General features: G+C 44.0%; 5 protein-coding genes and 1 long non-coding RNA gene across 7 annotated transcripts; 5 read left to right on the forward strand and 1 right to left on the reverse strand.

Moving 5' to 3' along the window:
- The first annotated feature begins 11,425 nt into the window (after nucleotides 1–11,425).
- LOC144697814 (uncharacterized) lies at nucleotides 11,426–45,909 on the forward strand. The gene is made up of 6 exons (XM_078569798.1): nucleotides 11,426–11,471; nucleotides 11,876–11,999; nucleotides 15,687–16,203; nucleotides 27,169–27,356; nucleotides 35,659–36,387; nucleotides 43,983–45,909. The coding sequence occupies exons 3-6, from the start codon at nucleotides 15,796–15,798 to the stop codon at nucleotides 44,608–44,610; spliced, it is 1,953 nt and encodes a 650-aa protein (XP_078425924.1). The 5' UTR covers nucleotides 11,426–11,471; nucleotides 11,876–11,999; nucleotides 15,687–15,795; the 3' UTR covers nucleotides 44,611–45,909.
- LOC144696901 (uncharacterized) lies at nucleotides 25,010–30,992 on the forward strand. 2 transcript variants are annotated; one of them, XR_013580275.1, is made up of 3 exons: nucleotides 25,010–25,074; nucleotides 25,874–27,510; nucleotides 30,649–30,992. It is a non-coding gene; the product is annotated as an uncharacterized LOC144696901 (long non-coding RNA). The 2 variants fall into 2 exon arrangements; XR_013580274.1 differs by lacking the exon at nucleotides 30,649–30,992 and having other exon boundaries at nucleotides 25,874–27,621.
- Nucleotides 45,910–54,016: 8,107 nt separating the features above from the next.
- LOC144696902 (uncharacterized) lies at nucleotides 54,017–104,512 on the reverse strand. Its single transcript, XM_078568615.1, has 3 exons — nucleotides 103,562–104,512; nucleotides 56,747–56,839; nucleotides 54,017–56,578 (listed from the first exon to the last, which is right to left on the reverse strand). The coding sequence occupies exons 1-3, from the start codon at nucleotides 104,155–104,157 to the stop codon at nucleotides 55,921–55,923; spliced, it is 1,347 nt and encodes a 448-aa protein (XP_078424741.1). The 5' UTR covers nucleotides 104,158–104,512; the 3' UTR covers nucleotides 54,017–55,920.
- LOC144698389 (uncharacterized) lies at nucleotides 62,838–75,379 on the forward strand. Its single transcript, XM_078570339.1, has 3 exons — nucleotides 62,838–62,858; nucleotides 64,981–65,637; nucleotides 74,441–75,379. Exons 1-3 carry the CDS (start codon nucleotides 62,838–62,840, stop codon nucleotides 75,377–75,379), a joined length of 1,617 nt encoding a protein of 538 aa, XP_078426465.1.
- Nucleotides 91,682–119,700, forward strand: LOC144696890 (uncharacterized). The gene is made up of 3 exons (XM_078568593.1): nucleotides 91,682–92,535; nucleotides 107,678–108,340; nucleotides 119,138–119,700. Exons 1-3 carry the CDS (start codon nucleotides 91,772–91,774, stop codon nucleotides 119,643–119,645), a joined length of 1,935 nt encoding a protein of 644 aa, XP_078424719.1. The 5' UTR covers nucleotides 91,682–91,771; the 3' UTR covers nucleotides 119,646–119,700.
- A 13,502-nt stretch (nucleotides 119,701–133,202) lies between these two features.
- Nucleotides 133,203–134,173, forward strand: LOC144697815 (uncharacterized; the record flags this gene model as incomplete). The annotated part of the gene is made up of 1 exon (XM_078569799.1): nucleotides 133,203–134,173. A coding segment is annotated over one exon (603 nt), but the record flags the coding sequence as incomplete, so codon positions are not given.
- Between the last annotated feature and the right edge of the window lie 1,769 nt (nucleotides 134,174–135,942).

A 135,942-nucleotide genomic window follows, 5' to 3' on the forward strand; every position in this document is an offset into this window, starting at 1 on the left:
CGAATTCCAGAAATGTCCATCTCCTCTTGCAACTTTTAAACCTACTGTTATTCCCTGTACCGTTTACCATGAAGATACATAACGAAAGTGAGTGAAGTTTGCGATGGCAAAAAATGCGTTCACTACCTCAAGGAACTGAACCACATTGACACATGGAAAGGAACATACAGACATAGAAACCAATAGTGACAGAGGCGTCGGGCGAGACAAACACCCAGAAAGCAAGGACGTCACCAAATTGGCTCCGCTTTTGTTCCATTTCCAACTGCAAATTTGATGAATGCGGATGAACGGAAATGAAAAGTACATGGGAGCATTTGAAAGATATTTTTAGTCCATTTAATTGATGATTAATTCTGTAACTCATTCTTAAAACAGGAACAGTGAGAAATGTAATCTGGCGGGATTTGAACCTGAATCTGAAAACTCTAAAGGATTTCAAACCCATTACCGTAACCACTCAGCTCTGTACACAGGCGCCATTTAAAGTATAATGCTCTGCACATAAAATCATAGAATGGTTGCAGCAGAGAACGAAGACATGCAGCCCCACCTATCCCTGGCTGCCCTGCAATTTCCTCGATCTTTCCGACAGGATGGAGCACTGCACACGTCCCGATCACACACTAAGGGATTTGACTGAAAAGATGAGCCGTCTGAAAATCTAGCAGCAGTGAGATTTAAGACCACACCTCCATGGGGGCTAGAATCTAAATCCAGCGCCTTAGACCGCTCGGCCACGCTACCACAGTGAAAACGAAAATTCCCATTGCCTTGACTGAAAATTTCAATCATCCTCCACTTTGTTGCATATGGGGGGCACTCAGTTACGGACCAATCTGCACTGAAATAAAAAAACACAGAAAGAAACAATCTCCGCATGCATCTTTCCAAACTACTTTTTCTCTCTGGACCTTTTTAACATGAAGCCACACAACTAATGTGAATGGAGTTTGGGATGGTAAAAATGCGTTCATCAGCTCGTGGGGCTGAACCACGTTGATATATTCCAGATCCGAACCACTCGCTGTGCAACATAGAAGCCCCTTTAAAATTGTAACCATTATTTCCTGTTTTCTCTTCTCTCCAACCAAAATGAATCACTTCACATTTCCTTCCATCAAATGTCAGCTGCCACTTGTCTGTCCAAATGGATTTGTTGAAGAGCCTGAAAGGACAACCGACTCAAACTGGGAATGAAAGAGTGAGAATGAAAGAAGAAGAGAAGTGACGGGTTTTGTAGATCCCGGGGGAAAGGGACTCCAGGGTCAATTCAAACAACATTCCCTGATGAGGGCCAACTCCGGGCGGCAGGAGAGGGAGCGCCGAATATACCATAAGAAACCATAAGACATAGGAGCAGAAATTAGGCCATTTGGCCCATCGAGTCTGCTCCGCCATTCAATCATGGCTGATAAGTTTCTCAACCCCATTCTCCCGCCTTCTCCCCGTAACCTTTGATCCCCTTACCAGTCAAGAACCTATCTATCTCGGTCTTAAATACACTCAATGACCTATGGCCTCCACAGCCTTCTGTGGCAATGAATTCCATAGATTCACCACTCCCTGGCTAAAGCAGTTTCTCCTCATCTCTGTTCTAAAAGGTCTTCCCTTTACTCTGAGGCTCTGCCCTCGGGTCCTAGTCTCTCCTACTAATGGAAACATCTTCCCCACGTCCACTCTATCCAGACCTTTCAGTATTCTGTAAGTTTCAGTCAGATCCCCCCTCATCCTTCTAAACTCCATCGAGTATAGACCTGGAAGCCTCAAACGTTCCTCATATGTTAAGCCTTTCATTCCTGGGATCATTTTCGTGAACCTCCTCTGGACCCTCTCCAGGGCCAGCACATCGTTCCTGAGATACGGGGCCCAAAATTGCTCACAATATTCGAAATGTGGTCTGACCAGAGCCTTATAAAGCCTCAGCAGCACATCCCTGCTTTTATATTCTAGTCCTCTCGAAATAAGTGCCAACATTGCATTTGCCTTCCTAACCACCGACTCAACCTGCAAGTTAACCTTAAGAGAATCCTGGACTAGGACTCCCAAGTCCCTTTTCACTCCAGACTTCTGAATTCTCTCCCCATTTAGAAAATAGTCTATGCCTCTATTCTTCCTACCAAAGTGCATGACCTCACACTTCCCCACGTTGTATTCCATCTGCCACTTCTTTGCCCATTCTCCTAGCCTATCCAAACCCTTCTTCAGCCTCCCCGCCTCCTCAATACTACCTGTCCCTCCACCTATCTTTGTATCATCTGCAAACTTAACCAGGATGCCCTCAGTTCCTTCATCTAGATCACTAATGTATAAAGTGAAAAGTTGTGGTCCCAACACTGACCCCTGCGGAACTCCACTAGTCACCAGCCGCCATCCTGAGAAGGACCCCCTTATTCCCACTCTCTGCCTCCTGCCAGACAGCCAATCTTCTATCAATGCTAGTACCTTGCCTCTAACACCATGGGCTCTTAACTTACTGAGCCGCCTCCTGTGCGGCACCTTGTCAAAGGCCTTCTGGAAGTCCAAGTAGATAACATCCATTGGCTCTCCTTTGTCTAACCTACTCGTTACCTCCTCAAAGAATTCTAACAGATTTGTCAGGCATGACCTCCCCTTGATGGAACCATGCTGACTTTGCCCTATTTTACCATGCACTTCCAAGTATTCTGAAATCTCATCCTTAATAATGGACTCTAAAATCTTACCAACGACCGAGGTCAGGCTAATAATTCAGGCTGTAATTTTCTGTCTTTTGCCTCACTCCCTTCTAAAACAGGGGGGTTACCTTAGCGATTTTCCAGTCCTCTGGGACCCTCCCTGACTCCAGTGATTCCTGAAAGATCGCCACTAACGCCTCCACTATCTCTTCAGCTATCTCCTTCAGAACTCTGGGGTGTAATCCATCTGGTCCAGGTGATTTATCCACCTTCAGACCTTGCAGTTTTCCTAGCACCTTCTCCTTGGTAATGGCCACCATACTCACCTCTGCCCCCCGACTCTCTTGAACTTTGGGGATGTCACTCGTGTCTTCCACTGTGAAGACTGACGCAAAGTACCTATTCAGTTCCTCCGCCATTTATTTGTTCCCCACTACTACTTTTCCATCGTCATTTTCCAGCGGCCCAATGTCCACTTTTGCCTCTCTCTTACCCTTTATATATCTAAAAAAAACACTTGCACTCTTCTTTTATATTACTGGCTAGTTTACCCTCATATTTAATCTTTTCCCTCCTTATTTCTTTTTTAGTATCAGCGTGTTTAGTTAAAACACAGAAGACTTGTTCAGCCAATAACAGCATCCGGTGTGTTCGACATGAACATGAAGTGAACAGTGAGGGGAAATTGTGCCACAAGCTGCGGATGGACAACTTTCAATTTCCAAACCCACCAACAGGATCAATGCGGCTCCTCTGAAACTTTCAACGCAAATATTGATCCTTTATAAGGTGCCGTTCCCAGAACTATCCACAGCCCTCCAGGTGTGATCTAACCAGGGCTTTGTATAGCTGCAGCAAACCTTTCCATCTTTTCTATGACAGCCTCTGTAACAGGTTGTACAGCAAGGGGAATTAGATTATATGGAGCGACTGAGAAAAATGAGGACATGCCTGATCTGAATAAATTTCTTTTGGAAGTTCAGTATGAAATCAGCTGCATAAATACATTTTTTAGTTCAAAAACTATATCGGAATCTAAAGTCCAACTCTTGATGTCATTGGGTCAGGGAAACTTTGTTAATGATCACACAGTGCGCATGGGCACTGCAGAAACTCCTGCACCTCTTTCAATATTGTTTCTCTTCACTCAGAGTTTTCAAAAGGGAGTTGGACAATGACTTGAAAGCGAGAAAAATCAGAGTTATGTAAAGCTCTTTGTAAAATGCCATCATAGACATGATGGGCCGAATTGGCTCCTAATGTATTGTGTAATTTTATGATGACATTGTTAGATCAGTCTGTCCCCAGCATTCCTATTTATAACAGCTGAATCCATTTCTTCAAAACAAAGACCCAAAGTGCTGCTGCATGGCCGCACAGGTTAACATTGTGGACAGGTCCATTGTGATCTCAGCAGTGTGTCGTTTCTGTAGTGTAGTGATTATCATGTGCACCTAACACACAGAAAGTCCCTCATTCGAAACTAGGCAAAAAAGAAGCTTTGCCAAAAGCCCTTTGTTAAGTGTGAGTTCGCTAATTTACTTGTGTTATGAAAGTCAGCATCATACAGCCACGTGACATCTCTTGTCGAGGTGAATAACATCCAACAAAATAAAAACAGCCGCCATTCCACCACACATGAACCACTGGAAGTTATTAAACATTTCCAACCGTCACTCGGCAGGCCGATTAGTAGTTTGTGCAGTCAACAAAAAAGGATTATTGATGCAGGTTAAAATACTTACTCCCCATCTCAAAGAGTGGCTAACAGCAATGTGTGCTCCTGAAGGCAGATGAAAGCGATACTGTAACTGAAACTGAGGAAATGGCAGACATGCTGCAGAATCACTTTGCATCGGTCTTCAGAATAGAGGGAGAGGAAAAACTACCAGGGAGCCGAGGAAATCGAGACTCAGTGTAGGTCTGGTGAAACCCCTCCTTTCCTATTCAGTCGGGAAAGAAGAGACCTGAACAGGATTTAGGCACCAGAATATAAAAGGTGCCATGAGCCTATTTGAAAAAAGATCAGGAGAGTTCTCCCCGCTTCCTGGTCAATGTTTATCCCTCAATCAACTGTTTCCATGTATCCACAATGAACGTCCCTCCCTTTTGTTTGGAAGAAGAAAACTTTTTAGAACAATTGTTAATGCGGTAGCGACGATCTGAAGTTTTAAGTGGGTATCTTGCCAGGTTGCTTTGCATCAGCTTGTGTGGTGTACTTGTTCAGTATTTGGCTATTTGGTTGGTGGTTCGAGTCCATCCACCGGTGGAGTTTTCACTTCATCGGCGTTTATTCTCTCACAGCTCTGGATTGTCAGGGTCCACATTACCTGCAAGAAAATATTTCACAATCGAGGCAAGTGTTTCTGTTATTTAGTGAATTCCCACGCAAGCAATTTTTTTCTCATGTAAATTCACGTCAAGTTTAATGAGAAAACGGTTAGACCAACCATGTACCTATATCTAACCCATTGGAAATCTATGAAGTCATTGGATTCAAACAAACCCATTCACTCCTCCTCCTCCAGCACCACAGTGAGTGGGACAGGGAAAAGCAGAAAAGCAGCAATATTCCGGCCCCACACTCTCCAATCACCCGCTGCCAGCAGAAAGCGGCGACTGCAGCTTCGATCAGCGGGTTACTGCCCATCCCTGGGACGCAAGATACTCCAATCCGGGCTCCCAATACACCGAGCACAGGTTCAGGGAAACACAGGTAGATTATATCTCGGTCACTGAAACTCCGAGCAACATTTACAGAATACCCGAGTGAGTGAGTCACAAATAAAAACAACGACAACTTTCGAAATCTTTTCACTACAAAATTCTTTCCTTTGATTTAAAAGCTGACTGTGGTGGATCTGAAAATGAGAACAATGGGATTTGTGTTATCGACTGACTTGTTTTCCATTGTTTGTCCATCAGATTTGCAACTCAACTTGTGTTGGAGATTGAAGCGAATCTGATTTCAAAATGAGGTCACAAAGCAGGTAAATATTAAATCCAGGAACAAATCCTGAGGAAAATGTATCATAATGTTTGGAAGGAGGTGCAGCTGGGAAGCAGAAGCTGTGAATAATGTTATTGATGATTGATGGGAAAGCATTGGAATCTTGGGCTTCTGGTGGTCAATTCCTTTCTCTACCATTGCATTCAGACAGTATTCTCGCTGTGATAAGGGATATGGACATGTCTTCATCACATGTCCCGCTAGCTCAGTCGATGGAGTTTGAGACCTTGAAACGTCCTCGGTTTGAGCTATTCCTCCAAGGTATCACGGGGCTCAAAGTAAGTCAAAGTAAGCACTCCATTATTCATATCACAATTCCTGGTTTATGAGTTAAAACTGTCCCCAGCTTCACTGGAAGCACGGCAGACATATGGCCGAGTGTACAATGAATGATGATATTTGAAGGGGCAATTTCCAGTCAAACCGCTGCACCAGCAAAACTGCTCAGAGTCAAAGGGTTAGAATAGACACTTACTGGGGAACTGAGAGAAGTGGGTGCAGTTCAAATACAATACAGCTGAGAAAGATCAGATTTATATGGTTAGGGGAAAGCATTGGGAAACTCCTGCTGAACCTTATTCACATCAAAATGAGCGAGGAGGAAAGATTGGATAGGATGGGTCTGTTTTCTTTGAACAGAGGAAGCGAAGGAGATTTAACTGAGGAATATAAAATTATAAAATCGAGATGGAGAAGAAAGAAAGGACCTATTTCCGTGAGCAAAGCAATCAATAACCAGGGGCATGGATTGAGAAAGAAACAAATCCTCATATTTGTAAAGTGCCTTTCACCACCACCGGAATCCCAAAGGGTTTTATAGACAATTATGTACTTTTGAAGTGTATTCACTGTAATGTATGAAATGAAGCAAACTCCCACAAACAGCAGCGCATTGATGACCAGATAATCTGTTCTTGTGGTGTTGATTAAGGGATAAATATTGGACAAGACAAGGGACACTGTTAGAGAGTCATAGAGTCATAGAGGTCAACAGCAGAGAAAAAGGCCCTTCGGCCCATCGAGTCTGCACCGGTCAAACAAGTACCTAACTATTCTGATCCCATTTTCCAGCACGGGATCCAGATCCTTGTATGCCATGGCATCGCAAGTGCACATCCAAATACTTCTTAAATGTTATGAGGGTTTCTGCCTCTTCCACTCTTTCAGGCAGTGAGTTCCAGGTTCCCACCACCCTCTGAGTGAAAAAATTCTTCCTCACATCCACTGTAGACTTCCTGCCCCTTACCTTAAATCTATGCCCCCTGGTTATTGATCCCTCCACCAAGGGGAATACTTCCTTCCTGCCTACCCTATCTACGCCCCTCATAATCTTTTACACCTCAATCATGTCCCCCCTCAATCTTCTCTGCTCCAGGGAAAATAATCCCAGTCTATCCAATCTCTCCTCATAACTAAAACTCTCCAGCCCAGGCAACATCCTGGTAAATCTGCTCTGCACTCTCTCTAGTGCAATCAAATCCTTGCAATAATGCGGATTCCAGAACTGCATGCAGTAATATAGCTGTGGCCTAACCAGCGTTTTATACAGTTCCAGCATAACCTCCCTGCTCTTATATTCTATGCCTCGGCTATTAAATGCAAGAATTTCATATGCCTTCTTAACCACCTGTTCTTGGTCAAAATTGTGATTTGGGATCTTGTACATCCAAGGGCAGACGAAGCCTCAGTTTAACATCTCGTCAAAAAGGCATATTACACTCGAAAGTGCGGGATTCCTTCCGTATTGCACTGGAATGTCAGCCTATGCGGTTGTGCTCATGTCTGGCAATGGTGTTTGAGCTCACAATTTTCTAAGTTAGAAGCAAGAGTGGTACCAGCTGACCCATGGAAGACTAAACAATTCAACTTAACGTATCTGGTGGAAGAATTAGAGAAAAGCTGTAGAGTAATTAATTTCACACAGGAGGTGGTGGGGGTCTGGAACTCACTGCCTGAGCTGATCATAGAGACGGAAACCACCATTGAAGTAAAGGAACTAACACATGGAAAAGCATTTGTGGTGCTGTAACCTACAAGGCTATGGAGCAAGAGCTAAAACATGGGATTATACCGGATTGCTCCTTTTGTACTGGCATGGACATGATGGATCGAATGGTCTCCTTCTGGATCATAAATATTTCTGTTTCATTGTTTCAATGCTTCAATTGATGATTTTCTTTCCCCTGTGCCAGTTGTGTATTTGCTCAATTAAATTTTTCCATAAGTCAATGGAAGAGAAGGAATCAGTTTCCAACGTGGAGCAGAAGAGAAATGGATCAACAGTGAAACAACACATTTCCAATCAGAGCGGAAATAGGTAACAGAACCAGAATGATTCTCCACACCTTTAGTTTCTTCACTCGTCCAATTACCATTCCAATCCATTCACATTACTTTTGTCTGGCATCCTCATCCCTGGTATTACTTATTCTCTTCTGTCTTCCACCCAATCACAAAACTTCTCTCCTGCTATTAACGTCTTTAATAATAGCTTCTAATGTTTCCCTTAACGTCTGTCAAGGTCACCATGGTTTTCTGAAAGATAAGTCATGTTTAACCAAATTATTGGAGTTCTTTGTAAAAGTCACATGTGCTGTGGATAAAGGGGAACCGGTGGATGTACTGTACTGAGATTTCCAGAAGGCATTTGATGAGGTGCCACATCAAAGGTTATTGCTGAAAATAAAAGCTCATGGTGGAGGGGGATAACATATTGACATGGATAGATGGTTGGCATGAATGGGTCATTTTCCGGTTGGCAAGATGTAACGAGTGGTGTGCCTCAGGATCAGAGCTGGGGCCTCAATTTTTTACAATTTATACAAATGACTTGAATGAAGGGACGAAAGGTATGGTTGTTGAATTTGCTGATGACACAAAGAAAAGTAGGAAAGTGAGGTGTGAAGAGGACATAAGGAGGCTAAAAAGGGATATAGGCAGGTAACGTGAGTGAGCAAACATCTGGCAAATGGAGCATAATGTGGGCAAATGTGAACTTGCCAAATGTTGGCAGGAGGAATAAAAAAGCAGCTTATTACCTAGATGGTGAGAGATTGCAGAGCACTGAGATGCAGAGGGGTCATGGTGTCCGAATGCATGAATCACAAAAGGTATAGCAAGTAATTAGGAAAGCTAATAGAATGTTATCGTTCATTGTAAGGGGAACTGAATACAAAAGTTGGGAGGCTATGCTTCAGTTACACAGGGCAGTGGTGAGACCATTTCTAGAGTACTGTGTCCAGCGCTGTTCCCCTTGTTTAAGAAAGGGTGTAAATGCGTTGGAATCAGTTCAGAAAATGTTTACTAGACTAATACTTTGGATGGGCAGATTGTCTTCTGAGGGAAGGGTGGACAGGCTAAGCTTGTATCTGGAGTTTAGAAGAGTAAGAAGCAACTTACTTGAAACACATAAGGGGTCTTGAGAAGGTGGATGTGAAAAGGATGTTTCCTCTTGTGGAAGTATCTTGAATTAGGACTCACTGTTTAAAAATAAGTGTTGTTCATTTAAGACAGAGACGAGAAGTCTTTTCTTTCTCTCAGAGAGCCTTGAGTCTTTGGAACTTCTTTTCCCGAAAAAGCGATGAAAGCAGAGTCTTTGAATATGTTTTTTCCTTTGAAACGGAGGTAGATATATTCTTGATAAGCAAGGGGATGAAAAGTTATCGGGGCTAGACAGGAATGTGGAATGTGGAGTTGTGGTTACAATCAGATTAGCCATGATCTTATTGAATGGCAGAACAGGCTTGAGGGACCGAATAGCCTTCTCCTGCTCCTAATTTGTATGTTTCTATGTTCGTATGTTTATATGTTCGTTCCCTCTCCTCCTTTCCCTGTCTGTGTACTTTCTTGAAATTTATAATACCTTTCTTTTTCTACTTCATTTGATAGTTCATGGACCTGCAGAGTGAATGTTTCAGCTCACTGGCTTTTTATCCAAACTGGAAGAATTCAGAGATTCAATAGTTTAGCAGTAAGGACAGAGTCAGGAGAAAGAGAGAGCGAGAGGAGGGAAGAACAAACGGTCTTGTGATAGGAAGGCTGGAGAGATTAAATGACAAAGGGGGTGATGATTCAAGGTAAGATTTGGTGATAATGAGACAAATAAATAAACTAATAGGACAAATGAAGAAACAGAAAACACGTCCAGAGGGGGTTCAAACGATAACAGCAGAACCATTACCAACACCTACTGTCTGAAAAAATTGGAGTGTGGTTATGATCTGAAATTGTTTAAATGACTGTAGAGTCCATAAGGTTGTAAAGTGTCTGATCAAAGATGAGCTGCTGTTCCTCGTGCTTCCATGGAGCTTCATTGGAACAGTGCAGGAGGCCAAGGACAGAGAGGCCAGAGAATGGTCAAGAGCTAGGATCACGCTTGAACACTCAATGGTGATGCTCCACAAGTCGCCCAAGCCGGATTTAGTATCCTCAGTGCAAAGGAGACTGCATCATGAGCAGTGAAAACATGATAATGAATAACAAAGAGTAGCAATCACTGCGTCACCAAGAAAGTGTGTTTGGGGCCCTGGAATGTGGGAAAGGAGGAGGTGAAAGGGCGGGTTCTGCATCGGCTGTGCTTGCATGGAAATGATTCACTGTGATGTTCATAAGAACATGAGAAATAGGAGCAGAGGGAGACCATACGACCATCTGAACCTGCTCCACCATTAAATGATCTTGCACATCCATTGAATCGTTTAGTATGCAAAGAGAAATGGATTTCTATTTGAATATACTCAGCAAGAGTGATAGATTCAATTTATTTTCATCTGGAAAACGCACAAAGCGCACATGAATTGCAAGTGCTCCCTATCACTGCTCGGCAATAAAATTAACAACTTAATCTGGCCTCGTGACACCACACTGAAATCGTGTCATTCTCAGACACGCTGTTCTTCATGTAATAATTGATGGATAAACAGCTCACTGTTTCACTGTAAAGCAACTTTGTAGATGATCCGTAGTGTTACAGACTAGCTCATTGGGTCTGCTCATTCCATCCCATCTTATATTCAGCTAATGGAGAAAATGAATAAAATACTGAAACATACTGCGATTTGTGGACAGTAGTGAGTTCGGTGCTCAGATTAGCTCAGGTCTCCATATTATAACATGTATTTAGAAGCAATTCAAGAAATGAGCGATGGGGACGATGCAAGAAAGGTTTATTGGACTAATGCTACAACTGACAGGTTATACCTATCAAGAAATATTGAACAGGCTGGAGACGTTTTATGTGGAAAAGTGAGTGAGGGGTGACTTGATCGAGGAATTTAAGATCACATAACTGTTTCTACAGGCCAGACAACTGAAAGGTGTTTCCACTTCTGCAAGGACGAAAATAAATATAACTTAGTAATGAATCTAATGTGAAGTTCAAGAGAAGCTTCCTTAACCAGAGATAAAAACGGAGATAAAAATGCTGGAAATACTCAGCATATCTGGCCGTATCTGGGGATTGAGAAACAGACTCAACGTCCGTCTAATGATGCAGTGCAGTTCTAATGAAAAGTCATAGACCTGAAATGTAAGTGATGTTTCCCTTTCCACAAACACAACAGATCTGCCGAGTGTTTCGATTCAACATCGACTCTCAATGGCTAGGTGGTTACCCAGCATTCTCCGCGGGGAAGAATGTGTCCTATCCAGACGACAGGGGGCTTGCTGCGCAAGCGTACTACCGAGCTGGAAATTGAGCATGCGCAGTGCGTTCCCTGATTGGGGCATGCGCAGTGCGGGTTGTGCCTGGAGTGAGACGGAGAAGGGAGAAACAATCGAGTGAGGTTGAGTAATGGGGTCGCTGGGTGGGTGGAAAGGATTAGAGCCAGGGGAGTGGGCGGGGAGGCCTCATAAACACCCGGAGAATACTTCAAACCCCCACTTCGAAGCTCCTGATCCTGCGTTTGCACGGCATGGGGCGACAGTTGTTGGCCTGCTCTGGGTCACAGGCCTAAGTTAACGGCCGCCATCTTTCCCAGGGGCGAGATGCAGCAGGGCGCATGCGCGGTCATCCCTGTCCCTGTCAGCAGGAGGAGAGCATGTTGTCCATTTCTATCCTGGACTGACGGATGCATTTTGGAAACTCCTTTAACAGGGGGTGAGAAGGGGTGAATTTCCACACAGCAAACTCAAACGAAGAGTAATGTTTGTCTCTTCTAAATTTCTATCCTGGACTGACAATAAAGGTCTTTGTAAATGTTTTTTCCAGGGTTATTAGAAGTGGAGGATTGACAGACGGGAAACTCAAACCAAAGGTCACATCAAGATCTGACAGAGTCACTCAATTCATCAGAACCTGAATATCATCAGCATCTGAATGTGGAATGAAAAAGGTTTGTCTGTTCTGTCTGTGGAACAGCACCAAGACGCACAAACCCTGGTTAGACCACACCTGGATAATACGTTCAGTTTTGTGCAACAAACTAAGGAAGCATGGAATGGTCTTGGAGAGAGTGTAGCACAGATTTACCTGAGTGATACCTGAACTCCAAGGGTTTAATTACAAAATGAGATTACAGGAAATACCCATAGAGCCACTATGGCACAGAGGAGGCCATTTGTACCATTTTCTATCCTGGCCTGACAAGGATGGAATTTGGAAACTCCTTTTACAGAGGGTGAGGAGGGGAGGATTTACAGGCGGGAAAGTCAAACCAAACATCACGTTCAGAGCAGACCTGATTCATTAGGACCTGGATATTATCGGCCTTTGAGCTTAAGCATTGAGTTCCAGGTCATTACCACTCACTGTATAAAAAAAAGTTATTCCTCACATTCCCTCTTAATCTCTTCCCAAAATCAAAAATCCGTGTCCATAATTTTTTACAATCAAATAATGGGAAAAGCTTTTCTTTATCTACCTTATCTAAACCTATTATTAACTTGTACACCTCTATCAAATCTCCCCTCAATCTCCTTTGCTCCAAGGAGATCAAGCCCAGTTTCTCCAACCTAACATTGCAACTAAAATCCCTCATCCCTGGAACTATTCTGATAAACCTCCTCTGCATCCTCTCAAGGACCCTCACATCCTTCATAATGTGTGGTGATCACTGGTTTGCACAGACCCAGATGTTCTGTGTTCGTGTCTGTGATGTCATCACACGCTGACAGTAGCTCAGTGACATCACCCCGCTCCCCGGGTATTTCCTCAACTGGGAGATTTTTCTCTGACTCCAGTGCTTCTGATATCTTTCCAGCTGCAGGTTCCAGCAGGAGATTTTCAAATTGAAAACTGAAATTGTTTCAGATGTGAGTATTTTTGACCATTGCTTTTCGTGAGAGATTCCATGGCTCTGGGGCTGGTCTGATTCTTCTGCTGTGGATCTGAATCCATGTCCATCCATTGCTCTGTTTCAACTCTGTCTTCCCTGATCACCTCTCTGCCATTGTCTAACTTCCTCTGTCTCTAATAATGAACGTATTTTAGTTATGTTCAGTATTTTACTGTTCCTTCTGCTGACCATGTCTAAATGAGGTTTCCACTGCTGCCCATCCCCTGAACGTGTGCTGCTGGCTTACCAGCTCTTTCACTTTTGAGCTGATATTGATCATCAAATTCTGCGCCATTTTTATTACCTGTAATTCATTCTACAGACCCTGAATAATTAACTCTGTTTCTCTCTCCACCAATACCAGCATATATTGCCAGTCACCAGTTGCTTGTGGAGAAGATGATGTTTGACCTTCTTGAACCGCTGCAGTCCATGTGGTGAAGGTGCTCCCACAATGCTGTTAGGTAAGGAGTTACAGGATTCTCACCCAATGATGATGTAGGAAAGGTGATGTGTGTCCAAATCAACGGAAAGAATTTGTGTTTATCTGGCAGCTTTAACATAAAGCATTCAAGGGCATTTCACAAAATTTTACAAAGCTACATTTAACAACGAGCCACACGATGAGATATTAGGACATAAATTTGGTGAAAAAGGTTGGTTTAAGATAAAAGAGGAAAGCAAGTTAGAGAGGTTTGGGAGCAATTTCCAAAGCTTGGGCCACCAATGATGGAGCAATTAAAATCGGGAATGCTTAAGAGGGTGGATAAGTGCAGATATATTGGAGGGTTGTGTGGCTGGAGGAGATTACAGAGATAGGGATGATAGCATCCATGGAGGAAAACCAAGGATGCTGATTTTTAAATGTTGCTGCCTCTGACTTGGGAGCCTTTGCAGATCAGCGATCACAGGGGTGATGGATGAACAAGACTTGGTCCAAGTAAGCACAAGAGCAGCAGAGTTTTGGATGGTGGAGATTAAATCTGGAAGGATGACCAGGAGTGCGTTAGGGTTGTTAAGTCCAGAGGTGACAAAGGATTGGATGATGGTTTCAGCAGCTGATGAGCTGAGACTGGGATGCAGTCAGGCGATGTTACTGAGGTGGAAATAGGCGGCCTTGGTGATAATGCAGATATGTAGTTAGAAACTCATCGTGGGGTGAAATATTTCACCATGGGTGTGAACAATCAGATTCAGTGTCAGGCAGTTCCCAGGGAGAGGGACGGAGTCAGTGACTAGGCAGTGGAGTTTGTAGCAGGGACTGAAGACAATGTCTTTAGTCTTCCCAATATTTACTGAGGAAAGCTTATGTATTGAGCGATGCTTATTGAGGAAAGCGGTGATGTGGCAGATTTAAAGGAGAAAGGAACAGCACCTAGAGAGAACTGTTAACAGTATTTGTTAACATGGGGACCAAGAGATGAAGTTGAATATTTAGCAGTTCAAGTGACAAAAGTATTGAGGAAGCAAGAGGTGGGTGTCATGGACAAGTTAAGTTCGGGGAGGGTATTTAGGAGACAGGAGAGAAACGAGAGAAAGTTGTTCAGGGCCAGGGCAGGGGACAACTTCAGAGGAACTTTGGCCAGGTGGGCGAGTGGAAGGGAAGGAAGCAGTGGAGGCAGCTGAATGGATGATCTTGGTCTTAGTGACAAAAGTCTGTGAGCTCCTCTCTCTTACTATTGGAAGTGAGGGTGGAGGAGACAGTGGAAAAAGGTTTAAGAAAGATGATTTGCATGAGAGAAAAGAAGCCTGGGGTTATATTTGCATTCGAGGATGATCCTAGAATAGTGAACAGTAATAGGTGAGAAAAGAAACCTATAGTGCGTTATGTGCTTCAGCAAGATCTGGGGGTGGATGGTTAAACCAGTTGTCCGCCGTTCAAGTCTGCATCCCTTGGAGCTAAACAAACGGACATGAGGGTTGTACTGGGGGGAGTGTCCAGGGTGAGAGAGAGTCAAGGCTTCACTGGGAACTAGAGCATCAAAGGTGGACATGAGGGTGTGGGTCACTGTTTAAAAATAAGGGGCCACTCATTTAAGACAGAGAAGAGTATTTTTTTCTTTCAGAAGGTTGTGGAATTCCCTTCCTCAAAGGGCAGTGGAAGCAGAGTCTTTGAATATCTTTGAGGCAGAGTTAGATAGATTCTTGATAAACAAGGGGGTGAAAGGTTATCGGGGGTAGGCGGGAGGTTACAATCAGACCAGCCATGATCTTATTGAATGGCGGAAGAGGCTCGAGATTCCAAGTGGCCGACTCCTGCTCCTAAATTGTATGTTTGTATGTTAAATGGAGGAAATTTCTCCTCATGCAGTGCTAGATGTCAGATGTCAGAACGGTGTGTGAGTTGGAGAGGAACTTGCAGGTGATGGCGTTTGTATCCACCTGCTAATCTGGTCCTTCTAGGTGGTGGAGGCTGAGAGTTTGGGAGATTCTGTCAAAGTTCTGGTCGAGTTGTAGATATATAAAATCTCTCTCTCTGCCCTTTGCCCCTCACCTCTCTCTCTCTCTCCACCCATAGAGGCCAGAGTCTTGTGCAGGCCCAGACCGGGTGACAGGTTCCCTTCTGTGAAGGACATTGGTGATCCAATTGCATTTTCACAGCAATCCAGCAGTTTTCATGGTCACTTTTTCCTGGTGTCGGCCCCACAAATGACCAGATTCATTCAGCTCAATTTCATAACCTGTCTTTGTGTTTTTGTGGGTTCTCTTTCACTCCCTTTTTTCTGTTGTCAATCAATTTCACAGGATATTAGAAGGGGAGAATTTGCAGTCAGGAAACTGAAATCAAACATCACATCAGGATCTGGCAAAGTTGTCCAATTAATTGTAACCTGAATATTACCGGATTTTGAACATGGAAGGAAAAAGCACCGTTCACGTTGGAGAGAAACCATACACTTGTTCTGTCCTGTCGAGACACAAGCAGAGTCACACTGGGGAGAAGCTGTGGAAATGTGGTGATTGTGGGAAGGGATTCAATTATCCAGTTAGGCTGGAAATTCATCGGCGCATTCACACTGGGGAGAGGCCGTTTACCTGCCCCAAGTGTGGGAGGGGATTCACTACCTCATCCCATCTGCTGACACACCAGCGCACTCACACTGGGGAGAGACCATTCAGCTGCTCCAAGTGTGGGAAGGGATTTACTCAGTCATCCAACCTGCTGACACACCAGCGGATGCACACTGGAGAGAGGCCCTTCACCTGCTCCGAGTGTGGGAAGGGATTCACCATTTCAGCCCACCTACTGAGACACCAGCGAGTTCACTCTGACGAGAGACCTTTCAAATGCCCAGACTGTGGGAAATGCTGTAAAAGTTCTGGGGAACTGATGTCCCATCAACGTGTTCACACTGTCGAGAGACCATTCAGATGCTCTCACTGTGGGATTGGGTTCAAGCAATCATCTGACCTCACTGTACACCAGCGCACTCACACTGGGGAGAAGCCGTTCTCATGCTCCGTGTGTGAGAAGAGATTCAATCAGACAAGCACCCTTCTGCGACACCAGCAAGTTCACACTAGGGAGAGACCATTCACCTGCTCCATGTGTGGGAAGAGATTTGGTCAGTCATCCACACTGCTGAGACACCAGCAAGTTCACAAGTGACTATAGTGATTGGATTTTTCTGTTAATCACATCCAGGACTGAATAGAAGAGCAGCAAGTTCAGGAGAGACAGAATCTGACTGGAGAAGCTGTTTCTCACAGATTCTGTCTCTCTCACATTCAGAGGCAACTTTTTTTCAATGGTCACCCCAGTGACTGAATATTCATGGGGTTTTGGGGGCTTTTGCGGGGAGAGTCTTCCTGCCGCCTCTGTGTATTTTGCAGTTCCTCTGATTAACATCGACAATTAGAAAGTGCTGATTAATCCTTACTGACAATTCTTACTGACTTCCACATTCTTCACAGTGACACCTCCATCATGAAATTAAATTATCAAGGAAGGTTAAACAAAACAGTGAAATATTTTACAGGCACATCAATAAAAGCTTCATCAATCAACATCGATATTGATGAAGTTTGGAAGTTGCTGATTCAATCATTTCTGTCACAGCAGCAGCAACATTTGGTAAAGGTGGAACCCACAACAAAGGCTGGTTTGAGACCCACTCAGCAGAGATGAATCTGTCATTGAAGCAAAAAGCAAAGCCCACCTGATGCACAACATAAACCCGACAGCTAGAACACTGCATAACTTGAAAGTTCCAAGATGGTTGTGCAAAAGACAGGGAGGAGCTGTGTAAATAAACACTGGATTAGCCTACACCAAGAAATCCAAACTGCCTGTCACAACGGGAACTATGTGCCATGTATGATGGGATCAAGAGGGCGCTTGGTCCGACCATCACCAAAGTTGCCCCTCCCATGAAATGGGCAGATGGTGAAGTGCTGACTGACAGAAGTGAGCAGGTTGTCACTGGGTTTAACACTGGGAGCTGTAATCCCTGTGAGACAGACATCTTCCAGTCTCTGTTTGACTCTCCCCAGCAGCTTCCTGTCAGGGCTGAGTTGGACGAGGAAACCTCATCACTTGAGCTGGAAAAGGCCATTGATTGTTCAGCAAGCAGAAAGGCAACCGGCAAGGATGGAATTCCAGCTGAACTGCTCAAGCACAGAAAGTCCCATCTACTGCCACGCATTCATCATCTCCTCCTCTGTTGGAAGGTAGGATCCGTTCCACAAGACATGTGTGAAGCAAAAATCTTCACAATAAACAAAAACAACGGTGACAGAGGAGATTGCAACAACTACAGGGGCATCTCACTCTCTAATGTCACTGGGAAGACCTTCACTAGGGTCATGCTTAAAGACTTCATCTGCTTGCAGACCGAGACTATCCAGAAGCAGAGTGCGGTTTCTGTGCTAGCAGATCTACAGAGGACATGATCTCCATACACCAGCTCCAAGAGAAGTGTACAATTGGTATTTAATCTAAAATGCTGCCAGTTCCTGTGCTGAGAAATGTGAAAAGTTATCATTACTGAGTGAAAGTAAACCTTTAAGTATGAATCACAATTGACTTGTACAATTGGAAAAGGCACAAAAAATGTGATTCCCTGAAGATAAGCTTCACCCTTGAGGTTATGCTTCAGAGCTCACAAGTTGTGGGAAGCCCCATCCTCTTTAACACTTTTTGGTCTAAGATGGTTGAAGCTCTGTTTACCTGTGAAAGCTCACTTCTTTAGTTTTATTTTTCTTCAGCTTTATTATAGTCATTTGGAAAGACAGCTGAAGAAACAACAAAAAAAACACTAATAGAGAGTCATAGAGTTATACAGCACAGAAACAGGCCCTTCGGCCCATCATGTCCATGCTGGCCGCACCTATCTATTCCAGTCCCGTTTTCCAGCACTTGGCCTGTGTGGGGCCACTGTATGCTCTGACATTTCAAGTGCTCATCTAAATACTTCTTAAATGTTGCCCGGGCTCCTGCCTCTACCACCCCCTCAGGTAGCGTGTTCCAGATTCCAACCACCCTCTGGATGAAATTTTTTTTCCCTCAAATCCTCTCTAAAGCACCTGCTCCTTACCTTAAATCTATGCCCACTGGTTATTGACACCTCCGCTAAGGGGGAAAGTTTCTTCCTATCTACCTTATCTCTGCCCCTCATAATTTTGTACACCTCTGTCAGGTCCCCCCTCAGCCTTCTCTGCTATAAGGAAAACAACCCTAGCCTATCCAGTCTCTCTTCATAGCTGAAATCCTCCAGCCCAGGCAACATCCTGGTGAATCACCTCTGCACCCTCTCCAGTGCAATCACATCTTTCCTCTAGTGTGGCAACCAGAACTGCACACAGTACTCCAGCTGTGGGACCCTTGCTGTTTGTAGTGTACATTAATGATTTAGACGTGAATATAGGAGGTATGATCAGTAAGTTCACAGGTGACACGAAAATTGGTGGTGTCATAAATAGTGAGGAGGAAAGCCTTAGATTACAGGATGATATAGATGGGCTGGTAAGATGGGCAGAGCAGTGGCAAATGGAATTTAATCCTGAGAAGTCCACTTGCATTTTATACAGCTCTAACATAACCTCCTGCTCTTATATTCCATGCCTCAGCTAATAAAGGCAAGTATCCCATATGCCGTCTTCACCTTATCTACCTGTGCTGCTGCCTTCAGGGATCTATGGACATGTACACCAATGTCCCTGTGATCCTCTGTACTTCCTAGGGTCCTACCATTTATTGTGTATTCCCTTGCCGTGTTAGTCCTCCCAAAACGCAAGCTTCTCAGGATTAAATTCCATTTGCCACTGCTCTGCCCATCTTACCAGCCCATCTGGTGGTGGTGGGTGTGGGATAATTCAGGAAAGAGTAAATTCAAAAGCAGCAAGGGAAATGTCAAGCTCCAGAGCAACGTTTGGGTAAAAGTAAGCAGAGTGGGTCAGGAAAAGATAATGAGAATAACACAGGGAACAGGGCATAACCGTCAGGTGGATAAGGGGAAAGCAGTTTACATTTTCAAAAAGCTTTTGATAAGGTGCCACAGAAGAGGTCATTACACAAAATTAGGTTTCATGTGATGGAGACAATATCTTAGCATGTATTGAGGGTCAGTTAACAGACATAAAACAGAGGTTCGGAATAAATGGGACATTTTCAGGTTGGCAGACTATAACTGGCAGGCACCACAAGGATCAGTAATTGGGAATCAGCTATTTGCAATCTATATTATTTACCTAGATGGTGGGACTGAGTGTAACGTATCCAGATTTGCTGACAATGCAAAGTTAGGTGGGAAAGTAAACAGTGTGGAGGACAGAGTCCGCAGAGGGATATAGACAGGTTGGGTGAGTGGGTAACAACATGGCAGATGGAATACAATGTGGTGAAGTGTGAAGTTATCCACTTTCGGAGAAAAAACAAAACATAAGCAAAATAATTTTCAAATAGTGAAAGACTGGGAAATGGTTGTATTCAGAGGGACCTGGCTGCCCTTGTACATGAATAATGGAAGCTTAACATTCAGGTAGAGCAAGTAATTAGGAAGGCAAAAATGGTATGTTAGCCTATATTACAAAGGGATTGGAATACAAGTGTAAATAAGTCTTATACAATTATATGTTAAGTTCCAATAGTTGTTTAGAAATGAAGACCAAAGCCAAGACTAACTCCTTCAGACAGAATTTTATTGCTTGTTATAAAACTCTCCACAGAGCCAACTAGTCTCAACTGTTATCCCTTTTATACAACCGAATGGGCACTTAGTTAAACAACCTAATAATTAGCAATTGAACTTCTTTAACTGTTTCCTTCCCTAACAGTTCCCCTCTTCTTAAAAATAAAATAACCTTTAAGTTTATATAATCACACAAAAAAAATAGTAACAACAAACATCAGTAAATAGTTCTGATGAAGAGTCACATGGACTCGAAACGTTAACTGTATTCCTCCCGCAGATGCTGTCAGACCTGCTGAGTTTTTCCAGCTATTTTTGTTTTTGTTTCAGATTTCCAGCATCCGCAGTATTTTGCTTTTATTTTTGCTTTTATCAATATATATTGTTTCATTCAATAAATTCACCTTATTCCCCTCCTTAAAAAAAGACCACACATGTACAGATATGTCCACAGAAAAGGAGTATTTTTTTCCTAAAGAGAAAGACATCCCTCTTTGAAGATCTCTAATCACTTCTTGGAGCTCGCTTCTCTTTTGGTGAAGCAGTCAGATAATTGGTAGCTGCTCTCAATCCATTCGATCTTGGCAACCTCCTTATTCTCGGGCATCTTTTTTAAGCTTGCAATGTCAATTCACAATCTCTTCCCATTAACGCACTTCATAGAGTGAACATTTTCCAAAAGTGACTTATTATCTATGAGACATTCGATAGGTACCGTTCCTGAATACCCTTTTCCATTTAAAACGTCTTCCAGTATCTTTGATAGATAGAATGCCATATCTATCACCTCAACAAGGGCAAGAGTCTCCGCTGCTAACGTACTTTTTACAACTCCTTGCATCTTTTCAGATTCCAATGTCAAAGGGCAGCATTTGCCTTTTTCACCACAAGAAATATTATAAATCCTCCCACACTTGAAAACCCATCTTATAGATGTGCATAAGACACATCACTAAACACAATCCATTTAATTTTTCTAACATCACCCAGAGATGGAATTTCAAACACACTGTTCCATTTTTAATGTTGTCAATGATCTGTTTTCCAGAATAATCCCTTCAACCTTGGGATCGTTCATTTTAGTGCTTAATTCCAAAATGTCAGAACTGACATCAGGCCTTGTTTGTTTGCCTAGCCAACTGAGTTGCCCAATTAGACTTCTGCATTCCTTTTTTTCAATTTCAGAAGCCGCGGTATCTTTCTGGGAGGCCCTACCAAGACTAATTGCAACGGGATTGATGTTCTCTAAGTAGGATTGCTGATGTAAAAGGATATGTGATCCTTCCTGCCTGATTTCCAATCCAATGTGCTTAAATGCAATAAAAGGCTGACTTCCAATTTTTAAACTCCGTTCTGAGCCCATTAATGGCAACTGTTTCAAATTCACTACTACTGCCCCACACAAATCATCTCGATGCATCACAAAGATGCCTGCAAGTTCCCTCCATGGTACCAATAAAACATTGCCGGGCCTTCCAACTGAAGGCAGCCCAGCACTAACAAAACTGACCTCACTGAGAAATACCAAACTCTGGAGGCGTCATTTAAACTGTATACACATTTATTTAGCTTTCAGAGAATCCTTTCTGCGTTTGGCACCTCTTTTGGTGGACGGGGAAAAATTTCCCTTTGAAGTTGGCCTCCCTGCAAAAAAGCAGCTTTAATATCAATGGACTTGCATTCCCAAGCATTTGTAGCTAATAGAGCCAAAAGGATCTCCAACATAACTTTCCCTGCCGTAGGTGAATGTACTCGTGCACCCTGGTCACCCAGTTTTTCTTAAAACCCTCATACCACTGGTCTGGCTTTAGTTTTAGAAGTCCCATCAGGAAGCACCTTTTCCATGCATATCCGCCTATGAGACAGAGCTGGTTCTCCCCTATCTGGCACCTCTGTGTATACCCCAAATTCTTTCCAGCTATGTAGTTCTTGCTGTTTGGCATCCTTTATCAATTTATAGTCTAATTTGTTTGAAACTAATAAGACTTCTCAATCACATGGGGTTCTGCTCCTTGTCACCAGTCTGTGCCATATTCCTTGACCTTGTTAAGCTACGCCCTCTATCCTGCCTTCTATAATGCTCCGGATGTTATGTTTGATCTCCCTCTCTCATTTATAGATGTTCATTCAACAGTTCGCGATCTCTTCCGAGTGGCATGTTCAGTCCCAGGCCCACTGTCTGAACTGATATTGCGTTTCCCTGCCTTCCACTTTAGTACTTCATGTTTCCAATCCATAGGCCTTTATCTCGTACATTTAACCAGTTTTAATACTTCCAGTGGCCTTCCCTGCTCTACCTACAATCATCGCATCCCACCATTGACTGGCTCCTTCTGGCAAGTATGTAACTTTAGTGCCAGCTTTCGATATTCATCCTCTGGGACAAATCGCTTCATCTTCTTTGTCCAAAGTACTGTCTCCATCTTCAGATATCCTGTCAACTTTAGCTACCTGGTCCTCACAATCATGCAACATACGGGTATGAGAAGCACACCTCGTCCCTTCCTACACTTTCAGAACCCGCAAATTTGTAGCATGTGCCAACTAACCTTGATGAGTGCACCTGAATAGTGTAGTTCCCATGTTGAAAATGACTGTTTTACCATCTTTACTGATAATCTTTCCTGGACATTTCCTCTCAAAAAGTCCTTCTCTCTTACAGTATACCATGTCTCCCTGATTGAAATTAGTTTCCGATGGTCATACATTGTGCCTTAAAGTTCGCCGGATTATTTCCGAAACTTCGGCTTTAAAGAACATTCTTCTACCCGTGTGCAGTGCATTTAGATGCTCAGATAAGGTAGAGCTAATCGTAGTTCCCTCCCAAGCTGGGGACTGACCATTCAGGGCTGAAGGAATTTTTGGGTTTCTACCAAAAACCAACTGATATGGACTATAGCCCCCAACCATCTGCAATGAATTCTTGGCATGGACAGCCCATGCTAGAGCTGATGATAATTTCCAGCTTGGTCTATCCACCAATATTTTACGAAGCATCTAACTTATTACTGCATGATTCCTTTCACACACTCCGTTACTAAAGGGGCTTTCAGCTGCGGCATTCATAACTATTATATTCATGTTTTTGTACATATCCACAAGCTCGTCACTAGCAAAATTCCCCCATTATCAGTGAGGAATTTTGCTGGTGGTCCCAATCCAGTCCCTATCCACTTCTCCATTATCTGATCCACAATTATTTTCTCTTCTTTACTGTATATGATTGTCGGCTGGCTAAACCTTGTTGCCAAATCTACGAAATGTAAAATAAAAATGTTCTTTTCTTTATTCCATACCTTTAAATCCATTGTCAGAACTCCATTGAAATGCCCCGCTATCTGAGCATCTAAATGCACTACACACGGGTAGGAGAATGTTCTTTAAAGCCGAAGTTTCGGAAATAATCCGGCGAGCTTTAAGACACAATGTATGACCATCGGAAACTATTTTCAATCGGGGAGACATGGTATATTGTAAGAGAGAAGGACTATACTGTAAGAGAGAAGACCCATGACAGTGTCCTTCTGTATTTCTTACGTATGTCACATCTATTGCTTATCTGCTCTGTAATTTTAGTGTACTCTTCATCCCTTATTCCTCCATCCCTTAGCAAAATTTTTAACCTTTGCAAAGAAGGATGGACAAACTGCTGATGCAATTTTAACACAATTTGCTTTTCGTCTTCTAAATTGCTATCCCCTGACACTAATAACACTCCTTTAATCTGCTTAATAGAAAAGTTAGGTTTCATTAAAGGAATACAGTAGTGTCCAGATTGCATAAATCGTAAATCCACAGGTTTTCCAAATACAACGGGGGCAGGGAGGAGGGCGAGAGCAGAGGGTAATAGAATCCCATCCCACAGGCTCCACATTTACATGGTTTTTCCCTGTTGCGGGTGTCCTTGTGTCTCACTGTGTTCAACAATCAGTTGAAGCCTCATATAAATGGTCTCTCCCCATTGTAAATGGTGCAATGCTTTGTCAGGCTGTGTAACTAGCTGCTGCTCTTTCCAAAGTCATTGCACTAGAACACTCTCACTTGGGTGCGTTTGTCTCGATGCTTTGCCAGTCACACTGATGTTAGAAATATTTTCAACAGACAAATATTTCTCCTTCCACATTCAATGGCCGACGATCATCTGGTCCTGAGGAATCAATTAACTCTATCAAATGTTCATCGGATGTTTGATTTGATTTTCCCATCTGCAAGTCCTCCTTCTCCAATATGCTTGACAAGACGTTTACTAAAGCCATTACAGTAAGTACACAATAGAAATTAGAAACTGATATTCCAGTTGACATAAAAAATCCTTTTCCCTCTCAAACTCGAATTCTCCTTCCCTGAAGGTGCTGATTCTCGGGTTCAGTTTCACAGACAGGATTTGCCTCCCCAATATGTCACCCAGGTATCTAAATCTTTACGCCTAAAGTTAACTAACAGTTTTGTTCAAGCGATGTCAAAATCAAATCCAGTGACTTCTACATGTACTTTGTGACAGGGTGGGTCATTGCACCCCTCACTCCCACTTTTCATGCCAGTCCCATGTGTTTGGAGACCGGGCTGTGGCTCAGTAATGGCAGCCGTAACTCCCACAAGTCCCCGCTTCAGGGAAACCGGTCTATCCACCGCGCAGGCCGGACGGCCCGGGAGTGCGCATGGGCAATGAAGAGAGGGGGTACGCATGTGTGGAGAAAAGCGTTTCACGGTGGCCAACATTGGAACACGTCATGGGGTCAAAGTGTCTTCATGCGGGGATTGACCAATGGGAAGTATTGGAGGACCGGAAGGACTCTTGTCTTCCAGGCAATCAGAGCGCGGGCTTTGTGTCAATGAAGATTGAGTTTAACACAGACTAAAATTTCCTCATGTCCAAATCTGTGAGTAAAACACTTTCTTTTCTCCCCCTTTCCATTATTTTTCTCATTCTGGGTTTAAATTGTTGACTTGCAGGAACTGAAGGGAAAGGAAGCGAATCCAGTGAGGGTGCAGACTCTGGAAAGGTTGGCCTACTCTCTCTCTCTCTTAAAGACATTGACATCGTTTGCTCACTCATCTTGGCACATTTGTTTGTCTGGCTAATGTTCACATTTAAAGGGGTCGTTTTCCCAGGGAATGGCTGATATTTAAGGGGACAGTAAATTAATATAGGACAGGTTTAAGTGAAGTGATGTTATGTGGTTCATATTAGACATATTATTTATGGTTTTCCAATTAAGTACATTTATTATTATTTCTAGTCTTGTAATATAGTACTGTAGCTATGTTATATATTTTCAGACAGTCGATATGACACAGAAGGAGTCCATTTGGCAACTAGAGTCCATACCAACTCTGCAGAGGAATCCAGTCAGATCCATTCCTCCTTTATATCCTCCTCACCCTGCAAATTTATTTCCTTCAAGTGCCCATCCAATTTTGAAATAATTGATCATCTCTGCTGCCACCATCCCCATAGGCTATAGGCTGCCTAAATAAAGTTCTTCCTCACATCCTGCGTGTATCTCTAATCAAGTAATACATTACTGTATATTACATGCATCTTTAGTCCAAAAAATATATTATATGTATTAGAATCAGTGAGCATGGACCCGTTGATCAGCATGAATTGTCACCTTCAGAAGAATTGGGGCGGTGTATATTAGGTACAGCAGAGTGAGAATGGAGGGAGAGTGTGTGGGATGGAGATTTACAGCTTTTGGGGAATGAGAGAGGAAAGAATGTTTCATAGAAACTAGAATTGTTTGTTTTGAATTTCTAACCAGTACTGACAGTGATGATTTTTGTAAACTCCTTTCACAGGATATCTGGAGGTGAGGATTTGCAGACTGAAATCTCAAAACAAACATCACACCATGATCTGACAGAGTCACTCGATTCATTGGGATGTGGATGTCATTGGCATTTGAATCTAGAAGGAGAAATGTTTATCTGTTCTGTTTGTGGAGAAGATTTCAAACATCAGTGTGACCGGGAAAGCACCAAAACAAACACACACACACCTGAGTGGGAGTGTTACAGTGAACTGACTGTGGAAAGAGCTTTAACCAGTTACACAGCCTGAAAAAACATCACAGCATTCAAACTGGGGAGAAACCGTAAATGTGTTCTGTTTGTAGATGAGTCTTCAACTGATTGTTGAACCTGGAAAGACAGAAGGACACCCACACCATGGAGAAAAGATGGAAGTGTCGGGGCTGTGGGAAGGGATTCCGTTGCCCGTCTGATCTGGAAACTCATCGACGCAGTCACACTGGGGAGAGGCCATTCACCTGCTTTGTGTGTGGGGAAGGATTCAGCAAGTCATCCACTCTGCAGTCACACCAGCGAGTTCACACTGGGGAGAGGCCATTCACCTGCTCTGAGTGTGGGAAGGGATTCACTCAGTCAACCAACCTGCTGACACAAGCGAGTTCACACCAGGGAGAGGCCGTTCACCTGCTCTGAGTGTGGGAAAGGATTCACTCAGTCATCCAACCTGCTAACTCACCAGCGAGTTCACACTGGGGAGAGGTCATTCATTTGCTCCAAGTGTGGGAAGGGATTCACCCAGTCATCCAACCCACTGACACATCAGCGAGTTCATACAGGGGAGAGGCCGTTCACCTGCTGTGTGTGTGGGAAGGGATTTAATCGGTTATCCAGCCTGCAGGAACACCAGCGCGTTCACACTGGGGAGAGGCCATTCATCTGCCCTGTATGTGGGAAGGCATTCACTTGGTCCTCCCTTCTATTGAGACACCAGCGACTGCACCAGTGATTACAAGGGTTGATTCTGTTGTTATTGCTGCTGCGAATCACATCCAGGACTGAACCATGTTCATCCTCACAGCTGGACTGGCCGGTCTCATGACCTTGCTTCCAGTGGACTGATGCACTTTGAGACTTGTTGCGAATATCCAGTTTCATCTTTCATTTGGATCACAGAATGAAAGGGTGTTTGGAAGGAAAAAGAAATTCAGTTTGCCTTCCATTTTCTCCCAAAGCATAACTCATTGCCATGGAGATGGGCTGTGGGGGTTAGAATATTTTTTAAACATTTATCTGGATGTTTCTCACGGGGGACAATTACAGACTTGGTCTTGTGTAATTTACAGTTTACTTGGAATTCATGTGAGGGGAAAAAGAAGCTGGAAGATTTGCCTAGTTTGAAGCTAGAGGAAGAAATCTCCAGTGGTCCTCACCGTGAAAGGCAGTTGGCCTTGTGTCAGAGAGCAATCAGCTTGGAAAGAGATATGAAGAGGCTGTGGGAGCCGACTGGGAAAAAGCAGTTGGTCTATCCAAAGTGAGCTGAAGAAGGCAGTGGCATCCTCACAGAGAGGAAGAGCTCTGGATATCTAAATCCCAGACTGGGGAGAAATCAAAGTAAATTCCAGAGGGCTGTGGCATACCTTGGGTTGGCCCCAAAGAAAGTGAATGAAGCCTCAAGATTTCGTAAGGTAAGGGAACCATTGGGGAGGGAGTGGTGCTTTCTTCATTTATTCATTGAGATATATATACAACAAAGTTTGTTTTTGTGTAAAAGCATGAAATTTTGTGGTGTAGTTCTTTCAGTTAATCACTGGCTGTTTAGACTTATCTTTAAACATTAACAGTCCCTACCGGGATTGTAACATTCTAGTTTGTTGCCTGGCGAGAATAGTGACCAGAAACGGTCAGTGAGAATCTCCACAGAGAGCGAGGTAGCAGAAGCCAATCAGTGTCAGAAAGAGATGCCAGCATTTATTGTCCATCCTTAATTGCCCATGAGACGGTTGTGATGATCTTCCTTCTCCAACCGCTGCAGCCCACCTTGTCCAACTTATCTGTTGTGGTATGGTGCAGCTGAGTTTCTTTCTCAGCCATTTCCGAGGAAGGTTAAGAGTCAACCACATTGCTGTGGGTCCCGAGTCACATGTAGGCTAGACCAGGGAAGGACAGCAGATTTCCTGCCCTCCAGGGTATTGGTGAACCAGGTGTAAGAGAATTCCAAAGATTCACAAACCTTCTGAGTGAAAACATTTCTCCTCATCTCAGTCTGAAATGATCGGCCCCTTATCCTGAGTCTGTGCTCCTGTGTTGTAGATTCCTCAGCTAGGAGGCAACAACCTCTCAATGTCTACTGTTCATACCCTGACACTGGCTGCACATTGGCTCCGCCAATTGTCAATTGACCCTCTGGCATCAAAGTGAGGGAGCCACATTCATGATGAATAAGTCAAGGCTGGTTGACCTTGGCGGGCTTCCTGCTGCCCCCAGTTGATGCCGCTAAACCCTCCCCTTGTCACCAGGCTTCCTCCCAGCCGTGGGATCACCATGTGGAGCAGGAACACCGGCTTTGCTCCTTGTGGCACTGAAGCCCAGTTTGGTGCCCACCTGTCCCCCCTCCCACCCAGGCAGATACCAGGGACCTGACATTGACCTCCATGGGGCCTAAAGTCAGAAGCATTTTCAAAGTAAATGCCGATGCTCCTTTAAATTGATGCATTTGTCACTGAAAGAAAAATCCAGTAAAAATCTAATTGTAATTTAGTACAGTGGCTACGTTATATATTTCCAGTTGGAGAGTCGTTACGTCACAAGCAATCCACTCAGTAACTCGGGTCCATGCCGACTCTGTAGAACAATCCAGTCAGTTCCATTCCCTCTCTCTATCCCCGTTCCCCTACAAGTTTATTTCCTTCAAATGCCCATCCAATTTCACTTTGAAATCATTTACTGTCTCTGCTTCCACCACCCTCGTAGGCAGCGAGTTCCAGGTCATGACCACACGCTGAAAATCCCCCCATATCTCTATCTTATTGAGTAGTGTATACGACACACATTTTTAGTTCAGTATATGCATGTGTGTGTATATATATATATATGATATATATCACATTCCTCATACATGGTGAAGAATTCCTTCACCTTTGCCAAGACCATACAGGACTTGCACATCGATCGCAATGCCATGTCCATGTGCTTGTTCAACATTGCGAGCCTATTCACTAATACACCGTTCAGGGAAGCCATAGAGATTTGCGCCAAGTCACTATGTCATGGCAATCTAACCCTCCACCATTGTCTGAATCTGCATTCATTGAACTTATGAACTCAATAACTCGCACAGTTGACATCTGATTTAATGACCACCATGCCTGCCCAAATGGATAGTGTTGACATGAAATCCCCCCCCAGGCCCAGCTATCACGAACATCTTTCTCAGTTTCCATGAGAAACACGTCTTTGATGGACTAACCCCTAACCTCCTACCCCTTGTGTATTCCCAAGCTGTAGATGATATACTAGTTATATTTGATTCTGCAGCTGCATCTAAGGTTTCCTTATATATCTTAATGGGTTCCAGCCGGTGCTCAAATTCCCCTTTGAAATGGAGCAGTCAAAGGAGCTCCCATTCCTCAATGTGGTGGTTGAGATACCTGCTAATGGGTTCTCTACTACCGTCTACTGCATGCCTGCCTTCACTGGTTAATATATGTGTTGCGATTCCTACATTTCCACGCACTATAAGATTGGCCTAATCAGCAATCTCGTAAACAAGGCCCTGAGCCATTTGCTCACCATGCAAGCTTGATGCCAAATAGGCTGCATCAAAGCTATCCTGCGGGTTAATGGCTACCATGACCAGACCAGGGGGTCGCTGTATAATCGCGCAAACTCATGAATGGGCCTAAGGCCTTGGGTCCTGAAAATGCCTAATCTACCTCAGATTATCCTGGAAGCATAAGGTGTCTCAAAAATTTAAGCAACACTGTTACTATGCAGTGGCAACATTAGTAATATTCTTCACTAACAGAATGCTGATGTGAAACCAAAAGGACATTCTGTCTACCACACAAATGAGTAACGTGGTATATGAATTTCAGTGCTGGGGTGTTGCCAGGTATGTAGCCCGTATGTCTCAATGACTGGCGGATCATATCAAGCAGCACATCTTTTTGGCTGTTCGCAACAGGCAAAGTACTGACTGTAGTTAACCAGACAGAGCTTGCAAAACTCAGAACATAGTGACTAACTGATGTGATTCTGCAATTGGACAACACTTACTAAAGGATCCTGATTGTGCTAAGAATGAAACTAACAACCAATTTAAGATTATCAGTCAGACTCACAGTGTGGCTCACCAAGATTCAAACACCGGGCCCCATTTTTTTCAAACAGAAAGAACATGTCCATTCATTGCACCTTTTTCAACTAAACAGAAGCTTCGGGGACAGCCATTCCCTTGTTCATTCCCCAAGGCAATGAATTGACCAGTCAGAGTCAACTTGTCTGGTTTGAATTTTTAAGAAAAGCTTGGCAGTTACTGTTCCCTGGTGCATTCTCCATGGCGACAGCTCTACCAATCACAGTCCACTTGCCAACCAATCAGCACCCCTTTTTCATACCCGTTGTTCCCTTTGAGATTTGGTATTCTTGTGGATCTATCCTGATGAGGGCAAGATGAAAAGCTTCGACATCATGTCTCTTTTCTCGGCAATACTAAAGTTCTGTACTAGCAAGTGACTACCTGTTAATATCATTAATGTAGTTAATATGTTCCGAAGGAGAGTCAAATTGGACTCGAAATGTTAACTCTGTTCCCCTTTCCACAGATGCTGCCAACCTGCAGAGTTTTTCCAGCACTTTGTTTTTATTTCAGATCTCCAACATCTGCAGTATTTTGCTTTTATATTAATCTGACCCTTAAGTGATTTATTTATGGCAGTTAATAACATTTATTCAAGTACAGTGCTTACTTTGTTAATTTGTTAATAAAGTGGTGTTAATTCATTGATATTTGTCTGGACTCAATTTCGTTACCATTTTTTATTACTGACTGGGGTCTCCCTCTCTCTCTCTGCGCCTCGTGTTTCCCTCAGCACACTAACTGGGCTATCCATCAAATCTTGGGACATGCATGCTTCATACAAACAGTGAGATGGTGAGCAGGTTATTGCTGAGTAAGCGCTGCCTGACAGCACTGTTGATGAACCTTCCACTATTTTATGGCACAGTTCTAAAGAGTGAGCAGGGACAGAGGCTCCTGCGGGTCCATGTGCATTGATGGTGGAAATGGAAACAACAAGTGATTTCAAAAGGAAACTGGATGGGCACTTGTGGGAAATAAACTCACAGGGCTACGGTGACAGAATGGGCAATGGGACTGACTAGTTTGCCGTAGAGTCAGCACCATGGATTCGGTGGGCCAAAAAGACCTCCTTCTCGGTCCTACTGAATCTGTGATCTAAAGAGCACAATTTCAGCTGCTCCAGTCTCTCCAACTGACTGGAGTCCTTCATCCCCAGTACCATTCAGATAAATCCTCTCTCCAGCTTCTCAAAGAGCTGCACATCTTTCCTAAAGAGTGGGGCCCGTATACGGGGTTCCGGTCTACAGTAATACAATTGAAAAGCAGGGAGGTTATGTTGAGCTTGTCTAGAACCATGGTTAGACTACACTGAGAGTAATGTCAACATTAGTGATCTCCATTTAGAACCATAGAACACTACAGCACAGAAAACAGGCCATTCGGCCCTTCTAGTCTGTGCCGAAATATTATTCCGTTAGTCCCATTGACCTGCATCTAGTCCATAACCCTCCAGACCTCTCCCATCCATGTATCTATCTAATTTATTCTTAAAACTTAAGAGTGAGCCCGCATTTACCACGTCAGATGGTAGCTCGTTCCACACTCTCACCACTCTCTGAGTGAAGAAGTTCCCTCTAATGTTCCCCCTAAACCTTTCCCCTTTCACCCTAAAGCCATGTCCTCTCATGTTTATTTCTCCTAATCTAAGTGGAAAGAGCCTACTCGCATTTACTCTGTCTATACCCCTCACATTTTATGAAAAGGAAATAGAAGCACTGGATAAGGGGCGACAAAGATTCACAAGAATAATTCCAAAGCTGAGAGCATTTAACCCTCAGGAAAGGAGAGGGCTGTTTTTCTCCAGAAAAGAGAAGACTGAAGGGTGACCTGATGGAAGTCTTTAAGATTATGAAGGGGTTCAATAATTCAACAGGGATTTCATGAGAAACCTCTTTACCCAGTGAGTGGTGAAAATGTGGAACTCACCACCACAGTGAGTGGTTGAGGTGAACAGCATGAATACATTTAAGGGGAAGCTAGATACATATATGAGGGAGAAAGGAATAGAAGGATATGCTGATGGGGGGAGATGAAGAGGGGTGGGTGGAGGCTCATGTGGAGCATAAATACTGACATAGAGCAATTGAACCGACGGGCCTGGCCCTGTGCTATAGACTCAATGGAACAGAAACAAATGTATTTATTTTAGATCTACCTATAGTGGTAGGAAGAACACTATTTACTATCCAGGATAAAATAAATGTCCTTCATCAGCTTTTGTGGATTATTTCAGTGGAAATGTGCCCACTCAGGCTCAAAGAGCATCTGCCCACTGGAAGCAAAGTCGTGAGACCGGCTAGTCCAGCAGAAAGAAACCCTCCGACCCTCCCACTTCACCAACTGTCAGAATGAACATGGTTCAGTCCTGGGTGTGATTAACAGCAGCAATAACAGCAGAATCCAACTCCTGTCATCACTTGTGAACTCGCTGGTGTCTCAGCAAGGTTGGATGACTGAGTGAATACCTTTCCACACTTGGAGCAGGTGAACAGTCTCTCCATGGTGTGAACTCGGTGGTATGCCAGTACAGAGGATGAAACACCAAATCTCCTCCCACACGCAAGGCAGGTGAATGGCCTTTCCCCGGTGTGAACTTGCTGGTGTCTCAGCAGGTGAGATGACTGAGTGAAGCCCATCCCACACACAGGTGAACAACATCTCCCCAGTGTGAACCTGTTGGTGTGTCAGCAGATGCTATGCCTGAATGAATCCCTTCCTACACAGGGAGCAGGTGAACAGCCTCACCCCAGTGTGAACTCGTTGGTGTGTCAGCAGGGTGGATGAATTACTGAATCCGTTCCCGCACTCAGGGCAGGTGAACGGTCTCCCTCCTGTGTGAACTCGCAGGCGTGTCAGCAGTTGGGACGAATTACTGAACCCTTTCCCACACATAGAGCAGGTGAATGGCCTCTCCCCAGTGTCAATATAATTCCAGTGCAGGCAGGGAAGGCAATCCCTTCCAACAGTCTTTTCCATGGTTTGTCCAAGGTGCGGTTGTCCTTGTGTCTCTCGAGGGTTGATGATCGGTTGAAGCCTCATCCACATACAGAACACGTGTACAGTTTCTCCCTGCTGTGAATGGTGTGATGTGTTTTCAGGCTGTGTAACTGGTTAAAGGTCTTTCCACAGTCAGTGCACGGGAACACTCTCACTCGGGTATGTAGCCACACTGATGTTTGAAACCTTCTGAAGCAGACAGACCAGAAAACAGTTTTCCTCCTAGATTCAAAACTGATGAAATACATAAGCCAATGATATTCAGGTCCTGATGAATCGAGTGATTCTGTCAGATGTTGACGTGACCTTTCATTTGAGATTTCTGTCTGCAATCTGTCCTGCAAAATGAGTTCACAAAAGTCATCATTGTCAGCATAGGATAGAAATTCAGAATAGACAATTTTAGATTCCGTGGAAAACTTTTTCCTCTCTTATTCCCCAAAAGCTCTAAATCTCCACCCCACACACTCTCCATTCTCACTCTGCTGTGCCTGTTATACACCCTCCCAATTCTCCTGAAGGTGGTGATTCATGCCGATAGATCCATGTCGACTGCTTCTTGTATTGGACCTTAAAATTTTCATACAATGAAAAAAAGGTTCCACAAAATCACCAGCATTTCCCCCCTCAGCATATTTGGCACTAATTCCAGTTACAGAGTCCCACAACTCTCTGTACTTCCCAGGGAGGGTGAAGAAAGTGATTTACTCACAGATGTTGGTCAGAGGAGGAAGTTTTAGTGTTTGCGAAGCTAAAAAGAAATGTTGTTCTGTTTAAAATCAAACTGCATGACTCGGAAGAAAATAAAGCGAAGACACTTCACAAAGTCCCGTCCCCTCCCCCCACCTTGCATCTGGCAACCCAGCGCGCAGGCGCAGAAAGCACTGCTGACCCGAGCTGCCCGGAGCAGGCGCAGTGCGGATGCCGCCAGCGGTCACGCTCGATCTCTTTTTGGATCAGGCAGCCGCCGTAGACAAGGGGGGGAGTGGGAAGGGCAGTTCGCCGAGCGGCTTCTCGGCCTGTCCGGAGCCGTCAGCCGGTTACCTGGAAACCTTGTCTCGAGGACGAGGAGGGGGAGGGGGGACAAAGGGCTCCCGTGTCCGCGCGCCTGGCCTGCAAGATTGGAACCCGAGGACGTCACCGCGAAGCAGTGATTCCCATTGGCTGGTTCAGGTCGGGTTCGATTGTGGACGTAACAATGCGGAAGTTTAACAATGAGCTTCAGGCTAAAACTTCTGTGCAACATCTGTGAGGAAATCAATGTATTTATTGTATGTCTATTTATTTTCTAATTCTGGTCTTAAATTGTTGACTTGCAGGAACTAAAAGGAAAAGAGTTAGTCCAGGGAGGGTGCAGTCTAGAAAGGTTGGCGCAATCTCTACTCTCAAAGACATTGACATCCTTTGCTCTCTCAGCTTGACACATTTATTTGTCTGGCTAAAAGAATGGTCTCTTTCCTGATGTACAGAATTAAAGGGATGGTTTTCCCAGAAGGCTAACATTTAAGAGGACATAGTAAGGTAGGACATGTCTTGTGTATAGATAGCGTACATCTAGTGTCATATGTTACATTCTAGATATTGTTGGTTCTCTGATAAAGTACATTATTTATTTCCAATTTTGTAATGTAGCACCGTATATGTCCAGCTATCGAGTCATTATAGCTTAGAAGGAGTCCATTTAAGGGACAGTAACTTAATATCAGACAGAGATATGTCTAGTGCTGTTATATGGTACATATTATTTATGATTCTCTAATTAGGTACATTCAGTTAATTTCTAGTCTTGTATTACAGAAATGTAGTTACGTTATATATTTCCAGTCACAGAGACATTACGGTACAAAAGGGTGTCCATTCAGCAACTCAAGTCCATGCCGACTCTCTGCAAAGCAATCCAATCAGTCCCATTTCCCCTCTATATCCCCGTTCCTCTGCAATTTTATTTCCTTCAAATCAATTTCATACATCCATCCAATTTCATTTTGAAATTATTGATCATCTTTTCTCCCAATACCCTCTGCGGCAGTGAGTTGCTGTGTGTGTGTGTGTTCGGGAGAATGGATCTGCTGATCAGCATGAATTGGCACCTTCAGAAGAATTGGGAGGATGTTTATTAGGTCCAGCAGAGTGACAATGGAGGCAGGGTGTGTGGGACAGAGATTTACAACTCCTAGGGGAATGAGAAGAAAGAATGTTCCATTGGTTCTGAATTTCTATCCTGTACTGACTGATGACTTTTGTAAACTTCTTTTACAGGATATTTGAAGGGGTGGAATTACGGATGGGAAACTCAACTGAAGCATCACGTTAAGATCTGATACAGCAACTTGATTCACCAAAATCTGAATATCATCAGTCTTTGATTCCATAAGAGAAAGGTTTGTCTGTTCTGTCTGCATCCATAATTTAAAAAAATTAGTATGACTGGAAAAGCACTGAGAGACACACACACACCCAAGTGAGAGTGTTCCAGTAAACTGACTGTGGAAAGAGCCTTAACCAGTTCCACAGCCTGTTTGCACCATTTACACTGGGGAGAGACCATACACATGTTTTGTGTGTGGATGAGGCTTCAGCTGACAGTCAAGCTAGAGAGAAACAAGGACACTTGCATCATGGAGAAACCGTGGAAATGTGAGGACTGTGTGAAGGCATTCAGATCTCCATCTTTGCTGGAGATTCATCGACGCACACACACTGGGGAGAGGCCGTTCACCTGCTCTGAGTGTGGGAAGGGATTCAGCGATTCATCCAACCTGCTGGCACACCAGCGGGTTCACACTGGGGAGAGGCCGTTCACCTGCTGTGTGTGTGGGAATGGATTCAGTCAACTATCCAACCTGTTGCGACATCAGCGAGTTCACACTGGGGAGAGGCCATTCACCTGCTCCCAGTGTAGGAAGGGATTCACTCGGTTATCCAGCCTGCAGACACACCAGCGAGTTCACACTGGGGAGAGGCCATTCACCTGCTCCATCTGTGGGCAGGGATTCAGTGATTCATCCACTCTGCGGCAGCACCAACAACTGCACAGTGGGGAGAGGCCGTTCACCTGCTCTGATTGTGGGATGGGATTCACTCAGTTATCCAGGCTGCTCAGACACCAGCCAATTCACACTGGGGAGAGACCGTTCACCTGCTCCGTGTGTGGGAAGGGGTTCACTCGGTTATCCAGCATGCTCAGACACCAGCGAGTTCACAAGTGATCACAGTCGTTGGATTCTGTTGTTATTCACATCCGGTGGAAAGGTAGACTGTTTCAGAATGAAGATAGCTCTAACTATTGTGGAAAGGATAGTAGAAATTAAAAATAAAGATACTCCCCAGAGTGGTAAAGAGATAGTGTAGAGGATGGAACTGAGTCAAAAAGACTGATATGTTTTCACAGTCATAGAGTTGGACATTTGAAATCAGATTATTGGAGATTAAAAAGTAAACCAGTGGCATTGGTAAAAGTGGCTGATGTTTCTCCAGAGAAAGTTGCACCAAAGGGGGAAGCTTGTGAGAAATCAATACCTTCTAATGTATTTACCATGGGTGAAAATAGAGACTTGAGGGATTATGAAGGATTTATATTTGAAGAGGAAGTCACTCCATTTTTGTCCAAGAAAGAGCCTGGAAAGATTGTTATCCTTAGAGACACTGGCTCATCTCAGAGCTTATTGTTAACAAAAGATTTAGACTTTTCTTCAAGATGTTCGCTGAACAAAAATGTATTGGTTCGGGGTGTTGATGGGGAGTGTGTGCCTATCCCATTGTGTAAAGTCAGTTTAAACTATGCTTTCGTAGAAGGTCTGTTATTGTTGGTGTTATTATGTATGTAGATTTTATATTGGGGAATGATATAGGCTCCTCCGACAGCACCTTCCAAACCCACGACCACTACCATTGAGAAGGACAAGGGCAACAGGTAGATGGGAACACCACCACCTGGAAGTTCCCCTCCAAGTCACACACCGTCCTGACTTGGAAATATATCGCCGTTCCTTCACTGTCGCTGGGTCAAAATCCTGGAACTTCCTTCCTAACAGCACTGTGGGTGTACTTACACCACATGGACTGCAGCAGTACAGGAAGGCAGCTCACCACCACCTTCTCAAGGGCAACTAGGGATCGGCAATAAATGCTGGCCTAGCCAGCGAAGCCCACATCCCGTGAATTAAAAAAAAAAATAGTAGGTGATATTGTTTTTCCACTTTCTGGGACCGTGATCACAGTTCAGAAGATGTTCCTGTGAGTAAAAAAAACCCTTGCCTATTCGTGACCCGGTTAACCAACAAACTGATACAAATAAAGATATTGATGTGTCCACCCTAGTCATGGACAGTGCAGAGTTAGGAAAAGTGCCTGAAACATCTCAAGATAAAAGCCCACCACAGAAGGAACTAAGATCTAAAAGATACCCTAAAGGATTAATGACACCGAACACTGAATTATATGTAGCTGCCTGTGCTGAGACAGAACAAGATATAACAGCAGCAGGAGTTCAGGCAAAGGGACGGTTCACAGAAAAAACACTTCAAACTCCAAAATGATTGGAATGAAATAGTTTGTGAGTGACGTGGAAGACTCAAAATGTTTGAAAAAAGAATTGAAAGTCCAGAATGAAGAAGCTGTCAACATCACTGGAAAGAAATTAAATTAAACTCGATCTGAATGAGATTAGGTGAACCGAAAGGATTATAAACTGTTCAAAGACCAGACCACACAGGAGTATCAAAAATTTTTGCTTGAACATAAAAAGCATTTTGTGATGAGAGATGTATATTTTTATATTTTTGTGATGATGTTTTGTGTGTAGAAAGCTGGGGGTGTGTGTCCAGGGTTAATTAAGCAAGAGGGAGGTTACTAGAGACAGGTTGTCTGTGAGGTCTAAGAGATGAAAGGTTAAAGGTGTTAGGTTTGTGCATGTGGTGCAGAGGTTATGGTGGGTTTGAGTTACAAGTAAATAGGTTGGTTCTGAAATTTGCGTTGTGATATCAGTGGGAAATGGGTTTTTCAGCTTTGAATTTCAAAAAGGGAGTTCAGAAGTAACAGGGGACATTTGCATCTAACAGGGATTCTATGAGTAATTAGGGGAAGGCATATTAAATTTTATTGACCCAAAAGTAGAGGCAAAACAGAAAACATGAAATATTTTTATATTTGGAGAAGTTGAGTTTCAAAGAGGTGTTTCAGGACAATGGAACCTGAGATGAAAGGGGAAAAAGATATTTAAGGAAAGGGGTGTTTAACTGTTGAGGGTTGCTGTGGGTGAACCCACTGAGGTTCAGCTTCTCTGTGTGTGTGCGGCTAAGAAACTGTAAAAGTTTAGAATTGGAGGCAGCCACCCAGTGTTAAGCCAGGAGTCTTTGTTTTAGGAAACAGTTTGTTTCTGAACCTTCTTTTGGAATCCCTTTTCAGAGTGGAAGTACCTGAGAAGTCGTGAGGTACACCTTTATTAAAGTGATAATAATTCCTTGACTTGGATAATGTTTACTGGATTTTTATGGTTAAAATCTATAAGGGATTGTTGCCAAAAAGGTAGTGCAGTCGTGTACTTTTGACCAAGCATATTTTTGAGGGTTGTTCTGTAAGGCTGTTCTAACTTTTATCTTGTGCGCTTAAGTTTTCCTTTTTAATAAATCCTTTAATTTTAAAAATTCTAAAGGTATGACTGGAGTTCTGTGTTTTTGAAGTCAGTAGCTCTTCCTCCTTGTTTTCACAAAAAAAGTTTATGATCAGCGAGACAGACTTCACTCGAGTCTGACTTGCTCAGCAATAACATCAGCTGTGGTCGTAACATTTTGAGTGACATTCTTAAAATGGCAAAAGAAGATTTTTACCAGTGACCTACACAGCAGATTAGCTTGGAAGCATTGGAAAAATAACAAGGGACTGAGCAGCCACAGTCAAGAGATGATAAATGAAAGTTTAACCTCTGAGAATAGCTGGAACTGAGGAGAACTCTCCACAGCACTGTGACATACTTGATGTGCCTTATGAGAGAATCATGGGGAAACTAAGATGTAAACCTGAGGGCACAACATATGTAGTTAAAAACCATATTAAGTTATTAGTACTTGCTTTGTTTAATTCTTTTATATACAATAAAGTTTGTTTTGGTAAAAAAAACAAGTGAAATCTTGTTGTGTAGCTTTATTGGCTAAAATGAGGTGTTTGGCTTTCTTTTGAGCGTAGTGACAATGCCAAGGCCGTTCCTTGTTTCCTCCTTGGTTGGGACGTAACATGTGTCCACATGTCCACTTCATTCTTCCACTGGTCATATGGCTCAGACTCCGAGAGCATTCGTGGGTAATCAGACCCTGACAATTTCCACTTGCTTTCAGCCATTTCTCACAAAAGCTGCTAGGATTGTAGGTCTCTGTGTGAAATCTTATTTTCCTTGCGTTTCAAACCTTCACCATTAGACAAACATTCTCTGTTACCATGTTATAATACTGATAGCCTTATGGTAAAAGAAGAAACTGCAGCCAATCTTTACTTGGTATAGATTTATTCACAGAGTGAAACATTACAGCTATAGGCCTCCTGGTTCCACTCTATGTCAGTAAGTGTCTCTTATACGGGCTTATGTAACCATCCAATCAATGCCCTCCACCTGCAGATACTTAACCTCAATTGATACAATTAACACCAACGGTCAGAGCATCTAAAAGGCTCTAATTGGTGTGACTGCCATGGTGTCTCAGCAGCTCGGATGAATGAGTGATTCCTTCCCACAAACTGAGCAGGTGAACAAATCTCTCCATTGTGAATTCGCTGGTGCCTCAGCAGGTTGGATAAATCACTGAATCCTTTCCCACACACGGAGCAAGTGAATGGCCTCTCTCCACTGTGAACTCGCTGGTGTGTCTGCAAGTGGGATGACTGAGTGAATCCTTTCCCACACTCAGAGCAGGTGAACAGCTTCTCCTCACTGTGAACTTGCTGATGTCTCTGCAGGTTGGATGAATCACCGAATCCCTTCCCACAGTCAGAACAGGTGAACGGCTTCTCCCTGATGTGAACTCGCTGGTGTTTCAGTAAATCGTACGACATTCTAAAGCTCTTTGCGCAGTGACAGCAGCTGAACGGTCTCTCCTCAGTGTGAGTTCCTACCTGATGGTCCATCAGCGCTTAGTGTGTAAAGCAGCTCCCACAGTCAGAGCATTGAACAGGTTTCCCATTGGTCTGAGTACCTTGGCGCCCCAGCGGACTGGGCTGACTGAATCCCTTCCCACACATGGAGCAGGTGAATCGCCTCTGCCTGGTATGAATGTGCTGGTGTCTCACCAGGCTGGATAACTGAGTGAATCCCTTCCCACACTGAGAGCAGGTGATTGGCTTCTCCCTGGTGTGAATGTGTTGGTGTGTCAGCAGGAGGGATGAGTGAGTGAATCCCTTCCCACACTCAGAGCAAGTGAACAACCCCTCACCAGTGTGAAATTGCTCATGATTCCACAGGGCAGATGACCGTGTGAATCCCTTTCCACACATGGAGCAAGTGAACGGTCTCTCCCCAGTGTGAACTCACTGGTGTATCAGCAGGTTGGATGAATCACTGAATCCCTTCCCACACTCAGAGCAGGTGAATGGTCTCTCCCCGGTGTGAACTCGCTGATGTCTCCGCAGGGTGGATGAATCAATGAATCCCTTTCCACACACGGAGCAGATGAACGGCTTCTCCCCGCTGTGGCTGCGCTGATGAGTTTCCAGTTCACAGGGGGCACGGAATCCCTTCCCACAGTCCCCACATTTCCATGGTTTCTCCATGGTGTGGGGGTCCTTGTGTCTCTCCAAGTTCTACAATCAGTTGAAGCCTCATCTACACACACAACACGTGTCTGGTTTCTCCCTGCTGTGAATGTTTTTCAGCTCTGTAACTGGTTAAAGCTCCTTTCATAGTCAGTGCAGTGGCACACATTCACGAGGGTGTGTGCATCTCAGTGCTTTTCAAGTTAGATTAATGTTTAAAACCTTTTGAAACAGGCAGACATTTCTCTTTCTAAATTCATAGGCTGATGTCACTCACGTCCCAATGCGTTGGGTAGCTCTGTCAAATCTTGACGTGATGTTTGGTTTGATATTTCTGTCTGTAAATCCTCCTCTTCTAATATCCTGTAAAAGGAGTTTACAAAAGTGATCACTGTCAGTACAGGATAGAAATTCAGAATAGACAATTCAAATTTCTATGGAACATTCTTTCCTCCCTCAATCCCCAAAAGCTGTAAACCTCAGTCCCACACTCTCCCTCTATCCTCACTCTGCTGTACCTAAAACACACCCTCCCAATTCTCCTGAAGGTTCTGATTCATGCTGATCGACAGATCCATGCTCACTGCTTCCTGTACTGGACACAGAGACCTGAAAATCTTCATGCAGGCTGTCAGCCTAATATAAATATGTTTATGTTACTAGACTAAAAATTAGTATAATGTACAGTCCCGTATCACTTGGTTAGAGGAAAAGCTCCATTTATGCAGTGAGTGGTCATGACCTGGTGAAAGTGAAGACAATCAATGATTCAAAATGAAATTGGATGTGCAGTTGAAAAAATGAACTTGCCGGGGAACCAAGATATAAAGGGGGAATGGGGCTGACTGGATTGCTATACAGGGAGTCGGCATGGACTTGAGTTGTCAAATAGAATCCTTCTGTGCCACAATGACTCTGTGACTGGAAATATATAACGTAGCTACAGTACTATATTAGAAGATTAAAAATAACAAAATGTGTTATAGAGCCATAAATATTATACCTAATATGTAACATATAACAACACTAGACATATCTTTGTTGTTATGATTCCCATGGAGACCGATAACGTTAAAATAAACACATTCCCAGACAAACCCAATGGAATAAACCGAAGGACAAGGTTTCACTTTTTTAATTTTTCCTGTAACAATCAAACTAAAATCAACACAAATGAAACATGCATTAACAGACAAGCAGGATTTGAATAGACAGGATAAGTTTGACTTTAAACAGTTTGTACAATAAAAAAACAGGTTCCACAAAATCACCAGCATTTCCCCCCTCAGCATATTTGGCACTAATTCCAGTTACAGAGTCCCACAACTCTCTGTATTTCCCAGGGGAGGGAAAGAAAGTGTTTTACTCACAGATGTTAGACAGAGGAGGAAGTTTTAGTGTCTGTGCGAAGTTAATAACAAACACTGCGCTGTTTAAAATTTAACTCAGAAATAAATGAAGGGAAGACATTTTGTAAACTCCCCCCCCACCCCAGCGCGCAGGCGCAGAAAGCGCTGCTGACCCGAGCTGTCCGGAGCAGGCGCAGTGCGGCTGCCGTCAGCGGTCACTCTCGATCTATTTTTGGACCCAGCCAACCGCCGTAGACAGTGGGGGGGAGGGGGAGTTCGCCGAGTGGCTTCTCGCTCTGGCCGGGGACGTCAGCTGGTTACCCGGAAACCTTGGCTCGAGGAGGTGCAGGGGGAGCGGGAACAATGGGTAGGGGTGGGACTCCCGTGTCCGCGCGCCTGGCCTGCAGACTGCAACCCGAAGACGTCACCGCGGGGCAGAGTGATTCCCATTGGCTGATTCAGGCAAGGTTCCATGGTCGACGTCACAATGCGGAAGTTGGACAATGAGCTTCAGACTAAAACGTCCTCCTCTGGGTAACATCTGTGGGGAAATCAATGTTTCCTCATTTTTATTTATTTTCTAATTCTGGGCTTAAATTGTTGAATTGCGGGAATTGAGGGAAGGAGGTGAATCCAGGCAGGGTGGAGACTCTAGAAAGGTTGCCCCAGGACTCAGTAAAAAGGGTGGTTTGTCCAGGTAATGGCTGGTATTTAACGGGACAGTACAGTAATATGAGAAAATGCTGAGCTGGTTAAACCTTAACTCAATGGAGCTCAGAAGAATGAGACGTGATTTTATTGAAACAAATAGGATCCTGAGGCTGTTTGACAGGGTAGATGCTTGGAGAATGCTTCACCTCGCAGGGGATTCTAGAATTAGGGGTCACAGTATAAAAAGTGTTCTCTCATTTAAGGTGGGGAGGAATTTCTTCTCTCAGAGGGGCATTACTCTTTGGAATTCTCTTCCACAGGGAGTACTGCAGGCTGGGCCATTGAATACATTCAAGGCTGAGTTGGACACATTTTTGACCGACAAGGGAGTCAACATTATGGGGACAGGCAGGAATGTGCAGTTAAGGCCACATCAGATCAAGTAGGATCTTATTGAATGGTGGAGCAGGCTTGATGGGATGAATGGCCTTCTCCTTATCCATTTCTTATAATCTCTCCAGGAAAGGAAGCAGTGAGCATGGATCTGTTCAGGAGAATTGCGACGGTGAATTTTTGGCACAGCAGAATGAGAATGGAGCGATTGTGTGTGGGATAGAGATTTACAGGTTTTAGGGAACAAGAGATAAAAGAATGTGCCGTAGAAACGAGAATTGCCTGTTCTGAATTTCCCACCTTTACTGACAGTGATGACTTTTCTAAACTCCTTTTACAGGATATTAGAAGGGGAGGATTTGTAGTCAGAAATCTCAAACCAAACATCATGTCAAGATCTGACGGAGTCACTCAATTCATCGGGACCTGAATATCATCAGCCTTTGAATCTAATGGAGAAATGTTTGTCTGTTCTGATTGCTTCATAAGGTCTTAAAGTTCAATGTGACTGGAAAAGCATCAAGATGCACACGCCCACGTGACAGTGTTCTCATGCACTGACTGTGGAAACAATATTAACCATTTACACAGCTTGACAAAAACATCAGACCATTCACAGCATGGAGAGACTGCACACGTGTTCTGTTTGTGGATGAGTCCTCAACTGATCGTCGAACCTGGAGAGTCACAAGGACACCCACACCATGGAGAAACGGTGGAAATGTGGGGACTGCGGGAAGGGATTCCAGTCCCCTTCTGCACTCGAAATTCATCGACGCATTCACACCGGGGAGAGGCCATTCACGTGCTTTCTGTGTGGGAAGGGATTCGCTCGGTCATCCAACCTGCTGACACACCAGCGAGTTCACACTGGGGAGAGGACATTCACTTGCTCTGTGTGTGGGAAGGGATTCACTCGGTCATCCAACCTGCTGACACACCAGCGAGTTCACACCGGGGAGAGGCCATTCACCTGCTCTGAGTGTGGGAAGGGATTCGCTCATTTTTCCGCCCTGCAGACACACCAGCGAATCCACACTGGGGAGAGGCCATTCACCTGCTCTGTGTGTGGGAAAGGATTCACTCAGTTATCTAGCCTGCTGAGACACCAGCGAGTTCACACTGAGGAGAGACCATTCACCTGCTCTGCTTGTGGGAAGGAGTTCAGTAATTCATACAACTTGTTGACACACCAGCGAGTTCACACTGGGGAGAGGCCGTTCACGTGTTCTGACTGTGGGAAAGGATTCACTCAGTTAGCCAACCTGTTGAGACACCAGCGAGTTCACAAGTGATTACAGGGGCTGGATTCTGCTGTTATTGCTACTGGTATAAGCTACTAGTTCGACCTCAGCTGGAGTATTGTGTACAGTTCTGGGCACCATACTATAGGAAGGATGTGAATGGATTAGAGACAGTGCAGAAGAGGTTTACGGGAATGGCTCCAGGGATCAGAAACTTCAGTTATGAGGATAGGTTGGAGAGGTTGGAACTGTTCTCCTTGGAGTAGGGAAGGCTAAGAGGAGAGTTGATAGAGGTGTCCAAAATTATGAGGGGGCTGGACAGAGCACATGGGGAGAAACTGTTCCCACTCAAAGAAGGGTCAAGAATGAGGGGGCAAAGATTTAAAGTGAGTTGCAAAAGAAGCAAATGTGATGTGAGAGAAAAACCTTTTCACGCAGCGAGTGGTTTGAGTCTGGAATGTACAGCCTGGGAGTGTGATGGAGGCAGGTTCAATCGAGGCATTCAAGAGGACATTGGATGATTATTTGAATGGAAAAAATGTGCAAGGATACGGGAAAAAGGCAGGTCAATGGCACTAAGTCATAATGTTCATTCGGAGAGCCAGTGCAGACTGGATGGGCCGAGTGGCCTCTTATGCCATAACAATTCTGTGATTCTGTTAACCACATCCAGGACTGAACAATGTTCATTCTGACAGTTGGTGAAGTGGGAGGGTCAGAGGGTTTCTTTCTGCTGGACTGGCTGGTCTCTCAACTTTGCTTCCAGTGGGCTGATGCTCTTTGAGCCTGGGAGTGCATATTTCCACTGAAATGATCCACAAAAGCTGATGAAGAAAATTTATTTTATCCAGGATAATAAATCGTGTTTTTCCTACCACGACAGGTAGATCTAAAATATATACATTTGTCTCTGTTCCATGGAGTCTATAGCACAGGCCAGGCCAGTCAGCACAATTGGTCTATGTCAGTACTTATGCTCCACATGGGCTTCTACCCACCCTCTTCATCTTCTCCATCAGCATATCCTTCTATTCCTGTCTCCCTCATGTATGTATCTAGCTTCCTCTTCAATGTATTCATGTTATTCAGCTCAACCACTCGCTGCGGTAGTGAGTTCCACTTTCTCACCACTTGCTGGGTAAGGAGGTTTCTCATGAAATCCCTATTGGATTATTGAACCCCTTCATAATCTTAAGGACTTCCATCAGGTCACCCTTCAGCCTTCTCTTTTCTAGAGAAAAGTCCCCCAGCCTTTCCTGAGGGTTAAATGCTCTCAGTTCTAGTATTATTCTTGTGAGTTTTTATTGCCCCTTCTCCAGTGCCTCTATTTCCTTCTTCTAAATGGAAATCACAAATATATACACTACTCCCAGTGCAGTCTAACATGGTCCTAAACAAGTTGACCTCCCTAGTATCTAGTGAACTAGCATCTTATACCAGTAGCATAACCTCCCTGCTTCTCAATTCTGTCCCTCTAGAAAGGAACCCTATATATGGGCCAACATTTAAGGAAAGATGTGAAATTCTTTGAGAGGCTGGAAACAGGATTTACAAGATGACAGACTTCAGTTAGTTGGAGAGACTGGAGCAGCTGAAATTCCTCTCTTTATGTCATAGAATCATTAAGATAAGGAATGGGACCATTCAGCCAATCAATTGCATGACAGCTGTCCAGAGTAAACTGGTCAGTCCTATTGTCCCATTCCATCCCCACATGCCTGTAGGTTTATTTCCCACAAGTGCCCACCCAATTTCCTTTCAAAATCACTCCATCATCTCTGCTTCTATCACTCTCATTGGAAGCAGATTCCAGGTCTTTGCCACTCACTTTAAATGGCTACAAGACTCAGAGAGCAGAGATGGAGCACATTAGGCCCATCGTGCTCATGCTGGCTCTTTGAAAAACTACCCAATTAATTCAGTCGCCCTGCAGTTTACTTTTGCTTTCAAAAATCTGTCCAGTTCCCTTTTAAAAGATCGAGCTGAATCTGCTTCTCGCAAAGTTTTCAGGGAGTGAATTCTAAATCACAACAACTTACTGTTCTAAAACAAATAATTCAGGATATAGTGTGTTTGAAGTTTCACATAGCATTCGAGATGGTATCAAAGACGTGATTATTACACAAAATTAAGGCTCAATCTTTATCAATGGTTTTGAGGAAGAGATTGAAATATATCCAAGTTTGTGGACAATCAGAAAAAAATGCATTTCTGTAGCACCTCTCAGGACCACAGGACTCCCTAAAGCGTTTTACAGCCAATGCAGCAGTTTTGAAGTGTAGTCAATGGTATAATGTAGGAAACTGTAGGCAGGTCTGCGTAATGAAATTCAGTTTTAAAAATCATTCGCTTTCATAATATATTCACTGTTATAAGTAACAAGGTCAAGGAAGCCATCTTAACCTCTACAAGGATTGTTGCCTTTTCACATTCTGCAACTTCACTTTATTGACAATATGTTCATTTTGTATTAAAGCCCATCATAAAACATATGATTATTCAGTAATGAGTCTTGATTAAGTTATCATTAGTCACTCAATGCAAAAGACAATTATATTGTAGTGGCTGGATCTTTATTTTTAAACATTAAGACTGGAAAAGGAGACACGTCTAAGCTTTTCATCTTGCACTCATCAGGACACTTGCAAGAATATCAATATAAGGGTGTAACAACAATTTATACTGTATGTGAAGTGGCATTGCCATGGGGAATGCACCACTGATGGTGACTGACAGTTAGCTTCCAAGCATTGTTTGAAATTTAAACCAGGCAGCTTGACCCTGATTGGTCAAGACATTGCCCTGAGGAATGAGTCAGCGATTGGCTGTCACTTATTTTGTTTAGCTGAAACAGACACAATGTATGTACTTGTTCTTTCTGCCTGCAAAGAACAGGGACCTATGTATTAATATATGTAGCTTCCTGTACATACAAAAGTGCCACATTTCAAGCCCCACTGACAATCTTAAATTGGCTGTCAGCATAATTCTTAGCACATTGAAGGTAGGCCTGTGGTAGACCGTGGTAGATAACCCCCTGGCAGATTTCTCAACTCGTACGTCAAGGAAAGGGAGTTCATTTGACTGCTCCATTTCAAAGGTGAATTTGAGTACAGGATGGAGCCTTCATTGGTCAATATACGCATTGGGATTCTTACAGCTGCACACACTATAAGACTGGCCCTATCGACAACCTTGTAAATAGGGCGCATCAAAGGCATCCTGAGGAATAATGGCCACCCTGATCAAATTGTTTTGTGCTGTATATCATGCAAACTCATGAACGGGCCTAAGGCCATATAGGGAAATTGATGTTTTTTGATTAGTCTTAGTTTAGATCACATGATCAAATTATATTGATCAATTAACTTTATGGTATATTATCCTTTTAAACTGTAACCAATAGAGGACGTCAGCATTTAATATCATGTGACTCTGCTTAGCTTCACTTGACAGATAAAGGCACTACGGACTTTAGACACAATGGAGGTAACATGCTAATGAGTTAATTACAGAACAACTGCTGAAGAGGCCCCTGTTGTATGCATTTCCATTTCACAGAGCCACATTGTGAGAACTTGCCACTTTCAAGGTTGAACGGGCAAGCTTACATCCCCCCACATCGTAATACCTTATCGAAACCTGGTGTTATCAGCAAAGGAAAGTTAGGAAAGATTTATTGTAGAGAGGAGGGAAAGAATAACAACAGCTGTGTTCTACATTAAGCTAGTTTTAATTCATAGTGTTTTCGAAGAAAGCAATTACATTTGGCTCAATGTATTCTTTGTATTAATCTTTGTTGTTACTTTTTATAACATTGTGTTTTGTAACTGTATAATCCTTTTAGACTTTTATCACTCAAGACTATGTAATAACTGAATGTAGAAGGAGACTTTACGACCTTACATTTTAAACACTAATTATTGATATGCACTTATATTTTATATGCACTCTTATAACTTTTAAGTATTACCTATTTTGTAATCTTCTGTAATAGGCCTACATAGTTTTAAGCAACTTTTCTATTCTATCCTTTTTTAAAAGTAGAGTAACAATTACCAACAGCACAAAAAAGAAACACCTAGCAAATGGCCTCGAAAGTCACTGATAAAGGTTTTGATTTAATAAGGAACCTGCACCAATTCAGCAAAGTTTGAGACAACCATCTCAAGGTATCATTCATGAGGCATGACAGCATATTGAACAAATAGCCAAGGAAGATATCATAAAACCTCATTTTATCTTGGTAAGAAGTTATTAAAATAACAGAAACAAACTTTAATGAGGAGGATGATCCTATAAGTAACTGGAATTTTAAGGAACCAGTCTGGGGATACTGGTAGGTGACATCAATCGATGACAATCACCCTTGGGAACCAATCACAGATTGATCACACACCCCTTGAGCCACTTAGGAAATAGCCTCGCCTTGTTTAGGCCAATCAGAATGCAATATCATTGATCATACTGTGGATTGTGACTTGTAATGAGTTAATAAGCAGCAGCTTTCACCAAGCCGCGCTGAATTTGAAACTGAAAACTGCTTGTTGGCTGAAAGCAGAAAACCAGAAGGCTCCAGAGAGAGAAAGAAGACCAAGTGTCGACCTGCATCCAAAGCTGAACCGGGAAGCAAGAACCGTAGTACGCCTGTAAAGTCACTGCCCTGCTGTGATAAGTATGAACTTAGAACTTATTAAAGTTTCCTGAATCACTTGTTTCCTATTGCCTGAATGGTTAAAGTCTCAAATGAACAAAATTGGAATTTAAGTTCAAATGGTACTGAGAACTTTCTGCTGTCACTTTCGGCCCTGAAAAGTGCCCAGTCTACCTCAGGAAGGGCAAGGTATCTGAAAAATGTATGCAACAGATGAAGCTAGCAGTTTCATGCTGCTACTATGTAGCAGCAACATGAATGGTAGTCACCACTAACAGAATGCTGCCATCAAGCCAAAAAGACATTTTACCTATCACACAAATGAGTAATGTGGTATATAAATTTCAGTGCCAGTGTGATGCTGGGTATGTAGGCTGTACATCCCAAAGACTGGCAGATCTTATCAAACTGCATGTCCCAGCCGCCGTTCACAACGGGCAGGGTACAGACTGTAGACAACCAGCCCGTGCTTGCAAAACTCAAAACACAGTGGCCAACATTAGATGTGATTCTACAATTGGACATTTGCTAAGTAACTCTCAATGAACTTAGAATTACACTCACAACCAATTTAAGATTGCCAGTCAGGCTTGCAATGTGGTGCATTGCGTCTACTGGAAGCTACATATATTAATACACAAGGCCCTGTTCTTTGCAGACAGAAAGAACATGTACAAAGATTGTGTCTATTTCAATTGAACAGAATAAGTGACAGCCATTTGCTGACTCATTCCTCAGGGCAATGTCTTGACCAATCTGACCCCATCCAATGACTTACTATTCCCTACTCTGATTCTATCAAACTCCCTAAGTATTCTATTTACCTCGGTGCTACTCTCTGATGTATCCCCCTTATCAGTTAATACTTCACTACTTCCCACTGGCAGTTTTTCTGCTCTCCAATCTGATTTTTCCTTCAGGTTCCTACCCCTCTCCCAATCTAGTTTAAACCCTCCCCAACAGCACTAGTAAACCTCCCAACAAAGACATTAGTCCCAGTCCTGTTAAGGTATAACCCGTCCTTCTTGTACAGATCCCACCTGCCACAGAACCAATCCTAATGCCTCAGAAATCGAAAGTCCTCCCTCCTACTCCATTTCTCCAGCCAAATGTTGAACAGCTCAATATTTCTATTGTTATGTTCACGAGCACATGGCACTGGGAGTAATCCTGGGATTACTACTCTTGAGGTCCTGCTCTTTAATTCCCTCCCTAACTCCCTAAAATCTGCTTTCAGGACCTCATTCCTTTTCCTACCTATGTCATTGGTCCCAATGTGCATCATGACCTCTGGCTGTTCACCCTCTGCCAAAAGAATGTCCTGCAGCCACTCTGTGACATCCTTGACCCTGGCACCAGGGAGGCAACATACCATCCTGGAGTCAGGTCTATAGCTGTAGAAACAACTGTCTGCTCCCCTAACTATGGAATCCCCTACCACTATACCTTTTCCACACTTTCTGCTCTCTCTTGTGCAGCTGAGCCACAATCTTGGCTCTTGTTACAGTCCTCTGAGGGACCATCTTGCTCAGCAGTATCCAAAATAGAAAAGCGGTTAGAGAGCAAGATAACCTCAGGGGATTTCTGCACTTCCTGCCTGTTTCTCTCAGGTACGATGGAGATCACCCATTCCCTCTCTGCCTGTGTACTTCTTAGCTGTGGTGTGACCACCTTTCTTAACGTGCTATCCACATAATCCTCAGCCTTGTGGATGCACCACAGACTCCAGCCGCTGCTCAAGTTCCGCAACCTGCAGCTCAAGTTTCTCCAGCTGGTGATACTTCCTGCAGATATAGTCATCGATGGCACTTTGTGCCTGCACAAGTTACCACATCTTGCAGGATGCACATTCCACATGGCCAAGCTGCACTCCCATATCTTAAACTTTATATAAACTGTTTACTACAGTATAGTACAATATAATAACCAACCTGTCACTTACCAATTGTCTCTCTTCTCTGTGGTGAGTCCGGAAAGGCCTATACTTACCAACTAATCAACTTATGGGACTCCTGTCATGTCACTTTTGATTTTCTCTGTAAACTCCTGGCTCTCCCTCTCTCTGCCTTTTTGGGCTCTCTCTTTCTCACTGAACTCCTGCTGCTTTACAGGCTTCCACTGTAGCAAAGTAAGAGTCAGCTACTGCAGGCAGAGAAAAGATAGAAAATGAAAGGATCACCTCCTTCCCTCTTCACTGAACTCCCTCAACTCACCAAACACCAACTTAAGCCCTCTAATGCAGCCCAAAGCAGAACGGCAGATCAACCGATTCCACCTCCTGAGAGATACTGTAACCGGAGTAATTTTGTCAGTTTTGTTGGCTGTCAATGTAACTATTGTGACTTGACTGTCTATTGTAACAACTGTGATTGGGCCATAGATGGAACTAACAGACGTTAGTAAGCTAACAGGTCAAGAAGCCATTTTGAACTAATCCAGGAGACATGGATGACCAGAGATGTTCAGGTTATGATGAGAAGGAAAAGAGAGGCTTTTAGCAGGTACAAGGGAAGCAAATCAGCAGAGGCATTAGTGGCGTACAGACAGTGCAGGGTGGAGCTTAAGAAGGCAATTAGGAGAGCAAAGAGGGGATATGAGAAACCTCTGGCTGGTAAAAGTAGGGAAAATCCCAAGATATTCTATAAGTATATCAATGGGAAGAGGATAACCAGGGAAAGAGTAGGCCCCATTAGGGACAAAGGAGGCAATCTATGGGTGGAGCCAGAGGACATCGCTCGAGTGTTGAATGAATACTTCATATCCGTCTTCACCCAAGAGAGTGAGGATGAAGGTTATTGAACTCGGGGAGAGAGACTGCAAGGTTCTTAAGCAAATTGATATGGGGAGTGACAAGGTATTGGAGGTGTTGGCAGGCTTAAAAGTGAACAAATCTTCAGGTCCGGATGATTTGTGTCCCAGACTGCTGAGGGAGGCAAGGGAGGAGATCGCAGGGGCTCTGACCCAAATTTTTAATTCCTCTCTGGCCAAGGGGGAGGTGCCAGAGGACTGGAGAAGAGCTAATGTGGTTCTACTATTTAAGAAGTGTTGTAGAGGTAAGCCAGGGAACTACAGGCCAGTGAGTCTCACGTCAGGGAAACTATTGGAGAAATTTCTGAAGGAGAGTATCTATCTCCACTTGGAGAGGCAAGGTTTGATCAGGGATAGTCAGCATGGCTTTGTCAGAGGGAGGTCATGCCTAACAAATTTGATTGAATTTTTTGAGGAGGTGACCAGGTGTGTCGATGAGGGTAGTGCAGTTGATGTAGTTTATATGGATTTCAGCAAAGCCTTTGACAAGGTCCCACATGGGAGACTTAGAAAGAAGGCAAATGTACATGGGATACAGGGTGATTTGATGAGGTGGATTCAAAATTGGCTTAGTTGTAGGAGGCAGAGGGTGATGACAGGATGCTTTAGTGACTGGAAGCCAGTGTCCAGTGGCGTACCACAGGGATCTGGGGATCTGTGCTCGGTCCCCTGTTATTTGTCATTTATATAAATGACATAGATGATGATGCGGGGGGGTAGGATTAGTTAGTTTGCGGATGACACAACGATTGGCTGGGTGGTTAACAGTGAGGTTGAGTGTCTTGGGCTACAGGAAGATATAGACGGGATGGTCAAATGGGCCGATAAGTGGCAGATGGAATTTAACCCTGAAAAGTGTGAGGTGATACACTTTGGAAGGAGTAATTTGACAAGGAAGTATTCAATGAATGGCACGGCACTAGGAAGTTCTGAGGAACAAAGGGACCTTGGCGTGTGTGTCCATAGATCTCTGAAGGTGGAGGGGCATGTTAGTGGGGTGGTGAAAAAGGCATAAGGGACATTTGCCTTTATCAATCGAGGCATAGTTTACAAAAGTAGGGAAGTCATGTTGGAGTGGCATAGAACCTTGGTGAGGCCACAGCTGGAGTACTGTGTGCAGTTCTGGTCGCCACATTACAGGAAGGATGTGATTGCACCGGAGGGGGTGCAGAGGAGATTCACCAGGATGTTGCCTGGGATGAAATATTCACGTTATGAAGAGAGGTTGGATAGACTTGGGTTGTTTTCATTGGAGTAGAGAAGACTGAGGGGCGACCTGATCAAGGTGTACAAGATTATGAGGGGCACGGACAGGGTGGATAGGGAGCAGCTGTTCCCCTTAGTTGAAGGGTCAGTCACAAGGGGGCATAAGTTCAAGGTGAGGGGCAGGAGGTTTAGGGGGGATGTGAGGAAAAACCTTTTTACCCAGAGGGTGGTGACGGTCTGGAATGCGCTGCCTGGGAGGGTGGTGGAGGCGGGCTGCCTCACATCCTTTAAAAAGTACCTGGATGAGCACTTGGCACGTCATAACATTCAAGGCTATGGGCCAAGTGCTGGTAAATGGGATTAGGTAGGTAGGTCAGGTGTTTCTCATGTGTCGGTGCAGACATGATGGGCCGAAGGGCCTCTTCTGCACTGTGATTCTGTGATAGTAATATAAACCAGTTACTGCATGAATGGAAACCGGCCAGGAATGATTGAACAAAGTAGTGAGACTCAACTGTGAGACAGTTGAAGGATAAGCAATTAATCAATAGATGTATTGGTAAAGACTGGACATATAACCTGGGACAGAAAGTCTGTAATGCTTACACATAATTTTAAATGTACTAAATGTACATTATAAGACAGTGCATTGTAAAATGATCTTTCACAGACCAATCTAGAAAGATGAGTTGTGCTAAGTCGAAGTCTTTATATCCTTGGGGAGTACATAAAGATGGGTAAAGAATAAGGCATTATTCAAGAATTATTAAAAATTAGATACTGAAACATAGGGAGTAGCCCCATTTTATTACTGTGTGGAAAGATGCTCACATATGTGAGAAACAAATTATAAATAAGCAGACAGTTAATTATTGTTTGACAGTTAGGCTAATTTGAGATAAGAAAATATGAGTTAAGGGGATCAAATGAAGGTGTGGAGAAGCCATTTTGCTGGCATGTTATCCACGCACTGAGTGTGTGAGACGGGATTCTGAAAGATCGACTGTCGACGGCCGAGCAGAGGGTTAGCATCACTTCACACCTTCAGCTTGATCACCCGAGGAAGGTATGAGAAGTCTGCTTAGTTGTTAAGCTTTTTACTTTTACTGTTAATTGAAACTTAGTTTTCTAATTTTTTAACTTGTTACCTTTCTACCTTTTAATTGTTAATAAATCTTTTAAATTTACCATCTGAAGTATTCAGTCTTCTCCGATGATTGAGTCTAGTGTGAACCAAATGATTTATTAGATAATATACAATTGGGAACATCAGGTCAAATGAGTTGTACCCCATAAATTAATTGTAATGCCCTTTACACCATGAGCTCTGATTTTGTGCCGTAACCTTTGATGTGGCACTTTGTCAAATGCCTTCTGGAAATCGAAGTACAGCACATCCACAGGTTCCCCTTACCTTGTTGCTTGTTACTTCCCCAAAGAACACTAATAAATCAGTCAGGCATGATTTCTGTTTCACAAAACCATGTTGACACTGCCTGATTACATTGAGACTTTTTAAGTGCCCATTAGAACCTCCTGAATAATAGATTCTAGGATTTTCCCAATGACAGATGTTAAACTAACTGGCCTGTAGTTTCCTGCTTTCTGTCTCCCTCCTTGAATAGAAGAGTCACATTCATTATTTTCCAATCTGATGAGATCTTTCCAGAATCTAGGGAATTTTGGAAAATTAAAACCAATGCATCCACTACTTCATAGCCACTTCTTTTAAGACCTTAGGATGAAGTCCATCAGGACCAGGGGTCTTGTCAGTTTTTAGTTCTAATAATTTTCTCGGTACACTTTCCCTGGTGCCTGTTATAAGTTCCCTGTAATTGTTTTAAGTTCCTCTCTCCCTTTCACCTCCTGATTCACAATCATTTCTGGCATGTTATTTGTATTCTTTGCAGTGAAGACAGGCGCAAAAATCTGTTGTGTTTGTCCGCCATTTCCTTATTTTCCATTATTAATTCCCCAGACTCAGTCTCTCGAGGACCAATGCTCACTTTACTGATTCTTTTCCTTTTTAAATACTTGTCGAAACTCCACCTGTTTTTATATTTCTAGCTAGCTTTCTCTTGCAGTCTAATTTCTCCTTCTTTATTAATATTTTAGTCATTCTTTGCTGTTCCTTATATTATTTATATGGTATTATAAAAACTGCAGCATTCCAATTGTTGTTGACGGTTCCCGTGTGTTCGGCTCTCAGCTGCAGGCAGCGCCTGGTTCAGTTTTACCCAACACATCTATGTCTGTGATGTCGCATTCATCTCACATTTATAAAGCTACTTTCACGCAATGAGAAACATCCCAAGGGGCTTCACAGGAGTGATGACCCTGAGCCACATAAGGAGATGTGAGGATGTCAAACTGAGGGTCCCGTCTGCTCTCTCAGGCGGATGTGAAAGATCCCATGGCTGCTATTTTTAAGGAGAGCAGGGGCGCACTCCCTGGTGAGGGCAATATTTCACCCTCAACCAATCTGACTAAAAACAGGTCATCTCTGGTCACGATCACATTGCTGTTGTGGAGGTTTACTGCGCACAGAGATGTCCTGAGATTGTGAAAGGCACTTTACAATTCTGTCAACTCCAGCCCGGATACTGTGGTTAGCAACAACACTTGCCCAATATCATAATTAACAAAGTTCACTCCTGAATCTGATTAACAGCAGCAGAATTTGAACAGTGCAGTCACGTGTGAATTCGCTGGTGTGTCAGCAGGTTAGAAGATCGATTAAACCTCTTCCCACAGACGGAGCAGGTGAAGGGCCTCTCCCCAGTGTGAACTTGCTGGTGAGTCAGCAGGTTGGATGAATGAGTAAATCCCTTCCCACACACGGGACAGGTGAAGGCTCTCTCCCCAGTGTGAACTCGCTGGTGTCTCAGCAGGTTGGATGATCGATTAAATCCCTTCCCACACACGGAACAGGTGAATGGCCTCTCCCCGGTGTGAACTCGCTGGTGTGTGAGCAAGTGGGATGGTCGTGTGAATCCCTTTCCACATTCAGAGCAGGTGAAGGGCCTCTCCCCAGTGTGAACTAGCTGGTGTGTCAGCAGGTTGGATGACTGGGTGAATCCCTTCCCACATTTGGAGCAGGTGAACGGCCTTTCCCCAGTGTGAACTCGTTCATGTACAGTAAGTTCAGATGATCGTCTGAACCCAGTTGCACAGTGAGAGCACCTGAACGGTCTCTCATCAGTGTGAATGCGTTGATGATATTGCAGATCCCCAGAACCTTTGAAGCACTTTCCACAGTCTGGACATTTAAAAGGTCTCTCGTCAGTGTGAACCCGTTGATGTGTCAGAAGGTGGGGCGATGTCCTGAACCTCTTCCCACACTGTGAGCAGCTGAACGGTGCATACCCGGTGTGAATGCGCTGGTGCTCCCTCAGTCCATGTGGGTTTTTAAAGCTCTTTTCACAGTCAGGGCATTTAAACTCTCTCTTTTCAGCGTGGACTTGCTGGTGTTTCAGCAGGTGGGATGAGAGAGTGAATCCTTTTCCACACACGGAGCACGTGAACGGCCTCTCCCCAGTGTGAAGTCGCTGGTGTCTCTGAAGGCAGACTAACTGAATGAATCCCTTCCCACACACGGAGCAGCTAAATGGCCTCTCCCCGGTGTGACTGCGTCGATGAGTTTCCAGATCAGACGGGGATCTGAATCCCTTCCCACAGTCCCCACATTTCCACGGTTTATTCCTGGTGTGAACGGTGCTTTTTGCTTCCATGTTCAAAGGATGATAATATTCAGGTCCTGATGAATCAAGTGACTCTGGCTGATTTTGATGTGATAGTGGTTTGACTTTCCAAACTGAAAATCCTTCTAATACTCTACAAAATGAATTTAAAACATAAACAAGGAACTGTGAAACAGAACCGACAAAAACACAAGGACAGGCTGTGACACTGAGGTGAATCAATCTGGTAATTTGTGGGACCAGCACGTGGAAAATGTGACCATGGAAGCTACCAGATTGTCATAAAAACCAAACTGGTTCACTAATGTCCTTAAGGGAAGGGAACCTGCCTCCCAGTCTGGACCTACACAAGATTCTGGCCTCTACGGGAGAAGAGAGAGTGAGAGGTGGAGGAGGGGAAAAGGAGACGGATTTCATAGATCTGCAATTCAACCAGAATTTGGAAATTCCAAACCCATGGCCCCCACCACCTGGAAAGACAAGAGCAGCTGGTGCATGGAGAAAACCATCGGCTTTAAGACGCACAGCATAGAGTTCACACTGGGGAGAGGCCAGACACCTGCTCCACATGTGAGAAGGGGTTTAATCCATCATCCATCCAGCTGACACACCAGCGAGTTCAGCAATGACTCCGGGGGTTGGATTCTGCTGTTCATCACATCCAGGACTGAACCATGTTCATTCTGATAGTGTGGGTTTGTTTCTGCTGATGTTAATAATCTCTGTAACCGGACTGGTGATTTAATATTCTGGAAATTGCCTTGTTTTACTTTGTAACCCTTACTCTTCAAATGAAGCATCTTTCTTCAGCCTACAACAAACAGTAATTTACTTGTAATTTTTTCCATTTAGTTTCTTTATTCAGTGCTCACCATATGGTCTGCTCTACGTTGGGAACATCAAACACAGATTGGGTGATCACTTTGTGGAACAACCTCTGTTCAGTCTGTGAGCTTGACCCTGAGCTTCTGGTCACTTGTCATTTTAATTCTCTGCTCCACTCCCACTCTGACCTCTCTGTCCTTGGCCCCCTGATCTGTTCCAATGAAGCTCAATGGGAGCTTGAGGAAAAGCAGCTCATCTTTCGATTCAACACTTTACAACCTTCCAGAACTCAACATCGAGTTCAGCAGTTTCTGCACCAACAGGGAGTTGTCAGGATCAGGAACTCTTGACCTGAAAAGGTGCTGGAACCTGATTCTACAGGGAATTTTAAAAGGAAGTTGACAGGGACTTGAGAATGAGGAACTTACTGATTACAAACAGAATGCATGTGTGTGGGTCTAAACATGACTGCTCTTTCAAAGAGACAGCAGAAGCACAAAGGGTTGAATGGCCTTTCTGTGCCGTAAGTTTCTATGATTCTAGGGGATGGCTATTTAGTCCCTCGTGCCTGTTCCAACATGAAATGAAAACGTGGCTGATCTGTGATCTAACTCTATACACTTGCCTTTGCTCCACATCCATTAATACCTTTGGTTAACAAAGATTGTTCAATGTCAGATTTAACATTAACATTGATCTTGCATCAACTGCTGTTTGTGGAACAGAGTTCCTCACTTCTACCTACCTTTGTGTGCAGAGGTGTTTGCTAACTTCACTTCTGAAAGGTTCAGCTCTCATGTTTACATTATGCCCACTATTGCGTTGATATCCTCTTTAACCAGCAATGCAATTCCACCACCTTTTCCTTTTTGTCTGACCTTCCTAAACACTGAATACCCCTGGATGTTCAGTTCTCATCCCTGGTTGATGCAAGATCAATGTTAATGTTAAATCTGACATTGAACAATCTTTGTTAACCAAAGGTATTAATGACATTGAACAATCCCAGATTCCCCAACTGGTGGAAATTGTTTCTCTCTATCTATCCACTCAGTTCCAATTAATATTTTGACAACTTTGATCAAATCACCCCTTAATCTTCTAAATTCCAGTGAATACAACCCAACTTTGTGTCATCTCGCCTCACAATTTAACACTTGGAGTCCAGGTATCGTTCAGGTAAGTCTGTGCTGCACTCCCTCCAAGGAAAATGTATCCTTCCTGCCCAGAACTGAACACCGTTCTCCAGATGTCGTCTGACCAGGGCTTTGTGTATCCAGATGCTTTTCCAGTCACAGTGATACCTGAAATTAATTTATTAGGAGAGATGACTGAAACTCGGATTGTGTTTCCAGGAATTTATCCAAGATAGAGAGAAATTATTTCTGTTAACTGGGGAGTTGTGGACTAGGGGCATAGTCTAAAAATTGTAGCCAGGTCTTTCAGATTGAAATGGGGTAACAATTGTTGACACAAAAACAAAAGTTTGGAATTCTCTCCCACAAATGACAATTCCCTCACCAATATGGCCACCCATTTACACCCCCACCCCCCACCTTCCCCTCCCAAGATGGTGACAGGCAGTTGCCTGCATAAACCAGGCCTCTTACCAGGGTTTCCAGTCCCACAGCCACCATGTTTTTTTTAATTCTATGATGGGTTGTGGGCATTGCCCATTCCTAATAGCCCTGGAACTGAGTGGCTTGCTGGACGGTTTCAGAGTGAACCACTTCACTGTGGGTCTGGAGTCACATGTAGGTTGACAGATTTCCTTCCCTGAAGGGGCGCTGGTGAACCAGATGAGGTTTTAAAACAACCCATGATAGTTTTATGGTCACTATTTCCGAGACGAGGTTTATATTCCAGATTTATTCGCTGAATTGAATCCATATCCTCAGAACAGGGTCTCTGGGTTTCTAGCCCAGTGACATTACCACTAGGCCACTGTCTCCCCGTCCTCCGAGCTCGCGTGCGGTTTCCAGGCTCCCCCCGGTTCATAATCTCCACCCGCCCTCTGAGCTCGCGCGCGGTTTCCAGGCTCCCCCCGGTTCATAATCTCCACCCGCCCTCTGAGCTCGCGCGCGGTTTCCAGGCTCCCCCCGTTCACAATCTCCAGCCGTCGGCTTCATTTCTCACCCTTTGTGATCTTAACCCGACCGCCTTCTTCCAGCTCCGATTCCAGTTCTGCGCATGCTTCAGTCGCAGCCTAGCCCCGCCCCTCCATCACTCCGATTGGCTCGAGAACCAACCGCAGCCGCGGACACGCCCCCTCCTGCTATTGGCCTGTCGCTGCTGTCAATCAGCCGGGCATTGTGAGCTGACAGGTGGGAGGTCACTGTCGGGAGCGGGTTAATAAACCCCGGGCGGGGGGGGCGGGGTTTACAAATCCCGAATGCGGCGCCAGTTAAACAATGAACATTCTCCACTCTCACTATCCGCCGCTTCCGGCTTCTCTCTGAATCCTCCCAATATACTGAACACCAATGTGTTCACTCTGTTCCAATATTCTGAATGTGAGAATACCTTTACAAAAAGCAATGACCTGCTGAGACACCAGCGTATTCACACTGCACTCTCACTGAGACTCACAGTGATGGAAAACTGTCTCACCCCTGTACACAAACTGCCTTTGGACTGTGGCTGGGAGCTCCTGTCTGTTGGGTGTCAGATAGAAACTCGGCTTAAACTGTCACCCAACTGTCTCCAGGAGCAGCTGAGAAAACAAACTGTAGAATCCAATCGGACAGAATGACCCATCAGACAATCAATGTACAGGTTAAACCTTCCTTCCAGCCTCTGATCAAACACTTCTCCCTTTAAAACCAGGGTTCAATGTTCAGATACACACCGAGACAGAGATTGCTGACACTCAAGAACACTTCCCAGTGTCAAATAATCAGTCTGTTGTGAGTCCTTCACACAAGGGGCTGCTTCCTGGCTCCGTCTCCATGTGTGTCAGCTCACAAGGGCGTGACTCAGCACCGTGTCAGCATCTGACCGCCCCTATATCACGCTTCAGCAGCTGGGGCCCAGGCATCCAGAGTGGGGGAAGTTCTGTATGAGAGTTTCACTGTTTTCTGTCACTGTGAGCCTCAGGGAGCAGCAGTACACTGCAGCGTCGGTCAGCTGCAGCCCCCACATAGTTAATGTGGTTAATTTAGTCCGATTTCGAGCTCTGCAATTTGGCAAATTGGATCCAAAATTGGCTTAGTGGCAGGAGGCAGAGGGTGATGGTCCAAAGTTGTTTTTGTGATTGGAAGGCTGTGATGAGTGGTATACCTCAGGGATACTTGCCTTTTTTAGTCGAGGCATAGAATATAAGAGCAGGGGGGTTATGTTGGAGCTGTATAAAACACTAGTTGGGCCACATCTGGAGTAATCTGTGCAATTCTGGGCGCCACACTATAGGAAGGATGTGATTGCACTGGAGAGGGTGCAGAGGAGATTCACCAGGATGTTGCCTAGGCTAGAGTGTTTCAGCTATAAAGGGAGACTGGATCGGCTAGGGCTGTTTTCCTTAGAGCAGAGAAGGCTGAGTGGGGACCTGATAGAGGTGTACAAAATTATGAGGGGCATAGATAGGGTAGATAAGAAGAAACTTTTCCCCTCAGCGGAGGTGTCAATAACCAGGGGGCGGAGATTTAAGGTAAGGGGCAGGATCTTTAGAGGGGATTTGAGGAAAAATATTTTCACACAGGGGATGGTTGGAATCTGCAACACACTGCCTGAGGGGGTGGTAGAGGCAGGAACCCTGACAACATTTAAGAAGTATTTTGGTGAGTACTTAAAACGCCATTACATACAGGGCTGCGGGCCAAGTGCTGGGAAATAGGATTAGAATAGATAGGTGCTTGATGGCCAGCATGGACGCAATGGGCCAAAGGGCCTTTTTCTGTGCTGTATAATTCTATGACTCTCTGACCCCGAGCCTGTTCACAGGAGGGATGGTTCCACTGTTACAGACCGAGTGGGAATGACATTCTATTGTGACATTGTGAAAGTTTAATGACATTCTGACGATGCCGGCACAAATGAGGTCTACGATTTTAAGGTGCAAGATGGTGTGGCATTACTTTCCTCATCATCTGTCATAAGAGGATCCCCTCCACTATCCACTTTGCCTTGGTTATATTGACATGAAATAATAGTAATGATCGCCATCATCATCATCATTGAAACCTCTGATGAGTCTCTGGAAAGTCAGCGAGCTCTCTGCAACAGAGAAGATTCCCCACATGTCAAACTTGAAGGTGGATGTTTGAATCTTGAAGCAAAACATGATAAACAACATTAAGTTCACAACCATCATGTTACCGGATATCCGTAATCACAGACAAGTGATATGTCAGTAGCACGTGTATCACTGAGCCCTCAGTGAACCACTGGGTGCATGGGCTGAAACCAAGTTCAAATAATCCCAAAGCATCTCTCTTACCGTGTTCAGTTAATGCTGAGCAGATAGACACATTCTCAGTTATAATACTGAGAGGAACTTTTCAGTCATTTCAAATTGGAGACTGATGAAAATAGAATGAAGGAACATTTGAGAAAAAGAAACTCATCGTGACCATTGGAATGTGTTCTGTCTCGTTCACTGAAAGGCCGAATGAGTGGTCAGCAAAAGGTTCCAATGCAGCAGGTTGGTCGAGTGATTATGGTGTTGGACTTAGGTTCAGTCAACGAATGCTCAAGTGGAATTGAGCCCCCCACACCCAACCTCCTCCTGGGAGTTTTTTTGCCAGGGTTGTTCCTGCTTTTGTTGAGCGAGGAAGATGGAAGTAAGGGAACGATGCTGCTAGGCAGATCAGCAATTCTCTTAGTGAATTCAGAGTAGCGTCAAGGGGTTGAACGACACCCTCCTGTTTCTATTGAAGGGCAATATATTTTCCAAAGACTGTAAAGAGTGGGATTGATGGAGAATGGAGAATGATGCAGAATGAGAAAGACAGATATATAGAAAGAGAGAAAGTTAGGTTGGCAGAGAGAAGTAATGATCAATTTATTTCCTAAAAAAGGCAGGTTGGGCACAGAGAGCTTTTGTAAGAATATTTTGTATCTGTCTTTACCAAGGAAGAAGATGCTATATGGCCACGGTGAAAGAGGAGGTAAGTAAAACACTAGAAGTATTTAAAATTGATAGGAAGGAGAGACTAGATAGACAGTCAATATTTAAAGTTAATAATGCACCAGGACTGGATGAGTTGCATCCATGGATAATGAGGGAAGTGAGAGTGGAAATTTCAGAGGCACTGGCCATAATTTTCCAATTTCACTTAGACTCAGAGGTGGTTCCAGAGGACTGGAGGATTGCAAACGTTATAACTTTGTTGAAAAAAAGTAAAGATAAGCCCAATAACTACAGGCCAGTCAGTTTAACCTCCGTGGTGGGGAAAATTCTAGAAGCAATGATTCGGGATAAAATTAATAATCACATCGATAAATGTGGGTTAATTGAGGAAAACCAGCACGAATTTAATCTTATTTATTGGCCATCCGACCCCAGTGTGAAAGCAAAGAAAAACCTGTTCATAATTGGGGTTCTCTATGGCAGCATTTTTACCCAGCATCCCCCGCGGTGGAGAATGTCCCCTGTCCATTACAACAGAGGAGCAGTGCGCAGGCGCAGTGCTGCCCAGTGTTGGGAGCATGCGCAGTGTCAGATGACCAGGGACAGACGCTTCTGTCCAGGATCCACAATGGGTAGAGGGGGGGATGGCGGGGGCGGAAAGAGCGATGGATCCGGCGGGTGGACGGAGAGGCTCCGGAAACATGTTGTGTAAACTGCAAACCCCAAATGAGAAGCTACCGGTTCTCCGTTTGCACAGAGCGGAGCCGAGAGGAAATGTCCCGGTGACAAACCCAGAGCAGGAGGGGAGAATGTTGTGAATTTCTATCCTGGACTGACAGGGATGGGTTTTGGAAACTCCTTTCACAGGGGGTTAGAAGAGGAGGATTTACACACAGCAAACTCAAACCGAGAGAAATGTGTGTCTCTTCTCAATTTCTATCCTGGGCCAACTGATGAATTTTGTAAACCAAAAAAAAAATTACAGGTGTTGGGAAGGTTTGGGTTGGGGCATTTTTTCTTTAGAAAAAGGGAGAGGGAGGAGCTGATAGAGGGCTTTACAATGATCAATGGGTTGGACGGGGTAGATATGGAGACAATGTTTCCACTTGAAATGTCTTCACTCAGAGAGTGGTGAGAATATGGAACTCACAGGAAACCATTGAGGGAGAAAAATTGTGATAGTTTCAACAGGAGACTAGATGAGTACATGGAAGAAAAGGGATTAGAAAGATAAGCTGAAAGGCTGAGATGATTTGCATGAAATGGGGGGAGAAGCATAAAACTAGCAGAACAGTTGGACAGAATGGCCTGTTTGTCTGTTGCATATTTTGAGTATTTCAATTTAAACTTCATTTACAGGGTATTCGGAGGGTTGGATTTGCAGATGGGAAATTCAAACCAAACATCACATCAAGATCTGACAGAGTCACTTGATTCATCAGGATCCGAATATCATTGGCCTTTGAATGTGCAAGGAGAAATGTTTGGCTGTTCTATCTGTGGGAAAATGTTTCAAACATCAGTGTGACTGGAAAAGCACAAAGACAGACACACACACCCCGAGTGAGAGTTTTCCAGTGAACTGACTGTGGAAAGAGCTTTAACCAGTTACACAGCCTGAAAAAACATCATACTGTTCACAGCGGGAAGGGACTGTACACGTGTTGTGTGTGGGTGTGGGGCTGGGCTTCAACTGGTCGTCCAACCTGGAGAGACACAAGGAAACCCGCACTATGGGGAAACCATGGAAATGTGGGGACTGTGGGAAGGGTTTCAATTCCCCATCTGAGGTGGAAACTCATCGACGCAGTCACACTGGGGAGAGACCGTTCACTTGCTCCATGTGTGGGAAGGGATTCACTCAGTCATCCAGTCTCTACACACACCAGCATGTTCATACTGGCAAGAGGCCATTCACCTGTCTTGAATGTGGAAAGGGATTTAATGCTTTGTCAAACCTCCGGACTCACCATCGTGCTCACTCTGATGAGAGACCGTTTAAATGTTCTGACTGTGAGAAGAGCTTTAAAAGCAGAAAGGATCTACTGACACACCAACGCACTCACACTGGGGAGAGGCCATTCACCTGCAATGTGTGTGGGAAGGGATTCACTCAGTCACCCCACGTCCTGACACACCAACTTGTTCATACTGATAAGAGACCTTTTAAATGTTCTGACTGTGAGAAGAGCTTTAAAAGTAAAAAGGATTTACTGAACCATGAACACATTCACACTGGGGAGAGGCCATTCACCTGCTCCGTGTGTGGGAAGAGATTCACTTCTTCATCCCACCTTCTGACACACCAATTTGTTCACACTGAGCAGAGACCTTTTAATTGTCCTGACTGTGAGAAAAAATTTAAAAGCAAAAAGGATCTTCTGAAACACCAACACACTCACACTGGGGAGAGGCCATTCACCTGCTCCATCTGTGGGAAGGGATTCACTCGGTTAGCCCACCTGCTGAGACACCATCGAGTTCACACTGGGGAGAGGCCATTCACCTGCAATAAATGTGGGCAGGAATTCATTGATTCATCTGACCTTCTGATACACCAGCGAGTTCACACTGGGGAGAGACCATATACTTGCCTTGAGTGTGGCAAAAGATTCACTCAGTCATCTCATCTCACTACACATCAACTTGTTCACACTGATCAGAGACCTTTTAAATGTTCTGACTGTGAGAAAAGATTTAAAAGTAAACAGAATCTGCTGACACACCAGCGAGTTCATACTGGGGAGAGGCCGTTCACCTGCTCCGTGTGTGGGAAGAGATTCGCTCAGTCAAACAACCTGCTGAGACACCAGCAAGTTCATATGCGACAGCAGGGGTTGGATTCTGATGTAATTGCTACTTTTATTCACATGCAGGACTGAATCATGTCTGGACGCTTGTTTTCAATTTTCAGTGGGGTTCCACAATTTGTAGTTTATATCAATGATTTAGACTTAAATGTAGGGGCAATGAGCAAGAAGATTGCAGATGATGTCAACATTGCTGGTGTGGTTGACAATGATGAAGAAAGCTGTGGACTGCAGGAAAACATCAATGGACTGGTCAGATGAGCAGAAAATTGGCAAATGTAATTCAATCTGGAGCAGTGTGTGATAATGAAATTGGGGAGGGCAAACAAGAGAAGGGAATGAAAATAAAAGGGATGACGCTGAGCACTACAGAGGAACAGAGAGACCTCGGAGTGCACATCCACAGATCCCTGAATGTGGCTGGACAGGTAGATCAGGTGGTCAGGAAGGCATTTGGGACACTTTCTTGCCTGAGGCCTAGAATATAAGAGCAGGGAGATTATGTTAGAATTGTGTAAAACACTAGTTAGAGCACAGCTAGACTACCGAGTATGGCCCTGGTCACTGTATTAATCAAATATAAAGTAATCAATTAGCCTAAAACTAAAGGCGAATTGATAATTTATCATAGAATTGCAGTCAGTATTCAATTAATCAAATCTAGGGGATAATGATAAAGCTAACTAACAATGGGTTGAAACAGTGAAGAAGTCTGATTTTTTCAGTAAATTAAACTCTGAGGTGTTTAGATAATAAGAGTTAAGAAAAACATTTTTGTTAATTCCCTGTAAAAAAATAAGGTGACTTCAGCACAATGGAAGAAGCTGGTGGGTAGCTGATGAATCTTTATTTATTTTAATGATTAGCTTATTTTGTTTAAATGAGTTAATAATTAGATAAATAAAGGCATGACAGGGCATCTAATTCCTGTATAGTGCGCATCCAGTTCCATGTGGGAAAACCAGGATGCTTCTCTGTGCTGGACAATCACAATTGCAGGAAGTGTCATCAGCTGGAGCTGCAGGAGGCAAAGGGGAATGGTCAAGAGGTTGTTTTGGGACCACAAGGCTGTTTCTAGTGGAGTTCTGGATGGCTCATCACAGGATTCTATGCTTCTGTGGTATATATCACTGATTTAGACTTTAACATGGGGACATGATTAAGACATTTTCAACCTTGTCATTAACAGTGAGGAAGAAAGCTGTAGACTGTAGGAAGGTGTCAATAGAATGATCAGGTGGGCAGAAAAGTAGCAAATGGAGATCATCCTCGAGAAGTGTGAGGTAATAAATACATTTGGGGAGGGCAAACATGGCAAAGGGAAAGAATATTACTGGTATGATGGTGAGAAGTGTAGCTGAACAGAGGGACATTGGAGTGCATGTCCACAGATCCCTGAAGGGGACAGGCGAGGTAGATAAGGTGATTAAAAAGGCAGACAGGATGCTTTCTGTTATTAACTGAGACATAGAATACAAGATCAGGGAATATTTCTAGCATTTTTGGTTGATGAAAGATCACAGACTTGAAACTCCTCTCTCTCCATAGATGCTGCCAGAGCTGCTGAGTATTTCCAGCATTTTCTGTTTTTATTATATGATCAGGGAGGTTATACTAGAGCTGAATAAACAACTAGTTGGACCACAGCTGGACTACTGAGTACAGTTCTGGTCAGTGCATTACAGGAAGGATGTGTTCACACCAGAGAGGGTACAGAGGAGATTTATGAGGATATTGACAGGAATGGCAAATTTTAACGATAAGGAAAAATTGGACAGGCTGGGGTTTGTTTTCTTTGGAACAGAGGAGGCTGAGGGGAGATTTAACTGAGGTGTATAAAATTATGAGGGGCATAGATAGAGTGGATAGGAAGGACTTATTTCGTTAACAGAGATGTCAATGACTAGAGGGCTTAGATTTAAACTAATTAGCAGATGGTAACCCCCAGGATGTTGATAGTGGGGGATACAGCGGTGGGCGATGGTTGGATTCTTTATTTTTGGAGATGGTCATTGCCTGACACTTGTGTGGCGTGATTGTTACTTGCCATTTGTCAGTCAAAACCTGGATATTGTCCAGGTCTTGCTGCATTTGGACATGGACTGCTTCAGTATCTGAGGAGTCACAAGTGGTGCTGAACATTGTGAATTGTCCTGATGAGTGCAAGACAAAAAGCTTAGTCATGTCTCTTTTTTCAGCAATCTCCTGTAATGTGGCTGGTGTTTACTATTTTAATACATCAAATAAATCAGCTTTGTTTCAAATATACAGTGTGTCGTGTGTTTGGTCTCTTTGAGATATCACTAGCGTGTTCCCTTAAATCCACTCAGGAAATGTCTTTAACAGGAAACCAACAATTAAACACATCACATCAAATAATTGGCAAAAATCCATCAGGAAGATGAGGAACCATTTTTTACTCAATAAGTTATGACCTGAGACGTTCTGCCTGAAAGGGGATAGGAGCAGATTCAATAACAACTTTCCAAAGTGAGTTGGATCTTCAGTTAAAAGGTAAAGTCTGCAGGGCTCTGGGGAAAGGGCAGGGGAGTGTGGGCTAATTGGTAGCTCTTTCAAAGGTGATCACAACTCTATAAGGCAGCTCTATGTCGACAGGAGAAAGGTTGGTGTTCAACTCCCTGAGATAACAAGGAAGTTATGAGAAATCAGAATAAAATACTGGTTCAACCTCAACTGGAGTATTGTGTCCAATTCTGGACACCACACTTTAGGAAGGATGTGAAGGTATTGAAGAGGATGCAGAACAGATTATTGAGGATGGTTCCAGGGATGAGAAACTGCAGTTATGAGGATAGATTTGTAGAGATGCGGCTGATCTGTTTAGAGAAAAGAAGATTAAGAGGAGATTTGATAGAAATGCTCAAAATCATGAGGGATCTGGACAGAGTAGACAGGGAGAAACTATTCCTAGTGGCAGAAGGGCTGAGGACCAGAGGACATGGGTTAAAGGTGAATTGAAAAAGAAGCAACGGTGACATGAGGAAAACCCTGTTTATGCAATGAGTGGTTAGAATCTGGAGTGCACTGACTGAGAGAGTGGTGGAGGAAGGTTCAATCATGCCTTTCAAAACAGAATTGGATAATTATCTGAACAGAAAAAATGTGCAGGGCTACGATGAAATGGCTGGGGAGTGGGACTGGCTGAGTAGCTCTTTCGGAAAGCTGGCGTGGGCTTGGACACGATGGGCTGAATGACCTCCTATGCTGTAACCATTCTATGATTCTAATGAAGGCTGTGGGGAAAGGGCAGGGTAGTGGGACTCATTGGCAGCTCCTTCAAAGGTGGTTCCAGCCCTACAATGGAGCTCCATATTGAAAGGAGGCAGTCTGATGTCCAACTCTCCAAGAATAAAGAAAGATCTCAACTCTTATAAGAACATAAGAACTAGGAGCAGGAATAGGCAATTCAGCCTCTCGAGCCTGCCCCGCCATTCAATACGATCATGGCTGATCTCATTTCGGCCTCAACTCCAATTTCCCGCCCTCCCCCCATAACCTTTCAACCCTTTACTAATTAAAAACCTGTCTATCTCCTCCTTAAATTTATTCAGTGTCCCGGCATCCCCTGCACTCTGAGGTAGTGAATTCCACAGATTCACGACCCTTTGAGAAAAGTAATTCCTCCTCATCTCTGATTTAAATCTACCACCCTTTGGCCTAAAACTATGGCCTCTTGTTCTACAATGCCCCACAAGGGGAAACATCTGCTCATGTCTACTTTGTCTATCCCCTTTAGCATCTTATATACCCCAATTAGATCTCCTCTCATCCTTCTACACTCTAGCGAGTATAGGCCTAAACTGCTCAATCTCTCCTCATAAGACAAGCCCCGCATCTCTGGAATCAATCTAGTGAACCTCCTCTGACCTGCCTCCAATGCAACAACATCCTTCCGCAAGTAAGGGGACCAAAACTGTGCACAATACTCCAGGTCGGTCTCACCAATGCCTTGTACAGTTGCAACAATACTTCCCTATTTTTATACTCTATTCCTTTATCAATAAATGCCAAAATTCCATTTGTCTTCCTTATTACCTGCTGTACCTGCATACTAGCTTTCAACTATTCATGCACGAGGACACCCAGATCCCTCTGCACTGAAGCATTCTGAAGTTTCTCTCCATTTAAATAATAAGTCGACTTTTTATTCTTCTGACCAAAGTGGATAACCTCACACTTATCCACATTCAACTCCATCTGCCAAATTTTGGCCCATTCACCTAACCTGTCCATATCCATTTGTAAATTTTTTATTTCTTCATTGCAACTTACTTTCCCACCTATTTTTGGTGTCATCTGCAAAGTTAGCTATTGTACCTTCTATCCCTGAATCCAAGTCATTAATATAGATTGTAAATAGTTGGGGCCCAAGGACTGAACCCTGTGGCACCCTACTAGTTACAGCTTGCCATCCAAGGAGCCCTTCAATTCTCTGTGAATGTCTTTCAAATGCTGACAAATTCCTTCCTTCTTTTGAAATTCCATTTCCTTATGCCTGGGATGCAGACAGTGCTGGACACAGAGGGAGCAGCAAACCTGGTTCAGAGTGGACACGCTGGGTATATCCCTCCTTAAGTAAGGAGACCAAAACTGTACACAGTACTCTAGGTGTGGTTTCACCAATGCCCAGTACAGCTGTAGCAAAACTTCCCTACTTTTATACTCCAACCCTCTTGCAATAAATGCCAACATTCCAGTTACCTTCCTAATTTCTTGCTGTACCTGCATGCTAACTTTTTGAGATTTATGTGCCAGGACCCCAAGGTCCCTCTGTACTACAGCATTCTGCAGTCTCTCTCTACTTAAATAATTTCTGATTTTCTATTCTTCTTGTCAAAGTGAAAACCCTCACATTTTCCCAAATAATGCACCATCTGCAAGTGTTTTCCCATTCACTTAATCTAGCTCTTTGTTTCCTCACAATTTGATTTCCTACCCATCTTTGTATTGTCAGCAAATGTGGCTGCAATACACTCGGCCCATTCAACCACGTCATTAGTATAGGTTGTAAATGGTTGAGGTGACAGCACTGATCCCATAATACCATAAGACTTAGGAGTAGAAATTAGGCCATTCGGCCCATCGAGTTTGCTCCGCCATTCAATCATGGCTGTTAAGTTTCTCAACCCCATTCTCCCGCCTTCACCCCATAACCTTTGATCCCCTTACCACCCAAGAACCTATCTATCTCGGTCTTAAATACACTCAATGACCTGGCCTCCACAGCCTTCTGTGGCAATGAATTCCAGATTCACCACTCTCTGGCTAAAGAAGTTTCTCCTCATCTCTGTTCTAAAAGGTCTTCCCTTTACTCTGAGGCTGTGCCCTCGGGTCCTAGTCTCTCCTACTAATGGAAACATCTTCCCCACGTCCACTCTATCCAGGCCTTTCAGTATTCTGTAAGTTTCTGTACAGTTCTGTTGAAGGGTCATGAGGACTCAAAACGTCAACTGTACTCTTCTCTGCCGATGCTGCCAGACCTGCTGAGTTTTTCCAGGTATTTCTGTTTCTGTTTTGAATTTCCAGCATCCGCAGTTTTTTGTTTTTATCTCTATGTATTTAATTTCTTGTTAAATTAATAAACATTTATGTTAGTTTAGATTAAAAAAAACCTTTTGAGACTGTGGTTTTATTTCTGAATTCAGAGCTGCATCTCAAAATATACCAATTGAAAATATAGGTTATGACATTTGTTCAAGTTTCTATCTGGGATTTAAACAACTCAGCCTTTACCAACTGCTGTGTCATAACATCGCTGCAGTACTACATTACACGACTAGAAATAATAATAAATGTACTTTATTACAGAAGCATAAATAATATATCTAATTTGTACAATATTACACCACTAGACATATCTATGTTGTTACAATCCCCTTAAAAGAAACAAATTCCCAGACAATCCTCAACGGAATAAATCGAAGGACAAGGTTAACTTTTAAAACTTATACTGTAACAATCAAACTAAAATCAACAAAAATGAAGCATGCATTAAAAGACAAATATTATTTGAATAGATAGGATAAATTTGACTTTAAACAGTTTATACAATAAAAAACAGGCTCCACAAAATCACCAGCATTTCCCCCCTCAGCATATTTGGCACTAATTCCAGTTACAGAGTCCCACAACTCTCTGTACTTCCCAGGGGAGGGAAAGATAGTGTTTTATTCACAGATGTTGGACAGAGGAGGAAGGTTAAGTGTCTGTGTGAAGTTAATAACAAACGCTGTGCTGTTTAAAACCAAACTCTGGAGAAAATGAGGGGAAGATGCATAGTAAACTCCCCTCCCCCCACTCCCTCAGCTGGCAGCCCAGCGCGCAGGCGCAGAAAGCGCTGCTGACCGTATTGTCCGGAGCAGGCGCAGTGCGGCTGCCACGAGCAGCCGCTCTCAGTAGCTTTTTGTTTTTATCTTTCCACCGATGCTGCCAGACCTGCTGAGTTTTTCCAGGTAATTCTGTTTTTGTTCTCGATCTCCTTTTGGGCCGCCGTAGACAGCAGCCATGGCCGTGGGGGTTCGCTCCGCGGCTTCTCGCTCTGGCCGGAGCCGCCAGCCGGTTGCCTGGAAACCTTGGCTCGAGAAGGTGCAGGAGGAAGGGGAACAATGGGTGGGGGTGGGGGTGGGGCTCTCGTGTCCGCGCGCCTGGCCTGCCCTGCCGCCTGGAACCCCAGCACGTCACCGCGGAGCAGAGTGATTCCTAATTGGCTGATTCAGGCAGGGTTCCATTGTGGACATCACAATGCGGAAGTTGGACAATGAGCTTCAGACTGAAACTTCCTCCTCTGGGCAACATCTGTGAGGAAATCAGTGTTTCTCCCTTTCTAATCTAATTCTGGTCTTAAATTGTTGACTTGCAGGAACTGAAGGAAATGAAGTTAATCCTGGGAGGGTGCAGACTCTGGAAAGGTTGCCCCAGTTCTCTCAATGAAAGGGGTGGTTTGCCCAGTAGTTGGCCGGTATTTAATGAGAAAGTACAGTAATATAGACATTGAGTATTGCTGTAAAAAGAGAGAATCTGTCGAAGCTTTTCATTTGCACGCATCAAAATAGATGTGAGAATGTCAAATTTCAAAGGGAACAATAATTCATATTGTAAAACAGTGAGTGGATTGTTTTGCAAGTGTACTCAGGTCAAGTTGTTGCTTTGGGGTATGCACCAGGGAACAATCATGGCTAGCTTTTATTTAAATTCAGAAAATCCGAATCAAATCCAGTTGGTTGAGAGATGCCACTGGGGGAAATGACAAGGAATAGTTGTCCATGTAGCTTTTGTTCAATTGAAAAGGCACAATGCCTAGACAAATTTTCCCGGCTGAGGCCCAGGCCCAATAAAAGATTATCAGTTGGGCTCACAATGTGGCTCACTTACACTTGCTAGAAGCTCCATTTATCCCTATTCCAGGTCCGGTCCACTGCACATAAAGAAATTTTTTAGGAAGTCTTACTATAGCTGCACAGGGCATTGTTGAGGCCACACATTGAGTATTCTGCACAGTTTTGGATTCCTTCCTTAAGGAGGGATATACTGGCTTGGAAGCCATTTGTAGAAGGTTCACTAGGCTGATTCCTGGGATGAAAGATTGTCATCTGAGAAATGCTGAGCAGGTTGAGCCTTAACTCATTGGAGTTTAGAAGAATGAGAGGTGATCTTTTTGAAACAAATGGCATTCTGAGGAAGCTGGACAGAGTAGGTGCTGGGAGAATGTTCCCTCTCATGGGGAAATCTAGAACAAGGGGACACAGTTTAAAAAAGGGGTCTCCTATTTAAGATGGAGATGGGGAGGAATTTATTCTCTCAGAGGAGCGTTAGCCTTTGGAATTCTCTTCCACAGAGAGCAGTGGAGGCCGGGTCATTGAATATATTCAAGGCCGAGTTAGACAGATTTTTGATCAACAAGTGAGTCAATGATTATGGTGGACAGGCAGGAAAGTGCAGTTAAGGCCACATCAGATCAAACATGATCTTATTGAATGGCGGAGCAGGCTTGATGGTATGAATGGCCTACTGCTGTTCCCATTTCTTATAATCTCCGTTTCCAGGACAGGAAGCGGTGAACATGAATCTGTCGATCAGCTTGAATCGGCACCTTTAGGAAAATTGGGAGGGTGTATAGTCGGTACAGCAGAATGAGAATGTAGGGAAAGTGTGCGGGATGGAGATTCAGAGATTTTGGGGAATGAAAGAGGAAAGAATGTTCGATCAAAATTACAATTGTTTGTTCTGAATTTCTCCCCTGTACTGACAGCAATGACTTTTGTAAACTCCTTTTACAGGACATTAGAGGGGGAGGATTTGCAAATTGAAATCTCAAACCAAACGTCACGTCAGCAGTCACTCGGTTCATCACGATGTGAGTATCATCGGCCTTTGAATCTAGAAGGAGAACTGTTTGTCTGTTTTGTCTGCTTCAAAAGGTTTTTAACATCAGTGTGACTGGAAAAGCACCGAGACACACAGGCCCAAGTGAGAGTGTTCCAGTGCATTGACTGTGGAGAAAGCTTTAACAGGTTACACAGCTTGACAAAAACATGAGACCATTAACAGCAGGGAGAGACTGTACATGTGTTCTGTTTGTAGAAGTGTTTTCAACTGATTGTTGAAACTGGAGAGACACAAGGACACCCACACAATGGGGAAACCATGGAAGTGTAGGGACTGTGGGAAGGGATTCCAGAACCCATCTGCACTGGAAAATCATCGACGCAGTCACACCAGGGAGAGACCATTCACCTGCCCTGTTTGTGGGAAGGGATTCACTCTCTCAGGCAACCTGCAGATACACCAGCGAATTCACACCGGGAAGAGACCATTCACCTGCTCTGAGTGTGGGAAGGGATTCACTCAGTCATCTTCCCTGCAGAGACACCAGCGAGTTCATACTGGGCAGAGGCCGTTCACCTGCTCTGATTGTGGGAAGGCATTTACTCAGTTATCCAGCCTGCTGACACACCAGCGACTTCACACTGGGGAGCGGCCATTCACCTGCTCCGAGTGTGGGAAGGAATTCACTCAGTCATCCGCCCTGTGGATACACCAGCGAGTTCACACTGGGCAGAGGCCGTTCACCTGCTCTGACTGTGGGAAGGCATTTATTCAGTTATCCAGCCTGCTGACACACCAGCGAGTTCACACTGGGGAGAGGCCTTTCACCTGCTCTGACTGTGGGAAAGGATTCACTCAGTCATCCAGCCTACTGACACACCAGCGACTTCATACCGAGGAGAGACCTTTCACTTGCTCTGAGTGTGGGAAGGGATTCAATCAGTCAACTAACTTGCTGACCCACTGGCGAGTTCACACAGGGGAGAGGCCGTTCACCTGCTCCAAGTGTAGGAAGGGATTCACTCATTTATCCACCCTGCGGAGACACCAGCGAGTTCACACTGGGGAGAGGCCGTTCACCTGCTCCAAGTGTGGGAAGGGATTCACTCAGTCAACCGCCCTGCAGGCACATCAGCGAGTTCACACCGGGGAGAGACCATTCACCTGCTCTGAGTGTGGGAAGGGATTCAGTGATTCATCCCACCTGCTGATGCACCAGCGAATTCACACTGGGGAGAGGCCGTTCACCTGCTGTAACTGCGCGAAGAGATTCAGACTTTCATCCACCCTGCTGAAGCACCAGCAAGTGCATGCTGAGGAGAGGCCATTCACCTGCTCCGCTTGTGGGAAGGGATTCACTCAGTCATCCAGCTTGATGAGACACCAGCGAGTTCACAGATGATTGCAGGGATTCCGCTGTTATTGCTGTTGTTAATCACATCCAGGACTGAACCATGTTCATTCTGACTGTTGGTGAAGTAGGAGGGTCAGAGGGCTTCTTTCCGCTGGGCTGGCTGGTCTCACGGCTTTGCTTCCAGTGAGCTGATGCTCTTTGAGCCTGGGAGTGCACATTCCCACTGAAATGAGCCACAAAGCTGATTAAGTACATTCATTATATCCTAAATAGTAAATAGTGTTTTTCCTACCACTACAGATAGATCACAAATAAATACATTTGTCTCTGTTCCATTGAGTCTACAGCACGGGGCCAGGCCAGTCGACTCAATTGGTCTATGTCAGTATTTATGCTCCACATGAGTCTCCGCTTCATCTCCCTCCATCAGCATATCTTTCTATTCCTATCTCCCTCGTGTATGTATCTAACCTCTGCTTAAATGTCTTCATGTTTTTCACCTCCACCACTCGCTGTGGGAGCAAGTTCCACATTCTCACCACTCACTGGGTAAAGAGGTTTGTCATGAAATCCCTATTGGATTATTGAATCCCTTCATAATCTTAAAGGCTCCCACCAGGTCACCCTTCAGTCTTCTCTCTTTTTTTCTGAAAAGTGTCAGTGAAGAAAATGCTTTCGGTTCTGGTATTGTTCTTTTTCTAAATGGAGATCACTAATGTTGACAGTACTCCCAGTTAGTCTAACCAAACAAGTTGAACAGAAACTCCTTGCTTTTCAATTCTATCCCTCTATAATGGAACCCTACATATGGACCATACATTAAAGGAAAGATGTGAATTCTTTGAGAGGCTGGAGACAGGATTTATGAGAACGGCACCAGGGGTGAGGGACTTCAGTTAGTTGGAGAGACTGGAGTAGATGAAATTGCTCTCTTTAGATCATAGAATTATGCATTCGGCCCATCAATTGCATGCCAGCTCTCCAGAGTGAATCAGTTAGTTCCATTGCCCCGTTCCATCCTCACGTACCTATAGGTTTATTTGTCCACCCAATTATCCCCGCTTCTCTTACCCTCGAGTGGAAGCAGATTCCAGGTCATGACCACTCACTTTAAATGCCTACGAGGCTCACAGAGCAAAGAGGGAGGCCATTATGCCCATCATGCTCATGGTGGCTCTTTGAAAAACAACCCAATTAATCCAGTCGCCCTGCAGTTTTCTTTTCCTTTCAAGAATCTGTCCAGATCCCTTTTTAAAGATAGAAGTGAATCTGCTTCTCGCACCATTTTCAGGCAGTGCGTTCCAAATCACAACAACTTGCTGTGTTTTAAAACAAATAATTCAGGATATTGTGTGTTTGAAGTTTCACATAGTATTCAAAATGGTGGCAAAGATGTGGTTATTACACAAAATTAAGGTTCAATCTTTATCAATGATCTTGACGAGGGGATTGTGTGTAATATATCCAATTTTCTGGACAATTATGAAACAATACGTTTCTATAGCACCTCTCAGGACCACAGGACCTCTTAAAGTGTTCTGCAGCCAATGAAGTAGTTTTGAAGTTTCATCATTGTAATGTATGAAACTATAGACAGGGCGGGATAGTCAAATTTCATTTTAAAATTCAATCACTTTCATCCTCTATTCACTGTTATAAGTAACAAGGTCAAGGAAGCCATTTTAAACTCTTAACATGTGGCTTCTTGAAACTTTTGTCCATTGTATAACTTTTCTTTATTAAATACCTATTGGTTTTGTATTAATAGCCAGTCATGAACCAGATGATTATTCAGTAATGAACCTTGAATAAGTTACCACTTAGTGAATCAATGTAATAGATAATTATATTATAAAGGGTGCATCTGCATTTTAAAAATGAACACCATATAAACTTATTTTTTCTAGAAACTGCAGAGCTAGCAGAAATTGTTTAAACAAATAAATTATTTTCTAATTTTGATAAGCTATAGGACATCATATTCTGCCAAAATCCAGTTTAAGAATAAGGCTCATGTTTAATCCAATCAAGATTAGTAAAAAATAAAGCTATTGTTTTCCATAATCTGTTGTTTTGAACCACTGTATCTTGTATTAACCAAATGTATTAATTAAATATTACTGTATTAACTATCAGTCAGTAACAGATGTTTAAGTAGTGAGCCTTAATTGAGTTACAATTAATGAATCAATAATGAATCAGTAGTTATAGTAAAAGACTGAGTTTTATTCACTGTAAAGATGTGAAACCTTCATTGCTGTGTATGTAAAGAATGTGCAATGAAGATAAATGTACTGGCAAGAGAGACCTTCAAGCTCTGATTAGCCTCAACATTTGAAACTGTCTGAAAACCTGTCATTGTATAGAATCAGATAAAGGGATAGTATGAAACAGTTCTATTGTCTTCCTGTCGATGATAATGAGAGAAGGTCGTGTAAGTAATTGTGAATACAATTAATCTAGCAACTAAATTGACCAATTGTCATGTTACAACAAGCCCCACTCTGATGTGAGGTAATGGTCACTTTGGGGATAAAAGTAGAGGTTCCAAAGGTCTTCCTTGCTAGCCAAGTACTGGAGATTCCCAAGGCTGAGTTCCAAGGAAATTACTGTCAAAGAAGGAGCCAGAGAGGGTGACGCTTCTACAGACTGATCACCCACATGAAGTTGTAAAAGTTAATGTCTTAAAATCGTTAAGTAAACCTTTATCTTATAATGTCTGGGGGAGGCAATGGTGTAGTGGTATTGTCGCTGGACTAGTAATCCAGAGACCCAGGGTAATGCTTTGGGGACCAGGGTTCAAATCCCACCATGGCAGATGATGGAATTTGAATTCAATAGGAATCTGAGATTAAAAGGCTGGTGATGACTCATGAAACCATTGTCAGGGAAGGAAATCTGCTGCCCTTACCTGATCTGGCCTGCATGTGACTCCAGACTCTTAAATGCTCCTCTGAACAAGGGCAGTTAGGGATGGGCAATAAATGCTGGCCTAGCCAGCGACGCCCACATCCCATGAATGAATAAAAAAAGTTTTTTTTTAAGTTTACTATCCAGAGAAGTCTGCCTTTGCCTTAATTGGTTAAAATCTTGTTTGGACCAAAGTGAATTTATTAAGTGGCAGGCTGAAATCAATTAAGTTACAGATCGCAAGATCAGATAATATAAATCTTAAATTTAAGATATTACATTTATATAGTGTCTTTCACAACCACAATACATCACAAAATGAAGTACTTTTGAAGTGTAGTCACTGTCGTAAAGTTGGAAACATGGCAGCCAGTTTACACACAGCAAGACCCCACAAACATCAAGGTGATAATGAGCAGATGATCTGTTTTTAGTGATGTTGAATGATAAATATTGGCCGGGACACCTGGGATAGCTCCCCTGCTCTTCTTTATTGGCCATGGGAACTTCCATCTCCGCCCAAAGGGGTAGACAGGGCCCTTGAGTTAGCAATTCATCCAAAGAACAGCAGCTCCAACAGTGCAGCACTCCCTCAGTGCTCGCACTTGGAATATTGACTTTGCTTTTTGTCCTCAGGTCCCTGGAGTGAGTCTTCAGCCCTCAGCCTTCTAACTCAGAGATATGAGTGTGATCCACTAAGCCATGGCTGACAGTATAGACAATACAAAGTTAGGAAGGGAAAGTTATCCTTTAAATTCCCCACATTTTGCCTCTAGTGCCTAAATCTAATAATCAAAACTCCAATATAAATAACATGTATTTGACTGACAAATGTTAGTGTTGGCTTACAGCCACAAGTTTTGAGCTCCCATTTGAGCCTCTGGCTCCTTTCTGTCTCTTGCTCATGTCAATGATGGAGCTGAGGGCTGAATTTAGCTGAGAATAACAGGGTCTGCATCGCATTTCAGAAATTGCCATGGGTGTTGACTAATAGGAAGATGCTGGAAGGCTGATTGGGAAGTGGGCCTCCAACCAATTGAGGAAGGAGTGGGGGGGGGGGGGGGCGACCGGGGCTGATAGTCACGTGACCCCTGGGGTTCAGTTCCCCTGTGAGCAAAGCGGGGAGTGATGGGAACAGCGTACAGAGGAGCTGTAGAGAAACCATTTGGGTCCAGAACATTGTGCACATCCTTTTACTCTGGTTGTCTTTGATCCTTAAGTAATTTTCTTCTTTTTAACCATGTTCTGTTTCATGAATAAACTTTTATCAGAAAAAGTATTTGATTTTGCTGGGCTTTACATGATTAGATTTATGCACTTTAGAGAAGAGTGGGAGGCTCTTTAACAGAAAATGAGTCCCTCTAAGGTAAAGGAGCCACAGGGGGAGATGAGATTTTATTTTTGACACAGCGATGTTAGAAAATGGGGTTCAGGGAGTTAATTAACCCTTTGTCCCCCTTTCCCAAACTCTTAAATGATTCACAGTGATAACAATTATTGGTGACAGTGGCTAGATATTATTCAACTAAGAGCTGACACTTGCTCATGTCTGAGCAGTAGTATCAAAGTGCAGCAGCATTACCATTACACTCTGGATAGAAGCGCAATCTCCACTTAAATGCTCCCTGGTCTGTCCCAGACGCCATGGTTCCCACATAGAACCATAGAAAAGTTATAGCACAGAAGGAGGCCATTCGGCCCATCTTGTCCATGCCAGCCCGAAGACACCCAGCAAGTCATTTCTTCTCAGGTTCTGGGAGATTTGATAGAGGTGTACAAGATTATGACAAGTTTACATAAAGTGGACAAAGAACAGCTGTTCCCATTAATTGATGGTACAAGGATTGGGGGACACGGATTTAAGCTTTTGGGGAGGAGATGCAGGGGGATGTGAGGAAGAATATTTTACACAGTGAGTGGGAATGACCTGGAACTCACCGCTTATAAGGGCAGTGGAAAAGGAGACAATGAATAATTTCAAAAGGAAATTGGATGGACACTTGAGGGAAATAAACATTCAGGGTAACAGGGATAGAACAGGGCAATGGGACTGACTAGTTTGCTCTGTCGAGTCGACATAGACTCGATGGACTGAATGGCCTCCTTCTCTGCCCTAATGACTCTGTGATCGAAAGACAGAAATTTCAGCTGCTCCCGTCTCTCCGACTAACTGAAGACCCTTATCTCTGGTGCATTCTCACGATTCTCCTCTGCGCCCTCTCGCACAATTTCACATCTTGTCTAAAGTGCGGGGCTCAGATGTCGGGTTCCTTTCTAGAGGGACAGAATTGAAAAGCAGGGAGGTTATGTTCAACTTGTTTCGAACCGTGGTTAGACTACACTGGGAGGACTGTTAACATTTTTGATGTCCATTTAGAAAAGGGAAATAAAGGCACTGGAGAAGTGGCAACAAATATTCACAAGAATAATACCAGAAACGAGAGCATTTCAACCCTCGCGAAAGTCTGGGGCTGCTTTTCTCTAGAAAAGAGAAGTCTGAAGGGTGACCTGATGGGAGTCTTTAAGATTATGAAGGGGTTTAATAATCCAATGGGGATTTCATGAGAAACCTCTTTATCCAGTGAGTGGTGAGAATGTGGAACTCGCTATCACAGTGAGTGGTTGAGGTGAACAGCATGAATACATTTAAGGGGAAGCTAGATACAAACAAGAGGGAGAAAGGAATAGAAGGATATGCTGATGGGGGAGATGAAGAGGGGTGGGTGGAGGCTGATGTGGAGCACAAATACTGACATATACCAATGGAGCCGACTGGCCTGGCCATGTGCTGTAGACTCAATGGGAGAAAAACAAATTTATTTATTTTAGATCGACCTGGTAGGAACAACACTATTTACTATCCAGGATAAATAAATGTACTTCATCAGCTTTTGTGGATCATTTCAGTGGAAATGTGCTCTCCCACATTCAAAGAGCATCAGCCCACTGGAAGCAAAGTCATGAGACTGACCAGTCCATCAGAATGAAACCCTCTGGCCCTACCAACTTTCAGAATGAACATGGTTCAGTTCTGGATGTGATTAACAGCAGCAATAGCAGCAGGATCCAATCTCTGGAAGCACTGGTGAGCTCGCTGATGTCTCAGCAGGTGTTGTGACTGTGTGAATTCCTTCCCACACTCGGAGCAGATGAATAGCTTCTCCCCACTGTGAACTCGCTGGTGTGTCACCAGTTGGATAACTGAGTGAATCCCTTCCCGCACTGAGAGCAGGTGAACGGCCTCTCCCCAGTGTGAATTCGCTGGTGTGTCTGCAGGCTGGATGACTGAGTAAATCCCTTCCCACACACAAAGCACATGAACGGCCTCTCCCCAGTGTGAACCCGCTGGTGTGAAAATAGGTTGGATGAATCACTGAATCCCTTCCCACACTGAGAACAGGTGAAGGCCCCCTCCCCACTGTGAACCTGCTGGTGTCTCAGCAGGTTGGATGATGAGGGAACCTCTTCCCACACACAGAGCAAGTGAATGGCCTCTCCGCAGTGTGAACTCGCTGGTGTATCAGTAGGTGGGATGACTGAGTGAATCCCTTCCCACACTCAGATCAGGTGAATGGCCTCTCCCCGGTGTGAACTCGCTGGTGTGTCAGCAGTGTGGATGATCGTGTGAATCCCTTCCCACACTCGGAGCAGGCGAACGGCCTCTCCCCAGTGTGATTGTGTGGATGAATTTCCAGCACAGACGGGGAACGGAATCCTTTCCCACAATCCCCACATTTCCACGGTTTCTCCATGGTTCAGGTGTCCCTGTGTTTCTTCAGGTTATTCCACAGTCAGTACACTGGAAAATTCTCACTTGGGTGTGTGTGTCTCAATGCTTTTCCAGTCACACTGATGTTTAAAACGTTTTGAAGCAATCAGAACAGACAAACATTTCTCCTTCTAGATTCAAAGGCTGATGATATTCAGCTCCCATGAATTGAATGACTGTCAGATCTTGACGTGATTTTTGTATGCCGATTTCTGTTTGCAAATCCTCCCCTTCTAATATCCTGTAAAAGGAGTTCACACATGTCATCAGTCTAGAATAAAAATTCAGAACAGACAATTCTAATTTCTAAGGAACATTCTTCCCTCCTACGCTCCAAAATGTGTAAATCTCCATCCCACACACTCTCCCTCCTTTCTAACTCTGCATTACCTAATGTTCACCCTCCCAATTCTCCTGAATGTGGCAAATCATGCTAATTGACAGTTCCACACTCACCGCTTCCTGTTCTGGACAGGGAGGCATGAAAATCTATCACAGGACTAAAAATGTGTGTAATATTCAGTACTCCAATACTGATATAGAGATACTGCACTCTATTGTGGAGCTGGAGGTACAGTACTCTATTGCTGAGTGATACAGTGCTCTACTACTGAGTTAGAGATACAGTACTCTATTACTGAGCTAGAGATACTATACTCTGATGTTGAGTTAGAGATACAGTACCCTAAAGCTGAGTTAGAGAGACAGTACTCTGCTGAGTTACAGACACAGTACTCTGATGCTGAGTTACAGACACAGTACTCTGATGCTGAGTTACAGATACAGTACTCTGATGCTGAGTTACAGATACAGTACTCTGATGCTGAGTTACAGATACAGTACTCTGATGTTGAGTTAGAGATACAGTACCCTAAAGCTGAGTTACAGATACAGTACTCTGATGCTGAGTTACAGATACAGTACTCTGATGCTGAGTTACAGATACAGTACTCTTAGATTTACTTGGAACTTGCTGCCTACGATGCTGTTAGAAGCAGATATTAACAATGATTTGAGGATGAAATGAGTAGGCATTTGAAGGAAATAAACTTGCAAGACTATGAGAATCTACAGGGTGAATGGAACTGCCTGGATTGCTTTATGGAGAGTGAGTGAGGACTAAGCTTGCCAACTGTGATGAAATGTATTCCTGGAGGTTTCACCGCATGATTTACCTCCATGTTCCAGCTGTTAATCAACCAACACAGCCAACCTTGTGGCACACTGCCTTCCTATACCAACTGGAAAGCAAAAAGACTCATTACCCACTTGGATAATGCTCAACTGTCAGCCAAGCAGCCTTCCACGCCCTCCCCAGCTGCCCACCACCCCACCTCCATCCCCACACACATTTTCAATATTTTTATATCTGGCAAAGTGAAATGTTCTAAGAAAATTACAAAAAAATACAATCTTTATTAATTTCCTGATGAATTTTCTCCAGGGTTGCACACAGCAGTGAACTGGAGAATGGTCTTCAATTCCTGGAGACTCCAGGCTAATCTTGGAGAATTGGCATGGACTCAAGTCACTGAATGCCAAAATGACTCTATGGTTGGAAATGTAAAATGCTACCACCTCATATATTACAAGAATAGAAATAATAATAAATGTACATGATTAAAGAACCATAAATAATATCTCTAATATGTATCATATAACAACACTCGACATAACTCTTCCAATATTAATTTACTGTCCCTTAAATGTCAGCCATCTCCTGGGGAAACCATCCCCTTAATTATGAACATTAAGAAAGAGACCATCCTTTTAGCCAGACAAATAAATGTGTCGAGCTGAGGGAGCAAAGGATCTCAATGTCTTTAAGAGTGAGAGATGGGCTAACCTTTCCAGAGTCTGCACCCTCCCTGGATTCACTTCATTTCCCTTCAGTTCCTGCAAATCAACAATTTAAACTCAGAATTAGAAAAGAAATGGAAAGGGGGAGAAAAGAAAGTGTTTTACTCACAGATGTTGGACACAGGAGGAAGTTTTCGTCTCTGTGAAGCTCAAGCGCTGGAGACACAAAGCCTGCGCTCTGATTGACTGGAGCACCAGAGTACTTCCGGTCCTCCAAGTCTTCCCATTGGTCAACATCTCAACATAATAAAAATTGGGGGGGAGATATGGGCTCTCCTCCACACATGCGCAGCTTCTCTCTCCCTTGGTCATGCGCAGTCCCGGGTCGCCTGCCGCGTGGCGGATGGAGCGGTTTCACCAGCGCGGAGGATTGTGGGAGCTATGGCCGCCATTACTCATCCGGATCCCAATTTCGAAGCTCGTCAGACCTGGATGAAATGTGGGGGTGGGAGGGCGCACTGACAGAAAGTATGTGGGTAGTTACTGTATTTTATTGTGACGCCCCCTTAGCCAATCAGTTTGTTAACTTCAAGCGTAAGGATATAGATTTAAATACAAGCGGAAAGTGCTGGAGATACGCAGGCCTCGGCTATTAAAGAAAAATATTCCAAGTGCTTTTTTAACCACCTTATCTACCTGTGCTGTTACCTTCAGGAGTCTGTAGGCATACACTCCAGGGTCCTTCTGTTCCTCTACATTTCTCACTATTCTACCATTTGTTCTGTATTCCCTTGCTTTGTTAGCCTTCCTCAAATTAATTACCTCAAAATTCTCTGGGATTGAACTCGGGGTTTCCCTCTTTAAACCTTTCCACCCCTCTAAATCAATGTCAGTACTGAGAGAATGCTGCACTGTCGGAGGTTCTGTATTTCAAATGAGAGGTTAAACTGGGGTCCCATCTGCCCTCTCATAGGTACATAATATATTTACAGCAGAGAAGGCCATTCGGTCCATCATGTCTGTGGCAGCCAAAAAAGAACAATCCAGTCTAACACCACCTTTCAGCTCCTGGTCTGTATCCCTGTAGGTTACATCACCTCAAGTTCATATCCAAGATTTTTTTTTAAATTATGATGAGGATTTCTGCATCTACCAACCTTTCAGGCAGTGAGTTCCAAACCTCCACACCTTCTGGGTGAAAAAATTACTCAACTCCCCTCTAATCCTTCCAGCAATGACTGTAAATCAATGCTCCCTGGTTACTGGCCTCTCTGCTATGGGAAATATTCACTCTATGTGGGCCCCTCAGAAATACATACAAATCTTCCTTCAGCCTCTTCTGTTCCAAAGGAAAAAAACCCAGCCTCTCCAATCCTTCCTCATTGTTAAAATTCTCCATTCTTGGTAACATCATCATAAATGTCCTCTGTACCCTCTCTGGTGCGATCACACTCTTCCTGTAATTTGGTAACCAGAACTGTACACAGTACTCCAGCTGTGGTCCAACTAGTGTTTTATACAATTCTAGCATAACCTCCCTGCTCTTATATTCTAGACCTCGGTTATTAAAGGAAAGTATCTACTGTGCTTTCTTAACCACCTTATCTACCTGTGCTGCTACCTTCAGGGATGGTCGGAGATAAACTCCAAGGTCCCTCTGTTCCTCTACATTTTTCACTATCCTACCATATATTGTGGTAAATCCATTGCCTTGTTAGCCTTCACCAAATTCATTACCTCACTCTTCTCCGGGCTTGAATTCCATTTGTCACTTCTCTGCCCACCTGACCAGTCCATTGATATCTTCCTGTAGTCTAAAGCTTTCTTCCTCACTATCAAACCCACAGCCAATTTGTGCATCATCTGCAAACTTCTTAATCATAACTCCTATGTTTAAGTCTAAATCATTGATATATATCACAAACAGTAAGTGACGGGTATTGTTACCTGTGGAGCCCCACTGGAAACAGTCTTCCAATCACAAAAACATCTATTGAACATTACCTTTTGTTTCCTGCCACTGAGCCAGTATTGGATCAAACTTGCTACTTCCACTTGGATCCCATGAATGTTTAATTGACTGATCAGTTTGCCATATGGATCCTTATCAAAAGCCTTGCTAAAATCCATATCGGCCACAGCAAATGCAGTACCCTCATCAACCCTTCTTGTTATGTCCTCAAAAAATTAAATTGATTTAGTCAGACACAGCCTTCCCTTGACAAATCCATGCTGACTGTCCTTGAGTAATCCGTGCCTTTTCAAATCAGGATTTATACTGACAGTAACAAGGATTGGGAGAGACCTCAGTCAGTGTACTGAGAGAAACGCAGGGTGAGGGAGAGAGATAGTGAGAGGGAGAGACAGAGAGAGTGAGAGAGAGAACCCAGTTAGTGTACTGAGAGAAACACAGTGTGAGAGGGAGAGAAAGATAGCCCAGTTGGTGCACTGAGAGAAACAGTGTGAGGGAGAGAGAAAGACTTCAGTCAGTGAACTGAGAGAAACACAGTGTGAGGGAGAGGCAGAGAGAAACCCCAATTAGTGTACTGGGAGAAATACAAAGTGAAGGAAAGAGAGAGTGCAAATGTATGTCATCTTCCAGGCAATTTATCATTGTTTATGATAAATTGTTGGAGAGAGAAAAAAAATATTATTTCACCCAACCTCCCAATGTTGACAAATTATTTAAACAATTTGAATGTTCCTGGAAAAAAAAGAGACATGTCAAAGCTTTTCACCTAGCACTCATCAGGATAGATGCAAGAATACCATATTTCAAAGGGAACAATTAATACTGAGAAACAGGGTGCTGGTTGGATGGCAAGTCGAATCTGATTGGTCAAGATGTTGCCCTGGCGAATGCATCAGGGAACAATTGTCCCCCATGTTTTTGTTTAATTGAAAAGGTGCAATGCCTAGACAAATTCCTTTTGCCTGCAGAGGACCAGGCCATGCATATGAATATTAAAAAATCCAGGACAAAAACAGAATTACCTGGAAAAACTCAGCAGGTCTGGCAGCATCGGTGGAGAAGAAAAGAGTTGACGTTTCAGGTTCACATGACCCTTCAACAGAACTGAAGTATAGTTAGGAGAGGGGTGAAATATAAGCTGGTTTAAGGTGGGGGGCGGGGGGAGAGAAATTGAGGGTGGGGTGGTTGTAGGGACAAGCAAGCAGTGATAGGAGCAGATAATCAAAAGATGTCACAGACAAAAGGATCAAAGAGGTGTTGAATTTTTCCAGGTAATTCTGTTTTTGTTTTGGATTTCCAGCATCCGCAGTAGTTTTTTGTTTTTAAAAAATCCAGGATCTGGTTCCAGTCCACATGTTCACCAAATCTAATCATTTCTTCCTTCGGCCATATCTTATTTGTGTAGCACATTTTGTTCAAATCCATCCATTAGTTTTTTAGACATATTGTTACAGACAGACAAACAAACAGGGTTGAAAACAAACTCTGTAACTCCAAAGCTGAAAGAATAAATGTTCTTATTAAGAGTGTCCATCTCATTGAAGAGGCTTCAGGCAAATCCACATCCGGCAACCTGCTCTGAAAACTGTTGACATTTTGACAGCTGTGACAAATTCCACCCCAGCAGCAGAAACAATCCACAGCATTGTAAAACAATCACCATTCGAAATAAAACAAATCACAAAAATCGAAAAGAAAAAGTCAATTCTACCGATCTGCCAATGTGAGCGGATCCTTGAAAAAAATTCCAGGATCCCGATCTTCACCAAAAATAAATCAGTTCTTCTGTGGTTCATACCCTGTCAGTGTACCAGGTTCCGGTAAAATCTGCCATTAGTTTGTGAGATAAATTGCTTACAGACAAACAGAATAACAGGGATGAGAACATTACCTCCACCCATCTTCAGTGGCAGAGGTACTGTCAGTACATTGAGCCCCGATGTCTATTCTCAGCCAGCATTATACAGGGGGAAAGGAGTGGATTCTCAGACCAGAAAGATGATCCCACAATGTACTCAGTGGCCTCTGAAGGGAAGCAGCCTCAGTCCACAAGAAGTTCTTGCACCAGCCCCCACCACCCCCTCAGTCAGCTGGCTTGTGCTGGCTCCTGCTGGATGATCCCACATGGAATGAACATGGTTCTGTGCTGGATATAATTAACAGCAGCAATGACAGAAGAACCTAACCCATGCAGTCATTTATGAATTCGTCGGTGTCTCAGAAGGTTAGATATCCGAGTGAATGCCTTCCCACACAGGGAGCAAATGAACGGTCTCTCCCCAGTGTGAACTCGCTGATGTGTCAGCAGGGTGGATGAATCTCTGAATCCCTTCCCACACTCATAATAGGTGAATGGCCTCTCCCCAGTGTGCACTCGCTGGTGTTTCTGCAGGGTGGAAGAATCACTGAATCCCTTCCCACATTCAGCGCAGGTGAATGGCCTCTCCCCAGTGTGAACTCGCTGGTGTGTCAGCAGCGCAGATGAATGACTGAATCCCTTCCCACACTCACAGCAGGTGAACGGTCTCTCCCCATTGTGACTGCGTCGATGAATCTCCAGTTTAGATGGGCATCTGAAATCTTTCCCACATTCCCCGCATTTCCACGGTTTCTCCATGGTGCCGGTGTCCTTGTGTCTCTCCAGGTTGGACAATCAGTTGAAGCCTCGCCCTCACACAGAACACATGTACAGTCCCTCCCCACTGTGAATGACGTGATGTTTTTTTCAGGCTGTTTAAACGGGTTGAACTGGTTAAAATCTGTGCATTAGAACACCCTCACTCAGGTATTTGTGTGTCTCGGTGCTTTTCCAGTCACACTGATGTTTAAAACCTTTTGAAGCAGACATAACAGGCAAACATTTTACCCTCTAGGTTCAAAGGCTGATGATATTCAGGTCCTGATAAATCGAGTGACTGTCAGATCTTGAGGAAACATTTGGTTTGAGATTTCTGTCTACAAACCCTCTCCTTCCTAATATCCTGTAAAAGGAGTTTACAAAAATCATCACTGTCAGTACAGGATAGAAATTCAGAACAGACAATTCTAGTTTCTATGGAACGTTCATTCTTCTTTCATCCAAAAGTCATCCCAGACACCTCCTCCCCATTCTTACTTTGCCGCACATAACTTTGAACCTCCCAATTGTCCTGAAGGAGCGATTCATGCTGATCGACAGACCATGGTCAGTGCTGCATGTCCTGGAACCAGAGACCGAAAATGTTTATGGAGGCTGCTGGTATGTACATATAAGTGGACTAAAAATGTGTGACATATAGCACTGTATTTCTTAATGAGGGATACAGTAGGAAGGGGTGTGACGTCCACAATGGAATTCTGCCTGAATCAGCCAATAGGAATCACTCTGCTCCGCGGTGACGTCCTCGGGTTCCAGTCTGCAGGCCAGGCGCGCGGACACGGGAGCCCCACCCCCACCCATTGTTCCCCGACTCCTCGAGCCAAGGTTTCCAGGTAACCGGCTGACGGCTCCAGCCAGAACGAGACGCCGCTCGGCGAACTCCTCTTCCCCCACACTGTCTACGGCGGCTGGCTGGTCCGAAAAGAGATCGAGCGCGACCGATGGCGGCAACTGCACTGCGCCTGCTCCGGACAGCGAAGGTCAGGTCAGCACCTCTTTCTGCGCCTGCGCGCTGGACTGTCAGCTGAGGGAGTGGAGGAGGGGAGTTTATAATCTGTGCTCCTTTATTTTCTTCCACGTCATGTAGTTTGACTTTAAACAGCACCGGATTTGTTCTTAGCTTCACAAACGAGGATAGGTCAGGTGGGCAGAGCAGTGGCAAATGGAATTCAACCCGGAAAAGTGTGAGTTAATGCACTTGGGGAGGGCTAACAAGGCGAGGATGACACTGTGAATGGCAGGACCATGGAAAGTACTGAAGATCAGAGTGACCTTGGTGCGCATATCCACAGATCCCTGAGGGTAGCAGGGCAGGTAGATAAGGTGGTTAAGAAGGCATATGGGATACTTGCCTTTATTAGCCGAGGCATCGAATACAAGAGCAGGGAGGTTATGCTGGAACCGTATAAAACGCTGGTTAGGCTACAGCGAGAGTATTGTGTGCAGTTCTGGTCACCACATTATAGGAAGGATGTGATTGCACTGGAGAGGGTGCAGAGGGAGATTTACCAGGATGCTGCCTAGGCTGGAGGGTCTGAGCTGTGAGGAGAGATTGGATAGGCTGGGGTTGTTTTCCTTGGAGCAGCGAAGGTTGAGAGGGGGCCTGAAAGAGGTGCATAAGATTATGAGGGGCATAGATAGGGTGGATATGAAGATACTTTTTCCATCAGCAGAGGGGTCAATAAGGCAAGAGGTAGAAGGCTAAGAACAGAGTTGAGAAATTTTTTCACCCAGAGTCTAGTGAGGGTCTGGAACTCACTGCCTGAAAGGGTGGTTGAGTCAGAAACTCTGGTAACATTTAGGAGGTATTTAGATATTCACTTGCATTGCCATGGCCTCCAGGGCTATGGACCAAGTGCTGGAAAATGCGATTAGTGTAGCCAGATCTTTGTGGACCGGCGCGGACATGATGGGCTGAATGGCCTTCTTCTGTGCTGTAGACGTCTATGAGTCTATAAACACAGTAAAACTTCCTCCTCTGTCCAACATCTGTGGGTAAAACATTTTCTTTCTTCCCCCTGGGAAATACAGAGATATGTGGGACTCTGTAACTGGAATTAGTGCCATAAATGCTGAGGAGTGAAATGCTTTGATTTTGTTGAACCTATTTGAATTATATGAGCTATTTTAAGTCAAATTTATCCTGTCTATTCAAATACTATTTGCCTTTTAGTTTGAGAATTACGGTAAATTTTTTTAAAAAGTGAAGCCTTGTCCTTCGGTTTATTCTGTTGGGGTTGTCTGGGAAATTGCTTATTTTAAGGGGATTGTAACGAGAGCAATATGTCAGTGTTGTTATATGATACATAGTAGATATATTGTTTATAGTTCTGTAATTTATTATTATTTCTAGTTTTGTAAAATAGTACGATAGCTACATTATTTATTTCCAGCCATAGAGTCCTTATGGCACAGCGGGATTCCAGTCGGCAGCTCGAGTCCATGCTGAATCTCTGTAGGGCAATCCAGTCTGTCCCATTCCCCCTCTATATCCTGTTCCCTTGCAAGTTTATTTCCTTCAAGTGTTCATCCAGTTTCATTTGGAAATCGTTAATCATCACTGTTTCCATCACTCTCATAGGCAGCGAGTCCCAGGTCATGACCACTCGCTGTCTAAATAAAGTTCTTCCTCACATCCCACCATATCTTACCTAAGTAATACAGAACTTTATATCACACAAATTTTTTGACCAATATACACAAATACATATATAGGCTAGCAGCCTGCATGAAGATTTTCAGGTCTCTTGTGTACAGGACAGGAAGTGGTGAGCGTCAATCTGCTGATCAGCCTGGAATGACACCTTCATGAGAACTAGATGGATGTATATTATTTACAGAGGAGTGAGAATGGAGAGAGATTGTTGGGGTCAGATATTTACAGGTTTTGGGGAATGAGAGAGGAAAGAATGTTCCACAGAAACTAGATTTTTCTTTTCTGAATTTCTACCCTGTACTGAAAGTGATGACTTTTGTAAACTCCATTTACAGAATATTAGAAGGGGAGGATTTGGAGACAGATACCAAACAAAGCGTCAAGGCCTGACAGAGTCACTCGATTGATTGGGACGTGAATACCATCAGCCTTTAAATCTAGATGGAGAAACATTTGTCTAGTCTGTCTCCTTCAAAAGGTTTTGAACATCAGTGCAACTAGAAAGGTACCAAGACACACACACACACTTGAGTGAGAGTGTTCCAGTGAACTGACTGTGGAAAGAGCTTTAACCAGTCACACATCCTGAAAAAACATTGCATCATTCACAGTGGGGAGAACCGTACAGATGTTCTTTTTGTGGGCAAGGCTTCAACTGATCATTGAATCTAGAGAGTCACAAGGACACCCTCACCATGGGGAAACCATGGAAATGTGGTGTCTGTGGGAAGGCATTCCAGTTCCCATCTGGGCTGGAAACTCATCGACGCGTTCACACAGGGGAGAGGCCTTTCACCTGCTCTGAGTGTGGGAAGGGGTTCAGTCAGTCATCCCATCCGCAGACACACCAGAGAGTTCATGCTGGGGAGAGACCATTCACCTGCTCTGACTGTGGGAAGGGATTCAGTCAGTCATCCAATCTGGTGACACACCAGAGAGTTCACGCTGGGGAGAGGTCATTCACCTGCTCTGATTGTGGGAAAGGATTCATTGATTCATCCGCCCTGCTGTTACACCAGCGAGTTCACACTGGGGAGAGGCCATTCACCTGCTCCGAGTGTGGGAAGGGATATATTGATTCATCCACCCTGCTCGTACACCAGCGAGTTCACACTGGGGAGAGGCCGTTCACCTGCTCTGAGTGTGGCAAGGGATTCAATCAGTTATCCAGCCTTAAGACACACCTGTGCCTTCACACCAGTGAGAGACCATTCACATGCTCCGTATGTGGGAAGAGATTCACTCATTCATTCAGCCTGCTGACACATCAACGCATTCACAATGGGGAGAGGCCATTCACCTGCTCTGAGTGTGGGAAAAAATTCACTACTTCATCCAACCTGCAGAGACACCGGCGTGTTCACACTGAAGAGAGACCATTCGCCTGTTTTGAGTGTGGGAAAAGATTCACTCAGTTATCCAGCCTGCTGAGACACCAGCGGGTTCACACTGGGGAGAGGCCATTCATTTGCTCTGAGTGTGGGAAGGGATTCAGTGATTCATCTCACCTGCTGAGACACCAGTGAGTTCACAAGTGATTACAGGGGTTGGATTCTGCTGTTATTGCTGCTGTTAATCACATCCAGGACTGAACCATGTTCACTCTGACGGTTGGTGAAGTGGGAGGGTCAGAGGTTTCTTTCTGCTGGACAGGCCTCACAGCTTTGCTTCCAGTGGGCTGATGCTCTTTCAGCCTGTGAGTGCACGTTTCCACCGAAATGATCCACAAAAGCTGGTGAAGTATATTTATTTTATCCTGGGTAGTAAATAGTGTTTTGCCCACCACTACAGGTATATCTAAAATAAATACATTTGTCTCTGTTCCATTGAGTCTACAGCACAGGGACCAGGCCAGTCAGCTCAATCGGTCTATGTCAGTATTTATGTTCCAGATGAGCCTCCACTCCCCCCATCAGCATATCCTTCTATTCCTTTCTCCCTAATGTGTGTATCTAGCTTCCTCTTAAATATATTCATGCTATTCACCTCAACCACTCGCTGTGGTCGCAAGCTTCACATTCTCACCACTTGCTGGGTAGAGAGGTTTCTCATGAAATGCCTATTGGATTATTGAGCCTCTTTATAATCTTAAAGACTTCCATCAGGTCACCCTTCAGTCTTCTCTTTTCTAGAGGAAGGCAGCCCAGCCTTTCCTGAGGGTTAAACGCTCTCAGTTCTGGTCTGATCCTTCTGAATATTTTTGCCACCTTCTCCGGTGTGTCTGTCTCCTTTCTCTAAATGGAGATCACAAATATTGACTGTCCTCCCAGTGTCGTCTAACCATGGTTCCAAACCAGTGGAAGATAACCTTCCTGCTTCTCAATTCTATCCATAGAACCATAGAAAAGTTACGGTGCAGAAAGAGGCCATTCATCCCATCGTGTCTGCACCAGCCAAAAAAGAGAAATAAGAAACTAGCCGCTCATTTTAACCCAAACTTTCTAGCACCTGGTCCGTAGCCTTGCAGGTTACAGCACTTCAGATGCAGGTCCAGGTAGCTTTTAAGTGAGTTGAGTGTTTCAGCCTCAACCACAAACTTAGGCAGTGAATTACAAACTACAATTTTATACATCATTACATCCCTGCTTTTGTATTCAATATTTCGCCCAATAAATGAAAGCATTCCATATGCTTTCTTGACCATCTTGTCCACCTGTCTTGCCACCTTCAAGGCACTGTGGACATGCACTCCAGGGTCTCTCACTTCCTCAATCCCTCTCAATAGCTTCCCGATTATTGAACATTCCCTTGTTTTTTTTGCCCTCCCCAAATGCATTACTTCACGCTTTTCAGGATTGAATTCCATTTGCCACTTTTCCACCCATTCAACCAAACCATTGATATAATTCTGGAGTCGACAGCTATCCTCTTCAACTATCAACTACATGGCCAATTTTTGTGTCATCTACAAATTTCCCAATCATGCCTCCCACATTTAAGTCTAAATCATTAATATTTACAGCAAGGGCCCCAATACTGAGCCCTGTGGAACATCACTGGAAACCGTTTTCCATTCGCAAAAACATTCATTGACCATTACCTTTAGTTTCCTGTTGCTGAACCAATTTTGGACCCAACCTGTCACTTTCCTGACAAGTCTGCTATGTGGGACCTTGTCAAATCCCTTACTGAAATCCTTGTAGACAACATCCACTGCACTATCCTCATAAATCTTCCTTGTTACTTCCTCAAAAAATTCTATTAAGTTAGTAACACAGGATCTTCCCCTAACAAAACCAGGCTGACTATCCCTGATCTATCCGTGTCTTTGCAAATGATAGTTTATTCTGCTCCTCAGAATTGTTTTCAATAATTTTCCCATCACTGAAGTCATACTGACTTGCCTATAATTTTCTGGCCTATCCCTCGCATCCTTTTCAACTAATGGTACAACATTCACAGACCTCCAATCCTCTGGGACTTCACCGGTATCTAGTGAGGATTGGAAAATGGTACTCAGAGCATCTGTTATTTCTTCCCTGGCTTCTTTCAACAGATTGGGATACAGTCCATCTGCCCTAGTGATTTATCCACCTTCAAGGATGTCAGTCCCTCCATTACGTCCTCTCTCACTATGCTTATTGCATCCAATATTTCACTCTTCCCCTTTAACTACAATGTCTGCATCATCCCTCTCCTTAGTGAAGACAGAGACAAAATACTCATTGAGAACCCTGCCCACATCTTCTACATCAACTCACAAGTTACCATGTACATCTCTGATAGGCCCTACCTTTTCCTTAGTTATTCTCTTGCTCTTAATGTACTGGTAAAACATCTTGGGATTTTCTTTGATTTTACCTGTCGACATTTTTTCTTATCCCCTCTCTGCTATCCTAATTTCCATTTTTACTTCACTCCTGTATTTTTTATACTCCTCTAGGCTTTCTACAGTATTAACTCTTTTGTGACTGTCAGAAGCTTTCTTTTTCTGCTTTATCTTGGCCTGTATGCTTCTGGATAATCAGGGGGCTCTATATTTGGCAGTACCACCCTTTTTCTTTGTGGGGACATGTCTACACTGTGCCCGTAGAATCTCACCTTTGAATGCCTCCCACTGATTTGACACAGTTCTTCCTTCTGCTAGCTGTATCCTGTCCACTCTCGCCAGCTCACCTCTGAGCTTTGTAAAATTTGTCTTCCCCCAATTTAGTACTTTTACTCCTGTTCCATCTTTGTCCTTTTCCATAATGATGCTAAGTCTAACTGTATCCCTCTAAAAAGGAACCCTATATATGGGCCCCACACTTTAGGAAAGATGTGATGTTCTCGGAGAGGGTGTCGAGGAGATTTTCGAGAACGGCACCAAGGATGAGGGACTTCAATTAGCTGGAGAGACTGGAGCAGCTGAAATTGTTCTCTTCAGATCATAGAGTCATTTAGGCATAGAAGGAGGCCGTTCAGCCCGTCGAGTCCATGCCAGCTCTCTGTTGAGCAAACCAGCCAGTCCCATTGCGCTGTTCTACCCCGTAGCCCTGCAGGTTTATTTCCCTCGAATGTTCATCCAATTTCCTTTTGAAATCATTCATCATTTCCACTTCCAACACCCTCGTAGGCAGTGAGTTCCAGATCAATACCACTTGCTGTGTAAAAATGTTCTTCCTCACATCTCCTGCCCAAAACCTTAAATGTGTGTCCCTTCATCCCTGTACATCAGCTAATGGGAACAGCTTTTCTTTCTCCACCTTATCTAAACCTGTCATATTCCTGTACACCTCTATCAAATCTTCCCTCAAACTCCCTTGCTCCAAGAAGAACAACCCAGGCCTGACATCTAAAAAAAAGGACAAACAAAATATGTTAATAGCTGAAATCAAATGGGACTGTTTGTTTTCTGTTTCAAAAGTATTATGAAAATATTGTACTGGACAGTGAAGGAACTGGAATAACTCATCAAGGGTGCAGTTCAATGGAATATATCAATCTGGTGCCCATATACATTGCCATGAATTCAGGGAAGTGTAGAGACAAAATAAGTGAGATATTTGTATCCTTTGCCTGTGAACATTTTTAAAAATAGAAAACCGCATTTGAAAGCCTGGCCACTACCTGAAATATCAGGACCATACTGGGGGAGATAATAGAAGATCTCGAGACTGTTACCCACTTTGATCTTTTCATGAGGTCACCTGAAAGTCAATAATATGTCATGATTTTGGGATAGCAGTGTGAGTGTACAGCTGTGATTTGTTACGTGTGAGACAACTAACAGCGGGAAATGCATGGTGAACGTGCGCTGAAGAACTGGTCCCAACCATGCACAGCTACCTGACACCCAGAATGACATTAAATGGTGATTGTGACCAGGGGAATGAGACAACATTTTGACATCATCAAGGATTTGACACATACTCCATAGTGAAACTGACTTTAAAACAACCAGGACAGAATTAAATACACTGGTCATGGTCAATAAGTGAGTAACATTAAATTAAAAAGGGATAAGAACTTGGACTGAACAATTAGAGGCTTAGCAGAAATAATACTCAGTAAGAACTAGCCACAAGTTGGATAGGGATAAAGAGAGAGCTGGAGAAACTTGTACATCTATGCTTGACTTGTTGCTCAAAGCATATGTCCTTATGTACTTGTAACTTAGAACTCATGATGCTCCTTCAGGAGGAGTAAAGATCAGGTCGATGTTACCCCAGCGGGGGCCAGAACAGAACTGGAAAATAACAGAGTGAAATTGAGTGAGGAGTCGGAGAGAGAGTTCTCTTCCCCTCAAGGTGTGGACTGTAAGAATGCTGGGGTACCCCTAATTTGGCATTTCTTGCTAATTAGCAAACGTTAAATTAAATTCTATGACTAGTTATGCATTTATTTTTAATTTGATTGTTACATTTCTCCTGCTTCTACTCCTGTTGTGATTACGCTTTGGGTAAAGATGGTTGACAAGTGACAGGATGGGAAATTGTGCTTTGGGTCTTCATTGACCGAATGTTTTATTGATCCAAAAGGTTTAAAAGGGGCCAAAGTTCAGCAGTAAATATAGCATAGCTGAGAACAGATGACTTGCTATATGCAGGGAAATAAACAGCTCCCAGAGGACTGAGTGTTAAGGCCACCATGTTTTCACTGGTTGGCCTGGGAACGCTGACTCCCTGTCCTGGGGATGGACCGTAGGGAAGCCAATTGTTTGAGAGTTTGACATGGCTGGACGGGTGTAGATGATTCAATGACGGGTTTTGTAATCGGTCCATTCAAATGATGGCTCGGCAATGATTGGGTTAAGTCAATCTGCATAGACTTTGCGATGTAACAAAGTATAAGAAGGAATTCTACAAGAACAGAGATTTTTAGAGACAAGAACAAAAATTGCTGGAAAAACTCAGCAGGTTTGACACTATCTGTGGCAAGGAAGACAGAGTTAACATTTTGAGTCTGTAATACTCTTCATCAGAACTAAAGAGAAATAGAAATGTGGTGAAATATAAGCTGTTTCAGGGGGGTTGGACAGGTGGAGCTGGATAGAGGGCCAGTGATAGGTGGAGGCAAAGGAGAGATTGCCAAAGATGTCATAAACAAAAGGTCAAAGGGGTGTTGACAGTGTTGACATTAGCTAAAGGATGTGCTAATGGTGACATTAAGGGTAGAAAGCAGGATGAGCAAGGTACAGATAGCCCTAGTGGGGGTGCGGTGGGGGGATACCATAAGATCATAAGACATAGGAGCAGAAATTAGGCCATTCGGCCCATCGAGTCTGCTCCGCCATTCAATCATGGCTGATAAGTTTCTCAACCCCATTCTCCCGCCTTCTCCACGTAACCTTTGATCCCCTTACCAATCAAGAACCTATCTATCTCGCTCTTAAATACACTCAATGACTTGGCCTCCACAGCCTTCTGTGGCAATGAATTCCATAGATTCACCACTCTCTGGCTAAAGAAGTTTCTCCTCATCTCTGTTCTAAAAGGTCTTCCCTTTACTCTGAGGCTGTGCCCTCAGGTCCTAGTCTCTCCTACTAATGGGAACATCTTCTGCACGTCCACTCTATCAGTATTCTGTAAGTTTCAATCAGATCTCCCCCCTCATCCTTCTAAACACCATCGAGTATAGACCCAGAGTCCTCAAACGTTCCTCATATGTTAAGCCTTTCATTCCTGGGATCATTCTCTTGAACCTCCTCTGGACCCTCTCCAAGGCCAGCACATCCTTCCTGAGATACAGGGCCCAAAATTGCTCACAATATTCTAAATGTGGTCTGACAAGAGCCTTATAAAGCCTCAGCAGCACATCCCTGCTTTTATATTCTAGTCCTCTCGAAATAAATGCCAACGTTGCATTTGCCTTCCTAACTACCGCGTCAACCTGCAAGTTAACCTTAAGAGAATCCTGGACTAGGACTCCCAAGTCCCTTTGCACTCCAGATTTCTGAATTCTCTCCCCATTTAGAAAATAGTCTATGCCTCTATTCTTCCTACCAAAGTGCATGACCTCACACTTCCCCACGTTGTATTCCATCTGCCACTTCTTTTCCCATTCTCCTAACCTGTCCAAATCCTTCTGCAGCCTCCCTGCCTCCTCAATACTACCTGTCCCTCCACCTATCTTTGTATCATCTGCAAACTTAGTCAGGATGCCCTCAGTTCCTTCATCTAGATCATTAACGTATAAAGTGAAAAGTTGTGGTCCCAACACTGCCCCCTGCGGAACTCCACTAGTCACCGGCTGCCATCCTGAGAAGGACCCCCTTATCCCCACTCTCTGCCTCCTGCCAGACAGCCAATCTTCTATCCATGCTAGTACCTTGCCTCTAACACCATGGGCTCTTATCTTACTGAGCAGCCTCCTGTGCGGCACTTTGTCAAAGGCCTTCTGGAAGTCCAAGTAGATAACATCCATTGGCTCTCGTTTGTCTAACCTACTCGTTACCTCCTCAAAGAATTCTAACTGATTTGTCAGGCATGACCTCCCCTTGATGAAACCATGCTCACTTTGCCCTAATTTACCATGCACTTCCAAGTATTCTGAAATCACATCCTTAATAATGGACTCTAAAATCTTACCACTAGAGAACAGGCAATTCTAGATTTAGTGATGTGTAATGAGGCAGATTTGATAAGGGAGCTTAAGGTGAAGGAGCCCTTAGGAGGGAATCGAAATAGGCTAAAAGGTGGGGCTAAAACAATGTTGTCACCATTGTCACCTTAATGTCACCATTAGCACATCCTTTACCTAATATCACCACCGTCAACACCCCTTTGATCTTTTGTTTATGACATCTTTGGCAATCTCTCCTTTGCCTCCACCTATCACTGGCCCTCTATCCAGCTCTACCTGTCCCAACACCACCCGTCCCAACCCCCCTCACCCTTAAACTGCTTATATTTCACCACATTTTTATTTCTCTTTAGTTCTGATGAGGAGTCATACGGACTCGAAACATTAACTCTGCCTTCCTCGCCACAGATGCTGTCAGACCTGCTGAGTTTTTCCAGCAATTTTTGTTTCAGATATCCAGCATCCGCAGTATCTTGCTTTTATCTTAGAGATTTTTTAGAAGTTTTACATATTACATTGACTGGTGCCATGGCATCTGGGACAGACCAGGGAGCATTTACGTGGAGATGGTGCTTCTACCCAGAGTGTAATGGTAATGCTGCTGCACTTTGATACTACTGCTCAGACATGAGCAATTGTCAGGTCTCATTTATACTGACTAAAATCTAATCATTGTTGCCAATCAATGTTATCACTGTGAATCATTTAAGAGTTTGGGAAAGGGGGACAAAGAGTTAATTAACTCCCTGAACCCCATTTTCTAACATCGCTGTGTCAAAAATAAAATCACATTCCCCCTCTCTGGCTCCTTTGCCAATTACCTTGGAGGGACTCACTTGCTGTTAAAGAGCCTGCCAACCCCTCTCACCCACTTTCCCTAAAGTGCATGAAGCTAATCATGAAAGGTCCAGAAAAATCAAATATTTTTATTGATAAAAGTTCATTAATGAAACAGAACTTTTTTTTAAAACGTAAATTACTTGAGGATCAAAGACAACCAGAGGTAAAAGGATTTGCACAATTTTCTGAACCCAAATGGTTTCTCTTTAGCTCCTCTGTACGCTGTTCCTGTGACTCCCCGCTTTGGACACAGGGCCACTGAACCCTGAGGGGTCCCATCACCAGCAGCCCCGGTCACCCCCCACTTCTTCCCCAATTGGCTGGAAGCCCATTTCCCAGTCAGCCAATCAGCATCTTCCCGTCTATTAGTCGACACCCATTGCAATTTCTTAACTGGGACGTAGGCCCTGTTATTCTCGGCTAAATTCAGCCCTCAGCTCCGTCGCCTGGCTGTCATTGACATGAGCAATAGAGACAGAAAGAAAGGTCAAATGGGAATTGAAAACTTGTGCAAGTTGAAGCTTGAGGGAGTGCTGGACTGTTGGAACTGCACTCTTCTGGATGAGAAGCCAACCCAAGGGCCCCGTCTGCCCCTTTGGGTGGACTTGGACGTTCCCCTGGCTACAATTTCAGAGAAGAGCAGGGACTGCTGTGTTTCCTAAATTACAACAGTGACTACACTTCAAAAAGTACTTCATTGGCTGTAAAGCACTTTGGGATGTATTGTGGTTGTGAACGGCCCTTACAAATGCAAGTTTTTAAATTCAAGTTTTGTGTTACCTCATCTTATGATCTGTAACTTAATCGATTTCAGCCACCCCCAACTTGCCAATTAATGAATTCACTTTGGTTCAGACAAGAATTTCGACAATTAAGGCAAAGGCAGAATTCTCTGGATTGTAAGTTTAAAAAAAGGTTTATTAAAAGAGAAAGGTTTACTTCACAACTTTAAAATAATGACTTTACAACCTCATGTGGTGATCAGTCCATAAAAGTATAACCCTCTCTGGCTTCTTCTTTGACAGCAATTCTTATAGAATTCAGCCTCGGGAGTCTGGCTCCTTCTTTGACAGTAATTTTCTTGGAACTCAGCCTGGGGAATCTTCATACTTGGCTAACAAGGAAGACCTTCAGAACCTCTACTTTTATGTCCAATGTGACAATTACCCCGTGTCAGAGTGGGGCTTGTTGTAACATGACAATTGGTTAATTTAATTGGATCCCAAATTACTTACACCACCTTCTCTCATTATCTTAGACAGGAATACAATAGAACTGTTTCATATGATCCCTTTATCTGATTCTATGTGATCCCTTATACAGTTCCAAATGTTGAGGCTAATCAGAATTTGAAGGTCTCTCTTGCCAGTACATTTATCTTCATTGCACATTCTTTACATACACAGCAATTAAAGTATTATATTTTTACAGCAAATAAAACTCAGTCTTTTACTATAACTACTGATTCAGAATTGATTTATTAATTATAATTCAATTAAGGCTCACTACTTATTCAATCAGCTGTTACTGACTGGTAGCTAATTAATACAGTAATATTTAATTCATAGATTTGGTTGACACAAGAATGAGTGGTTCAAAAAGACAGTTTGCAGAAGACAATAGTTTCTTATTAATCTTGATTGGATTGAACAATGAGCCTTCTTGAACTGAACTTTGGTAGAATATGATGTCCTATAACTTATCAAAATTAGAAAATAGTTTCTTTGTTTAAACAATTTGCATTGGGCCTGCAGGTTCTGGAAACATTTATGTTGATGCAGTTTTTATGATAAAAAAATAAAGATCCAGCCACGTTAGAGTTTAAAATGGCTTCCTTAACCTTGTTGCCTATAACAGTGAATACAGTGTGAAAGTGATTGATTTTTAAAACTAAATTTAGCTACCCAGGCCTACCTACAGTTTCATGCATTACAACAGTGACTAGACTTCAGAAGTACTTCATTGGCTGTAAAAAGCTGTAGGAGGTCATGTGGTGGTGCAAGGTGCAAAGAAATGCAATTTTTTCCAATTGTCCACAAATTTGGATATATTACGTTTTGTCTGCACATCAAAATAACATGGATTGAGTCTTAATTTTGTGCAATAACCTTGTCTTTGACAACATTTCAAACACTCTTGTGAAAATCCAAACATGCTGCATCCTGAATTATTTGTGTTGAAACACAGCGAGTTTTGTGATGTGGAACGCACTGCCTGAAAATGGTGCAGAGAGCAGATTGGACTCTATCTGTCAAAACAGAATTGGGCAGATTCTTGAAAGGAAAATAAAATTGCAGGATTCTGGGATTAACTGGGTAGTTTCTCAAATATCTGACATGAACACGATGGGCCAAATGGCCTCCTTCTGTGCTCTGTGAGCCTTGTGTGCATTTAAAGTGAGTGGCAATGACCGAGAACCCACTTCCTATGAGTGTGCTAGAAGCAGAGATGATGGCATGATTTCTGAAGGAAATTGGATGGGCACTTCAGGGAAATGGAGCACTACAGGGATAGGACTGGGCAATGGGACTGACAGGTTTTCTCTACAGACAGTCAGCATGGACTCAAAGGGTCGAATGGCCCCATTCCCTACACTAATGACTCAATGATCTAATGAGAGAGATTTCAGCTGCTCCAGTCTTTCCAACTAACTGAAGTCCCTCATCCCTGGTGGCAATATCGTAAATCCTCGCTCCAGACTCCCTAGAACTTTGCAAATTTCCTTGAATGTGGGGCCCATGTGTAGGGCATTCTAGAGGGATAGAATGAAAAACACGGAGTTTATGTTCAACTAGTTCAGAACCATGGTTAGACTACACTGGGAGGATGGTCAACATTTGTGATCTCCATTTAGAGAAAGGAAATAAGGCACTGGAGGAGGGGAAACAAAGATTCACAAGAATAACACCTGAACTGAGAGTATTTAACCCTCAGGAAAGGCTGGGGCGCTATTCTCTAGAAAAGAGAAGACTGAAGGGTGACCTGGTGGAAGTCTTTAAGATTATAAAGGGGTTCAATAATTCAATAGGGATTTCATGAGAAGCATCTTCATCCAACGAGTGGTGAGAATGTGGGACTCACTACCACAGTGAGTGGTTGAGGTGAATAGTATGAATTCTTTTAAGGTGAAGCTTGATACATACATTAGGGAGAAAGGAATAGAAGGATATGCTGATGAGGGGAGATGAAGAGGGTGAGTGGAGGCTCATGTGAAGCATAAATACTGACAAAGACCAACTGATCCGACTGGCCTGGCCCCTGTGCTGTAGACTAATGGAATAGAGACAAATGTATTTATTTTAAATCTACCTGTAGTGGCAGGAAATACACTATTTACTATTCAGGATAAAATAAATATACTTCAACAGCTTTTGTGGATCATTTCAGTGGAAATGTGCACTCCCAGGCTCAAAGAGCATCAGCTCACTGGAAGCAAAGTTGTGAGACCGGCCAGTCCAGTAGAAAGAAACCCTCCAACCCTCCCACTTCACCAATTGTCAGAATGAACATGGATCAGTCCTGGATTAACAGCAGCAATAACAGCAGAATCCAACCCCTGCATTCACTTGTGAACTCGCTGGTGTCTCGGTAAGTGTGATGAATGAGTGAATCCCTTCCCACACACGGAGCAAGTGAACAGCCTTTCCCCAGTGTGAATTCGCTGGTGTGCCCGCAGGTTGGAGGACTGAATAAATTCCTTCCCACACTCAGGGCAGGCAAATGGTTTCTCCCTGGTGTGAACTCGCTGGTGTGCCCGCAAGTTGGAAGACTGAGTGAATCCCTTCCCACACTCAGAGCAGATGAACGGCCTCTCCCCGGTGTGAACGCGTTGGTGAGTCCAAAGGTTGGATGACGTTGTAAACCTCTTTGCACAGTAAGAGCAGCTGAACGGTCTCTCCTCAGTGTGAATGCGTTGGTGGACCCTCAGATCTGCCGCACTTTTGAAGCTACTCAAACAGTCAGAGCATTTAAAGGGTCTCTCATCGGTGTGAGTGATGTGGTGTGCCATCAGGCTGGATGACTGAGTGAATCGCTTCCCACACTCAGAGCAGGTGAACGGCCTCTCCCCAGTGTGAACTCGCTGGTGCTTCTGCAGGGTGGATGACTGAGTGAATCCTTTCCCACATTCAGAGCAGGTGAATGGCCTCTCCCCAGTGTGACTGCGTAGATGAATCTCCAGCTCTGATGGAGCTTTGCATCCCTTCCCACAGTCTCCACATTTCCATGGTTTCTCCATGGTGCGTCGCCGTGTGTCTCTCCAGATTCAACGATGAGTTGAAGTCTCGTCCCCACACAGATAATGTGACAGACAACAGTCTCTCACTGCTGTGAATGGTGCGATGTTTGTTCAGATTGTATAACTGGTTAAGTCTCTTTCCACAGTTAGTACACTGGAACACATTCAGTCAGGCGTGTGTGTCTCGGTGCTTTTCCAGTCACACTGATGTTTAAAACCTTTTGAAGCAGACAGAACAGACAAACATTTCTCCTTCCAGATTCAAAGGCCAGTGTTTTACACGTCCCAATTAATCAAGTGACTTTGTGAGGTTACGATGTGATGTTTTGGGATTTCTGTCTGCAAATCCTCTCCTAAAATAGTGTAAAAAGAATTTACAAAAGCCATCATTGTCAGTATAGGACAGAAATTCAGAACAGCCAATTCTAGTTGCTTTGGCTTATTCTTTCCTCTCTTGATATACGGGTGGAATGGGGCTCTACAGAGAGTCAGCATGGACTCATGTTGCTGAATGGACAACTTCTGTGCCTTAATGACTGGAAATATATACAGTACTATATAGGAAAACTAGAAATAATAATAAATGTACTTTATTAAAGAACTATAAAAATCTAGCATTTACTGTATTAACACTAGACATACACAATCTATATTCAAAAATAGAGTCATAGAGTTTTATAGCATGGAAAGAGGCCCTTCAGCCCATCGTGACTGCGCTGGTCATCAAGCCTCTATCTACTCTAATCCTATTTTCCAGCACTTGGCCCATAGCCTTGTGTGCTATGGCATTTCAAGCGTTCATCTAAATACTTCTTACATGTTGTGATGGTTCCTGCCTCTACCACCCTCTCAGGCAGTGAGTTCCAAAAACCCCCCACCCTCTGGGTGAAAAAATCTTTCCCCAAATCCCTTCCAAACCTCCTGCTCCTTACCTTAAATCTATGCCCCCTGGTTACTGACCCCTCCACTAAGGGGAAAGGTTACTTCCTATCTACACTATCTGTGCCCCTCAAAATTTTGCACACCTCAATCAGGTCCCCCCTCAGCCTTCTCTGCTCTAAGGAAAACAACCCCAGCCTACCTACCCCTTTTTGATCCCTTTTTTTTACTATCATTTTTATTTCTTAATTTTTATTTATCTTTTTCCAACTTATTTTCATTATTATTTTTAAAATTTATTTCAATTTTTATTCATTGTTTTATCCCCAGCTTTTAGCCTTTTCAATCTTTTTCCCACCACCATCCCCTCCCCCTACCCCATCCCACCCCACCCCACCCCCACCCCCACTAGGGCCATCTGTCACTTTCAAGAGTGCTTACCCTGGTCCTGCCAATATCACATTCTGCTTTCCACTCTTCATGTCTCCATTAGCACCTCCTTTAGCCAGTACCACCACTATTAACAGCCCTTTGACCTTTTGTTTATGACATCTTTCGCAATCTCTCCTTTGCCTCCACCTGTTACACCTCCTTTAAACAGTATATATTTCACAATATTTCTACTTCCCTTTAGCTCTGAAGAAGTCATATGGACTCAAAACGTTAACTCTGTCTTTTTCTCCACAGATGCTGTCAGATCTGCTGAGTTTTTCCAGCACTTTTTGTTTTTGTTCCAGCCTATCTAGTCTCTCTTCATAGCTGAAATGATCCAGCCCAGGCAACACCCTGGAAAATTTCCTCTGCACCCTCTCCAGTGCAATCACATCCTTCCTACAGTGTGGTGACCAGAATTTCACACAGTACTCCAGATGTGGCCTAACACTTTTTACAACTCCATCATAACCTCTCTGCTCTTGTATTCAGTGCCTTGTCGAATAAAGGTAAGTATCCCATATGCCTTCTTAACCACGTTATCTACCTGTCCTGCTGCCATCAAAGATTGATGGACATACACACCAAGGTCCCTCTGACCCTCTGTACTTCCAAGGGTCCTACCGCTCTCGTGTATTCCCTTGCCTTGTTAGTCCTCCCAAAATGCATCACCTCACTCTTTAATGTCCTACCTTACTAGCTTGTCATCTTAAATGTCAGCCATCTCCTGGGGAAATCACCCCTTTAATTGTTAACATTAGGAAAGAGAGCAACCTTTCAACCAGACAAATTAATGTGTCAGGTTGAGGGAATAAAGAATGGCAATGATTTTAAGAGAAAGAGACCTGGGCCAACCTTTCCAGAGTCTGCACCCTCCCTGGATTCACTTCTTCTCCCTTCAGTTCCTGCAAGTCCATAATTAAACCCCAGAATTAAAAAACAAATAGAAGTAAAAACATTGATTTCCTCACAGATGTTGCCCAGAGGAGCAAGTTTTGGTTTGAAGCTGATTGTCTCACCTTTCGCATTGTGACGTCCACAATGGAACGTTCACCGAATCAGCCAATAGGAATCACTCTGTTCCGCGGTGACGTCCTCGGGTTCCAGTCTGCAGGCCAGGCGCGCGGACACTGGAGCCCCGACCCCACCCGTTTTTCCCCCCTCCCCCTGCACCTCCTCGAGACAAGGTTTCCAGGTAACCGGCTGACGGCTCCGGCCAGAGGGAGAAGTCGCTCGGCGAACTCCCCATCCCCCCACCTCTGTCTACGGCGGTTGGCTGGTTCAAAAAGAGATCGAGCGACCGCTGGCGGCAACTGCACTGCGCCTGCTCCGGACAGCAGCGCTTTCTGCGCCTGCGCTGCCAGCTGAGGGAGTGGGGGAGGGGAGTTTACAATATGTCTTCCTGTCATTTTCTTCCAAGTCCTGTAGTTTGATTTTAAACAGCACAACATTTGTTTTAGCTTCACACACTCTAAAAATAGAGGCCGAGTTTCCTCAATTTCTCCTCATAGGAAAATCCCACCCCGCAGGCATTAGTCTGGTGAACCTTCGCTAAACTCCCCCTATTACAAGTCTATTCTCCCTTAGGTAAGGAGACCAAAACTGTACTAAACACTCCAGCTAATGGAGGGAGTGTGTGTGGGGGCAGCTACTTACAGCGCTTGGGGAGTAAGAAAGGAAATAATGTTCCAGAGGAATTAAGAACAGGCAATTCTAGTTTCTATCCTGGACTGAGGGCGCTGACTTTTATAAACTCCTTTGAGAGGATATTAGAAGAGGAGGATTTACAGAGACGAAAATCGAACCAAACATCAAGTGAAGAATTGGCAGTCACTCAATTATTGTGCGACCTGAACATCATCGGCCTTTGAATCTTGAAGGAGAAAACTTTGTCTCTTCTGTGCACTTCAGAAGATTTTAAAATCAGTGTGACTGAGAAAGGACGAAGACACACACCCGAGTGAGAGTGTTCCAGTGCACTGACTGTGGTAAGAGCTTTAACCAGTTAAACAGCCTGTAAGAACATCACTATTTACAGCTGGGAGAGACCGTACATGTGCTATATGTGGACGCCTCAGCTGATCAACGAACCTGAAGAGAGACTAGGAGGCCCACACTATGGAAAAACCATGGAAGTGTGGGGACTGTGGGAATGGATTCAGATCCCCATCTCAGTGGAAATTCATCAACGCAGTCACACTGGAGAGAGACCATTCACCTGCTGTGAGTGTGGGAAGGGGTTCACTCATTCATCCCACCTGCTCAGACACCAGCGAATTCACACCAGGGAGAGGCCGTTCACCTGCTGTGAGTGTGGAAAGGCATTCACTACTTCATCCGACCTGCTGACACACCAGCGAATTCATACCGGGGAGAGGCCATTCACCTGTTCTGATTGTGGGAAGGGATTTAGTCGGTTATCTCACTTACAGGCACACCAGCGCGTTCACACTGGGGAGAAGCCGTTCACCTGCTCTGATTGTGGAAAGGGATTCTCTCACTCCTCCAACCTGCGGATACACCAGCGAGTTCACACTGGGGAGAGGCCGTTCAGCTGCTCCGAGTGTGGTAAGGCATTCATTGATTCATCAAGCCTGCGGATACACCTTCGAGTTCACACCAGGGAGAGGCCATTCACTTGCTCTGAGTGTGGGAAAGGATTCAGTCGGTCGTCCTTCCTGAAGGCACACCAGCGGATTCACACCGGGGAGTGGCCACCCACCTGCTCTGAGTGTGGGAAAGCATTCATTGATTCATCCAGCCTGCTGAGACACCAGCATCTTCACACTGGGGAGAGACCGTTCACCTGCTCTGAGTGTGGGAAGAAATTCAGTCGATCAACCTACCGTCAGAAACATCAGCGATTTCACAAATGATAACAGGGGTTGGATTCTGCTGTTATTGCTGCCGTCAGTCACATCCCGGAGAGAACCATGTTCATTCTGATGATTGATGAAGTGGGAGGGCCTGAGTGTTTCTTTCTGCTGGACTGGCTGGTCTCATGACTTTGCTTCCAGTGGGCTGATGCTCTTTTAGCCTGGGAGTGCATGTTTCCACTGAACTGACTCACAAAAGCTGATGTAGAATGTCTATTTTATCCTGGATAGTAAATAGTGTTTTTTCTACCACTACAGATAGGTCTCAAGTAAATACATTTGTCTCTGTTCCATTGGGTCTACAGCACAGGGCTTGGCCAGCAGTTATTGCCCATCCCTAACTGCCCTTGTTCAGAGGACATTTAAGAGTCAACCACATTGCTGTGGGTCTGGAGTCACACGTAGGCCAGGTAAGGACAGCAGATTTCCTTTCCTAAGGGATATTAGTGAACCAGATGTTGTCATCATCAGACTTTTAATTCCAGATTTTTGTTTGATTTAATTTTCACCATCTGCTGTGTTGGGATTCAAACCCAGGTCCACAGACCCAAACCCTGGGTGTCTGGAATAGTGGTATTGTCCAGTGACAATACCACTATGCTCCACACGAGCCTCCACCCATCCTTATCTAAACCTGCAATAACTTGTTCACCTCTATCAAAACTCCCCTCAGCCTCCTTTACTCCAAGAAGAACAATCCCAGCTTCTCCAACTTAAACTTGTAAAAATCCTTCATCCCTGGAACCGTTCTGGTAAATCTCCTCTACACCCTCTCAAGGACCCTCGCATCCTCTTAAAGTGTAGTGACCAGGACCGGACTCAGGACTCTCATAGTGGCCTCACCAGAGCTTTATAAACTATTGGCATAACTTCCCCACTTTTGTTCTCAATACCTCTGTTTCTGAAGCCCAAGATCCCATATATTCAAAACAGGAATATCAAACCTTTTTACTTGAACATTAAAAGCATTTGAACAACATTCTTAAAATAGCTAAAGAAGATTTTGACCAGTGAAGGAACGAGCTGTTGCCACAAAAAGAAGCCTTTCTGAACTTGTTGTCTCAAAAAGAGAATACAAAATGTTTGAGTCTGGGAAATGAACTGAAAAATGAAGTTCCACCTCCAACTGAACAAGAAGAAGACATTTTAAATGTGGAATTGACTGGGATATTCCTTTTGGATTTAAACAATGGAGAAACTACAGACATGGAAGAAAATAAAGCTCAAAGGGTGAACTCTGAACAAACGGATTTTCAAACTGAAATTGAAAATACACATATGAACAGCAATGAGGGCTCTCCTTTTGCAGAAGGAACTTTGGACTATAATTATTGTAAGAAGAAAACTTTCAGAAAACACTGCAAGCTGTAATATTTCACATCTTCAGTGGAATGTGATTCCTGGACATGGAATTCAGCAATGTGTTATCAAGATAGACTTGTGAATTTGAAGTGGACATTGGAGGGATTATTATGTGTATTGCATGTTATAAGATAGTTAAACATAGGATTCAGGAACAGGAGTCAGCCATTTGGCCCCTCAAGCCTGCTCCGCCATTCGATAAGATTATGGCTGTTGTTAAGATGTACAGCAGGTTGTAAGTTGTAATATTCTAAATAGGATATTACGAGGGTGAGACATTTTCATTTCTTCCTGAGGAAGGTGTTGTGAATATCTAGTTTCATAATTCATGTTTTAGAAATATAGCTTTTAGTTTAGGAATTGGATTTTTTTTAAATGTACGATAATTGGAAAACCTGGGCTGATAATCTGACAAAAACACCCTAAGGGAATTCACAATCACAAGGTGTGGCCCATGTTGATTTAAGAAGCCAAAGCTCGAAGGGTAAGAACTGTAAAACGGCAGGTGGGCTCTTTTAGCTGGAGACCTGGAGACATTGGGTCTGACAAATATTGTCCTGACAATTTCTGGTGATAGACTATCCATCAATATTCATTACAAGCCTACCGACTCCCACAGCTACCTCGACTAAAGCTCCTTACACCCCGCTTCCTGTAAGGACTCCATCCCATTCTCTCAGTTCCTTTCCCTCCGTCGCATCGGTTCTGATGATGCCACATTCCAAAACAGTTCCTCTGACATGTCTTCCTTCTTCCTTAACTGAGGTTTTCCACCCATGGTGGTTGACAGGGCCCTCACCCGTGTCTGGCCCATCTCCCATGCATCCGCCCTCACACCTTCCTCTCCCTCCCAGAACCATGATAGGGTCCCCCCTGTCTTTACTTATCACCCCACCAGCCTCTGCATTCAAAGGATCATCCTCTGCCATTTCCGCCAACTCCAGCATGATGCCACCACCAAACACATCTTCCCTTCACCCCCCCCCCCACCCCCGCCCCACCCCCGGCGGCTTTCCGCAGGAATTGTTCCCTGCAGGAACCCTTCGGTTCCACTCCTCCATCATCTCCTACACCTCAACCCCCTCCCACGGCACCTTCCCATGCAACCTTAGAAGGTGCAACACCTGCCCCTTTGCTTCCCCCCTCCTCACCGTCCAAGGGCCCAAACACTCCTTTCAAGTGAAGCAGCGCTTCACTTGCACTTCCCTAAATTTAGTCTACTGCATTCGCTGCTCCCAAAGCGCTCTCCTCTCCATTGGAGAGACCAAACGCAGACTGAGTGACCGTTTTGCAGAACACCTTCAGTCTGTCCGCAAGCATGACCCAGACCTCCCTGTGGCTTGCCATTTCAACACACCACCCTGTTCTCATGCCCACATGTCCGTCCTTGGCATGCTGCAATGTTCCAGTGAAGCTTAATGCAAACTGGAGGAACAGCACCTCATCTTCCGACTAGGCACTTTACAGTCTTCTGGACTTAATATTGAGTTCAACAATTTCAGATCATGAACTCTCTCTTCCATCCCCACCCCCTTTCCGATCCCCCGTTTTCCAATAATTTATAATATTTTTATAAATATATTTTTCTTTTCCCACCTATTTTTAAATTTATTTCAATCTATTGTTTTATCTCCACCTTTTAACTCATTTCGACCCCTTCCCCCCACTAGGGCCATCTGCTGCTAGCTTGTCCTGCTTTCTATCCTTAATATCTGCATTAGCACATTCCTTGGATAATATCACCACCGTCAATGCCCCTTTGTCTATGACATCTTTGGCAGTCTCTTCTTGGCGTCCACCTATCACTGCCCCCCTATCGAGCTCTACCTGTCCCACCCCCCTCTACCAGCTTATATTTCACCTCATTTCTATATTTCTTAGTTTGATGAAGGGTCATACAGACTCAAAACGTCAACTGTATCCCTCTCCGCAGATCCTGTCAGACCTGCTGAGCTTTTCCAGGTATTTTTGTTTTTGTTCTAGATTTCCAGCATCCGCAGTATTTTGCTTTTATCTTAATTATTATCCTGTCTTTGTTAGAGAGGTGAATTCTTTATGCAGACCTCAGGGAAAAAAGCTTTGGTCTTGAAGCTAAAAGTTAATTAATTTAAATATCAATTGGACATCCCAACTGGTCTCTGTTACCATGGGGATAAGTGATTCATGGTGGAGCCTTGGTTGGAATTCTGCGTGTTTCTCTCAGAAAGCAGGCAGTCTGCAGTTCGCTTGGAAGCAGCTGTGGGACCAGGAGCTGTGAACCAGCTGGAAACCTATAGGGCCATTAGGAACTAGGGGTGTTCCTAATGTTTAAATCCCTCAGCAAAAAGGCAGTGAAGCCCACGCTTGGACTGAGGAGTCCACAGTTTTGAGGTCTTAAAGGAAAGTTGGAGGGTTGTTTAGCCAAAAGCTAATGGAAGGACCACCATAAAATCTTGGAACTTGGAGAACAGCTGGAATACTGAGGAGAATTAAAGAGAATTCTGGAGAGCTTTGACATATCTTTGGGATGGTCCCAGGAACAGAAGTGAATGAACCTTCAAAATATCATTAAATATAAATGAATTCATGTGTTAGGGGTGGGGGGGAAGTTAAAAATGTAGAACTGGGTTAATAGTATAAGTCTTTATTAACTATCGTGTTAAGTTCATTGTGCTGGTTTTTAATCTTCTTTTCTCTTATATACAGTAAAGTTTGTTTTTGTTTAAAAATATGGAATCTTGTGGCATAATTCTTTCAGTTAATCACTGGGTATTCGAATTTCTCTTTAAAAGTTAATGGTCTCGACTGGGATCCTAACAATAGCCACAAACAATATTTCGAAACAGAAAGAATATGATTTTCCTTATTTTGTACAAAGCATTACATGATGAGACACCCATAGCTAGGATTCCCAATAATTTCTGAGTTCAAGCACTTCTTTTCATGAAATAATCTGATAATTGATGACTAAAATTGGAACTAATTGTCGTGCCTTCTAAAGCAGGAGGGCTATCGCCCAGCACAGAGGGTAATTTGGGATTTCTCCCAGAGACCAATTGATAGGGTCTATACCCTCCAACCATCTGAAGTGAATTCTTTACATGAATCATCCATGCCAGTGCAGTGGTCAACTTGCAGTTTGGCTGATCAGCTAAGATTTTATGCATTTCATTGATCACCGCGTGATTCCTTTCACAGAGTCCATTGCTGAAAGGACTTTCAGCTGTGATGTTCATGAACATAATGTTCATGTTTTCACACACGTCTCTAAACTCATTAACAAATTCCCCATCATTATCAGTCAGAAACTTAGCTGGTGCCCCAGGTCTAGTCCATATCCATTTCTCCATGACTTGGTCTATAATCACCCTTTTGTCCTTGCCATGTATTATGAGAGAAAGACTAAATCGAGTTACTATGTCTATAAAGTGTAGAATGAAAATATTTCTGACTTTGTCCCATACCTTTAGATCCATGGCAACTAACTTGTTCAAGTCACGTGCCAAGGGAAGGTTTACAATAGGATGTGATGGTGTCCTCTGATACTTTTTACAGATTTCACACCTTGCATTAATCTCTTCTATGAGCCTCGTATACTCTTCATCAACCACCCTGCAGGAGTTTTAATCTTTGACAAGAAGGGTGAGCAAACTGTCTTTGTAGCTTTAAGACAATTTGCTTTTCTTCTTGCTGATTCTTATCACTTGTTTCCATTAATCCTTCTCAAACACTCTGATTCGAAACAGCAGGTATTGTTAAAGGGATACGATAATGTCCTGATTGAGTCAACTGCAAACTCACTGACGTTCCAAAAACAGTTGTCTTATCTTGATTCATGTCCAGTTGCAATTGTGCCTTTTATCTAAGGTTTACTCAACAGTGAGGGGATCTCACTAAAGACAATACCAGTCCTGATAAAGTGGCTGAATCCAGATATTTTGCATGGAATCACCACTCTTTTTAGTGGCTTCAATGTGTGACATCACCCAAACCTAAACAAGTTGAACCCTCCTTAACCTTGTGCCTATCTTCACCATGAGGTGAATCTGGGTAACATCTTCACCAATCTGATCCACATACTGTCGAGGTGCAGCCACTATCTAACACAGCACAGTTGAAAGCGTCTGTGAACAATATACTCATCAATGGACCAAAACTCTTTGTGACGAGTACAATTCCTTCAGAGTGATAATTGTCATGATCTTCAGCCTCAGAATTCTCTGTGTCATGAGTCACTTTGAAGACCCTGATTTTCCACTTTGGGCAGTTTGGCTCATAATCATATTTTGAGTTAGTCTTGAAATACTTGTTAATTGTTCCCATTCACCTATTAGTGCTGTTCCAATCCAGATCTGCTAAAGGTGCTTTCACCCTCATTCAAAACCTGTCAAAGTCCGATTATGCTCACAGGCTTTCTTGTAAATCTCATCAATGAACCCGAATAGAAGATCCAAACCTTCATCGATATCCAACTGACAGGCATCCAGCTCACAAAATACTTCTGTTCTGATTTTACTTTTGTTAGGAAGTGATAGTGCCAAGGCCAGACCTTGTTCCCTCCTTGGTTGGGACATAACCCGTGTCCACCTATCCACTTCATTCTTCCACTGGTCGTATGGCTCAGACTCCAAGAATAGAGGCTGGGTATCAGACCCTGACAATTGCTTTCAGCCATGTCTCACAAAAATCACTAGGACTGTAAGCTTTTGTCCAAAATTTTATTTCCGTTTAGTTTCCATCCTTCGCCATTAGGCAAGCAATCTGTTACCATGACAGCCTTATGGTGAAGAAAGAAACTGGAGCCAATCTTTATTTGGTATAGACTTATTCACAGAGTGAAACTTCAGTTATATAACTCCTGGCTCCACTCCATGCCATTAATTTTCTTTTTATTTGTGCTCAAGTAACCATCCAATCAATTCCCTTCACCTATGTATATGTAACCACAGCTGATACAATTAACACCCACAGTCAGAGCATCGAAAGTGTCTCTAATCAGTGTGACTACAATGGTGTCTCAGCAGGTTGGATGACTCCGTGAATCCTTTCGCACACTCAGAGCAGGTGAACGGTCTCTCTCCTCTGTGTGAATTCGGCGGTGCTTCCGCAGGCTGGATGTATCAGCAAATTCCTTCTCACACTCAGAGCAGGTGAAAGGCGTCTCCCCAGTGTGAACACGCTGGTGTCTCAGCAGGTTGGATGATTCAGTGAATCCTTTCCCACACAGAGAGCAGGAGAACAGCCTCTCCCCGGTGTGAACTCGCCGGTGCTTCCATAGGCTGGATGAATTTGGGAATCCCTTCCCACACTCAGAGCAGGAGAATGGCCTCTCTCCAGTATGAACACGTTGGTGTGCCCGCAGGCTGGTTGACCGAGTGAATCCCTTCCCACACACAGAGCAAGTGAATGGTCTCTCTCCGGTGTGCGCTATCTGGTGCCACAGAAGGTTGGTTAACCGAGTGAATCCCTTCTCACACACGGGGCAAGTGAATAGCCTCTCCCCAGTGTGAACAACACTGTGGTTCTGCAGGGTGGATGATTCACTGAATCCCTTCCCACAGACGGAGCAGATGAACGGCCTCTCCCCAGTGTGAACGCGTTGGAGCAACCGCAGGTGTGATGACTGAGTGAATCCCTTGCCACACACGGAGCAGGTGAACGGCCTCTCTCCCGTGTGAATGCGTCGATGAATTTCGAGTGCAGATGGGGAACGGAATCTCTTCCCACAGTCCTCACATTTCCACGGTTTCTCTATGGTGCAGGTGTCCTTGTGTCTCTGCATGTTCGCCAATCAGCTGAAGCCTCATCTGTACACAGAATATGTGTACGGCCTCTCTCCGCTGTGAATGGTGCAATATTTTTTCAGGCTGTGTAACTGGTTAGAGCTCTCTCCACGGTCAATCCACTGAAACACTCGCACTCAGGGGTGCGTGTCTCTGTGTTTTTCCATTCACATTGATGTTTAAAAATGTCAGAAAGAGACAGAGCATCGATGAGTTTCTAGCTTTGATGGGGAAATCAATCCCTTCCCACAGTCCCCACATTTCCACGGTTTCTCAGAGGACCTGATGTCCTTGTGTCTCTCCAGGCTGGACAATCAGTTGAAGCCTTGTTCACAAGCAGAACACAGGAATGATTTTTCCCTGCTGTGAATGGTGTAACTGATTAAAACTCTTTCCACAGTCAGTGCACTGGAACACTCTCATTCGGGTGTGTGAATGTCTTGGTGCTTTATCAGTCACAGTGATGTTTGAAATCTTTTTCCACAGACAGAATAGGCAAATGTTTACCCTTCCTCATTCAAAGGCCAGTGATATTCAGATTCTGCCGAATCAAGTGACAGTGAGATCCTCCCCTTCTAACCTCCGGTAAAATGAGTTTACAGAAGTTATCACTGTAAATACAGGATATTTTCTTTTATTCATTCATGGGATGTGGGCTTCGCTGGCTGGGCCAGCATTTATTGCCCATCTCTAGTTGTTCTTGAGAAGGTGGTGGTGAGCTGCCTTCTTCAGCCGCTGCAGTCCATGTGGTATTAAATATATAAATTCAGAACAGAGAATTCTAGTTTCTATGGAACATTTTTCCCTCTCATTCCTCCAAATCTATAAATCTCTGTCCCACACTCCTCTCCCTCTCTGCTCATTGTTCCAGACTCAGTGTCCAGTCTCCAACTTATTCTTTTCTCCTCTCCAGATTCTCTCTCCTCCTGTCCTTAAACTGGTGACTCAGGCTGTGGATCAATCCCACTCCTTCACTCTAATTCCACAAAATACTTTGCCTCAAAACAACAAATTACCTTCATTGACTTTTGCAATGATGTTAAATGAACGGAAATAACCACCTTTACCCAATTGGGCCTCTGGTTCAGTTTGGTGCCGCAGAGAAGCCGGAAGCGGCGGATGGTGATTCTGGACCAATAGGAAGAGAGGGGGCGGGCTGCAGGGCTGAATTGGGGCTGCTGGTCCTCCATCGGAGTGAATGAGGGGCGGGGCCCTACCCGCACGCCACGGCGCATGCGTGTTATGGGGCAGAGATTGGAGCATGCGCAGTGCGGGTGCTGGACGATGTCCTGTTGAATCCGTGGGGGGGGATGACTTGAGGCAGGAGAGGAATAGAGGCGGCGGGTGGACTTGGAGGCTTCAGAAACATCTCATGTAGGCTCCCATATCCCGGGTTTTCAACAAGCGGAACAGCAGTTGAGGGGTTTCTGATGACAGGCCCGAGGGTAACGGCCGCACCGCCATCTTGAGAAGGGAGGGTGCGCAGCCGGGCGCATGCGCGGCGACAGGGATGATGGGATTTGGAACCAGGAAATTCAAACCAAAGATCCCATCAGGATCTGAGCAAGTCGGAAACAGAAACACCTGGCAAAACTCAGCAGGTCTGGCAGCATCGGCGGAGAAGAACACAGTTGACGTTTCGAGTCCTCATGACCCTTCAACAGAACTAAGTAAAAATAGGAAAGGGGTGAAATATAAGCTGGTTTAAGGGTGGGGGGTGAGAAGGGGGGGTTGTTGGGACAAGCAAGCAGTGATAGGAGGAGATAACCAAAAGATGTCACAGACAAAAGAACAAAGAGGTGTTGAAGGTGGTGATATTATCTAAAAGAATGTGCTAATTAAGAGTGGAGAGCAGGACAAGCAAGGTACAGATAGCAACAAAAAGCTACTGCGGATGCTGGAAATCCAAAACAAAAACAGAATTACCTGGAAAAACTCAGCAGGTCTGGCAGCATCGGTGGAGAAGAAATCAGTTAACGTTTCGAGCCTTCACGGCCCTTCGGCAGAACTGAGTTCTGCCGAAGGGCCGTGAAGGCTCGAAACGTTAACTGATTTCTTCTCCACCGATGCTGCCAGACCTGCTGAGTTTTTCAAGGTACAGATAGCTCTAGTGGGGTGGGGTGAAATAAGACTAAAAGGGCATAAAAGGTATAGATAAACAATGGGTGGAAATACATTTAAAAGTAATGGAAATAGGTGGGAAAAGAAAAATCTATATAAATTATTGGAAAAAACAAAAAGGAGGGGGAAGAAACGGAAAGGGGGTGGGGATGGAGGAGGGAGTTCAAGATCTAAAATTGTTGAACTCAATATTCAGTCCGGAAGGCTGTAAAGTACCTAGTCGGAAGATGAGGTGCTGTTCCTACAGTTTGCGTTGAGCTTCACTGGAACAATGCAACAAGCCAAGGACGTAAGTCCCTCAATTCACCAGGACCTGGGTATCATCTGCATCTGATTGTGGAAGGACAAACAGGGCTGCCTGCTCTGTTTGTGGTAAGTGTAACCCTGGTGTGACTGCACCGATGAGTTTCCAGCTCTGATGGGTAACTGAAAACTTTTCCACAGTCCCCACATTTCCAGTTTCTCTCCAGTGTGACTGCGCTGGTTTTGTGTTCGGGCAGAAGAGCTGAAGCCTCGTCCACACACACAAAACACGTATACGGTTTATCCAGGCTGGAAACGGGTATCTTTGCTTCCATGTTCAAAGGCCAATGATATTCAGGTCCTCATGATTCTGTCAGATCTTGATGTGATGTTCGGTTTGTGTTTCCCGTCTGCAAATCCACCTCTTCCAACACGTTGGAAAATGAATTTAAAACAGGACAAGGGAGTGTGAGGGAATCACAAAAACAGAAAGGCAGGTTGTGATACTGAGCTGAATGAATCTGGTCATTTGGGGGCTAGAATAGAGTGGGCAGAGCTTCAGGGTCCCAGTGACCAGGAGAGAAAATCATTGATTCATTGATTTTATTCTAACTCTGCACACAGGCACCAGGGAACTGAACCTAGCCAGAGTAAAGGGAGGGAGGGAGATAACTGGGAAATGGCTGAGATAGTGAGATGGTTTTGAATATCAGCCCAGGGAGGAGGGAGAGTGTGTTGGATGGGGATTTACAGCTTTGGGGGAACAAGAGAGGGAAAAATGTTCAATAGTGACTTGAATTGTCTGTTCTGAATTTTCATCCTGTACTTATTGTTGACTTTGCTAAACTCCTTTTACAGGGCATTCGAAGGGGAGGATGCGCAAATGGAAAATTCAAACCAAACATCACATCAGGATCTGACATAGTCACTGGATTCATCAGGACCTGAATATCATTGGCCTTTGCATACGGAAAGGGAAATGTTTGTCCGTTCTGTCTGAGGGAAAAGATTTCAAGCATCAATGTGATTGGAAAAGCACCGAGACACAGATATCTAAGTGGGAGTTTTGCAGTGAACTAACTGTGGAAAGAACTTTAACCAGTTACACAGCCTGAAAAAATATCACACTATTCACAGCGGGGAAAAATCGTGTACGTGTTGTGTGTGTGGACAAGGCTTCAGCTGGTCATGCCAACCTGGAGAGACTCAAGGACATCCACGCCATGGAGAAACCATGGAAATGTGGGGACTGTGGGAAGGGATTCAATTACCATCCAAGCTGGAAACTCATCAACGCACTCACACTGGCGAGAGGCCATTCACCTGCTCTGTGTGTGGGAAGGGATTCACTCATTCATCTATCCTGCTGACACACCAGCGAGTTCACACTGGGGAGAGACCATTCATTTGTTCTGTATGTGGAAAGGGGTTTAGTTGTGCATCCCATCTTGTGACACACGAGCGAGTTCACATTGGGGAGAGGCCGTTCACCTGCTCTGTCTGTGCGAAGCGATTCACTGTTTCATCCCGTCTTCTGACACATGAGCGAGTTCACACCGGAGAGAAGCCATTCACCTGCTCCGAGTGTGGGATAGGATTCATTTCCTCATCCCTCCTTCTGGCACATCAGCGAGCTCACACTGTGGAGAGGCCGTTCACCTGCTTGGTGTGTGGGAAGGGATTCACTGTTTCGTCCAGGCTGCTGACACACCAGGGCATTTACAATGGAGAGACACCATTCACCTGTTCCATCTGTGGAAAGGGTTTCACTCATTCATCACATCTGCTGAGACACCAGCATGTGCACATTTAGAGGAGGCTCTTACTGCTGCTGTTAATCTGCTCCGTGTGTGGGAAGGGATCTACTTGTTCAGCCACCTCTTGACACATCAAAATCTTCACTCTGATAAAAGACGTTTCAAATGCTCTGACTGAGAAGAGCTTTAAAATTACAAATAACCTGCTGAAACTTCAAGAGGACATCAACAGGTTGGTGGATTGGACACAAAGCCTGACAAAAATCAACATAGAAAAATGTGAGGTGATACACTTCGATAGGAAGATTGAGGAGAGACTGATCATGTTAAACATTAATGAACAGCGAGAGCTGTGTAAGAATATGGGGCTGTTGAGGGTATTTTGAGAAATTAGGCATTGCAAGCGTTAAATGGTCAGAAACATTTCTCTGAATAGATTCTCTCTGCAACAAGATGCACTGCCTTGGACTTTCTACTGCCTCAAGGTTTTGAATGTGTGAGATGTGGCTTTGGTGTTGCAAAAACTCCCTTATTATCCCGAGGAAAGAACAAGCGGAAGTTCTTCTTTGATTGTGGAAATACAGCGAGCTCTTGTAAACCTGGGGAATATGATCAATTAGAAATCTTTGTTACTAATTTCCAGCATTCAGCATTCACACAGTTAGAACACTCGTCACCATGAAGGTCCTGGGTTACCTCAGCACCATGGAAACAGACACCCAGTTTATGTTTGTGCTCAGGCCCAGGGTGAAAAGCCTGGCCGGGGGAGGCCCAGGAACTCTACCCGGAGACAGAACCTACTAGGCTAATGATTGGCTAGAATGGGACTATAGGAGATCGATGATTGGATGGATTTTTCGTGATTCCAGGTTTGGGGATTTATCCCCATGGGTTTGAGTCATTCTCAGTTTGGAAAGGTCAGGAGGGTCACTGCTCCAAATTGGCTTAAACATGAATGTGAATCAGAGAAATGAGGCCCCTCCTACATCCCAATGGACAATAGTGCAGAATCAAATTCTTCTTTGTACTTTGTAAACTGCTGCTCAAACACAGTGTATTAAGTTTCACCTGAATAACTGTTACCAACATGTAGCCATCTTACAACCATTGAGCAGATCGTCATCGGAACAGGATGGTGCAGGCGCTATGCTGTTGTTGATATTGACTGTGGGCGGATTCAGTTGCCCATCTGAGCTGGAAACTCGGTCCAGTCCTGCCAGGGAGAGGGTGTTCACCAACTGCATGAGGAAAAGGATTAACTTGCTCACTCCATTTACTGACACGGCAGGACAGACACACTGAGAGACGGTTCAGAAACTTCACAGAGGTGAAGGGATTTCCGCCAGTTTTCTCACCTGTTAACATCCCAGTTTAAAAAGATCAAATGGCTCAATGCATTGTTACTGGAGAGAGGCTGTTTAAATGTTGTGTGTGTGAGCAGAGATTCACTCGTTCATCCGACCTGCTGAGACAACAGTGAGTTCACATCTGACTGTCAGGATTAGATTTTGCTGTTATTTCTGCTGTTTGGGGGACCCTCGATTCTTCACTAACCCCCATTCCTTCTGGTGGATAATGGAGGGTCTGTGCACTTGGGCTTCTGTATAATTTTGCTCCTCATTATATTGATTGGCTCTCCAGCCCGAACCTCCACCCATCACAGAACAAAATGACTATTCACAAACTGGGACCTCCAGTGGCGGGACATTTGCCCAGCATTCCCCACGGTGGGGAATGTCCCCTATCTGCACCACAGGAGACCAGTGCACAGGCACAGTTTCAAACAGGGTTTGGAGCATGCTCAGTGTGAGTGATGGCCATGGATGGCACTTGTTTTTCGTATCTGCAGTCGGTAAGCAGTCGAGGGGAGACAGAGGGAGTGATGGAGCCGGCGGGTGGGTGAGGATGCTTCACAAACACTTTCTGTAGGCCACAAACCCCAAATCCATGTTTGCACCGGTCCGGCATTCCCCATTGACATGCCCGGGTTAGGGGGACAGTGTGCAGCAGGGCGCATGTACGATCATCCTGGGCCAGGAAACAGGAGAGAATGTTGTGAATTTCACAGAATCACAGAATTGTTACAGCACAGAAGGAGGCCAATCAGCCCATCATGTCTGTGCTGGCTCTCCGAACAAGCAATTCACCTCGTGCCATTCCCCTGCCTTCTCCCTGTAACCCTGTTCATCCTTCCCCTTCAAATAATAATTCAGAGTTTGTATCCTGGGCGGACAGTGGTGGATTTTGGAAACTCAAAATGAGGGATTAGAAGGAGAGGATTTACACACAGCAAACTCAAACCAAGAGAAATGTTTGTTCTGTCCTTGGTGATTGTTTTTGTAAAAACCTTAAACATGGGGATTTACAGACAGGAAACTCAAACCAAGCATCATATCAAGATCTGACAGAGTCACTCGATTCATAAGGACCTGAATATCACGGCCTTTGAATCTGGAAGGAGAAATGTTTGTCTGTTCTGGCTGCAGGAAAAGATTTCAAACATCAGTGTAATTGGAAAATCACCGAGACATACACACACACACTCGAGTGAGAGTGTTCCAGTGCACTGACTGTGGCAAGAGCTTTAACCAGTCACAGAGCCTGAGGAAACATCACACCATTCACAGTGGGGAGAGACTGTACACGTGTTCTGTGTCTGGTCGAAGCGTAAATTGATCATCCAACCTGGAGAGGCACAAGGACATCAACACCATGGAGAAACCGTGGAAATGTGGGGACTGTGAGAAGAGATTCAGTTCCCCATCCCACCTGGAAGCTCATCGATGCACTCACACTGGGGAGAGGCCGTTCACCTGCCCCATGTGTGGGAAGGGATTCACTCGGTTGTCCTGCCTTCAGACACACAAACTTGTTCATTCTGATAAACCGTTTACATGTTCTGACTGTGAGAAGAGCTTGAAAAGAAAACCAGATTTGCTGACACACCAACGTATCCACACTGGGGAGAGACCGTTCACCTGCTCTGTGCGTGGAAAAGGATTCACTCAGTCATCCAGCCTTCTGACACACCAACAAGTTCACACTGGGGAGAGGCCATTCAACTGCTCCATATGTGGGAAGAGATTCATTAATTAATCCCACCTACAGAGACACTAGCGAGTTCAAAAGTAAATGCAGGGTTTCGATCCTGATATTATTGCTTCTGTTAGTCACATCCAGAACTGAACCATGTTCATTTTGAAACTTGGTGTTTGTTTCTGCTGATGTTAATGACCCCAATAACTGGCTGGAGATTAATATTCTGGATAAACGTTAAATAAACCAGCTTGGTGTCAAACACAGTGTGTGGAATATTTGTTTTCTCCAGGACAAGAGAAGATTAATTGAAATCTTGTTCTTGACAGTTCCATTTTTTGGCCTTTTCTCCTCTGTTAAAATAGGATTTGTATTTCTGCAGAGCCTTTCATGACACCAGGATGTCCCAAAGCATTTTACAGGCAATGAAATTCCTTTGAAGTGCAGTCGATGTTGGAATGTAGGAAATACAGCAGCTCATTTGTACACAGCAAGATCCCACAGACAAGAAGTTGATAATACCCAGATAGTCTGCTTTAGTGATGTTGATTGAGGGACAAATATTGACCAAGAATATGGGGAGAAATCTCCTGCTCTTTGAAATAGCCCCAATGGATCTCTTACACCTGCCCGTTCAGTCTCATCTGAAAGACAGGACCTCATACATTGCAGGGCTCTCTCAGTACTGCAGTGGAATGTCAGCCTAGATTTTATGTTCAAATTCTAGAGGTGGATTTGAACCCACAACCTCCTGACTCAGACATGAGAATGCAACCTCTGAGCCATGGCTAACACCTCATCATTACTTTGGATTTTTCCAGTTCTCAGAACCTTGGCCAATCTCATGGACAGGTTCCAGCTCCCCTTACCTTCTAGAGTGCCTCTCCTCGCCCGGATACCCTGGGGAGGTATCAGTAACACACCCGTGTACCTGCCCTCAGAGTGTTTAATGGGAAAGTGTGGACAGAGAGCCGGAGGGACAGTGAGTGTCCTGGACATTATTGTACAGTCTGCTCCATATCCCATTCCTGGCTCTGAGTCTTTCGGTGATGATTTGAATTTGATGTCCTCTAGTTACTGACTCACCGACTGGTGGAAACAGTTTTTTCTCATTTACCTGATGAAATGTTGAACCTCTCCCTCAGATCTCCAATCAGCCTTTGTTCTAATGAAAAGAGCCCCAGTTTCTCTAATCTCTGCTGATAACTAAAGCCTCTCTTCCCTGGGATCATCTCAGTGAATCTCTTCTGCACCCTCTCCATGGCCTTGACATCCTTCCTGGTGTAAGATCCCCAAAACTTGACTCAATATTCTAACCGCAGCCTAAACAATGATTTGCACAGGTTTACATGACCTCTGTCCTTTTGAACTCTACACCCCGAATTATAAAACCCTGGATTTTACCAACTTGTCCTCCCACCATTAAAGGTTTGTGTCTCTGAATACCTTGTACGTTTTAGAGATATTAACACAACATGACTAAAATACATTGACATCCAATGTCTGATCTAACGTGTATTATGGGATAGAGAAGTTTAGTCAGAGTTAGAAACTCAAACAGACTCTTCACTGCAGACAGGTCACCATGGCAACACTGATAAGACATTCCATTCCACAGAATCGACTCATTGGAAACTCTAATCAGATCAGGGGAAAGGACAGAGTTTGTCTGTTATTAACCACAATAGAAATGTAAACAAAGTGAGGAATGGAATAGATTAGATTATCATCTGTGATGTTTATATCTGTAATGTAAAACTAAAATAAATAACAGAATTAAGAGTAGGCAGGGGAGTTTAGGGAGAATGAGAAAATTACTGAAGAAAAGTAACTGCTGGGAACGAGGGAAGGTGTCCCTGTAAGTCACGGATTAGAGAAATTCCAGCTGTCTTTTCCTCACTTCCTGCTAAAACCCAACAGAGGAGACAAAGAGTCAGGGGCCAGAGCTGGATCACTACAGAGTATAAAAATGAAGGGCTCTGATGTAAGGGGGCAATCAGGACTGAAGATACCGGAGATCAAGCTCAGGGTGCCCGAGGTTCCATCCAGCTGGCTGACCATGTAAGTGACTGTGGATTGGATAAAGAGAAAAAGGGAGGCTTATGGCAGATTCGCTGGGCTCAAAACAGCGGAAGCCCGAGAGGAATATAGAATGTGTAGGGGGGAACTTAAAAAGGAGATTAGGAGAGCAAAAAGGCGGCATGAAGAAACATTGGCAGGTAAAATAAAGGAAAATCCAAAGTTATTTTACAAGTACCTTAAGAGTAAGAGGATAACTAGGGAAAGAGTCAGGCCCATTAAGGACCACAGTGGTAACTTGTGTGTGGAGCCGGAAGATGCAGGTAGAGTTCTAAATGAATGCTTTGTGTTGGTGTTCACAAGTGAGAGGGACGACGTGGGTATGGAAATCAGGCAGAAGGACTGTGATATAATTAAAGAAATTAGCATTGAAAGGGAGGAGGTTCTAAATGGTCTGGCAGGCTTAAAATGAGATATATCTCCAGGCCAGGATGAAATGTATCCCAGGCTGTTGAGTGAGGCAAGGGAGGAGATAGTGGAGGTGCTGGCAATAATTTTCAATACCTCTCTGGCCACAGGAGAGGTGCCAGAAGACAGCCAGTGTGGTACCATTATTCAAGAAGGGAGGAAGGAATAAATCAGGGAACTACAGGCCAGTCAGTCTAACCTCAGTGGTGAGGAAACTATTGGAAGCAATTCTGAGGGACAGAATTAATCTACACTTGGAGAGGCAGAGATTAATCAAGGACAGCCAGCATGGTTTTTTTAAGGGGAGGTCATGTCTGACCGATGTGATTGAATTTTTCAAAGAGGTGACCAGGTGTGTAGATGAGGGCAGTGCATTTAACGTAGTCCACCTGGACCTCAGCAAGGCTTTTAATAAGGTCCCGCATGGGAGACTGATAACGAAGATAAGAGCCCATGGGATCCCAGGCAATTTGGCAAATTGGATCCAGAATTGGCTGAGTGGCAGGAACCAGAGGGTGATGGTCGAGGGGTGTTTTTGTGACTGGATGCCCATGTCCAGTGGGGTTCCACAGGGATTTGTGTTGGGTCCCTTGCTGTTTGTGGTATATATAAACTATTTAGACTTGAATGTAGGAGGGTTGATCAGTAAGTTCGCGGATGGCATGAAAATTGGTGGGGTGGTAAATCGTGAGGAGGATAGCCTTAGATGACAGGAGGATATAGACAGGCTGTTCAGATGGGCTGATCAGTGGCAAATAGAATTTAATCCGGATAAGTGTGAGGTGATGCACTTGAGCAGGACAAACAAGGCACGGGAATAAACGATGAATGGTAGGACCCTGGGAAGTACTGAAGATCAGAGTGACCTTAGTGTGCATGTCCACCGGTCCCTTAAGGTAGCATGACAAGTGGATAAGAAGGCATATGGGATACTTGCCCTTATTAGCCGAAGCATAGAATATAAGAGCAGGGAGGTTATGCTGGAACTGTATAAAATGCTGGTTAGGCCACAGCTAGAGTATTGTGTGCAGTTCTGGAATCCACATTATCGGAAGGATGTGATTGCACTAAAGTGAGTGCAGAAGAGATTTACCAGGATGTTGTCTGGGCTGGAGAGTTTTAGTTGTGAGGAGAGATTGGATAGTCTGGGGTTATTTTCCCTGCAGCAGAGGAGATTGAGGGGGGACATGATTGAGGTGTATAAAATTATGAGGGGCACAGATAGGGTAGACAGGAAGGAACTTTTCCCTGTGGTGGAGGGATCAATAGACAGGGGGCATAGATTTAAGGTAAGGGGCAGGAGGTTTAGACGGGATGTGAGGAAGAATTTTTTCACCCAGAGGGTGGTGGGAATCTGGAACTCACTGTCTGAAAGGGTGGTAGAGGAAGAAACCCTCATAACATTTAAAAGTATTTAGACGTGCACTTGCGATGCCATGACATACAAGGCTATGGGCCTAGTGCTGGAAAATGGGATTAGAATAGTTCAATACTTGCTTGACTGGCGCAGATGTGATAGGCCGAAGGGTCTTCTTCTGTGCTGTAGACCTCTATGACTCTATGACACTTGGGACTTGGATGTTTACTCAAATTGACGGAACAATATAAGATAAAGCAGAGGACGTGAATCTGCTCATTTCTTTATTTCTGTATTTCTTAAGAAGGTATTAAAGTTGCTGACATGAAACCTCATCAGTGTGTTTATTAATAAGAAAATGTAAACTAGAATCTTCCCTGTCTTTACTGTTCTATTTCTCCAGTCCTTCTAAACCATAGGCATTTAGTGAATATTTTAGCTTTTTAATTCAGGAAATTTATCACCTCATATTTTCTGTGTTAAATTTAATCTGACATGTTACCTGCACCAGTTACTAACTTATGTATTCACAGTGAGTCACTTATATTCCTCTTCACTGTTCTGCCCATTTCCTATTGTAAAATCATCTGGAGATTTTGATTTTAAACCCATAAAGCGAAACCCAATCATTCCTTTATATTGAGAAGAGCAATGGTCAAAACACCAACCCTGGGAGAGAACTGGATAGTCTGAAGAATATCCATTTGTCACTCCTTTTTTAAATTTATTTCCTGGGATGGGTATTGCAGGCAGTGCCAACATTTGTTTCCCATCCCTAATTGCCATTTGAGGGTAGTTAAGAGTCAACCACATTGCTGTGGTCTGGAGTCTCGTGTAGGCCAGGCCAGGTAAGGATGGCAGATTTCCTTCCCTAAAGGTCATGAGTGAACTTTTATATGGTTTCCTCTCCTCACTTCCTGCTTCAATTGCTCTCTACAGCTCCATTCACCAATACCCAGAGCATTATTTGGTGACATGCCAATAAGGTTACGACACAAAATAAGAACTCATGGTGTCGGGGGTAACATATTAGCATGGATAGCAGATTGGTTAGCTAACTGGAAGCAGAGAGTAGCAATAAGTGGGTCTTTTTCAGGCTGGCAAGCTGTGATGAGTGGAGTGCCTCAGGCATCAGTTCTGGAGCCTCACATATTTATATAATTCAACTATTTATATGTAAGTATATTTATATATCAGGATAAAAATATACTATTTGTATAGAACCTCTTCTATTTAGAGAGAGTGGACAAGCAAACGGAGTATAATGTAGGGAAAGTGAACTTGCCACTTTGGCAGGAAGAATAGAAAAGCAGAATATTATTTAAATGGAGAGAGACCGCATAGCTCTGAGGCAGAGAGAGAGAGAGAGATCTGGCTGCCCTGGTAAATGAATCAGAAAAGGTTAGTCTGCAGGTAGAGCAAGCAATTAGGAAGGCAAATGGAATGTTGTTGTCTATTACAAGGGGAATGGAATATAAAAGTAGGGATGTTTCACTACAGTTCTACAGGCCATTGGTGAGACCACATATGGAGTACTGTGTACAGTATTGGTCTCCTTATTTAAGAAAGGATATAAATGCATTAGAAGCGGTTCAGAGAAGGTAAACTTGGTTGATTCCTGGGATGAAGGGGGTTATCTTATGAAGAAAGGTTGGACAGACTGGGCCTGTATCCATTCGCATTTAGAAAATGGAGAGGTGATCTTCCTGAAACATATAAGATCCTGATAGGACTTGACAGGATAGATGCTGAAAGGACCTTTCCCCTCGTGGGAGAAACTAGAGCGAGGGGGCACATTTTAAAATAAATAATCTCCCAATTAAGATGGAGATGAGAAGAATTTTTTTCTCTCAGCCAGTTGTGAATCTTTGGAACTCTCTTCCCCAGAGAACAGTGGAGGCAGAGTCAATGAATATTTTAAAGGCAGAAGTAGATTTTTTCTTATTCATTCATGAGATGTGAGTGCTACTGGCTGGACCAGCATTTGTTGCCCATCCCTAATTGCCCTTGAGAAGGTGGTGGTGAGTTGCCTTCTTGAACCACTGCAGTCCATGTGGCATAGGTATACCCACAGTGCTGTTAGGGAGGGAGTTCCAGGATTTTGACCCAGCGACAGTGAAATAAAGGCGATATATTTCTAAGTCAGGATGGTGAGTGGTTTGGAGGGGAACTTCCAGGTGGTGGTGTTCCCATCTATCTGCTGCCCTTGTCCTTCTAGATCACTTATAGGGTATGGAAGGTGCTGCCTAAGGAGCCCTTGGTAAGTTTCTGCAGTGAATCTTGTAGATGGTACACACTGCTGCCACTGTACTTAGGTGATGGAGGGAGTCAATGTATGTGGATGGGGTGCCAATCAAGCGGGCTGCTTTGTCCTGGATGGTTTCGAGCTTCTTGAGTGTTGTTGGAGGTGCACTCACCCAGGCAAGTGGGGAGTATTTCATTACACTCCAGACTTGTGTCTTGTCGGTGGTGGGCAGACTTTGGGAAGTCAGGAGTTGAGTTACTTGCCACACGATTCCAAGCCTCTGACCTGCTCTTGTGACCACAGTATTTATATCTTCAATGATGTGGTCAATGGTAATCCCCAGGATGTTGACAGTGGGGGATTCACTGATGGTAATGCCCTTGAATGTAGAGGTTAGATTCTTTCTTGTTGGAGATGGTCATTGCCTGGCAGATGTATGGTGTAAGTGTTACTTGCCTCTTGTCAGCCCATGCCTGGATATTGTGCAGGTCTTGCTGCATTTGGACATGGATATTTCAGTATTTGAGGAGTCACAAATGGTTCTGAACAGTGTACAATCATCAGCGAACATCCACACTTCTGACCTTATGATGGAAGGTCTGTCATTGATGAAGCAGCTGAAGATGATTGGGCCTAGGACACTACCCTGAGGAACTTGGCTAATCTTGACTAACAAGGGAGCCAAAGGTTATCGGGGGTAGCTGGAACGTGAAGTTGAGGCCAAAATCAGATCAGCCATGATCTTATTAAATGGCAGAATGGGTTCGAGGACCAGAGCCCTCTGTACTACTGAGTTCTGCTCTCCACTTGTATTGAAGACTGTTTTTCTATTCTTCCTGCCAGAGTGGACAAGTTCACATTTTCCCACGTTATCCTCCATCTGTCAAATTTTTGCCCACGCACTTAACCTGTCCATATCACTTTGCAGACTCTCGACTTCCTCTTGACAACTTCTTTTCCTATCTCTATTCATGTCATCAGCAAATTTAGCTACCATACATTCGGACCCTTCATCCAAATCATTGATGTAGATTGTAAATTGTTGAGGACCCAGCAATGATCCCTGTGGCACTCCGCTAGTTACAGCTTGCCAATCCAAAAAAGACATATTTATCCCTGCTTTCTGCTTACTGTTAGCCAACCAATCATTTATCTATGCTAATATGTTACCTCCTACACCATGTGCCTTTATATTGTGCAACAATCTTTTATGTGGCACCTTATCAAATGCCTTCTGCAAATCCAAGTACACCATATCTGTTGGTTTCCCTGTATCCACCTTGAATGTTACTTCATCAAAAACTCTAACAGATTAGTTAAACACAATTTCCCTTTCACAAAGCCATGTTGGTTCTACCTGATCAAATCTTGATTATCTAAGTATCCTGCTTTAACCTCCTCAATAATGGATTCTATCATTTTCCCTATGATAGATGTTATGCTAACTGGCCTTTCGTTTCCTGCTTTCTGCCTCCTTCCTTTCTTGAATAACAATGTTGCTTTTGCTATTTTCCAATCCGTGGGAACCTTTCCAGAATCTAAGGAAATTTGGAAGACTATAACCAATGTATCTGCAATCTGTGCTGCCACTTCTTTTAAGATCTACCTATCTTGGTGTCATTGGCAAATATAGAAACCATAAATTCAGTCCCTTTATCCAAATCATTGATGCAGATTATAAAAGTTGAGGCCCCAGCACTGAACCCTGTGGCACTCCAGTAGTCACATCTTGCCATCCTGAAAGAGAGCCATTTATCCCTACTCTCTGCTTCCTGTTAGCTAACCAGCCTTCGCCAATGCTAACATTTTATCTTCTACACCATGTTCTCTAATCTTGTGTAGGAAGCTTTGATGTGGCACCTTATTGAATGGCTTTTGGAAATCCAAGTACACCGCATCTACAGGCTCCCCTTTTTTCCACGTTGCTTGTTACTCCCTCAAAAAACTCTAATAAATTAGTTAAGTATGATTTCCCGTCACAAAGCCATATTGACTCTGCCTGATCACGTTATGATTTTCTAAGTATCGTGCTATAAACTCCTTAATGATGGATTCTAGCAATTTCCCTATGACGCATGTTAGGCTAATGGCCCTGAAAATTCCTGCTTCTGTCTCCATATTTTCTTGAATAACGATATTACATTAGCTAGTTTCCAAACCATTAGGACCTTGCCAGAATTTGAGGAATTTTGGAGGATTATAAATGATGGATCGACTCTCTGCAGCCACTTCTTTTAAGTTTAGTATTCTATACTAATTGTTTTAATAATTTTATATCTTGGCCCTATGGCCCCAGTCGTAATTGGATCACTAAACGGAATTTTCATTTCAACAATATCACCTTTAAATGGCGGGGTTCTTACCCAGCATTCGCGTCGAAAGAGAATATGCCCTATACTCACTGCAGGAGGCCATTGCGCAGGCTCATTACCGGGTTGTGGCTAGAGCATGCGTATTGTGGGTGCTGAAGGCGCCGGGAGGGAGTCATCTCGCCTCTGCAACAGGTGAGTAACAGTCGATTGTAGGAGGATAATGGAGGCGGCGGAATGGATGGAAAGGCTTGATAAACACCCAGTGGAGGCCTCAAGTACCAGAAAAGGAACCTACTTGTCCCGCGTTGGCCACACTTCGGGGCGGCATTTCCGGTTGGTGGCCCCGGGTTCACGGTCGCCATCTTCATAGGGGGCAATGTGCAGCCGCCATATTTATAAGGGGCAATACTGGGCCAGGCAGCCAGAGGGGGTTCACCGCTCAGCCCCGCCCACTTAGTTCTGCAAACCCCGCCCTTAACAGCCACTCTGATTGGTGGGAGAACTAGATGACTTCATCAGTCCTCCAGTCCCGCCTCTTAGAAACAACTTCACCTGCTGCTTCTCCACCTCTCTCCAGGCATTTGAGACAGTGTCACACAACAGACATGTGAGAAAAGATATAACTCATGGAATAAAACGGACAGCAACAACATGGATACAGAATTGGCGGAATGACAGGAAATAAAGAGTAATGGTTAATGGATGTTTTCCGGGCTGGAGGAAGATTTGTAGTGGAGTTTCCGAGGGGTCGGTATTGGAACCCTTGCTTTTCCTGACAGATAAATGATTTAAACCTTGGTGTATAGTCAGCAATATTATGAATTTGCATACGATACAAAACTTGGAAGCATTGTAAACTGTGAGGAGGATAGCGTAGAACTTCAAAACGACATAGACAAGTTGATGGAAAGGGCGGAACAATGGCAGATGAAATTTAATGCAGCGAAGTCTGAGGTGATGCATTTCATTTGGAAAATCTTGGAGAGACAATATAAAATAAAGGGTACAACACCAAAGGGGGTGCAGGAGCATAAGGGACCTGGGTGTCTATGTGCATAAATCATTAGAGGTGGCAGGACGGTTTAAGAGATTAGTTAATAGCACAGATGGTATCCTGGACTTTATTAATAGGGGCTCAGAATACTTGAGCAAGGAGGTTACGCTGAGCTTGTGTACTACACTAGTTAGACATCAGCTGGAGTATTCTGGGCACTGCATTTCAGGAAGGATGTGAAGGCACTGGAGGGAGTGCAGAGGAGGTTTACAAGAATGGATCCAGGGATGAGAGATTTCGGTTATGAAGATAGATTGGAGAAGTTGGGATGGTTCTCCTTGGAGGAAAGAAGGCTAAGAGGAAATTTGATAGACGTATTGAAAAGCATGAATAGATAGAAAGCAACTGTTCCCATTGGCAGAAGGATCGAGAACCAGAGGACACAGATTTAAGCTGATTGGTAAAAGAAGCAAAAACTATATGAGAAAAAACTTTTTCACACAGCAAGTGGTTAGGGTCTGGAATGCACTGCCTGAGATTGTGTTGGAGTATCCATAAAAGTATCCAAGAAGGAATTAGATGATTATTTGAAAATAAACTATCTGCAGGGTTACGGGAGAAATTGGAGAAAGGCACTAGATGAAATGCTCATTCGGAGAGCCAGTGCAGACATGATGGGCCAAATGGAATCCTTCTGCACTGTAACAATTCTGTGATTCTCTCTCTCTCTGACTTTCTCTCTCTCTATCAGTCTCCTCTTATGGAGACCAGAGTCTTGTGTGGGCCCAGACCAGGCATGGCAGGTTCCCTCCTGAAGGGCATTACTGATCTAGTTGGGTTTTTATTACAATCCAGCAGCTTTTATGGCCACTTTTTGCTAGTGCCACAAATTGCCAGATTCATTCAGCTCAATTTCACAACCTGTTTTTGTGGGTTCTCTCTCACACTTTTTTCTATTTTAAATCCATTTCACAGGGTATTAGAAGGGAAGGATTTTCAGTCAGGGAACTCAAATCAAACATCATATCAGGATCTGACAGAGTCACCCAATTTATCGTAACCTGAATATTATCAGACTTTGAAATGGTAGGAAAAAACACCGTTCACAGTGGGGAGAGACAGTGGAAATATGGGGACTGTGGAAAGGGATTCATAACCCCGTCTTTGCTGGAAATTCATTGACGCATTCACACTGGGCAGAGGCCGTTCACCTGCTCCGAGTGTGGGAAGGGATTTACTCAGTCATCCAACCTGCTGACACACCAGCGGGTTCACACTGGGGAGAGGCCATTTACCTGCTCTGAGTGTGGGAAGGGTTTCTCTGTTAAATCTCACCTGCTGACACACCGACGTACTCACACTGGGGAGAGGCCATTCACCTGCTTTGAGTGTGGGAAGGGATTTACTCAGTCATCTAGCCTGCTGACGCACCGGCGAATTCACACTGGGGAGAGACCGTTCAGCTGCTCTCACTGCGGCACTAGATTCAGGCGATCAGATGAACTCACTGTACACCAGCGCACTCACACTGGGGAGAGACCGTTTACCTGCATGGGTTGTGGGAAGGGATTCACTCGCTCATCCGTCCTGCTGATACACCAGCGACTTCACACTGCAGAGAGGCCGTTCACCTGCTCTGACTGTGGGAAGGGATTCACTCAGTCATCCAGCCTGCTGTCACACCAGCGAGTGCACAGTGGAGGGAGACCTTTCATCTGCTCCAAGTGTGGGAAGGGATTCACTCGGTCACCTGGCCTGATAAAACACCAGCGAGTTCATGAGTAACAACAGTGATTGAATTTTGATGTTAACCACATACAAGACTATGTGACAATAAACTCTGTTCATTGGGGTCTGTTTCTGCTGATGTTAATAAACTCCAGCCCAGTTATGGCACCTCCCCCTCCCCCAACAGGGCCATCTATTACTTGTTTCTATGTTGTTCTTTCACAGAATGCTGACTCTTGTCCTGCTCTTCACACATTCTGCTTTCTTACCTTTGTGCCACTATCAACACGTTCTTTAGTCTTTACCACTGCAATTAACACTCCCTTTGTCTTTTGTCCATGACATATTTGTCTATCTCTCCTTAGTCTCCACCTGTCGCTGACCTATCTTGCTTTACTTGATCCAGCCCCCTTAAACAGTATAAATTCCATCACATTTCAACTTCTCTTTAGCTCTAAAGAAGTCATGTGGACTTGAAACATTAAGTCTGTTTCTCTCTACACAGACGCTGTCAGACCTGCTGACCATTTCCAGCATTTCCAGTTTTTATTATGGCAGTTAAATTGCTGATATAAGTCAAATAAATCATGTTGTGTTAAGTACACAGTGTATTGAGTCTCTTTTTAATATCTCTAACACAAGTTAGATCCTTTTGAAGGGTTTTCACTCTCCCCTGTCTCCCCCATCCTCCCCTCCAACAACAAATGTGAGGAGCTCATGGAGCTTCTTTGTCACTAAGATTGAGATAATCCGATCAGTTGCCTCTGCTGCTTCCCTCCCTTCCACTAGCCCACCTGGCCCAGCTGTCTCTGAAGATTTCCATTGTCCTAGCCCTGACTTGCAACTTTCTCTTGTTTCTTTCTGTTCTATCATACCTGATTTCTCCATGGTGCAAGTTTCTTTGTGTCTCTCCAGGTTGGATGATCGGAGCCTTGTCCACACACAACTTATGTGTGGTTTCTCCACACTTTGATTGTTGTGGTTTTTTCAGGCTGTGAAACTGGTTAAAGCTCTTTCCACACAGTTCACTGAAAGACTCACTTTGATTCGCGTGTCTCGGTACTTTTCCAATTTCAATGATAATTTAAATGCACAGGCAAAACAAACAATTATTTCTCCTTCAAAAACAAAAACATCTGGAAAACTCAGCAGGTCTGACACCATCTGCGGAGAGGAATACAGTTAACATTTCGAGTCCGTATGACTCTTCATCAGAAAAGTCAAACGGACTCAAAACATTAACTGTATTCCTCTCCACAGATTCTGTCAGACCTGCTGAGTTTTTCCAGCTATTTTTGTTTTTGTTTCAGATTTCCAGCAACTGCAGTATTTTGCTTTTATCTAATTATTTTTCCTTCCCTAATTGGAAGCTGACCGTATATGAATGAAGTGATTGCATAAGATCTTGTTGAGATTTTTGGTTTGAGTTTCCTGCCTGCAAATCCTCCCCTTCTAACCCCATGTAAATGGAGTTTACAGAAGTTATCACTGTAAATACAGTATAGAAATTCAGAACAGACAATTCTAGTTTCTATGGAACATTTCTCCCCCTCCCCTTTCATTCCCACAATTCTATAAATCTCTGTCCCACACACTCCTCTCCCTCTCTGCTCATTGTTCCAGATTCAGTGTCCAGTCTCCAACTTATTCTTTTCTCCTCTCCAGATTCTCTCTCCTCTTGTCCTCAAACTGGTGACTCAGGCTGTGGATCAATCCCACTCCTTCAATCTAATTCCACCAAATAATGCAGCTCACAACAACAAATCATCTTTAATGTTTTACACGGGGCACTGGAATTTTAGACAAATCAGTTTTCAAAATGATGCGGAATTTCAGCCAATCAGGGAGGTCCAGGCTCAGCCCCGCCCCCTCATTCACTCCGATTGGTTAGAGGATCAGCCGCTCCCTTGTTTGGTCTTCCGCTCCTGCCTCCTCTCCTATTGGGCCGGAGCTGCCTTCAATCAGCCGGGCATTGTGAGATGCCAGGTGAGAGGTCACTGTCGGGAGCGGGTTAATAAACCCCAGGCGGGGTTTCCAAATCCCAAGTGCGGCCCCAGAGCCGAATATTAAACAATGAACATTCTCCACTCTCACTATCCGCCGCTTCCGGCTTCTCTCCGGGAACAACCTCAAACAAAGAGACCAGGACCCTCCGAGCATGCGCGGTCCACCCGGCCAACCCGCGGCAGATAGA

This window comes from Cetorhinus maximus, chromosome 23 (assembly GCF_964194155.1).
Source record: "Cetorhinus maximus chromosome 23, sCetMax3.hap1.1, whole genome shotgun sequence".
Lineage (NCBI taxonomy): Eukaryota > Metazoa > Chordata > Chondrichthyes > Lamniformes > Cetorhinidae > Cetorhinus > Cetorhinus maximus.

Excerpts from the sequence above, each read along its gene's own strand:
- LOC144697814 (XM_078569798.1), top strand. The coding sequence starts at position 15,796 with ATGGAAGGAAAAAGCACCGTTCACGTTGGAGAGAAACCATACACTTGT. Across the intron at positions 16,204-27,168 it reads ACCTACTGAGACACCAGCGA|TTTACTTGGAATTCATGTGA; the intron begins GTTCACTCTGAC and ends TGTAATTTACAG. Across the intron at positions 36,388-43,982 it reads AGACACCAGCGAGTTCACAA|ATCGTCGAACCTGGAGAGTC; the intron begins GTGATCACAGTC and ends AGTCCTCAACTG.
- LOC144698389 (XM_078570339.1), top strand. The coding sequence starts at position 62,838 with ATGGCCACGGTGAAAGAGGAG. Across the intron at positions 62,859-64,980 it reads TGGCCACGGTGAAAGAGGAG|AGACCTTTTAAATGTTCTGA; the intron begins GTAAGTAAAACA and ends CATACTGATAAG. Across the intron at positions 65,638-74,440 it reads ACCTGCTGAGACACCAGCAA|CGAATTCACACCGGGAAGAG; the intron begins GTTCATATGCGA and ends CAGATACACCAG.
- LOC144696890 (XM_078568593.1), top strand. The coding sequence starts at position 91,772 with ATGGGGAAACCATGGAAATGTGGTGTCTGTGGGAAGGCATTCCAGTTC. Across the intron at positions 92,536-107,677 it reads CGGGTTCACACTGGGGAGAG|ACCATTCACCTGCTGTGAGT; the intron begins GCCATTCATTTG and ends CACTGGAGAGAG. Across the intron at positions 108,341-119,137 it reads AAACATCAGCGATTTCACAA|TGGCGAGAGGCCATTCACCT; the intron begins ATGATAACAGGG and ends ACGCACTCACAC.
- LOC144696902 (XM_078568615.1), bottom strand. The coding sequence starts at position 104,157 with ATGGAGAAACCATGGAAATGTGGAGACTGTGGGAAGGGATGCAAAGCT. Across the intron at positions 56,840-103,561 it reads CGAATTCACACTGGGGAAAG|GCCATTTAGCTGCTCCGTGT; the intron begins GCTGTTCACTTG and ends CACCGGGGAGAG. Across the intron at positions 56,579-56,746 it reads ACTGGGGAGAGGCCGTTCAC|CTGCTCACAGTGTGGGAAGA; the intron begins GTGCTCCGTGTG and ends TGCACCGTTCAG.